Source organism: Alosa sapidissima, chromosome 1 (genome assembly GCF_018492685.1).
Source record: "Alosa sapidissima isolate fAloSap1 chromosome 1, fAloSap1.pri, whole genome shotgun sequence".
In the NCBI taxonomy this organism is placed as follows: Eukaryota; Metazoa; Chordata; class Actinopteri; order Clupeiformes; family Clupeidae; genus Alosa; species Alosa sapidissima.
In genome coordinates this window covers 42,777,422-42,921,600 of record NC_055957.1, presented here as the reverse complement: position 1 = coordinate 42,921,600, position 144,179 = coordinate 42,777,422, and the positions used below count along the sequence as shown (strand labels likewise).

Sequence of the window (144,179 nt, the reverse complement as noted above, 5' to 3'; positions counted from 1 at the left end):
CAATCCGCTCAACTATCCTACCTGCCAAAAGACTTACAAATCCATCATCAACTACATCAATCCCCTCAACTGTCCTACCTACCACCGATAGGCCAACAAATCCATCATCAACTACATCAATCCGCTCAACTGTCCTACCTACCACCGATAGGCCAACAAATCCATCATCAACTGCAGGAATCCCCTCAACTGTCCTACCTACCACCGATAGGCCAACAAATCCATCATCAACTGCAGCAATGCCCTCAACTATCCTACCTACCACCGATAGGCCAACAAATCCATCATCAACTGCAGCAATGCCCTCAACTATCCTACCTACCACCGATAGGCCAACAAATCCATCATCAACTGCAGCAATCCCCTCAACTGTCCTACCTACCACCGATAGGCCAACAAATCCATCATCAACTGCAGCAATGCCCTCAACTGTCCTACCTACCACCGATAGGCCTACAAATCCATCATCAACTACAGCAATCCGCTCAACTATCCTACCTGCCAAAAGGCCTACAAATCCATCATCAACTACAGCAATTCGCTCAACAATCCTACCTGCTACAAATAGGCCAACAAATCCATCATCAACTACAGCAATCCGTTCCACTCTCCTACCTGCCACAGATATGCCTATAAATCCATCATCAACTACATCGATCCGCTCAACTATCTTACCTGCCACCGATAGGCCAACAAATCCATCCTCAACTGCAGCAATCCGCTCCACTATCCTAGCTGCCACAGATAGGCCTCCAAATCCATCATCAACTCCAGCAATTCCGTCAACTATCCTACCTGCCACAGATAGGCCAATAAATCCATCACCAACTACATCGATCCGCTCAACTATCTTACCTGCCACCGATAGGCCAACAAATCCATCCTCAACTGCAGCAATCCGCTCAACTATCCTACCTGCCAAAAGACTTACAAATCCATCATCAACTACATCAATCCCCTCAACTGTCCTACCTACCACCGATAGGCCAACAAATCCATCATCAACTGCAGGAATCCCCTCAACTGTCCTACCTACCACCGATAGGCCAACAAATCCATCATCAACTGCAGGAATCCCCTCAACTGTCCTACCTACCACCGATAGGCCAACAAATCCATCATCAACTGCAGCAATGCCCTCAACTATCCTACCTACCACCGATAGGCCAACAAATCCATCATCAACTGCAGCAATGCCCTCAACTATCCTACCTACCACCGATAGGCCAACAAATCCATCATCAACTGCAGCAATCCCCTCAACTGTCCTACCTACCACCGATAGGCCAACAAATCCATCATCAACTGCAGCAATGCCCTCAACTGTCCTACCTACCACCGATAGGCCTACAAATCCATCATCAACTACAGCAATCCGCTCAACTATCCTACCTGCCAAAAGGCCTACAAATCCATCATCAACTACAGCAATTCGCTCAACAATCCTACCTGCTACAAATAGGCCAACAAATCCATCATCAACTACAGCAATCCGTTCCACTCTCCTACCTGCCACAGATATGCCTATAAATCCATCATCAACTACATCGATCCGCTCAACTATCTTACCTGCCACCGATAGGCCAACAAATCCATCCTCAACTGCAGCAATCCGCTCCACTATCCTAGCTGCCACAGATAGGCCTCCAAATCCATCATCAACTCCAGCAATTCCGTCAACTATCCTACCTGCCACAGATAGGCCAATAAATCCATCACCAACTACATCGATCCGCTCAACTATCTTACCTGCCACCGATAGGCCAACAAATCCATCCTCAACTGCAGCAATCCGCTCAACTATCCTACCTGCCAAAAGACTTACAAATCCATCATCAACTACATCAATCCCCTCAACTGTCCTACCTACCACCGATAGGCCAACAAATCCATCATCAACTGCAGGAATCCCCTCAACTGTCCTACCTACCACCGATAGGCCAACAAATCCATCATCAACTGCAGGAATCCCCTCAACTGTCCTACCTACCACCGATAGGCCAACAAATCCATCATCAACTGCAGCAATCCCCTCAACTGTCCTACCTACCACCGATAGGCCAACAAATCCATCATCAACTGCAGCAATGCCCTCAACTATCCTACCTACCACCGATAGGCCAACAAATCCATCATCAACTGCAGCAATGCCCTCAACTATCCTACCTACCACCGATAGGCCAACAAATCCATCATCAACTGCAGCAATCCCCTCAACTGTCCTACCTACCACCGATAGGCCAACAAATCCATCATCAACTGCAGCAATGCCCTCAACTATCCTACCTACCACCGATAGGCCTACAAATCCATCATCAACTACAGCAATCCGCTCAACTATCCTACCTGCCAAAAGGCCTACAAATCCATCATCAACTACAGCAATTCGCTCAACAATCCTACCTGCTACAAATAGGCCAACAAATCCATCATCAACTACAGCAATCCGTTCCACTCTCCTACCTGCCACAGATATGCCTATAAATCCATCATCAACTACAGTAATCCGCTCAACTATCCTACCTGCCACCGATAGGCCTACAAATCCATCATCAACTACAGCAATCAACCCAACTATTCTACCTGTCACAGATAGGGCAACAAATCCATCATCAACTGCAGCAATTCCGTCAACTATCCTACCTGCCACAGATAGGCCAATAAATCCATCATCAACTACATCGATCCACTCAACTATCTTACCTGCCACCGATAGGCCAACAAATCCATCCTCAACTGCAGCAATCCGCTCAACTATCCTACCTGCCATAAGGCCTACAAATCCATCATCAACTGCAGCAATCTGCTCCACTATCGTACCTGCCACCGATAGGCCAAAAAATCCATCCTCAACTGCAGCAATCCGCTCCACTATCCTAGCTGCCACAGATAGGCCTCCAAATCCATCATCAACTGCAGCAATTCCGTCAACTATCCTACCTGCCACAGATAGGCCAATAAATCCATCATCAACTACATCGATCCGCTCAACTATCTTACCTGCCACCGATAGGCCAACAAATCCATCCTCAACTGCAGCAATCCGCTCCACTATCCTAGCTGCCACAGATAGGCCTCCAAATCCATCATCAACTCCAGCAATTCCGTCAACTATCCTACCTGCCACAGATAGGCCAATAAATCCATCACCAACTACATCGATCCGCTCAACTATCTTAACTGCCACCGATAGGCCAACAAATCCATCCTCAACTGCAGCAATCCGCTCAACTATCCTACCTGCCATAAGGCCTACAAATCCATCATCAACTGCAGCAATCTGCTCCACTATCGTACCTGCCACCGATAGGCCTATAAATCCATCAACTACACCAATCCACTCAACTATCCTACCTGCCACCGATAGGCCAACAAATCCATCATCAACTGCAGCAATCCCCTCAACTATCCTACCTACCACAGACAGGCCTACAAATCCATCATCAACTTCAGCAATTCCCTCAACTATCCTACCTGCCACAGATAGGCAAATAAATCCATTATCAACTGCAGCAATCCGCTCAACTATCCTACCTGCCACAAATAGGCCAACAAATTCATCATCAACTACAGCAATCCGCTCAACTATCCTACCTGCCAAAAGACTTACCAATCCATCATCAACTACATCAATCCGCTCAACTATCCTACCTGGCACCGATAGGCCAACAAATCCATCCTCAAATGCAGCAATCCGCTCAACTATCCTACCTACCACCGGTATGCCTACAAATCCATCATCAACTACAGCAATCCGCTCAACTATCCTAACTGCCATAAGGCCTACAAATCCATCATCAACTACAGATATCCACTCAACTATCCTACCTACCACCGATAGGCCTACAAATCCATTATCAACTGCAGCAATTCGCTCAACAATCCTACCTGCTACAAATAGGCCAACAAATCCATCATCAACTACAGCAATCAGTTCCACTCTCCTACTTGCCACAGATATGCCTATAAATCCATCATCAACTACAGCAATCCACTCAACTATCCTACCTGCCAAAAGACTTACAAATCCATCATCAACTACAGCAATCCGCTCAACTATCCTACCTGCCACCGATAGGCCTACAAATCCATCATCAACTACAGCAATCAGTTCCACTCTCCTACTTGCCACAGATATGCCTATAAATCCATCATCAACTACAGCAATCCGCTCAACTATCCTACCTGCCAAAAGACTTACAAATCCATCATCAACTACATCAATCCCCTCAACTGTCCTACCTACCACCGATAGGCCAACAAATCCATCATCAACTGCAGGAATCCCCTCAACTATCCTACCTACCACCGATAGGCCTACAAATCCATCATCAACTGCAGAAATTCGCTCAACAATCCTACCTGCTACAAATAGGCCTACAAATCCATCATCAACTACAGCAATCCACTCAACTGTCCTACCTACCACCGATAGGCCAACAAATCCATCATCAACTGCAGGAATCCCCTCAACTATCCTACCTACGACCGATAGGCCTACAAATCCATCATCAACTGCAGCAATTCGCTCAACAATCCTACCTGCTACAAATAGGCCAACAAATCCATCATCAACTACAGCAATCAGTTCCACTCTCCTACTTGCCACAGATATGCCTATAAATCCATCATCAACTACAGCAATCCACTCAACTATCCTACCTGCCAAAAGACTTACAAATCCATCATCAACTACATCAATCCCCTCAACTGTCCTACCTACCACCGATAGGCCAACAAATCCATCATCAACTGCAGGAATCCCCTCAACTGTCCTACCTACCACCGATAGGCCAACAAATCCATCATCAACTGCAGTAATGCCCTCAACTATCCTACCTACCACCGATAGGCCAACAAATCCATCATCAACTGCAGCAATCCCCTCAACTGTCCTACCTACCACCGATAGGCCAACAAATCCATCATCAACTGCAGCAATGCCCTCAACTATCCTACCTACCACCGATAGGCCTACAAATCCATCATCAACTACAGCAATCCGCTCAACTATCCTACCTGCCAAAAGGCCTACAAATCCATCATCAACTACAGCAATTCGCTCAACAATCCTACCTTCTACAAATAGGCCTATAAATCCATCATCAACTACAGCAATCCGCTCAACTATCCTACCTGCCACCGATAGGCCTACAAATCCATCCTCAACTGCAGCAATTCCCTCAACTATCCTACCTGCCACAAATAGGCAAACAAATCCATCATCAACTACATCAATCCGCTCAACTATCCTACCTGCCAAAAAGCCTACAAATCCATCATCAACTACAGCAATCCGCTCCACTATCCTACCTGCCAAAAGGTCTACTAATCCATCATCAACTGCAGCAATCCGCTCAACTATCCTACCTGCCACAAATAGGCCAACAAATCCATCATCAACTGCAGCAATCCGCTCAACTATCCTACCTGCCACCGATAGGCCTACAAATCCATCATCAACTACAGCAATCCGTTCCACTCTCATACCTGCCACAGATATGCCTATGAATCCATCATCAACTACAGCAATCCGCTCAACTATCCTACCTGCCAAAAGACTTACCAATCCATCATCAACTACATCAATCCACTCAACTATCCTACCTGGCACCGATAGGCCAACAAATCCATCCTCAACTGCAGCAATCCGCTCAACTATCCTACCTACCACCGGTAGGCCTACAAATCCATCATCAACTACAGCAATCTGCTCAACTATCCTACCTGCCATAAGGCCTACAAATCCATCATCAACTGCAGCAATCCCCTCAACTATCCTACCTACCACAGACAGGCCTACAAATCCATCATCAACTTCAGCAATTCCCTCAACTATCCTACCTGCCACAGATAGGCAAATAAATCCATTATCAACTGCAGCAATCCGCTCAACTATCCTACCTGCCACAAATAGGCCAACAAATTCATCATCAACTACAGCAATCCGCTCAACTATCCTACCTGCCAAAAGACTTACCAATCCATCATCAACTACATCAATCCGCTCAACTATCCTACCTGGCACCGATAGGCCAACAAATCCATCCTCAAATGCAGCAATCCGCTCAACTATCCTACCTACCACCGGTATGCCTACAAATCCATCATCAACTACAGCAATCCGCTCAACTATCCTAACTGCCATAAGGCCTACAAATCCATCATCAACTACAGATATCCACTCAACTATCCTACCTACCACCGATAGGCCTACAAATCCATTATCAACTGCAGCAATTCGCTCAACAATCCTACCTGCTACAAATAGGCCAACAAATCCATCATCAACTACAGCAATCAGTTCCACTCTCCTACTTGCCACAGATATGCCTATAAATCCATCATCAACTACAGCAATCCACTCAACTATCCTACCTGCCAAAAGACTTACAAATCCATCATCAACTAAAGCAATCCGCTCAACTATCCTACCTGCCACCGATAGGCCTACAAATCCATCATCAACTACAGCAATCAGTTCCACTCTCCTACTTGCCACAGATATGCCTATAAATCCATCATCAACTACAGCAATCCGCTCAACTATCCTACCTGCCAAAAGACTTACAAATCCATCATCAACTACATCAATCCCCTCAACTGTCCTACCTACCACCGATAGGCCAACAAATCCATCATCAACTGCAGGAATCCCCTCAACTATCCTACCTACCACCGATAGGCCTACAAATCCATCATCAACTGCAGCAATTCGCTCAACAATCCTACCTGCTACAAATAGGCCTACAAATCCATCATCAACTACAGCAATCCACTCAACTGTCCTACCTACCACCGATAGGCCAACAAATCCATCATCAACTGCAGGAATCCCCTCAACTATCCTACCTACGACCGATAGGCCTACAAATCCATCATCAACTGCAGCAATTCGCTCAACAATCCTACCTGCTACAAATAGGCCAACAAATCCATCATCAACTACAGCAATCAGTTCCACTCTCCTACTTGCCACAGATATGCCTATAAATCCATCATCAACTACAGCAATCCACTCAACTATCCTACCTGCCAAAAGACTTACAAATCCATCATCAACTACATCAATCCCCTCAACTGTCCTACCTACCACCGATAGGCCAACAAATCCATCATCAACTGCAGGAATCCCCTCAACTGTCCTACCTACCACCGATAGGCCAACAAATCCATCATCAACTGCAGTAATGCCCTCAACTATCCTACCTACCACCGATAGGCCAACAAATCCATCCTCAACTGCAGCAATCCCCTCAACTGTCCTACCTACCACCGATAGGCCAACAAATCCATCATCAACTGCAGCAATGCCCTCAACTATCCTACCTACCACCGATAGGCCTACAAATCCATCATCAACTACAGCAATCCGCTCAACTATCCTACCTGCCAAAAGGCCTACAAATCCATCATCAACTACAGTAATTCGCTCAACAATCCTACCTTCTACAAATAGGCCTATAAATCCATCATCAACTACAGCAATCCGCTCAACTATCCTACCTGCCACCGATAGGCCTACAAATCCATCCTCAACTGCAGCAATTCCCTCAACTATCCTACCTGCCACAAATAGGCAAACAAATCCATCATCAACTACATCAATCCGCTCAACTATCCTACCTGCCAAAAAGCCTACAAATCCATCATCAACTACAGCAATCCGCTCCACTATCCTACCTGCCAAAAGGTCTACTAATCCATCATCAACTGCAGCAATCCGCTCAACTATCCTACCTGCCACAAATAGGCCAACAAATCCATCATCAACTGCAGCAATCCGCTCAACTATCCTACCTGCCACCGATAGGCCTACAAATCCATCATCAACTACAGCAATCCGTTCCACTCTCATACCTGCCACAGATATGCCTATGAATCCATCATCAACTACAGCAATCCGCTCAACTATCCTACCTGCCAAAAGACTTACCAATCCATCATCAACTACATCAATCCACTCAACTATCCTACCTGGCACCGATAGGCCAACAAATCCATCCTCAACTGCAGCAATCCGCTCAACTATCCTACCTACCACCGGTAGGCCTACAAATCCATCATCAACTACAGCAATCTGCTCAACTATCCTACCTGCCATAAGGCCTACAAATCCATCATCAACTACATCAATCCCCTCAACTGTCCGACCTACCACCGATAGGCCAACAAATCCATCATCAACTGCAGCAATCCGTTCCACTCTCCTACCTGCCACAGATATGCCTATAAATCCATCCTCAACTGCAGCAATCCGCTCAACTATCCTACCTACCACCGGTAGGCCTACAAATCCATCATCAACTACAGAAATCCGCTCAACTATCCTACCTGCCATAAGGCCTACAAATCCATCATCAACTACAGCAATCCCCTCAACTATCCTACCTACCACCGATAGGCCTACAAATCCATCATTAACTGCAGCAATTCGCTCAACAATCCTACCTGCTACAAATAGGCCAACAAATCCATCATCAACTACAGCAATCAGTTCCACTCTCCTACCTGCCACAGATATGCCTACAAATCCATCATCAACTACAGCAATCCGTTCCACTCTCCTACCTGCCACAGATATGCCTATTAATCCATCATCAACTACAGCAATCCACTCAACTATCATACCTGCCAAAAGACTTACAAATCCATCATCAACTACATCAATCCCCTCAACTGTCCTACCTACCACCGATAGGCCAACAAATCCATCATCAACTGCAGGAATCCCCTCAACTGTCCTACCTACCACCGATAGGCCAACAAATCCATCATCAACTGCAGCAATCCCCTCAACTGTCCTACATACCACCGATAGGCCAACAAATCCATCATCAACTGCAGCAATGCCCTCAACTATCCTACCTACCACCGATAGGCCTACAAATCCATCATCAACTACAGCAATTCGCTCAACAATCCTACCTGCTACAAATAGGCCAACAAATCCATCATCAACTACAGCAATCCGTTCCACTCTCCTACCTGCCACAGATATGCCTATAAATCCATCATCAACTACAGCAATCCGCTCAACTATCCTACCTGCCACTGATAGGCCTACAAATCCATCCTCAACTGCAGCAATTCCCTCAACTATCCTACCTGCCACAAATAGACAAACAAATCCATCATCAACTACATCAATCCGCTCAACTATCATACCTGCCAAAAAGCCTACAAATCCATTATCAACTACAGCAATCCGCTCCACTATCCTACCTGCCAAAAGGTCTACTAATTCATCATCAACTGCAGCAATTCGCTCAACAATCCTACCAGCTACAAATAGGCCAACAAATCCATCATCAACTACAGCAATCCGTTCCACTCTCCAACCTGCCACAGATATGCCTATAAATCCATCCTCAACTGCAGCAATCCGCTCAACTATCCTACCTACCACCGGTAGGCCTACAAATCCATCATCAACTACAGCAATCCGCTCAACTATCCTACCTGCCATAAGGCCTACAAATCCATCATCAACTACAGCAATCCCCTCAACTATCCTACCTACCACCGATAGGCCTACAAATCCATCATCAACTGCAGCAATTCGCTCAACAATCCTACCTGCTACAAATAGGCCAACAAATCCATCATCAACTACAGCAATCAGTTCCACTCTCCTACTTGCCACAGATATGCCTATAAATCCATCATCAACTACAGCAATCCACTCAACTATCCTACCTGCCAAAAGACTTACAAATCCATCATCAACTACATCAATCCCCTCAACTGTCCTACCTACCACCGATAGGCCTACAAATCCATCATCAACTGCAGCAATTCCCTCAACTATCCTACCTGCCACAAATAGGCAAACAAATCCATCATCAACTACATCAATCCGCTCAACTATCCTACCTGCCAAAAAGCCTACAAATCCATCATCAACTACAGCAATCCGCTCCACTATCCTACCTGCCAAAAGGTCTACTAATCCATCATCAACTGCAGCAATCCGCTCAACTATCCTACCTGCCACAAATAGGCCAACAAATCCATCATCAACTACAGCAATCCGCTCCACTATCCTACCTGCCAAAAGGTCTACTAATCCATCATCAACTGCAGCAATCCGCTCAACTATCCTACCTGCCACCGATAGGCCTACAAATCCATCATCAACTACAGCAATCCGTTCCACTCTCCTACCTGCCACAGATATGCCTACAAATCCATCATCAACTGCAGCAATCCGTTCCACTCTCCTACCTGCCACAGGTATGCCTATAAATCCATCATCAACTACAGCAATCCACTCAACTATTCTACCTGCCAAAAGACTTACAAATCCATCATCAACTACATCAATCCACTCAACTATCCTACCTGGCACCGATAGGCCAACAACTCCATCCTCAACTGCAGCAATCCTCTCAACTATCCTACCTACCACCGATAGGCCTACAAATCCATCATCAACTGCAGCAATTCCCTCAACAATCCTACCTGCTACAAATAGGCCAACAAATCCATCATCAACTACAGCAATCCGTTCCACTCTCCTACCTGCCACAGATATGGCTATAAATCCATCCTCAACTGCAGCAATCCGCTCAACTATCCTACCTACCACCGGTAGGCCTATAAATCCATCATCAACTACAGCAATCCGCTCAACTATCCTACCTACCATAAGGCCTACAAATCCATCATCAACTACAGCAATCCCCTCAACTATCCTACCTACCACCGGTAGGCCTACAAATCCATCATCAACTGCAGCAATTCGCTCAACAATCCTACCTGCTACAAATAGGCCAACAAATCCATCATCAACTACAGCAATCAGTTCCACTCTCCTACTTGCCACAGATATGCCTATAAATCCATCATCAACTACAGCAATCCGCTCAACTATCCTACCTGCCAAAAGACTTACAAATCCATCATCAACTACATCAATCCCCTCAACTGTCCTATCTACCACCGATAGGCCAACAAATCCATCATCAACTGCAGGAATCCCCTCAACTGTCCTACCTACCACCGATAGGCCAACAAATCCATCATCAACTGCAGCAATCCCCTCAACTGTCCTACCTACCACCGATAGGCCAACAAATCCATCATCAACTGCAGCAATGCCCTCAACTATCCTACCTACCACCGATAGGCCAACAAATCCATCATCAACTACAGCAATCCGCTCAACTATCCTACCTGCCAAAAGGCCTACAAATCCATCATCAACTACAGCAATCTGTTCCAGTCTCCTACCTGGCACCGATAGGCCAACAAATCCATCCTCAACTGCAGCAATCCGCTCAACTATCCTACCTGCCATAAGGCCTACAAATCCATCATCAACTGCAGCAATCCCCTCAACTATCCTACCTGCCACAGATAGGCAAATAAATCCATCATCAACTACATCAATCCACTCAACTATCCTACCTGCCACCGATAGGCCAACAAATCCATCATCAACTGCAGCAATCCCCTCAACTATCCTACCTGCCACACATAGGCAAACAAATCCATCATCAACTACATCAATCCACTCAACTATCCTACCTGCCACCGATAGGCCATCAAATCCATCATCAACTGCAGCAATCCCCTCAACTATCCTACCTACCACCGACAGGCCTACAAATCCATCATCAACTTCAGCAATTCCCTCAACTATCCTACCTGCCACAAACAAGCAAACAAATCCATCATCAACTACATCAATTCGCTCAACTATCCTACCTGCCAAAAAGCCTACAAATCCATCATCAACTACAGCAATCCGCTCCACTATCCTACCTGCCAAAAGGTCTACTAATCCATCATCAACTGCAGCAATCCGCTCAACTATCCTACCTGCCACAAATAGGCCAACAAATCCATCATCAACTACAGCAATCCGCTCAACTATCCTACCTGCCACCGATAGGCCTACAAATCCATCATCAACTACAGCAATCCGTTCCACTCTCCTACCTGCCACAGATATGCCTATAAATCCATCATCAACTACAGCAATCCGCTCAACTATCCTACCTGCCAAAAGACTTACAAATCCATCATCAACTACATCAATCCGCTCAACTATCCTACCTGGCACCGATAGGCCAACAAATCCATCCTCAACTGCAGCAATCCCCTCAACTATCCTACCTACCACCGATAGGCCTACAAATCCATCATCAACTGCAGCAATCCCCTCAACTGTCCTACCTACCACCGATAGGCCAACAAATCCATCATCAACTGCAGCAATGCCCTCAACTATCCTACCTACCACCGATAGGCCAACAAATCCATCCTCAACTGCAGCAATCCGCTCAACTATCCTACCTGCCATAAGGCCTACAAATCCATCATCAACTACAGCAATTCGCTCAACAATCCTACCTGCTACAAATAGGCCAACAAATCCATCATCAACTACAGCAATCCGTTCCACTCTCCTACCTGCCACAGATATGCCTATAAATCCATCATCAACTACAGCAATCCGCTCAACTATCCTACCTGCCACCGATAGGCCTACAAATCCATCCTCAACTGCAGCAATTCCCTCAACTATCCTACCTGCCACAAATAGACAAACAAATCCATCATCAACAACATCAATCCGCTCAACTATCATACCTGCCAAAAAGCCTACAAATCCATTATCAACTACAGCATTCCGCTCCACTATCCTACCTGCCAAAAGGTCTACTAATCCATCATCAACTGCAGCAATTCGCTCAACAATCCTACCAGCTACAAATAGGCCAACAAATCCATCATCAACTACAACAATCAATTCCACTCTCCTACTTGCCACAGATATGCCTATAAATCCATCATCAACTGCAGCAATTCGCTCAACAATCCTACCTGCTACAAATAGGCCAACAAATCCATCATCAACTACAGCAATCCGTTCCACTCTCCAACCTGCCACAGATATGCCTATAAATCCATCCTCAACTGCAGCAATCCGCTCAACTATCCTACCTACCACCGGTAGGCCTACAAATCCATCATCAACTACAGCAATCCGCTCAACTATCCTACCTGCCATAAGGCCTACAAATCCATCATCAACGACAGCAATCCCCTCAACTATCCTACCTACCACCGATAGGCCTACAAATCCATCATCAACTGCAGCAATTCGCTCAACAATCCTACCTGCTACAAATAGGCCAACAAATCCATCATCAACTACAGCAATCAGTTCCACTCTCCTACTTGCCACAGATATGCCTATAAATCCATCATCAACTACAGCAATCCGCTCAACTATCCTACCTGCCAAAAGACTTACAAATCCATCATCAACTACATCAATCCCCTCAACTGTCCTACCTACCACCGATAGGCCTACAAATCCATCATCAACTGCAGCAATTCCCTCAACTATCCTACCTGCCACAAATAGGCAAACAAATCCATCATCAACTACATCAATCCGCTCAACTATCCTACCTGCCAAAAAGCCTACAAATCCATCATCAACTACAGCAATCCGCTCCACTATCCTACCTGCCAAAAGGTCTACTAATCCATCATCAACTGCAGCAATCCGCTCAACTATCCTACCTGCCACAAATAGGCCAACAAATCCATCATCAACTACAGCAATCCTCTCAACTATCCTACCTGCCACCGATAGGCCTACAAATCCATCATCAACTACAGCAATCCGTTCCACTCTCCTACCTGCCACAGATATGCCTACAAATCCATCATCAACTACAGCAATCCGTTCCACTCTCCTACCTGCCACAGATATGCCTATAAATCCATCATCAACTACAGCAATCCGCTCAACTATTCTACCTGCCAAAAGACTTACAAATCCATCATCAACTACATCAATCCGCTCAACTATCCTACCTGGCACCGATAGGCCAACAAATCCATCCTCAACTGCAGCAATCCTCTCAACTATCCTACCTACCACCGATAGGCCTACAAATCCATCATCAACTGCAGAAATTCCCTCAACAATCCTACCTGCTACAAATAGGCCAACAAATCCATCATCAACTACAGCAATCCGTTCCACTCTCCTACCTGCCACAGATATGGCTATAAATCCATCCTCAACTGCAGCAATCCGCTCAACTATCCTACCTACCACCGGTAGGCCTATAAATCCATCATCAACTACAGCAATCCGCTCAACTATCCTACCTACCATAAGGCCTACAAATCCATCATCAACTACAGCAATCCCCTCAACTATCCTACCTACCACCGGTAGGCCTACAAATCCATCATCAACTGCAGCAATTCGCTCAACAATCCTACCTGCTACAAATAGGCCAACAAATCCATCATCAACTACAGCAATCAGTTCCACTCTCCTACTTGCCACAGATATGCCTATAAATCCATCATCAACTACAGCAATCCGCTCAACTATCCTACCTGCCAAAAGACTTACAAATCCATCATCAACTACATCAATCCCCTCAACTGTCCTACCTACCACCGATAGGCCAACAAATCCATCATCAACTGCAGGAATCCCCTCAACTGTCCTACCTACCACCGATAGGCCAACAAATCCATCATCAACTGCAGCAATCCCCTCAACTGTCCTACCTACCACCGATAGGCCAACAAATCCATCATCAACTGCAGCAATGCCCTCAACTATCCTACCTACCACCGATAGGCCAACAAATCCATCATCAACTACAGCAATCCGCTCAACTATCCTACCTGCCAAAAGGCCTACAAATCCATCATCAACTACAGCAATCTGTTCCAGTCTCCTACCTGGCACCGATAGGCCAACAAATCCATCCTCAACTGCAGCAATCCGCTCAACTATCCTACCTGCCATAAGGCCTACAAATCCATCATCAACTGCAGCAATCCCCTCAACTATCCTACCTGCCACAGATAGGCAAATAAATCCATCATCAACTACATCAATCCACTCAACTATCCTACCTGCCACCGATAGGCCAACAAATCCATCATCAACTGCAGCAATCCCCTCAACTATCCTACCTGCCACACATAGGCAAACAAATCCATCATCAACTACATCAATCCACTCAACTATCCTACCTACCACCGACAGGCCTACAAATCCATCATCAACTTCAGCAATTCCCTCAACTATCCTACCTGCCACAAACAAGCAAACAAATCCATCATCAACTACATCAATTCGCTCAACTATCCTACCTGCCAAAAAGCCTACAAATCCATCATCAACTACAGCAATCCGCTCCACTATCCTACCTGCCAAAAGGTCTACTAATCCATCATCAACTGCAGCAATCCGCTCAACTATCCTACCTGCCACAAATAGGCCAACAAATCCATCATCAACTACAGCAATCCGCTCAACTATCCTACCTGCCACCGATAGGCCTACAAATCCATCATCAACTACAGCAATCCGTTCCACTCTCCTACCTGCCACAGATATGCCTATAAATCCATCATCAACTACAGCAATCCGCTCAACTATCCTACCTGCCAAAAGACTTACAAATCCATCATCAACTACATCAATCCGCTCAACTATCCTACCTGGCACCGATAGGCCAACAAATCCATCCTCAACTGCAGCAATCCCCTCAACTATCCTACCTACCACCGATAGGCCTACAAATCCATCATCAACTGCAGCAATCCCCTCAACTGTCCTACCTACCACCGATAGGCCAACAAATCCATCATCAACTGCAGCAATGCCCTCAACTATCCTACCTACCACCGATAGGCCAACAAATCCATCCTCAACTGCAGCAATCCGCTCAACTATCCTACCTGCCATAAGGCCTACAAATCCATCATCAACTACAGCAATTCGCTCAACAATCCTACCTGCTACAAATAGGCCAACAAATCCATCATCAACTACAGCAATCCGTTCCACTCTCCTACCTGCCACAGATATGCCTATAAATCCATCATCAACTACAGCAATCCGCTCAACTATCCTACCTGCCACCGATAGGCCTACAAATCCATCCTCAACTGCAGCAATTCCCTCAACTATCCTACCTGCCACAAATAGACAAACAAATCCATCATCAACTACATCAATCCGCTCAACTATCATACCTGCCAAAAAGCCTACAAATCCATTATCAACTACAGCAATCCGCTCCACTATCCTACCTGCCAAAAGGTCTACTAATCCATCATCAACTGCAGCAATTCGCTCAACAATCCTACCAGCTACAAATAGGCCAACAAATCCATCATCAACTACAACAATCAATTCCACTCTCCTACTTGCCACAGATATGCCTATAAATCCATCATCAACTACAGCAATCCGCTCAACTATCCTACCTGGCACCGATAGGCCAACAAATCCATCCTCAACTGCAGCAATCCTCTCAACTATCCTACCTACCACCGATAGGCCTACAAATCCATCATCAACTGCAGCAATTCGCTCAACAATCCTACCTGCTACAAATAGGCCAATAAATCCATCATCAACTACAGCAATCAGTTCCACTCTCCTACTTGCCACAGATATGCCTATAAATCCATCATCAACTACATCAATCCCCTCAACTGTCCTACCTACCACCGATAGGCCAACAAATCCATCATCAACTGCAGCAATCCCCTCAACTGTCCTACCTACCACCGATAGGCCAACAAATCCATCATCAACTGCAGCAATCCCCTCAACTGTCCTACCTACCACCGATAGGCCAACAAATCCATCATCAACTGCAGCAATGCCCTCAACTATCCTACCTACCACCGATAGGCCTACAAATCCATCATCAACTACAGCAATCCGCTCAACTATCCTACCTGCCAAAAGGTCTACAAATCCATTATCAACTGCAGCAATCCGCTCAACTATCCTACCTGCCACAGATAGGCCAACAAATCCATTATCAACTACAGCAATCCGCTCAACTATCCTACCTGCCACCTATAGGCCTACAAATCCATCATCAACTACAGCAATCTGTTCCAGTCTCCTACCTGCCACAGATATGCCTATAAATCCATCATCAACTACAACGATCTGCTCAACTATCCTACCTGCCAAAAGGCCTACAAATCCATCATCAACTACAGAAATTCGTTCCACTATCCTATCTGCCACAGATAAGCCAACAAATCCATCATCAACTACAGCAATCCACTCCAATATCCTATCTGCCTCAGATAGGCCTATTCATAATTCTACTGCTGCAGCTTCAATGACAACAATAAATCCTACGAGTACAACAGTAGCCACAACAGCTTTACAACCTGCCTCCACAACCGTTCTACCAACTATTGCAGTTATATTTACAACTACATCCTCTTCAAGAACAAGAAGTACAGCTCACAACACCAAAAGTCTTGAAATAATCAAAACCTCAACCTCAACAGAAGATGCAACTAAAACAGATAAGTCTACAACTTCAAAGGAAAGCTCACCAACTCTCAACCTATCTCCAATACCTAAAAATAGCACTACAATGACACCTTTATCCAAATATCCAACATCCACATCTCTCCATGTAAGTTTGTCTACAATAACTAAAAACAGAACCTTATCTCCAACTATTGTGGTCACCACCATGACAGGACCTGCAGCTCCATCCAGTGCTATGACTTCAGCTACAGACCCAACAACAAATCCCAATACAACTATCAAATCAAAAAGTGCAATAAAAGTTACAACCATAAAAACATTTTCAACAACCACCACAACCTTATCTCCAACAACAACTATATCTTCGATCGAACCTCAAAGAGGAACAGTAAATCCTACAACGTCAAATATATCAGCTTTGTCTACAGTACCAGTTCAATCCTCAACCATAAATTCAACTATGACTCTTAGAAAAACAACTTCACAAGTACTCAAGTTTCCAAAGAACACAACAGATATGATTGAAACTTCCACTTCAACGATCAAACTCACTATCACAACTTTCAGTTCAAAAACAACATCATCTTCAACAACTACAATGGCTACAACTACAATAAAACATTCAGGTACATCTCAAGGTTCTATTGCAATGATAAATACTTGTTGTTGTACTGTACCAGTCAGTTAAAAGGTGATATGTGTGTTTTTTTGTTTTGTAGAACCAGCCTTGCTGTCCACTAGCCACACAGCTACATCCATACTAACCAATGTTGCGTCAATGTGAGTTTATTGTGTAAGACAATACTACATTCAATCCCATTCCAATGTGTCTAAAATAATGCCAAATATTCTTTTGTGACCTTTAGACTTGGAAATGTCATGATCTACATCAGACTGGTGTTCAACACTTTTCAGTCTGTCCCTAGTGAGAGTCTGGTCCTTAATATTGTGAAAACAATACTAGGACTTCACCTTCAGAGGAGAGATTTGAGCAATCCTAAAGTCACTTATGAGAGTAAGTCACTTTCTTATGGTTTGAAAAGAATGACATATAGGACATACATAGCAAACACAAGGAAACCTATGCACCATGGGGACTCACAAAAAACATGAATAAATTTGACATATTGAAGTTTACAATGCCTATGTAAATGTTATCAAATGCATCCATGACCAAATAATAACAGTTCATTGTTTTCTGAAAGAAATAAGCAACAACTCGTATTCCATCAACATAGCATACAATCTCAGCAACGTTGCTATGCCTGAGAAGGTTGAGCTCAGAAACACTACATATGATTCAATTCAAGCCTTAATCAACAGTCTGGTAAGTCAACAACCTTGTGTACTTTAAGGACAATATAATTTGGTTGGATATGGCCTTAACCTACTTATTCGATTGACCGTCAGCTGAACACGCTACTGAATGGGAACCCAGACACACCATACACATTTGCAAAAGGAAACTATACGTGAGTTTTGTCTATGAATGTTTGTTGTTTATACTAACAGCAACAGCTGTGTTATTGATAAGAATGAGAATGTGCTTGTGTCTATGTAGAAATTCCGACCGGCAGATTCAGGCTGATGTGGAATATGTCTTTAAGAAGGGAGACATCCCCTCACCTAGCAGTTTCCTGACTGAGATAATGAAAGTTAGTGGTAGGTATAGCCTATATTTTCTCTGCCACAAAATAGCCTACTAGTGTTTTCTATTGATTTATGTTGACTCCCTGGATTCTCACTTATCTGTTTTGTGACTGCAGGCTTAGAGAGCACAGTGAACACCACAATCACTACTGCCACCACACTGAGCCTCACAGCCCAGAACATGACAAACACTGGAAACAGCACAGATGCAGGGGGGGGCTTCCAGGACTGGGCATTCCTCACCATTATGCCTTGTGTACTCCTCGCTTTTTGGATTCCAGTTTGTGTGAGGCCCACCAAACAGTCTCTTCTTATATTAATTACATGGTTCTTACATGTTTTTTGACTGCTTTGTTAAATTTGTTCACATTCAAATTCTGCACAAAACTCTAGGTTTGGAATGAATCATTCTTCAGTCATGATTGGGGTTGAGTGCTATAGTTTACATATCAAGCTCTAATTCCATTCGCACTACTATAAATTAGTCATGATTTTTCTTACTCAGAATAAAAAAAATAGAAAAACAGTGACACATTGACCACCAATATATGTGATTGTGTGTTTTCTCTATCCATTTTTAGTGTGTGCTTTGTGGCTGCTGCGCTGCTTTTAAGAGACGATGGAAGAGAAGACGCTTGTACAACATTCAGTACACCATTAGCGGCTAAGAACACCGCTGATTATTCAACAATTTATTAGGCTTTTAGTATTCAGGGCACTACCTAAATGCTTTGAATGACAGTTTATATTTGAGACTGAGAAAGTCATTTGTCCCCAGGGCCATTGAACTGTTCAATGCCTCACTTAAGGGAAGAGGAGAGATAGACTTCTCTGCATAGTCTGTCTGCCTCTTCACCCCCTCCATGTTTGGATACTGTCTGTCCACTAGCCACTTTTACCACTGTCTTTATGCCTCACTGTTTGCGTGCTATATTAGCACATTAGCACATATGCATACCCCCCCCACCCCCCGCCCCCCTCCATGCCACAGCCGAACTGTGGCCACACTTATACATTTTCTTTAAATAGTTAAATATATAGATATATATAGACTTTACTTTACTTTATTTCTGCATTGTTGCACTGTTGGACTTACTCATTTGCACTATCACCATGACCACTATCACCATTGCACTACCACCATGACACTCATTCACACAAAGCACCTTAGAGCACCTTACCATACCTTACTATGCACAGAGAATCACAGGCTCAGTCCCTGCCTCAGTCATTGCGCCTCTGATTGATTAATCACCACTATGTGGATAATGTTTTTAGAACTGATTTAGATTAAGTGTTAGTATAATTTGTATTTTAGTATATTTAGCATATTCTTTATCTTCTACTGTCCTTATTGCTTTGTTGTGTTTTTATATTATATACTTTAATTACTCTTTCTGCTGTTAAAGAATGTGTTTGTGTTGTCTGTATGCTGCTGAGGAAGGATGAATTGATTTAGATTAAGTGTTAGTTAGTATAATTTGTATTTTTGTAATTTGTATTTTAGTATATTTTTATATATTGTATTTAAGTTTAGTTAGTATAATTTGTATTTTAGTATATTTAGCATATTCTTTATCTTCTACTGTCCTTATTGCTTAGTTGTGTTTTTCTATTATATACTTTAATTACTCTTTCTGCTGTTAAAGAATGTGTTTGTGTTGTCTGTATGCTGCTGAGACCTTGAATTTCCCCTGGGGATCAATAAAGTATCTATCTATCTATCTATCTAGACCTTGAATTTCCCCTGGGGATCAATAAAGTATCTATCTATCTATATTTAAACAATAATGATGGTATGCTTGCACGATTGTATGCTTGTGATTATTTATTGTATTTATTTATCAACAGATATAGGTTATTTTAAAGGCTTGTATGTATTGTATATTTATATATACAGGTTATTTTAAAGGCTTATTTGTTTTTTCTGCATTTAGTGGAATTTATATCACTCTAGTTTTACTCTACACCATAACAGAATCATAAGTAAATGTCTAACTTCACCTGTTTAAAGTGACTGTAGCGACCATTAAAGAGCACATTAGTCTAACAGTCATTTAGTGACATCAGATGCCCGATGATTCTTTGTATTGACCACACCTAAACAAATTTTTCCAGACAATGACCAGGCCAGACACAGGATACTTTTCTCATATTTCATATATTTATAGAGACAATATACAGGAGGGCACATGTGCAATTAGTCAAAAGCACAAAGAAACAAGAATCAAGCCACAAAGAAGACAGAACATCTTATGTAACACTGTGTACTATAGGCAGTGCGCATTGAAACCAGCCTTTTGTTGCCGCATGGCAATGGGAAAGTGCATGGGAATGATACTGTATACGCCTATGTGCTGTTTAGAACTTTGGAATCACTGAAACTTTTTTTTTTCACATAATTTAAGACTTAAAGTTTTAAAACACTGTTATTTCTAGGCAATATTCATAATTAGAAAACACTTCTTTCAGTATCAGATTTGGGTTTGTTAATCGTCTAAAATGGTCACAAATGAAGAGCTTTCTTCAGAAGCCTGCATGTATTTGCAATATTTAGGCTATTCCATGCAAGACACTGCCAAGAAACTTAAGATGGCACAATGTAAAGAGATGGGAGGGCCTGGAGTCCAAATGTGCAGGATGATTAAACCATCAGGGTTTCTAGTTTCAAAAACAGATGCCTATAGCAACTCCATTTCCCCCAAAATGTATTACAACAGAGTCCCCCTGATATTGTCAATTTCTTTTCTTCTGAATTGGCAACTTAGAACAGAAAATAACAGGGGCACTAGACTTTCTACTCATACTATTAATTATGCAGAGGGGAAAATATTGCAGAACTGTCTTTTTCTAACTCAATTTTGTCTACCCCTGTGCATCAGATGGTCGGACTCAAATATGAGTAGCACAACTGCTCTTCTGCAAAGTGGACAATGAGGCCTTGGTTTTATGCGACAGACAGACATGCCTGTTCAGCACGTGTTTCTGAGTGAAGCTCCTTCCACAGTGTGTGCAGACGTAAGGCCTCTCGCCAGTGTGGATCCTCTCGTGTGTTCTGAGATTGCAGACGAGACCAAATCCTTTTCCACAGGTGCTGCATCTATGGGGCTTCTCTCCAGTATGTGTGATGTGATGTGCAGTCAGACTGCTCTTAGCAGTGAATGCCTTCCCACATAACGTGCACCTGAATGGTCGCCCAGGCAGGGATGTAGAATTCTTTTGATGTGTATGTGGGTGCTGCTTAAACTTGTCTGTGACGCTGACGACCTTGTTGCGTTGTGTGTAGCTGAATGAATCAACATGGGGTTCATCAGAGGATGAACACGGATATTCTGTGGGTTGAACAGGTGCATCAGACATCATGACCAATGGTGATTTATCAGATGTTGGAGTTCTGTGGGCCACGGGTTTGTGGTTCCTCTGCATGCTTATCTGACTCATCACAATAGCATTTCTGATGCTGTTTTTCAAGGGCAACCCCTGTTTTTGATGCACTATGCCGTGCCCAAACTCTTCCACAGGCTCAATCTCCGTATAGTAAGCGTCGGGATAGGATGAGAGCCTATCTGTATAACCGTCCCCCATCTTCTCTGAGATATCATCTGTAGAAGGGAAGGATTCTGGACAGTCACCCTGTAACAACAAGAACATATTGATTCTCCATATTGTGAAATCATGGAGATGTGTTAAGATGCAATACAATAGTGTGAATTTAATAAGGCCAAAGTATATTTTCCAAAGAAACTACAGAGATTACAAATAGATTTAGTTGGTAATTGTATTAACTCTAGAATTAGCCTATACTCCCTACCCTGCAAAGTCTACTCGAGGCTAGACTAATGACTATCTCAAAAGTAGAAAGAATAAGTCAGAAACAAGTGACCAACCTGGCTTGTCAAAGTTAGTGGGATACTTTGCCCATCCATTGTTGGCAGGTCACTAGCTGAGGCGTTGCTGAAGGGGGGAGTTGGTGAGGGTGAAGGATCTCTTTCTCTCTTCAGACAACTCACTGGTGAAGACAGCATGGAAATAAGGCTATGGCTCTGTTAATTGACTGATCATTAACATAATGAAATTTGATGCTGATCAGAACTTACATGTCCCCGCTGTAGCTGGCTCTCCATGTACCTGAAGTTCGACTGACACATCTAAAGTGCTGCCTTTATTGCATGCGTTGCGTATTGCGCGCATTTCGCGCTCCATCAACACCAGTGATGTCCTGAGCGCCTCATTCTCTTCGCGTAAAGCTGAGGAACGTCTATTAAATACCTCCAGAATATCTATCATAGCTGCTTTTGTAAATCTCTCAACGATCTCGATAACCTCCCCTTCAAATTCGTCTACAAACAGCATTATTGCATTTAGACGTGTATGACCGTGTAGTCTATTATGTATAGCTCAGTTATAGCTTTGTTATCAGATCTTGTGTAAACTTTAAGGAAGGGGATTCCTTTTGGCGAGAGTTCCCAGGACCTCAAGGCTAGGCTACTCCTTTCTTCTAATTTTACAAAAGCAAAATTCTTCTTTTTCTCTTTTCTAGACCTACTGTAAATTGGAAAACGAAATGCATTACTGCCATCTACTGGGCTGAGGTTGGACCCATCGAAACCTGGACCATCATTTGAGATCATATTTCATATACTTAGTAATAAAAAAACGTAACTTGGATAAATAACTTCTAGAAATTGAGAACGAACGTTACATTTTTGTCTCTAAGAACAAAAATATGTAATTTAACGTGTATGTCTGTATGTTCTAGAGGCTTTTATTTTGATTACTCTGACACGGAAGCAGGATCTTGATCCAGCAGTTGGCTAGGATATTTTGCTGCCATTGATGTGGGCCAAACGAATGTGACCAAAAATATATTGTTTGTCTGTAAGAAATCATCTTTAGACAAAAATGACACACGTGGGATTCCAAACGCAAATAGCCGGTATAATAGAGGACCTTGCCAATGCCGCTGTTGCAGAAATTTGTAAAGTTGTGGAGAATGGCTACGCTATTTTACAAATAGAAATATCCCAAAGCCGCAAACAAAACGACGCTTTAAAAAGAAAGATACAGTTGCTAGAGGCTGATATGGATTTTGCATCGAAATACAACCGGGAGAGACTTTCATCAGTTAATCAAACTTGTAAAATTCCTGTTAAAAAGTCACCGAAAAAGAGATCCAGAACAGTGGGTAAGTTTCAGGTTACTCGCCTTGAGTTTCACTCTCTTTTGATGATGGAGAACATGTTATGTTATATCATGGCATGTCCCTGTCATGCCTTGTCAAGGGAACTTAGCAATTTCTTTAAGTTCTTCAAAATGTATCTGTAATTTCTTGGTGGTTTTCTCTTTCTTTTCTAAAAAAAAAAACAACAACATTCTAGACTGTTGAATTAACGCTTGTTAATTAATGCTGCAGTATACGGAATGACCAGAGTGAGACAAAAACATAAAGCTGTGAAAGAATGGGCTACAAAAATGAATGTGGAAATATGAAGAAGAACGAATGAATAAATAAGTAAAAACAAAATGAGGACATATGAAGGAAGATTGTTTTTCAATTCAGCATTCTGTTTTTTCAATTACTTTTGGCTTTTGGTGTAGCCTACACTAGGTTTTGCCTTTCCTGTATTACTATTGATATGCTTTTTGCTCTATTGCCATTGTTTTTCCTTGAAGGGGCATGCTGTCAATCAACATGGCTTTAGGCTGGCCCAAATCAATTCCTGCTCTAGAATTCACAGATTTGTAGGCCCACACCTTCTCACAGATGTATTTTATTTGCTTCATTTCAATCGATCAGTCAGTCATCATTCCAAAGGGTCACTACCGTTACATGCCACTTTGCCAGGTTTCTGCTGCACAGTGTAGGCTAGAGGAGTTGATTAGTAGGCTAGAAGACAGCCTTCTACGAGCCATCTTAGACTAAAAAATGTTTTTTTTCCACCAGACAATCCTGAAAATGAAGCAGTCGAAGTTCATCAAATGGATGGAACGTCTGGATTCAACAGTGAAGATGCCAGAAAAATAAATGTATGAATGTGGAAAAATCATCTTGTTAATTTAAAAAAGAGCTTTCCGAATTAAGGAGATAGGAACGTCATTAATTAAGATATACAGGGCATTTTTACTGTTAATGTTTATGCATTATGCTTCTATACACGATGCTGAATAACTCTTGCTGTTTTTAAATGAAGATGAAATGTGTTGAGAATCCATTAAAAAGAAAATGTTGATGTATAGGTCTGTTAACTAAAAGTATGTATAGCATGTGTCTAGTAGAAAATAGTTTGGCTCTAAGTTGTGTAAATCTCATGTGATGTTTGTCAGTCTGGTTGCACAGTGGGGGTGATTCCTGATGTCATTACAATCAAAGAAGAACGAATGGTAGACACAAGCGACTGTATACATGTGGATGACATGGAAGGTAAGCAAATGCAGATGAATGCATTTCACAGAGAACTTCTTTTTCCATAATCACAAAATTATTCTGATCTTCTTGCTATACTACAGTGCAAAAACACGGAGACAAATCAGTGGATGCTCAGCACAGAACAGTAGACACGATGCCAGAAATGTTGGACTGCAGAAACATAGAGGTTTGTCGGGCAGGTTCTCTTCTTATTATACAGTTACATTGTTTTTTTCAATTCCTGTGGTCAAATAGGTTTACACACACACACATACACGTACACACACTCACAATCATTAATCTGGTTCATTTGACCCTGGAAACTAGAAAACCGCTGTCATTATCAATGAATGAGATGTAAAGAATTACATATTGTATTGTGTTTTTACTGTAAAGGCATGCTTGAAAGTAAGATAAAGGATGATGTTTGAGCCGACAGAAGTTATTTTGTTTACATTATAATCTCTGTGTTACCTGTCATGTGTTGCAGTGTGCTGCCATTGACACAGGTGAACATATCAAGGGTGAGAGCCTGGATGCGTATATCAAAGATGATGAGCCCCATATATTTGAAGGTATCGAAAGAAATAAAAATGCCATTTTTATAGTTTGACCCCATACAGTCATATGTTTTTCATGTGTTTGATGTCTTCATGTTTTTGAAGTCATGTCTTTGGATTGTTGTTCCCTGAACAAACCAGAATCAGGAATGCAAGATGACACAAGGGACACTCTCTCAGAAACACATGAAGGATTATCAACATCTTATAGAGGCAGCAATGACACCATCAACCAGCATTCTTTGTTAAACCCTGACCATGACACAGGCTCCTTCAGCAATTTCCATCTTGTCAACTCTCTATGCCATGAAGGAAATAGCTCCAACTGTTCCTACACCACAGCAACAGACCTACACCAAGAGAAAATGTATCATGTTGACAGTTTCAGGCACAGAAGTGAATTGTCCAGAGACCCTGGAAGTGTAACTCCTGAATCAACCATGGTTGGTGAAATGCCCTCACTCAGTGCTCTTTCTACTACTCTAGAGTACACAGGCGTTCAGTATAGACCGCATAAGCAGTGGTTTGCGGGTAAGAAGGGGGGCAAGGCTTGCCAGAGTGGCAGCAGTCTGATCGAGCACCAGCGAGTGCATTCTGGAGAGCGCCGCTTTGTTTGCCCTCTTTGTGGCAAAAGCTTCACGCAGGCTTCCAGTCTCAAAAAGCACCAGAGCATTCACACGGGGGAGAAGCGTTTCCGGTGTTCACACTGCGGGAAGCACTTCTCGGACCCCAGCAACCTCCGCAAACATGTCAGCATTCATACTGGAGAAAGACCCTTCCGTTGTGGTCAGTGCGGAAAAACATTTAACCAGTCGTCCAACCTTAAAACACACATGAAGATTCACACAGGTGAAAAGCCATTCAGCTGTGAGGGCTGTGGCCAGGTGTTTGCCTATAAGATAAGTTTAGTGAATCACCAGCTAAAGAGCTGCTTAGGTGAGCAGAACTTGATGGGACAAATGCACATGGCGTCCATGGAGAAAAGACTGGATTCTAGTATTTAATTTCCCTCAAAAGGTCATAGAGATGTGTAAAAACTGGTCAATTTGTAACATGCAAGTATGTGAAAAGATATTTATACTTTGGTAGATGATTGACAGGTAATTTGGTTTATTTGCAATGTGGTGATCAAGGGCCTGTTTCTGGAGTTCATCAGCAGTGACTCCCCACCCTTGATTGTTTAAGAATTTGCTTAATGTACTCATGTCATGTCATGTCTAAAATGTCACACTCGGTTATATTATGTACCGTTATGCAGTACATTTAGTATTTTTACCTCACCAGAACATGAACACTCATTTTAAACCACCATGACATTTGGATGAATATACAAAATGCTGAATCTTTTTCATGTATGCAAATATACCCGAGCAAAATAATGTTGTGATGAAGTTAAGGTTATTTGGAATTTACATCAAGTATTTCACTTCACTGTACCGACACACACATGCACACACATTTGGACTATTTATCAAACATTAATAAAGTGCCTGCTCTGCTACACTTATCAATGCATGTGTTGTGGAATACATGTAAAACAGGTTGTGTAAATGTAGGGTGTCTCAGATATATGTTATTTATTAATCCCTAATAAATGGCTTCACATTTCTACCCCCACAGAAAGAGAAGAAAAACAGCTGTGTAATACTGTTAGACATTATTGTGAAAAAGAAAAAGAAACATTTCACACCATGGGCCCTAATTTTAGTGAAGGACAAAGTGCAAAGTCTTACGTATAACAGCTAATTTAATTACTTGGCAAAATCAACCAAAACTAACACTGTGGTTAAACGTGCCTTGCCTTGCCTAAATTCCATTTTCCAGCTCAACGTCTCATCCACTGCGGTCCTCAGAGTGTTTGCTGTGTTGCCTGTCCATTAATGCTAAGACGGTCAAGACTGTTTTCTTCAGTAAAAACTGAAGAATGGGAATGGGTTACCTGAAGTTGTACCTTGTGGTGGTTTTAGTACTTTCAAGACATGGACTCATTTGTTCATCACCATGCACTTAATTAATGACTCATTTGTTCACCATGCACTTAATTAATGAACTCTCTTACAGGGTTATGGTGTCGTGTATGGTGGGTTTTGTTCATTGTTGATATGTGATATTGTCATTAACGTTGATACTGTTGTTATGATTAGTTATTATGTTCAATGTAGGTTTTTCAACTTTATTTTAAACTTATTAACTATTGTTAACTAGTAGTGTTTACTGTATACAGATAGATAGATAGATATAGATTGATAGATACTTTATTGATCCCCAAGGGGAAATTCAAGGTCCCAGTAGCTCAAGACATAACACACAACATACACTACAGCATAAACAGGATGATGAAAAGAAAACAAATCCACATTACTAATAAGGGCAGTCAAATATACTAAGTAAAAGATAAATCAAGGATCCACATGAATGTACTAAGGATGTATAATGGTCCGGTAGTATAACTATATGGGCAATATACACAAAGAATTATAGAATTATAGAAGATATTAAAGGGAAACTTGGCAACTATTTCAACGTAATAAATCCGTTTAGAAATCATTTAGATGGTTAAATGACCTGTTCTGGTGAAAATGGTGACTTTTCCCGCTGCCCCTAGCGTCCCCAGGCGGAAAACCAACCTTGCAACATTGAGACTACCGTCCCGGAAAGAGAAGTGAGAAACAAGAAACTTGTTTTAAATCGTGTTTCTTACCTTGTAACATCCACATTGTCTACCGAACTTATGCTAACCGTTTTGCTAGCTTGTAAACAAATCCATGTGCTTTATCATTACCTTTTTCCACAGTTTGAAATAGCATAATGCACAATTTCTCCAGCAGAGGGGGAAATCCTGCCAAGTTTCCCTTTAAAGAATTATAGCAGCAGTGCAAGGATAGGTTTGGTTTAATGTAATAGGGTATCAGCCATTGGTCAAGTATGAAGTTAGACCACAGTCCGGACTAGGGGATGGAGGGAGGTGTTGTTCAAGTGGGCTAATATAGCTAGTATACAGTGTAAGCAGTAACAGTGGACAGCCAGAGGTCATGGAAGTGTAGAGGAATGAATGAAACCTTTATTGCCCCAATTAAGGTCTGGTGGCTGGAGACTGGTGGCTTGTGACCAGCGTCAGTGTAGTTGCATTGTTCATGGTCATCTTGTGGGGGAGGGGTGAGTTGGGCAGGCCAACAAGCAAGAGCAGTGTCTGAGTCAGCAGGGGGTGGTTGACGGACGACTGCCTTTGGAGCTGGAGCAGGGCAGTCGAACTGGATCTCCCTCAACAGAGCTGCTACTCTTCCTCAGACCAGTGATGGTCTTCATTCCATCCCAGACCTCCTTCACATTGTTCTCCTGCAATTTCTGTTTCACCTTCGTTCTGTATTCCTCCTTAGCCTCTTTCAGCCTGATATAGGTCTATACTGTAAGTCACATTGGACAAAAGCATCTGGCAAATACCATAACCTGATTTTTCCTCATTTTGACCCTCTGCCCCCTTTCACATCTGTTCCCCCCAATGTTTACTCCATGGATATGGCCTAGCTTTGTAACAGTCAGCCACAACGCTTCTGTTGGATTTTGGTTTTGGAGGATGATCACTGAAAGGATCTGTAAAAGAGTTATCCAAAGATGCTGAAAAGGCAAGCCAATGGCTAAGGCTGAGGCGATCCCAGACTACTTGGGGTCATTTGTAACCTTTCACTGACTTGTGAAATCTTGTTTCTCGAGTGGTGGTTGTTGGTGCCCGCACCAATGGCTTATGTTGATTACTGGGTTACTGATTGTATCATAAATGACCACAGCAACAAAGAGGATTGATTGAAGAATTTGTTGGAATTTGATGGTGCCCAGATCAAGGGCATGTGGTTTGTCTAGTTATGTTGCTGATTAGATCATAAACAGACACAGCAATGAAGAGGATTGATTAGTGTCACACTAGTGTGCCGCAGAAAATTACCCAAATGTCACTCACTGGTCCAGAAAAGCAACTGTTTGAACTCATTGATTGTATGATTGCACTATTTGTGGTATGCGGGCATTGTACAACGGGGGCCATATCCAGTATTCACAGAATCATCACATATCCAGTTCATAACAACAATTAAATTAGATATAGTCACCTACAAATGAAACCGAGGTCGCTTGTTTTATTGAGCAGGTCTTCCATAGAAGCCATAATAAGGCCATATCTGTGTATTATTTGAAAATTTTGGCTATGGTATGTTTATTTTTTCTTAACACAGGATGTTAGTGTGCCGTGGGACATTTTAAGTGTCAAAAGTGTGCCGTGGCACAAAAAAGGTTGAAAAACACTGGATTAAAGAATGTGTTGGAATTTGATGGTATTTATGACCCTACCCATACTTATACTTAAGTATGAGTAATTCTTCTACTTAGCCTACGCCAAACCCATGTGGATTGCTTATTGTCAAAATATCTCAATCGTATTTTCATCTGACCAGAACACTATTCTAGGCAAAGCCCCAGTAGCCTAGCCTGACATAGTCATACTCAATTCTAGTCAGAATATGAGTCTGATACTGCTCCATTGGGACGTAATTATGGGGCGTGTTTCAACCGATACAGGGGGGGGAATGCCTCTGCACTCAATTGGATAGACCTAACCAATCAGAGCAACAAAATAGCTTACCGTGAGGTGTAGGAAGAAAACACACAAACCATCCTTCTTCTCCTATATAATCCGGTGGACAGCCCATAGAGCCCCATTGTGGACCCGGAAATGTTGAGTACACCAAAGTTTTATGATGGAAATATTGGTTTGGTCACATTTTACTCTCATTAAGCTTTTTTTTGGTACAATTTAGACAGATTTTTGGAGGATAGGGCTGTAACGATACACCAACCTAACAATTCGATTCGTATCACGATTTTTGACCCACGGTTTGATATGAACCTCGATTTTTCTTTTTTTGGAGGGGGGGCTAGACATTTCAATAGCCTACCTTAGAATACCAGAGGATTACAATGTAATATATCTGTATTATTTTACATCCAGATATAAAAAGAGAGAATACTGAATGTCTGATATTTATGACAGCACACTTTATGCAGATTAGCCTATAGTTTAAGCCTACTATTTCTATTACAACTCTACCACATTCAGCTGTCTTGTTGTCTTGTCGGATCCTTTTGCTTGGGCCTCCTCCTAGCGGTGAGCATGGACGGATTATGAACTTTCGGGCCCCTGGGCCCAGATGTATTAAGGGCCCCCCATTAATTGTCGCATATGTGGAAGGGGGGTTTGGGGGTCCTTCCTCAGAAATGTTTTAATTTGTTTGATGTGATTTCCTGTATTCTGGTGCATTTTGGGGATGGCCAATACTAAATTCAATCAGATTCATAGCCTACATCCTGATGTGTTGATATTGAGGCAATGATTTCATGCAAAGGCTTGGGCTTCAGGGTCCCCTGACCCCTTGGGCCCCTGGGCCTGGCCCGGTAGGCCCGTGCAGTAATTCATCCCTGGCGGTGAGGTCTTGCTCCTCCATGGAAAACGTGCCCATCTACAGGTGCTGCTTTGGAAAGCAGCAGACCATCCTGATCCACCGGCTGTGGATATAACCGCGTTTGGAGGGAGTTAGAAGACAGGTATGAAGAAAGAAGAGGAACTTGCCCACCCTCGATTCAAGTCCTGTTGCTCCTCCTGATTTGTTAGATGTTATCAGCTGTAACTGTGTAAGAGACCTATGTAGTATTCAGTATTTCAATCTGTTACAGCTATAATGTTTGTCCAGGGGGTGGCAGTAGAGCGTTTATATCAGTATCCAAAATGCTATGGCTAGTAGAAAAGAAGAAGAGTGTGTTCAGTTTTAACGTGGGTTCTGAAGTGTGCTGAATAGCAGAATAAACGACGAACTTTTCTAACACCGGTGTCCTTATTTCAAGTCGATGCCAGCGGTGTAATAACTGCAAAGCTGGGTTAAAACTGTGTATACATGTATCTGGAAAGTAGGCCTGGCCTGCACTAATTATTGTTTCTGCAAAGGCAGTGATGTTACATGTGGCAATATATTTACACATCAAAAACAGCAGAAGGACAGGGATGAAGAGTCTGGAGAAGATGGCGACAGGACAACGGATGAGGACAGTGAGGAGTAGTAGAGGCTAGTTCTTCCCTTTGTTACTCAATTGTGAGTCACAGCAGAGGGCCAGTGAATAGCTATTTCCAAAATGATTGTGGAATTCAGAAATAACTTGAGAATCCAAATTATTCCTAAACACTGAACATTTTTATCCTCCAAAAATCCGTCTAAATCGCCCCCAAAAACTCAAAAATCAGCATAATGAGAGTAAAAACATGACCAAACCAAGTTTAAATAGTGATTTTGAATTTTGAAAATGTCAGATATGGACTCAGCATCTCCAGTAACCCCTAAAACATACTAACATGGTCCATTTTGGCCAAGCAGCTCTTATAATATGATCAATATAGGTGATTATGCTAATTAGCTAAATTACACAAATTGCCCAACATATGCAAATTAGCATCCAACAGTTTCTGCATGCTGGGAACCCATACTATATATTTCCATCATAAAACTTTGGTGTACTCAACATTTCCGGGTTCAGCTTTCTGTCCACTGGACTAATATCCCCTCCGTTTTTAAAAATAATTCTGTTGAACAGTGATATGCTACAAACATGTTAAACAGCTGGGAAAGGCTGTTGCAAATCCTTCGAACAGGTGGTCAATCAGAGATTTCAAACGAATGAGGGAACATGTCACAATGCAACAGCGCTGTTTTCCCTTGATGAAAGTGAAACCACAAGTTTTCCCACATCTCAACTTTGGCCAAAGTTTTCAGAAATAATCGTTTTCAGTGATACAACCTCATTAAATAATATGAATTTTCCATATGGGGTCTTAAAAGCCGTATGCTTCTAGCCACAGCGTTTTTGTTTCAAACATAAGCCTAATCAAAGCTCAGATGACGTGATAGACCAGACGCTGTTGCTCACCTGTCTATCATCGTAAAGCCTGATTTGATTGGTCCGCCCGATATAAGGCGAGCATACTTCCACCACAATGGAACAATGCCAGACCGAACTTCCCGACCTCAAATGTTGTGGGCGGGACTAAGTTTGGAATGGCACCCAGGCTACCAGTAGCCTATAGCAACTCCAGCCATATACCTTTAGCCTCGTGAGACCATCCTGATCTCGCGAGCTTCAGTTTTCCAGATGCAGAGCAGGTTAATATACCTTAGTAGTTCAATGACTACAAAAGCTCTTTCCTGGCATGCATTTGAAAGTCTGGAGGTAACTTCTGATGTTTTTTTTTAGACTTGGTGACGCATTGGTGGAGGGCATTGATGCCTCAAATGCATCTAAGAACCATAAACATAACATATAGCGGTTTATTATAGGCCTATTTCAAAACTGCTGTTGTGGACCTCACAATAGCCTATATAGGCTATTGTGTGTAAATAAGAGAATGAGACAAAGTGTCAGAGATATTAGTTTGGTTGACAAATACAGATATTATATTCATATTGAAAACTCCATAGGAAAAGATACAAAAACATGAAAAGTTAATTTTGTTATAATAGGATCATGTTTTAACATTGGCTATTTTCACATTACTGAGAATGTCTTATGAAATAACCTGAAATCATCTTATCATGAAATTATGAACCTATGTGAAGAAAAACCTACACTAAAGACCTGCCTGATCTGAAAATGTTCTACAGATTTGTGCTTTGCTGTGGTCTACTTTTGTTGTAGGCCTAAAGAAATTTCACCGTGGACCAGCCGTGGACATCAATGGGCATGGCTAGCACTACGTGACCGGTTCATAGACAGTAAAAGAAAGGGGAACCAAAGATTGTTTGGGGGAAATGGTTCCTGTGCTGTAGCCATTTTTGTTTACGTGACCTTGATTCCTAACGATTCCTGACGTCACACTAGCCATCCCCATGGATTGGGCTACTTCATACTTTTATTTTGATATTTTACGATACTCACCCGGAAATGTTTCTGTGGTTCCTTAAAATGTGTGTTTACATTCTACAGCCGCTGACATCGGTGTACAATCTCAGTTGATAACAATGTCCTCTCCAATGTCTAACTTAGTTGATGTCCACGGTCAGATAGCCTCTATACTGGAGGTCTTGGCCAACGCAGCAGTGTCAGAAATTTGTAAAGTAGTGGATGATGGCTACGCAGTTTTGCGCCTTGAAATTTCGAAGAGTCAAAACGAGATCGACTCTCTGAAGAAAAAACTGCACATGACGAAACTTCGTTGTCGGCGCGTATGCTCGGAGAGGCATGGAGCACAGGGATATGGTTTAGGAAGGTTGTCTTCACCTGCTGGTGTCCATATGCGGGGCAAAACATTCCACTCCATTCAAAGCTTCCGTGAGTCGCCCAGATGTTGTGTTTAAGTCTTGTGGCGATGAGATTTTATCGGGCGACCCCCATAGTATGTGGTCTTATGGACAGCTGCACTGCCGTTCTAGAGATTTCAGATATTATAGCAGAGGTCTGTAAATAGTATCCTGAGTAGCCTATCCCACATTTCATGGGTTTAGTCCGTAGGCCTACTAGGCCTAGTAGTTTGGAGGGTATCTTGATACAAGAATGCTACTATTTGAAGCAAGGTTACTGGCTTATCCAGATAACTTCAGGAGTCACTGATCCCTAAATTATCTTGATCATGTTCTTTCGACATCAGTGCCTAGCCAACTCCTAAGCCAGGAGCCTAACCTTCAATTCATTGTAGGCCTGTGCCTCTCATGGGTTAGTTTGTTTCATGCATCTTAAAAGGCTGTATGCTTTCCCTTATAGGGCAGGGCAAATGTAGTTCTAAATGCAATGTTGATATTAAAACTTCATGGGAGTGGTGTTTTTTTCTATTTACAGAGAATAGCAATTCAATACCAGAAGTGGAACATGGTTCTGTGTCACAAAATCAGGATACCAGTCAGAAGCGGCCCTTGCACAGAAATCAAAATACTCATGGCCAGCAGCAAGTGAGATATATATATATATATATATACAGATAACCTTTTAAAAGTGACAAAATGTAATAGTTGTTATTGTATGACTCATGACAACTTCCTATGTTTTAGTTAACAGGTGCAAGCAAAGAACTGGCAACAGTCAAGACTGAAGATAACACTGCAGATTATACCACATCGTGTCTATCAAGAGGTAGGCAATGCCAAGTTGGGAAATTACATCTTGTTGCTCAATACTTCATTACACATGTCCACATATCATTGGGTTGTGTTCTTTCATTCATGCCGTTCATGGTGTTTAATTTTTGAAGAACAGAAATTATAAAAGAAAAGAAAGTGAGCTATATAAACAACCTCAAATTAAATTATATGTTTCAATCACATAAATAAAGATTTTGCTTGGAAATTTAATTAACCCAGATATACATTTGCTAGGAGGTCTATTTTTAAGAACATTTTTACCTTGGCTTTGTTGAATAAGGAGAGTTTGGTCTATGGCCGCAGAGCTACTGTGTACCCAAAACATGGTTGTTTCCTCCTTCATATGGAAATCTCTGACTTTGAAATGGCTGCTAAAAACAGGCCAATTTAAAGAGGACAGAGAGTGTGACGTAAACCATCTCTCTGATCACTGGCCCCTTCCACACATTACGTTACCACTTTGAGTTAGAGATTCAGGTAGAAGCAAAGAACTGTCTCTGGTAGAAGTTGTTGGAGCCTGTAATGCACGGTGATTGGCTGCCAGCCAATCAATGTAAAGGTCATTTAATTATTCATTTGAGAACCAGATAAGCATGAAGGGGTGCTAGATATCTGCTAAAATGGGCCATTTTATTCCCCAACCTAGTTATAGAGTTATAAATGGTCTTGTGAAAAGAAATAGCAGCTGACCATGTTTCTTGACAGACCAAAGCTGCTTATCTTTTCTGTTAACATCAGAGAACAGAATACTTTGTTCCTCCATTCTGTCACCTTTAATATTGTACATTGTGTAATCTATTATTAAACACTCATAGTAATCAAATAATCAAACACTTTGCTATCAATAACTGAAAATGATATAGCATATGCATCATTCCCATTGTAGTCTAGGCTACAGCATGAGTGGCAGACGTAAGGCGAACTAGAACCCATTGATGACAAATGCCAACAGCTTCTCATAATATATATCAAATAATTACTGCACTTCTCTATCCTAATAAAGCTTAACACTGACATCTTGTTGTGTGTAACTTCTTGCTGGTGTTTTAGAAAATGTTGTGACCGATGACTACAATGAAGGCTGTGTCAATTCCTCCGAAGAAGTCAGGACGGAAGAGACAAGGCCCCTTCAGAAATCAGACTCCGACAAGACCAGTCACCCTCATCAAGCCCACACTTTGAAGCACAACAGAGAGGCAGAGAGGCAAACAGAAGATGATTCCCAGTTCAGGACTTGGCAAGAAGCTGGTCAGTTACTAGAAGATCCTTTAGCATGGGCCCAGGAACAGAGAAAGTCAGGTGCTAACACTAACATATCAAATGCAGATGTGGATCATGGGACTTTCTCCAGAAATAAGGGCACTTCTGAGAGTGCCACTAACTGTCTGCTCTCAGCTGGTTCCATAGACTGGGAGCCAGATCTGGTGCTTGTTGATTCAGTGCCCATTAAAGTGGAGACAGACATGACCTCAGACTGGAACATATCTGAGCATGGGAATATGATAAGTAACAGTACAAGTGGCTCCAATATAACATGCCCTCCCTTAAATCACAGAGGTGAAATGCCCACCACATCACCTTGCCACCTGACTCAAGCTCACCAGGCAAACCAGGCTGAGAGGTCCCAGCAGCTTGGCCGGGCTTCATTAGGGAACACTGGCAATGCCCCTTTTCGTTGCATATCGTGTGGGAAAGTCTTTTTCCAGATGGCGCACCTCAAGCGACACGAGCGCGTGCACACAGGTGAAAAGCCGTTTGGCTGCGTCCGCTGTGGAAAACGCTTCTCACACCGCCACCAGCTTACAAACCATGTGCGTGTGCACACGGGTGAGAAGCCCTTTCGCTGCATCCACTGCGGCCGCCACTTCACACAGTCCAGCCACATGAAGAGACATCTGAGCATCCATACGGGCCAGACACGATCCCACAGCTGCGCTGGCTGTGGGAGATGGTACACTACACAGGGCAGCCTCATCAGGCACCAAAGGTCAGGCTGTAGTTTTGGGAGCTAGCAGTGTTCTCAACCACCAGTTTGTTCATTTCCGCTGTGCCTCTAGCCCAGCTCTAGTCTCTAGCTATAGGCTTGCATTCAAGAGACTGTCCATGATTCTGTTGAAAGATTGTTGATATTTGAGCTTTTAGAACTGTGTATGAATACCGGAGTCATTTTTTTGTTTTTTTTAATGCACAAACAGCGCCATCGCCAAGCAGGCTGTGTGGAGCAATTTGCTGAATTGTACAATACGTTTATCCAGTTGGGCTTATAGACTTACAACCCCCCTTCCAAAATTGTGATGATGTGTAAAATGTAAACATTAACAGAATGCTATGATTTTCAAGATATGCAGCCTAAATCATATGTTTAATAGAAAATAGTGCAAAGATAACATCAATTGTATTGTTTTTAAAAAATATAGATATATGGTCATTCTTAAATGGAGAATGCCAGCTATATGTTGGGACAGGGGAATGTTTACCACTGTGTTGCATCACCTAGTCTTTTAACAACATTTTCTAAACATTGGTAACTGAGGAGACTAGTTATTGGAGTTTTGAGCAAGAGATGTTATATATTTCAGCTGCTCAACAGTCTGAGGTCTTCATAATAGTGTTTTCCATCCCAATATACATCAAGTGTGACAGGTCTGGGCCGCAAACAGGCCATTTTAGTACCTGGACTTTACTATGGAGCGATAACTCTTGTAATATGTGTAGAATACAGTTTGGCATTATTTTCCTGAAATATTCAAGGCCTTTCCTGAAAAAGACATTGCCTGCATGATTGCATATGTTGGCCAAAACCTGTATAACATTCAGCATTCATTCTGGCTCTCCAAATGTGCAAGCTGCTCATATGGGCAGGCACTAAAGCACCTCCATACCATCTTAGATGGCTTTTGGACTGTACACTAATAACAAGTTAGATGGTCCCTCTTCAGCCCAGAGCCCAGTATTTCTAAAATGAATTACACGTTTTGATTGGGCTTACCACAGGACACTTGTCCTACTAGAGTTTTTCAGAGTTTGTGGATGGAGCATCAAACTGTGTTTTGTAGACTGATAATCAGAAGTTTTCCTGAGCCCATGCAATGATTTGAATTACAGACACAGCTGTGTTTTTAATGTAGTGTCATCTGATATATCGGTGATGAATACCACCACATATTTACTTCTGAGATACTCAACCAATCTGAGATGCTCTTTTTCTACCCAATGATGATGCCAGTTAACCTAGTTGTGAAATGTTCCTCCTTGTTTTCTCTAGCATTGCACAACTTTTCCAGCCTTTTATTGCCCCATCCCATTTTTTTAATAATATGTATTGCAGGCATCAAATTCAAAATGAGCATATATTTTTTATAGAATTGTGAAATTGGTCTATTACAACATTTAATATGTCGTCTAAAGTCTAAATATGGGTGCAAATGATTTGCAAGTTATCATATTCTGTTTTTATTTACATTTTACACAGCGTCCCAACGTTTTTGGAAATGGGGTTGTAAAATGTATGAGGTTACCAAGTTGGAGAGTTTTTCTATAAAGTGGCTGCAAGAATATACAACTTGTGTAGATTTACTTGAAGTGTTTTTGCTGATGAGATTTTTAAAATGTTGAGATCTATGAGAGACCTTTTCCCTCATGGTATTAAGCCTTTTTTCAGTGTATACATTTGTAAGGGGGTGGGGTGTTGTAGCCTAGTTAAGAAAGACATTTGATGTAAATAATAGTAGTGTCCTCTCTTTCCATTTCTCTATAAATGTCACAAGTTGAGAAAGATCAATAAAATGTTGCTATTGTTGAATGTTTTGGATATGGTCTCTGGAACTCGAGACTCTTGCCTATGAATATCTAAAATGTGCACATATGTAATTTGCTGAGGAAAGATTAAAGAAAAAACAAACTTTAAAATAAAATGTATGTGGCTAAACTTCCAAGGCTGACTGAAATCTTGACTTCCAGAGTCATGTAGTGAAAATGATTAAAGACAAGGCAATACAGGCAGCAGTGAAGATTAATTACGATCAGGGATGGAAACCACGGCTGGGTACATGTTACCTCCAGTAAAGTTCCAGCAGCAACTCCAAAGTTCTCTGGGCGAAGCCCTGTTTTATAGCAGTTCATCACACATAATTACGTTGTTTCTACAAATCCATCATACATTGTGGATTACAAACCCATGACCATCATTTCCAGCAGAGACAATACACAACTCAAAGGTTAAACAAAATGCCCCTGCTATTGGAGGCTGTTTATTATATGTAAGCACTATTCTCTGCAGAGGCATAGGTAATGCATATTAAATAGTCACTTGTCTGCCTTAGGGAATGTTCTCACTGCCCTATCAATGGATGTCACGGTCACCTGAACTTCATTAGAGAGCCATTCATGGAGAGATTTAAGTTGTGTGTACATAATGTAGACCTGTGTTGCATTAGTGAGAAACTCAAATACAGAACACCAGGGGCCCTAATTTAAAATGACGGGCAGGTGCAAAGTCAGTCTATGAGCAATGTTCTCTTGCATGAACTAAGGGCATTGTGGCGTGAGACAGCTTTTAGCTGACCCTGTTTGTGTTTAGCATCTTTCTCGTATTAAATTTGCAAATAGATTTTGCATAGTTATTACAAGCTTCAATTAGACTTTAGATTTTGCCCAGCATTTAAATTAGGGCTCTAGTTCTAACAATTGTATGTAATGTGAACCTGAACTAAAACGTAATACAAAAATGTAATATTAAACACATGCAGTGTAAGTAGTCTATTTTTTCTCCCACTGTCACATCACTGATATGAGAAGGAGATTGCACTGATAGTATTCTAAAGGAGAATCTGTTGTTGTAAAGCCTAGCAGTAACACAAACCCTTGTTACTTTTATAATAGGCTACTATAAAGACAAATGGAAGTACAGGTTTTGTACAGTGCTCATACATTCGCCAGCCACTACTCTTGAGATGATGCTGAGCGAATTGGCACAAAAAGTAATGGGATCGTCTTTTAGGAGCTGTACGGTAAAAAAGATAACAAAAAAACAAGCCCTTTGCGTCACTACTATTGACGCCGCCTTCCATCACTGGCTGTAATGAAAAAGAGGGCCTAACCTTTACCATTTTAAACATTGTTTTCATCCTTTATTGTTTATTTAATTTCACATAAGGAATTTGATCTGACCGTGGGCAGAGACAACAATGTCTCACTCCATGGATTTTCAGGGGCAAATAGCCTCTATTATGGAGGTCCTGGCCAATGCAGCCGTGGCAGAAATATGTAAAGTTGTTGACGATGGCTATGCCGTCGTTCAGCTGGAGATGTCTCAGAACCACAAAGAGAACGAATTTCTGAAGAGAAAGATAAAATTAATGGAGCTTCAGATTGCTAAACTTCGTGCCGAACGAAGATGTCAAGACGGGACTTTTCTAAATCGTTTCCATGGTGTGCAATTGCTGAACAGACAAAACAGAGAGAGGGCTAATTCAGGTAGGCTACCGCGACACATTATCTGATCTTGCATGCTTGATAGTTGTTGTAACATTAGGCATACACATGTTCTGAATTTAGGGCCTGCGTTTGTGGTTTTAGGTTTATGTGGTTGTCACTGGCAGTGGAATGATGTTGTTATCACTCCAACATTAGGTACTAGGCCTAAAGTCACATTTATTTTGGTCGGGAGCCTATCGCGGAATCAACGAAATTGTTGAGAGATGTGTAGGCTAGGCCATGCAATTTATAGATATATACTTGGTTAGATCACTGAGATAGAGATGATATAACAATTGTTATTACTAAGTGACGTGCGTGTAGGTCTAAAAAATGTGAGGATCGAGAAGAGTGATAGAATCTAGATAAATCTGTTAGCCTACGATCTTTTGTGAAACTGTTCTATTCCTATGGCCATTGAGGCTGGGATAACAAGATGCAGGCCCTAGTGGTAGAGGTGCTAACTGTAGGTGAGGTAGGCTATGGTTTAAAGACCTTATGTGTTGCTAAATTCTCCAATTCATGCATTAAAATAAACAGAAAGTGAGGTAGATTGAGGGTAACATTTTGTTTTACTTTTAATTATTCCCAGACTGCACTGATTTCCTTGACCACGTGTATACGTAGACTATAATTGCTTATTAGCCTATGTTGTACCTCTGTTGTTGCTGCTTCTTTTGGGATCTGACTCTTTACAGAAGAGATTTTCTAACAGTTATAACAATTTTTAATCACTAATTACTTTGATCAGCAGCAGGATTGACTGTGAAGAGTCGCTTCAGGAATTGGGATGTCCGCACTAATACGCCACCTACAGAAGCGCCGGTAGAAAAGTCTCCACATGTAATTGCCAGCAGTAAAGTTGGGGTAAGTCAGAGGTTCCCCCATGAGCTGCTTCTGATACAGTTTCAATATGTGAATTTGGTTGTGTTCAACAGTATGTTCACTGAAATGAGGTGCACAAAAACATGTCAATGTGTTGATAAAGATCTTTTTTGCCTTGTAGTCAGACGACATGGAGGAGGGAGAGCCAGATTTGCTGATTATCAAGGAGGAGAAGCCAGAGGAACCAAAGCCCCTTGATCAAGAGGCTGAGGGTAAGGAGTTTCAGGCATACCATCTCAACACCTGAATCAATATCTAAAGCTATTATGTTGCCTTTTGCCCACTGTAATTACATTTGTATATTCAAAGCAGAGTTGTATGGAAAAATGTACACAGTTCTCCAAAGCCCACACTGGGAGCCTGTTTTCTCTCTTTGCAGAATCTGGTCGTTGTCTTGAAAGTGCCTATGATGTTGATGATGATGCACCTTTCCTGCCTTCTGCAGTCCCCGTGGAGCCCAGGACCAGGCATGCAGACGTGGAGGTCAGTGGATCAGACTCCGTCCACAAGTCAGAGGCAGAGTCTGAAGGGCTAAAGCACAGTCTGCCGCACACTGGATCTGAGCTCAGTACTAAAAGACTGTATCATACAAACAAGGCTCAACTAGTCCATAAAGGCCAAAGTCCTTCGACACTACCCGTAAATAAAGAGTGGACAGATTTGGGAGTCATTCCATCATCTCTTTGTCAAGCCACTGAAACAGGCTCCATGAATCTGGAGGAAAGACCAGGCGGAGTAGTTGATGGTAATAGCATAAGCAGACCTTGTTCTTCAGCATCAGAATTGCAGCCTGATGTGATTGTGGTTGAGCCTGAAACACCAGGGCATTCTGTGCAAAGCAGCATCAGTTGGAGGCAGAAGTTGTTGTCCAGTCATGGGGAAATAAGAGAAATCAGGCAGGGGAGTAACAGTAAAGCTCAAGGTGTTACTAATACTAGCTTACAGCAGTGTCATGAATCACATCGAGAGAATGTTATGCAGCCACAGTATATTCCTATAAGCTCTTCCTCGGATCACAGTTCTAGGCCTTGTCCCATGATTGCCACAACAGTAGGTAATCATGTACATGTGGAAGGGACCCAGACCCACGAAATTTATCACACTCAAGTTGTCGAAGCTCTGGCCAGAAATGTGCCGCTCAGCGATATTAGAAGCAAAAAGCCCATTTCCTTTACTCTGCCACGTCCATTTGGGTGCTCAGTTTGCCAGAAGAAGTTTGTCACAGAACAGGACTTGAAGAAACACCAAGCTATTCATAGGAGGGCAAAAGCCTTCCCTTGCTCACTGTGCGGAAAGAGTTTTGTAAGCGCAAGTCAGCTACACATGCACAGGAATGTCCATACAGGGGATAAACCATACAGTTGTCATCTGTGCTGGCGAAGGTTCTCTCATCCCAGCAACCTTAAGAGACACCAAAAGCAAGTGCATTAGCACTATAGAACATTTATAACAATGTGGGTTTTTATTATCCTTTAATACATTATTTATGTGTTCATTTCTATTGGAATTTTTTAATTAAAGAAAAATTTAAGTCATTGCTGTAAAAATGTTTTTAGATTTTATAACAATAAAGCATATCACTTGCTTCCAATAACGTTTTATCTGTTGCATTTCTATGTTACAAGCGACACTTTTAATCCTTTAGATTTTCCCAGTCATATTCATTATTATTATTATATCTTATATCATAGTTACAATGAAACACCACTGTCTTCACTGGGACTGAATTTCTAATGATAAAATACATAACCCTTGGTTGATCAGTCTGGTGTGCTATGTTTTGGGGTTGCGAAAGTAAAGGCATTTTAATAGCTTGTGGACAATTTGTGATATATGAACCATAATCAGACCCAGACCCACAATAAATAGATTTGAATAGGGCACTACAACAAATGAGCATTCCATTCAAAATTGTAGAAAGAGGTTGGGTATATATGATAAAGGCTCAAGTTGTAATACATGTCATCACCTTGATGGTGGTTTTGGTGAATAATGATATCTTCGTTTTCATTTATTCACATCACTTTTCTTTTTCCAGGATAAAGTCCTGGATGATAGGAAGACCATAACCAAACCAGTTAAACAGGAGAATACAGAAGAGACAATAGGCATCAGTGAAGGTTCTGATAAACCAGGAATCAGTGCAGAAGGTGAGTTTGTGGAAAACTAGCTGAGACATGTAAGAATACGCTTGACGGATAACAGTGAAATAATATATTGATATATGTAGTATGTATGGTTTGAAATTATGAAATCTATTTCCACAGAAGTCTTCCATGTTGTTGAGGTCAACATACCAGACAAAGCCGTCAAACCAGAGAGCAGGAAAGATGGCATGAGGCAAAAACCGCAACTCGCAGGCTCTAGAAATTTCTCTAAGTCACAGCGCAATCACTCTGAGTGGCCATCTTGTTCCACTAGGCCTAGTCTAGACCATTCATCATTTCACGTCAGCAGCAGGCTTGGGCATGTCCATGGAACCATGGGTGAGCTGAGCCCAGGACGTCCGGATGAAAAGCCAGATGTCATAATAATTGACCCGTCTACAGTTCATGAAGAGCAGAATACACAGTCCCAGTGGCACAGTGACATACAGATGCAAAGAGCCAATAAACAACCTGAGTTCTGTAGACAAGAATACGCGGACAAAGATATGCAAGGGCTAAGAGACCAAAGACCACATTCTCAAAAGAAGGGGGGAAATGTCTTTGAGTCAGAGTCCTATTCAATGGACATGAACACACTTGGGTCTTATAATATGTGTGTTGGCCTTGATAATTCATCTGGTGAATCACAGGGGCAGCAACTTCCATGGGTGCTATCAGACTCAGAAGACAATGCCACCTCTGCTACAGTCCCCTCTCAAAGGAGGAGCAGATCTTTCTGCTGCACGCTGTGTGGCAAACGCTATATGACTGTCAAACAACTCAAAGTACACCAGAAGATCCATGCTGGAGAGAAGCCCTACTGTTGTATACAGTGTGGCAAGCGATTCATCCAGCTATACAGCCTTAAACGGCACCACAGGGTGCACACAGGGGAGAAGCCTTTCCGCTGTGGCCAGTGTGGAAAGCAGTTTGCTCACTCCAGCAACCTCAAAGTTCACCAGACCGTCCACACAGGTGAAAAGAACTTCCATTGTGCTCAGTGTGGGAAAAACTTCTCCTTCTTGAGTAATCTCATCCGACATCAGGCAATTCATGTAGCAAAATAACCCTTTTTATTATATAGATATAACTGTAAATTATGTAACCATCACATATACCAATAAATAATTTTAAAAAATAATAATGTTGTAACAACATGCATTTTTTTGTGTGTGACTGCAAATAATAAAGGTTGTCTAAAGTTGTAGCCTACTCTTGTTTCTAAAACGTCTTATGTGGCACGGTGCTGCTTTCAGAATATTTACGGTATTCCGGAAGAGAAAATAATAGTTTATGAAATGGGGATTTGGTGAACGCATAGCCTTACGCACTCTTTCAGATTGCACGCAATTTTAAAATATGTCTAATTCTATAGATTTCCGCTCACAGATCTCCGCAGTAATGGAGGTTTTAGCAAATGCAGCAGTGGTGGAAATTTGTAAAGTTGTTAATGAAGGCTATGCTGTTTTTCGACTGGAGATGACCAGAAGCAGGAGAGAAAACGAATCATTGAAGAGAAAATTAAAATCAATAGAGCTTCTCTTATCTCAAGATACAGACAACGGGACAGAAGGAACAACCGCCACTATTAATCAAGAGCAGACCAAAGAACAAACTCATTTAGCAGGTAAGGTTGCTCTTCTAATATAGGCTAGTTCAGTGCACGAGTCCCGACGTTTTCCTCAAACAGACCAGCCAACCTTACGAAAAAGAAATATTGTAGGCCTACATTTCTAGTATAACTATAATTATCATAGCAGCTAGCTATACTACACATCGTGGTTACTGTAATACTATAGTAATACCTACTGTAATAACTCTGTGATGTCCTTGCCCTCTAGTGTCCCTACTTCTATTAGCTAGCCTACCACAATTGTGTTTTTCAGATTCCTTTTTCGTAAGGGTTGAGCTGCGTGTATCCACATCACAGTTGGAATTTTGCATATTTTAGATATTAGATACAGCTTAATTTGCCTTAGTGAAGCCTACGTAACCTATGACAAGATAACCAATAACGGATAAATAAATCCACTGGTATCTTTCATGAGGTCGTGTTCCACTATCTTTGTCCATGTCTTTACAGTTGGAACTAGTGAGACACCTTCTGGAGGAAATGGAATCACTGCCTTCCATGATGATTTGGGCTCTGCACAGTCTTGCATGGTTGGTGAAAAATTGTTTCACACTTAGTTCTACACAAGCTATTTATGACCATTTCAAGGGTCCCATGAAACTTTTGATACAAGCATAGGTCCAAATGCTTGAGACTGAAACGCTTCATTAAAGAACTCCCAGTTTTCTGCAATTGCATTGCTTGGCTATTTTTCTAGGCCATTATGCTGGTTCAATTTTTTGTCTTTTAAGATTAAACTGGCTCAAACGAAGCTAGCTGGCATATTTGTAAGATTTATTAGCATTTAAATGTTGTGAACTGTGCTGTTGGTGTTTGTAAGGTTTTTGCATCTTTTATTAGCCTATTTAGAGCAAAACTTAGGCTTCTGTAACAGGATCACTTAGCATAAACTAATGTGCCATTGGACTGATGGTTGTATGCCTGTGCAGATATTCCATTTACATTAACATGTCTGGTGTATTTTCGTTTTTTCTTAAGCCTGCAGTCAGTTCACCAACACACTCACATGTTCCAGTAATAAAAGAAGAGATGGTTGAGCAAAATATAAGAAGTCAAACGCAAGAAGATGAACATTATAGAAATGACTGTAAGTTACAAATACTAATAATGATAAAAAGAAATTGCCTAACATTTCCCTACAATGGATGGACCTGGTGTCTCACCCTGCACCACTTTTACTACAAACTTTCCTGATATTGCTTTGTTTTTAATAAAATGTAGGTAATGATTGATCCAGTCCATAAAAATGTTTCTCACAACTTTTCCCAGAGCGTAGTCCTAATTCTGATCCAAGATCACACAAGTGCTCATGAAAACTCACCCACTAAAAGGAGGATTTCCTGTGTCTTTGCTTTTCTTCACACAGATACGTCAAAGGCCAGCAAAGGTGAAAGACCCTCAGCTTCCCAAATAATATCCGATTACCCTCATGATCTCATGGCCACAGGTAGACATCAAAGTGCTGACCTGGAGGCCCCTGTTTTGGCTGCTAATGAGAGGACCCTGTGTCAAAATGACAGTCAATATAGTCCAGAGATTGAAGTGCCTCCTATTTCCAGCCAAAGTAGAATCATGTCATCTGCAGAGGAGAATAGTTCCCAGTCTCCTCACCCAGACCTTGAGCTGATATCCAGTACAGGCCAGACAAGTTCTTATAACAGCACATCATCTCTGAATTTCGTTGGATGGAGGCCTGAAGTACCCACTGACTCAAGTTCGTTGAAAATGGAGGCAGATGACTGTGCATGGAAGGAGGGAAGCTCTTTTGAGTCACACACTAAAGGGTATAAAGCTGGCATGATGGGAGTAGGAGACAACAGCGACCTGAATCCCCTCAATTTCAAGACTGGAGTAGATACTCAAATGAGGCATGACTGTGTAGGGCTAGATTTCAGTGCATTACCTGATGTCAATGAAATGTTCAATGCAAGGGCAACCAAGATCCACCCAACAATGATGAGAAGAGAACTGCAGTCATTGCCAGGCTACGAGGAGAGTTTTGTTGACTTTGGTACGGCCTCTCAGCTCAGGCTGGGAGATGGTTCCAGTTCTCCTGACCATGCTGGGCCCCCACAACCTGGTCAGGCAGGGAGATTGTTTGGCTGCAATTTCTGTGGTAAACAGTTTCCACATCTCCATCAGCTGAAGACACACAGAAGAGTTCACACGGGAGAAAAGCCTTACAGCTGCCCTCAGTGTGGCAAACGCTTCTCCCAGTCGAGCCACATTAAAAGACACATGACAGTTCATACCGGGGAGAGGCCATTTGGCTGTGCGTTGTGTGGAAAGAGGTTCTCACAGTCTTGCAGCCTAAAGGTTCATCAGAGGGTGCACACCAACGTCAGACCATTTAGTTGCACTCAGTGCGGGAAAAGTTTCTCAGTTCTTAGTAATCTTGTAAGACACCAGACTGTACACATAAGCATGAAGACTAATCCTGGGACATTAAATATCTGACATTGTTTAAGTAGTTGAATGGATGAACTTTAGGATGGTATTCAGTGTGTTGGAATGATGGGTGATTTTATTTTAAATGCATGTTAATGTTCGAGTGCTATACTGTAATTGTTGTGTTTTCAGCTCCTTGAGGAGATTAGTCATAACAAAGCGAAAGAAAAAGTAAATAACACTGCTAGATATTTGCTATCAAATAACATGTATTGGCAAGAACCTGGCAAGATGATACACATCATTGTAATTCAATATATTATGATTATGATTTCGGGATTAGGATTCAATATAAATTATAGCTATGCTGTAAACAAGGCAATATGTTGTAATTTTCTAAATCTTTTTTGTCAGCTTTGTTTGTTTGTATGTTACTTCCACTCTCAATTTACAGTGTTGTGTTGAAGTGGAAGGGTTAAATGGCTGCTGAAGACAACCACTATTTGAGGTCAGAAGTTTAAACAAGTAAACGTGTGACCGCGCACATCCCTTTTCACCGTTTTGGATGGGTGCTGGATCAGAGAAATGACTCCAAAAGTAGAAGAGAGTGATCAACACACCATATCGCTCTCTTGAAAGGTTTTTATTTTGCGTTTCAAGCCCCTGGCTCCTCCTCAGGCTACCTTCCTGTGCGGATCACTCTTACTTCAGGAGTTTAAACACAACACAGCATGAACCACGATCTGCCTTAAAAATATTTGCATGTAAACTATTTCAAAGCAATATTTTTACGTTACAGTATGGTGAACTCATGAACAAATATGTTAACCAGCTCCCAATGAATCTTTGCATTCAACTGTTACATGGTTTTTCTTTACTTTATTGACAATTGTGCATGTGGTGTATTCTTGTGTAAAAACACTTTTGTTTTTACATTTTTGTATACTTTGTCCTGCACCTGGCCTAAATATAGATGGGATGTGCACACAACCACTCTGACTTCTTGTCTGGGTGCCACCTAAGGGCGACTAGCCAGAATACTGAATCATCTCCTTGTATGACAATTGATCTGTGGCCTGATGAATATTTAAACTCTTTACAATTACATTGTAGCCCTCTCCAGCTTTATTAAGCTCAGCATTTTTGTTGTTGTTGCAGGTCTTCTGATAAATTTTACTTGCCAGGCATGGATCACATCAGAATATGCTTCTCAATTGTTTTTTAATCAGTTAAAGTAGCTCTAAACCACATGTTCAAACTTGTGTCATTATTTGAACTCCATATTTGTTAACTTCAAACTCAAATTAGCTTTTGTTGAAGGCATTAGACTTGAAGTTCATTTACTTTTTATGAAGGTTTGAATGTTTCCATATGGACAGGAACAATGTATTCATTTGTGTGTTATCAGTGAAAATAAAATATGTTTGTTCATTATTGTAATTCAAATTTAAAAAAAAGTCAGTATTTTAATACACATACATTTATAACTTAATGTCAGTTATTCCAAAGGACTCACTTTGTCTTACTATAGTAAGTTATAGTGTATTATATTTTATTCTTCTACATAGTGCTGTTAAACATTCAAACATTTCTACATAGTAAACACCACACTGTCTTTTCTGTCATATAGTTGTTCTCTCTCTTTTAATTCTATTTTTTTGTGCTGAATCCTCTTTTCAGAAATACCTATGAATTGGCGCAGAAGTGCCCTTCATGATTCTATTGTGTTGTGTCTTTTCACCCGTTTTGACTGCATCTGATGCATCTAATGTGTGTGTGAGTGTGTGTGCTCCTGGCTTCCAGTTTTCCACCTCCCGCTTACTCCATATCCACGTTCTGCCTCCTCCCCCATCTGACGAGCAGCTTGTTTTTTGCTCCTTTCATCCAGGCCCAGAGTTTATAGTAGCCGCCAGGTTGATTTATAGTACTTTTTCACGTAGAGTCTGCTTTCTGCTTGGACATATTTGTATCGCCCATAGTTCATGAGATAATTTGCATATTTTAATAAATTAGCAGATATATCTCAAAGACATGTATTGATCATTTGACTGTAGTGTAACACCGGGATCAGGAATTGAACCTGTGTCTCTGGATTGCTAGGGCAGTTGGCTAACCACTACGCTAAAGATAGGACTCAGAGGTAACGTAAGGAGCTGCAGAGGTAACGTAAAAAGTTCAGATTTAATAAAGCATTCCAAAAAGCTCAGTAGATCCAGACAAAGGCTCAAAACAAAGTACAATCCAACTAAGGCAGAGCAGTAAGACAAGGGGCAGTAATCCAAAATAGCAGTCAAAAGGTCCAAGTAATCCAAAGGCACAAAAACAAAGTTCTTCAATACAAAGTCCAAAGCATAAATCAACAAAAGGGTAAAATCAGGGGCGATTCTAGACCTAGAGCTTTGCTGGGACACAGGCCCCCAACTCCCAATACATTAAAAAAAAAAACATTTAAATGTGCGCGCAATATGAAATAAATGGCTTTTACGTCTAGCCCCCATCATGTCCTCATCTGTTTCTTGCCTGTCTCTCTCCTCCTCCTCCTGCCTGGTACTGGACTGCCCAGCATGTGCTCTTTCTCCCCTCTTCTCATTCTTTTCAACCTTCTTCTCCTCCTCCTTCTCCTCCAGCACTGTCTCCCTCAATTGTTGTAGCAGCCACTGCAGCAACATCCAAACACATAGGCATAAGCAGGCCTACTGTATACTCACTGCATGACTTTAATAGGCTTTCCTACACAAGGGAAGCTTATTTTTAGAGAGAGAGCACAAGCTGGTAAACTGTTGCTAAATTTAGGCTACGACGCTAAGCATTGAAAAACATGCTAATTATGTGGGCAACATTCTCTAACAGCGATCAACTTGTCATTTATTCTGTCAAACAAGTTGTGAATTTGTTGTAACATTAAAACAGGGGACAACTTACTCTGTGCTCAAAGTGATATGACGAGCTCCAGCGGTTTCCACTATACAGTATGTGTGTGTGTACAACGAAATACTCGGAAGAATCATGTGAACGATTTTCATTGGTTGTTGCGTTCAATCTTACCCAGCTACAGAGGTGCTATTTCCTGATTGGCTATTATGGCCCCTTTCTTTTTTTCCTTTTTTTTTATTGGCTGGTAAGTGACTAAAGCAGGCACGGAGATGTGCTCATGAATGCCGTTTCCAGCGAGAGCAGTGCTAGAATTTTACTGGGGCACTGGAGACTTTTACTAATGCATGTGCCCCAGTGAAGTGACGCCCTAGTGACGCCCCTGGGTAAAACGTAAAGCAAAAACTGACAGCGCAAAGTTCTCAGCAAAAACTCACCAAAGCGGTTTGACAAAGACTCAGTACCACAGTAACAGAAAATCAGGTTTAAATACACACACTAATTAATCACATGACGGACAAAGATGAACTTCAGGCAAACCCAAAATGGTACATAACGAAAGGCAGGGAAAACTGGAGCACATGGCACATCAAAAATCAGGACACATGAACACACAACCAAAAACACAAAAACAAGGTCATAGTGGCCACTAGAAGCCAGAAAAGTCCCAAAATCCTAACAGTACCCCCTACTCTAGGAACGTCTCCTGACGTTCCCTGGACGATCAGGATGTTGACGGTGGTACTGTCGAATTAAGTCCTTGTCAAAAATGTCCCGTGCCTTGACCCAAGATCGTTCCTCCGGGTCATAGCCCTCCTAATCCACCAGGAACTGAACTCCACCTCGCACCCGGTGGGAGTCCAGCAACCGGTGAATGGTGAAAACTTGTTCACCATTGAAGATTCGAGGAGGAGGGGGGTCTTTTGGAGCAGGGGTATGAGGTGATGAGAGCACCCTTCCCTTCAGGGAACAGAGGCGGCTGGAAGCCAAACTGGCACTGGAACGGAGACACCTTGGTGGCAGAGGACTGAAGGGTGTTATGGGTGTACTCCGCCCACGGCAGCTGGGAGCACCATGTGGATGGGTTGTCCATTGCCAGGCTTTTCAGGGTGGCCTCGAGTTCCCGATTGGCTCTCTCCGTTTGCCCGTTGGATTGGGAATGATAGCCGGATGAGAGGCTGGCTGTCACCCCGAGGAGTTTGAAGAAAGCCGCCACACCCAAGAGGAAAACTTGGGTCCACGGTCTGTGACAATGTCCTGAGGAAGCCCAAACATTCGGAACACATGATCGAACATTAGTTTGGCAGTCTCAAAGGCAGAAGGTAATTTACTTAATGGAATGAATCGACAGGCCTTGGAAAACCTGTCGACCACAACAAGAACAACAGTGTTACCTTCAGACTCCGGCAGACCGGCGATGAAGTCAGAAGACAGGTGTGACCGGGGGCGTTTAGGGATGGGAAGAGGGTGCAGCAATCCTTGGGGACGCTGACGAGGATTCTTGCTGTGGGTGCACACTGAGCAGGCCATCACAAAAGCCCTGGTCTCTTTCTCTATCTCAGGCCACCAGAACTTTCTTCACAGAAACTCCAGCGTTCTCCGGACCCCAGGGTGTGCTGTGAGATGGGAAGAATGTCCCCACTGGAGGACCTGGGACCGCACTCGTTGGGGAACAAACAGACATCCTGCTGGACCAGTTCCAGGGCCTGGCTCCTGTCGTTGTGCCTGTTTAACTGTGGACTCGATGCCCCACCGAACAGGAGCCACAATTCTGGACATTGCAGTCCCTCCAGGATTTCGCGAGGATTTTTTGAGATTGTTGCGATCTAAAATGCCTGATTTCGTGACAACTTTTCTAAAAAATTGCGATGGAAGTTGCTGTGTTTTTAGCCGTTTGTTGCGAAGAAATTGCGAGAGGAAGTGAAAATTTCAAAAATAGTTGCGATTTTTTTATTATTATTATTTTTTAATTGAGGGTAATTAAGGTTAGTAAGACCAAAATTACACTGATCATCTTGATGCTTATTAAAATGATAAGTAAAGGTAAATAGTAATGGTTACAGAAAATCAAAGTAGGCCTACTTTATTTGTGTAAATACTTTGACTGGGGTAATTCACAAAGCAGTATAACCTTTCGTAGAACTGTCCAAAAAAGAAAGCCCCCTAAAGAGATGGCATAATGCCATATGTTTCAATACATTCATATATGTTGTAATTCATATTAAGTTCATATATTTGTAATAATTCATATTCTGTGACTTGCATAATTACTAATAGCCAACTAAGTATCTAGTAATTTCATATTGATTTAAACTATTAGACTACACTTTTCTTTAATGTTATTACATTGGTGGTGTGTAAGTCTAATTGACTGCCTGCCACTTTAAGGACGGGAGAGTAGCGTCATACGACTTCGGCTACGACTGGAAATAACTTTTTGCATAGTGCATTACGATATGTAGATAGAATTCGAGATGTTTTCTTTGTCATTAGTTAAAATAAATGTTAAAAAATAACTCGTATGAAATCATTCTTGGATAATAGAAGAGGTAAATGTCTTACAATATTATTCATTTCTATGATTTTGGTAGCACTGCACTACAGAAACTGAGCCCACAAGCTAGCAAACATGACACGAGCTAAAAGGACATCTCCAGGTGTAAACGTTTGCCAATGGGTTGCATATTGTAGTCTACTCAAATGGCAGTAAACCAAGTAGGCCTTAATTAACTTACTTTCATAGCTTAGGCAGGTTAGCAACACTAGGTTGAGATGACAGATGCAAGTAAAGCAGATCATTAACGTTAGCCTTCTATTCATTGTCATCAAAACTGCAGAGGAGTGAACAAGTTATAGGGCAGTCTCTGGTGTCTGCAGAAGTGAGTGTGGCATCTGAGTCAATATTCTGCGCATGTGGGCTGTTGTGGTAGGTGAAATTTCCCGGGGAAACCATGATTGGTCAAATTTGCGAAAAAGTTGCAGTGTTTGGACAAAATTGCGAGGTTGCCCAGAATTCACGAGGATTTGTTGAATTTGCGTTAATTGTTGCGATCGCAACATTGCGAATTCCTGGAGGGACTGACATTGGGATGACTGGCCTCAGTTCATCCTCTTGATTGTTGGCAGTGAACTGTCTTGACAGGGCATCAGGCTTGCCGTTCTTAATGCCAGGTCGGTACAAGAGGGTGAAGTCAAAACGGCTGAAGAACATGGCCTAGCGAGCCTGACGGGGATTCAGACGTTTCGCTTGCTGCAGGTACTCCAAATTTCTGTCATCAGTCCACACCAAAAATGGATGTTGAGCCCCCCTCCAGCCAGTGCCTCCACTCTTCAAGAGCCATCTTCACAGCCAGAAGCTCACGATCCCCCACATCATAACTGAATTCTGTAGGACTTAGACGATGTGAGAAAAAGGCACAGGGATGCAATTTTCCAGAGGAGCGCTGAGAAAGAATAGCCCCAACCCCAACATCTGAAGCGTCAACTTCAATGATAAAAGGCTGTGATGGGTCAGGGAAAACCAGTATAGGTGCTGAAGAGAACCGCTGCTTAAGGTCCTTGAAAGCGTTCTCTGCCTGGGGATTCCAGCGAAATGAGCCTCCATTTTTCTTGGTAAGAGCAGAGAGGGGGGCTGCCACGGAGCTGAAACCTCTTATGAACTTCGCAAACCCTAAGAAGTGTTGGACCTCCATTACAGACTTGGGAGAGGCCCATTCCCACACCACCTGGGCCTTCTTAGGATCCATTTGCACCCAAGGGCGTAGGTTTGGTCTGAGCTTTGGTGGGGACACTACCCAGCCCCCCCCCCCCAAAAGAAAAATGAAATAATGTATGATGCATGCCTGACTTTAACTTTGTATGATACCTACTGATGCATATGCAGTAAAACATTTAGTCAAAACACCATGTCAAATTTACCTGTATTTACCGGGGTTCCTCTGTCACTTTATAAATAAAATATTGATGTCATGAGCAGTGACATAGCATGACTCAAATATCGAAGACCAGTAGTATTCACTAGGTCTATAACTAGCCTATAGATAGATAGATAGATAGATAGATACAAACTTTATTGTCCACTGAATGTACATACACTGGAAATGTATCTTTGGCACTCTGGCGACATAAAAACACACAGCAACAGACAATATAAGTTAAATTGTAGTTACATAAATAGTTAAAAAATATAAATGAATAAATACTAGTGCAGTTCTCGTTACTGATCCTTCTCATCATCACCCTGACTGGGTGGTGCATGAGTAAGTGGAGGGGGGAGTTATTTTAGTATGCCTTGGTTCAGGATAGACACAGCAGAAGGAACAAATGACTTTTTGTACCCATTTTTCCTGGCCATTGGGACCATTAGTCTTCTGCCAGATGGCAGTAGCTGAAAGGATGGATGAAGGGGATGGGTGGGGTCATTGAAGACCTGGATGGCCTTTTGTGTTATGGAACGGCTGTATAGAGTGTGGAGTTGTAACTGCTTTTCTCCTGTAATTTTGCTGGCTTGGTTTACCACCTGAGCCAGCTTGTTCCTATGTTTCACTGAGAGGTTCCCATACCAGGAGGTGATGTTGAACGTGAGAACACTCTCAGTGAGTGATCTGTACGCCATGGTCAGAGTGTGCTTGCTGGTGTTAAAGCTTCGCAGCCTGTTCCACATCCTTCCCCTTCATGTTGATGGGCATGAAGTTAGGTCCTCTGTTGCCTGCTCCTCTCTTTCCTCCAAAGCACAGTTCCTTGGTCTTGCTGACATTTAGATCAAGGTAGCTGCTGTCAAACCAGGTGATAAGATGGTTGATGTGTTGAAAGTAGGAAGGGCTGTTGGCATCCTGTAGGCAGGCCACAAGGGCCATGTCATCTGCATATTTGATTAGATGTATAGAGTCATTGTTGTTGTAATTGACCTCATTGGTATATATGGAGAACAGAAGGGGGGACAAGACGCACCCTTGTGGGACACCGGTGTTTAGGACGAGACAGTCAGAGATGGTATTGTTCATACGGACACGCTGGGGCCTTTCCCTCAGAAACTCCCTAATCCATAGAATGAGACTATGGCTGACCTTCAGGGCACTTAGGCGTCCCAGCAGAAGATGTGGCTGAACAGTATTGAATGCAGAGGAGAAGTCCATAAAAAGTACACGGGTGAATGTTTTGGCCTTGTCTAGGTGACTGTGAATTTTTTCTAGGAGAGTGAGAGTGGCATCCTCCACACTTCGATCAGCTTTATAAGCAAACTGCATGGGGTCCATATGCTCAGACGTTTGCAGTTTTAGTTCTCTGCACACTAGACGCTCCAAGCACTTGCATAATAAAGAGGTCAGGGCAATGGGTCTGAAGTCATTGAGTGACTTGGGGCGTGTTGTTTTAGGCACTGGGATAATGGTCGCCATTTTCCAGGCCTGAGGAACAAAACTGGTGCTGAGGAACAGCTGGAATAGCTGGGTGAAGATGGGACCCAGTTGAGTGGCACACTCTTTCAGTACCCTTCCCTTAAGGCCATTTGGTCCAGGGGCCTTGCGAGGGTTAACACGCTGGAGGACTGAAGTCACATCCCTTTCCCTTAGTGTCACAGGCATAGCTCTCATCCCCTCACAGGCAAAATCACATTTGTCACTGAAGTCATATTTATCAAACCTAGAGTAAAAAACATTCAGATCATTTGAGAGACTGACAGGGTCTTCACACCGAGGTGTTACTTTATGATTCCTTCCCATCATAGTGTTAAGTCCTCTCCAGGCCTCTCTTGCATTCCCATTCCTTAAATTCCCCTCAACCTTGTCTTTATAATCCAGTTTGGCCTTTTTGGTTAAACTCCTCAATTCTTTCTGTAGTTCTTTCACTTTTTGCTGATCTCCCCTTAAAAGGGCATTTTTTTTCTGGTTTAAGTTGTGTTTTAGTTCTTTACTGACCCATGGTTTATTATTGGGATAGATTCTGACCCTTTTTGTTTTTATGACAGCGTCCACACAGAATTGAATATAACTAGTGATAGTGTCTGTTAGTAGTTCATAATCATTGCAGGCTAGCTAACTAGCTAACACTAAAAAAAAACACCATGTCCTTAATAAAGTTCACCTGCTGCTGTGAGTGACCCTGCCACACCACCGCTGTCTGATAAAGGGAGCGGCTGGGTTGCTTTTTCTGTCATCTGACAAAGTAACAAATCTACGGAACCCTAGAGGGGTCATTGCAAGATATTTTTTGGTATATATCCAGAAAACGTGCGCTCATTTTACTAAATTGTGTGCACATTTTACTAAATCGTGCGCACATTTTACTTAATTGTGCACTCATTTTACTAAATTGTGCTCTCAATTTAGTATATCGTGCCAAAAACTTAGTCAGCATCGACAGCATAGGCTACAGGGAGCTAAGCCAATCAAAAAACAGACCTGTCTCAAAGACGTATTTTGGGTGGCGGTACTGAAGTGGGAAATTATTTAACCTTTTGTGTACCGCATGAGGCGCTAATTTCCCCCGTTTCAACCTGAATATTGGTGGGGACATTTCAGTTATTATTTGATATTGGTGTGGACACGTCCTTCGCCCATGTTTGCACCTCACCCCCTCTCAGGATGTGTCTTAAGAAGGACACCTCTGGAACTCACATTTAGAAGGCTTGACATACAGGCGGTTCCTCAGGAGTCTTTGAAGAACTTGGCACACATGCTGATGGGGTTCCTGCAGGGTCTTAGAAAAGATAAGAATATCATCGAGATAGACAAAAACAAAAATATTAATCATGTCTCAAAGAACATTAAGGCTTGGAAAACTGCTGGAGCATTGGTTAGACCAAAAGGCATCACCTGATATTCATAATGCCCCGAAGGCGTGTTGAAGGCAGTCTTCCATTCGTCACCCTGCCGTATGCGGACAAGGTGGTAGGCATTGCGTAAGTCCAACTTAGTAAAAACTGTAGCACCCTGCAGGAGGTCAAAAGTCGTGGACATTAAAGGGAGTGATGATATAGTGATGATATATACTGATGGATAGTCATGGATAACATATAATGTCATGGATAACATTGGCATCCTGGAATATTTCTCAGTCCGGAAGTCCAGATGACAATGCCAGGAATCATCTGCCTCAACCTGTGAAAGAGTGGATCATCAGAATGAAGAATCATCTCTACAGATAAATTGGCCACCACAGAGTACTGACTATGCTGAAGAAGATTTTACGTAGAGCTTTGTCTTATGATAAAGAATCATAGCGAAAAATAATGGAACTGAACAAAAAAGAGTTGTCGGAATAATGCCAAGGTAAATGCATGAATGTGCATTAAAACCCACCCAAAAGACCATTATGAACTGAGTTTCTGGGATGTCTTAAACAAAGAGAGATGGAATTCTCATATAATTCACAATTCATAAATCTATCCTTGTATGCAAATTAGTTGATACATTTGCATTTATATGCATATTAACTTAATATTAACTTAATATTAATGCACAGAATGCATATCTAGACTAATCTGGTGAAAGAATATCAATATTCTCTTTGTATGATGTATACTTATAAAGAAGAACTCATTCATTGACAATAAACATTTACATTTTCCTAATTTGCATATCTGTAATATTAAATGAAAACGCATCATTTTGTGTAACCATTTGATAAAATTTGAATATGTCGAGGCCAGAAGACAGGGCTCAGTCTACCTTGAGTCAAATACTTTGTCAATACATGTCCTTGAGTTGTAATTATAAAGAGGAACTCATTCATTGACAATAAACATTTAGATTTTTCTACTGTATCTATAATATTACATGAAATAAAACATCATTTTTCATAATTATTTGATTAAATTTAAACATGTTGAGGCCAGAAGACATGACTGTCTATCTACATTCAAATGATCAATATATGTCTTTGAGTTTAAGATTATATTTATATCTACTAATTTATTCACATATGCAAATTATCTTACTATCTATGCGTGATACAAAAATGTCCCCAGCAGAAATGGATTCTACACAAAAAAGTACTAGGCTATAGGATCAACTGAGAAAAGTTTGGTAGTGACCTTAATCAGAGCGTTGTAGGCTCCAATAGGCTGACAACTACGGAGCCCAGGAGGTGTCATTGCAAGATATTTTTGTGTATCGAGAGAACGTGCGCTCATTTTGCTAAATCGTGCACACGTTTTACTAAATTGTGCTCTCAATTTAGTAAATCGTGCGCACGATTTAGTAAAACGTGCACACGATTTAGTAAATTGTGCGCACGTTTTATTATATTGTGCGCACGTTTTACTAAATTGTGCGCTCAATTTACAACAATTAAAATGAGCGCACTATTTAGTAAAACGTGCGATTTACTAAATATACACAATTTACTAAATCGTGTGCACATTTTACTAAATCGTGAGCACGATTTTACGGAAGCCTATTGCTACCACACACAAAAAAAAAGGGCTCAATATTATGTAATTACGTGAAAGTTTCTTATGTTTTATGTTGTTTTTCACGTTTTAACTAGATATGTATCACGTTATTACATGAACTTATCACATTATTTCATGATCATTTTCACGTTATAACATGACAATATCAATATTCAAGATATGATATTTTCAAGTTTTTACAAGAAATGATCACGTTATTTCATGAAAGTATCACGTTATTTCAAGATAATGATATTTTCATGTTATAACATGAAAATATCATGTTATCTCAAGATAGGCCTAGGCTATGATATTTTCACGTTCACGTAGGCTATTTAGAGGTAAGAATAGGCTTACACAAGTTCAATCATGGCTCCTTTACACGAGTTAATCACATTCTATTTTAAACTCGGTTTAAGACATGGTGACATTCTCCAGTTATTGAACACAGTGGATGACGTTGTTATAAGTATGCGCACACTCAGGAGGATTTTAAAACGCCTGGGATTGACGGAAGAATGAATCCGACCCTCTTGAGGTAGCCTCGTTCCTCATTGATCAATTGGAGGGGCATGGAAGGCTCCATGGGTACAGGATCCACCATCTGAACTGCATCCAAGCTAGATATGCTGTCACCCAAAGTACGGTGAGGCATTTGTTAAAGTTCCTCGACCCCCGTGGTGTTGAACAAAGACGGAGAAATCGCCTGAATCGACGCATGTACTTTAACCCTGGGCCTAATTTTATGTGGCATGTTGACTCTTACGACAAACTAAAGCCATATGGTGTATGTATAAATGGAGCCACAGATGGCTTTTCAAGACTCATGATATGGCTTCATGCCTATTCTACAAACAGCGATCCCAACATAATCGCTGGTTATTTCATACTAGAAGTTGAGAGGAGGATGGGGACACCTTCCAGAATTCGCGCAGATTTGGGAACATAAAATGTCACAATGGCAGAAATGCAGAGGTTCTTACGATGGAGTACAGATCATCGTCACGTCAGTAATTGTTCCAGTCCAGTAATCACAACCAGCGGATCGAAAGCTGGTGGGCCTTTTTGAGAAGACATCATGCACAGTACTGGATTAATCGTTACCAGGAACTTAAAGACAATGACTGTTTCTCTGGAGACTTCTTGGACAAGCAGCTTTTATTGTTTAGTTGCCTAGCCATCATACAGGTAGGCTACCAATGCACGCATGCGTAACAGGCCACAAATTCTAAAAAAATATGTAGCCTATATTACAGATGAAAGTAATTGCATACTATCAATTAACTGGGTAAAGCAATAGACACAGGGAAAAGCTATCCAGCATTATTAGCTGTGTGTTGACCTGAGCTGACAAAAATCCTATGCCTGTGAGTAACAATGTGTCCATATTTTTGTCTTACTATATAGGAAAAACTGCAGCATGTAGCACATTTGTGGAATATCCATGTCATCCGCAGGAGCAGAAATGCAGTAGCTCCAAATGGACATCCAATTCTCATGTACACCACCCCTCACCTATTTGGAGGACAAGATCACCTGAAAGAGGTCTCGCGGGAAGCAGTGGAGGCTTGTAAACAGGAATGCCAACAGAGAGGACCTTACCCTTGTGATGAAATAGTTTTCAAGATGTGTTGCCTTATAATGTCAGAGAACTTTTTACACTCACCCACCACAGCAGATGAAGCTATAGAGCTGTATCTTTTTCTGAGAGCATGCATCCTAAAAGACTTAGAAATTACCCCATGATTTCTAGAGTATTGTGATTTGGTTAGTTTTGAACATTTAATATATGAGGAATAGCAAGATCCCAACCATCATATTTTTGTTTTAATTTCTTGATCTATTCTTGATTCTTGATCTATTATTGATCTATTACCTACACTGTAGTTTACCAAGTTATATGTACAATAATTCAGTGTGGTTATGTTTACTTTTTTTTTTTAGAATAAAACAAACCTAAATATGACACAAAACTGTTGTTTCCCAACATTATGGTGCAATATGATCAATGAAAAAATGAGTGATAAGTGCAAATCTAAATTTATTTGAAAGTAACATGTAGAGCAACCATTGTAGTATCACATTGCTGCCTAACTCATAAACATGTATTACCTGATAAAACAACAGGTCACAAGAGTATAGAAATAAATTTGTGCTCAACTAACATTAAAATCAACCGGTCTTGAGGTCATAGCACTCTGGAGCTCATCAACATCTATTACCTCATAAAAAAAAGTCTAGATATAAAAAAAGACAACAGCAGCACAACCCCATACATATGCAGGTCTTGAACGTATTGCTCTCTGTGGGAACTCATCAACAGGTAACAAGAGTATGGAAATTTGAGCTTATCTAACATTGAAATCAGTCACACAAAAAAGTGGTCAGGTCTTGAACGCTGACCTCTGAAACTCATGTTTATACAGGCTTGTTTTGCACAAACTTGACAGATGATAAAATGCTCTGCTCCTATGTCTAAACATTATGTGCCCCTCCATCTCTCAAACACAATATGCATTAGTGCTGATATTGCAAGTAAAACATCCCACAGTATGCCCCAAAACAAAAGCCAGATAAATGCTGATTTAACTGATTATTTTTTACCTCATTTTTGTTCGGATGTCCAAACATATCAGCCTTATACTTAACCATCTGCATTGAAGCTAGCCGCCTTCTCCATTCAGATGAGATACATACCATAATAAACCTATGCTATGGTGAATGTATAGGCGCTTTTATCGATCAGTATACTGTCAAATTCAGTGCGTAGTTCAGGATAGGAAGCATATGTCCATGGCAGTTCCAAAACGGCACCACATGTATGCGCTACAGGTCGTCGTGCCAGTCCATCTACTGCGGTGAACATGATCTCAATCTTGTTAACACAGATAATATCTGACCCTGTGACAAATCTTAACATCCTTCTGAGACCTGCATCATCCAATCCTCTAATGTACTGTTGCAGGAAACGAAAGCTCTGGTTCTCTGCTTGAGTTGAAGGAGAGGCATCGAGTAACTTCAAAAGCTTTTTAGTTGTTGGCTTTTTGTCCTCATACATGTGCAAGACATCTTGTGGGCTTGCGAAAGCTTCTTTTAGAGAGGAACCAGCAATTAAGGACATCCTTTCAGATGCATATTAACTGGATTAACTGTTTGTGCGCAACTTTTAGCAGGATGCTTTTTAAATTCTCTTGTGTTGGATATGCTGTTACGTCCAAACGATCCAAAAAGTCAATCAGCTCCTCCCTGTCCTCCTCTAAGATACCTTCTTTTAAGGCAGTGGTGATCAGATTCCTGTCTGAGTTACTTACATACAGAAGAAGACTGTCAAATAGCACATCATCTGACACTTCATTTTCACTAAAAATAAGTACCACTGTGAAAGCAGGGGAAAGGCGACAGGGAAAATAGCCATGGTCTTGAAATCCTTTCAGTAGAATTCGGCCAATGGATTTCCACTCGTCTTCTAGCCACTTAGGACACAGAGATGGAACCCTCAGGTCCTCCCCTTCAGCTGTGTGGTCCAAAAGCAATGTCCAGAAAGCAGCATACACATCCCTTGAGACACCATCTATGTCAGCTCCTATTTCATCTATGTACTGTAAGTGTATCTCAGGTGGTGTTTGAGAAGTGCCGGATCCTTGAATTGGCCTATCATCTCCTCCAGAAGATTGACCCTATGAAGTTTTATGGTGATATTCACAACATCATATGAAGCTGCAGAACTACTTGCAACATCAGCTACAGTTGCTGACTCTGGAGTAATGTTTGCTGTGTACAGTATGTTGTGGGTGAGGAGAGGGTGAGTGCAGGTTGATATGGCAACGTGTCATCCATTTGGCCAGCCATTTTTTCTCCAATATAGGCGCCAAGTATCACATCTGAGGTGTCTAGGTCTATGTATGCCTCTATATAAGGAAAATGTTGCTCATCTTCATTCAGTTGCACTACATCCATATTCACATTTTCCCCACCACATTCTTCTGTATTCTCCTTATCTTTTGGGGTGTTAGTGCATTCATCATCCTCCTTATCCTTTGGGGTGTTAGTGCACAAGTAAAATCTCAAAACTCCCATTCTTAGTATGCTGTACAGTTCTCCAACTGTAATGGCTTCATCAAAAATAGCTTCCTCCTGATAGTCTAATATGTCATGACTAAATGCTTCATATTTTCCTACTTTATTTTCTCCTTGTGGGAAGAAAATGTCTTTGGCATACTGTAATATGTCTGCTTTTTTTGATTCTTTGGGGACATCAAGGGTCCTAGCCCCCCTAGCCCCCCCCCCCCCCCCCCCCTTTGCATTTTCGGACTTGTTTACCTTCGTGGATTCACCCCAATTCCACTTTCCTTGTTGTTTTTTCCGCCCATTTGTTCTGTTTCGCATGACCTCTTTTCCGTTTTGCAGTAGAAGTCTCCTGGTTATTAGGGTCATCATCCCATTCAACCCCCATTGAATGTTTTGTTGATTCTTTTGCACTTGCACCATGATGTTGCAGACAGAAGCGTCTTGCTGCAATCCTATCTCCATAAATTGGGATGTAGCCAGCCAGAGCGTAATCATCCATACAATCAATAACTGTGGCATCAATCTGTCAAGACAAACATAATAATTATTTTACTGTAGGTGAACGGATTCACGCCACCAGACTGAAAGAACGACTGCTTTCTGAGCTTCCACATCTGAGGGCACATTCACGCGGAAGAGACACACTCCTGAGTTTTGAGAAGGACATTGGACCAGCTCTCATGATAGCCTGTCAAACTGATGGTGATGCCATGCACTTAATGCGAGCAGCACAAGTAGTGCGCAAAGAGATCCTTAATTCATCTTTCTCTTTTGACGGGTCATTCAAAGAAAACTGCCAGCAGAGGGCTGTGCCACCATCTCTCTTGGCCTTCATCAACATGGTACTTGATGGAACAAACATTGAGCATCAGTCCACCACAAAACCTGCCCTAACAATCTCCCAATTGATAGTCTTTAACAGTAAGAAGTAATTAATTAGTAGTAATTAAAGACAGCCTTATATCAACATGCTAGCTACAAATGTGTTCAAGCCCGGTTGACCGGCTTTTTAACTAGGCTACTCTGTTAACATTACCTATTTCAGCCATAACAAATTTCACATTACCAAGCTGGCATATCTACAATATACTCTGTTCAATCATTAAACTAGCTTCAGCTCACATAAATGTTCCAGACTGTCTTCTAGTTTAGCTAGGATAATTATTTTGATGAATGTCCATGATGTTTACCTCAAAAGCTAACTACCAAGGAAAACTCCTTCCTGGCTATGGTTAAATTAATTTGCAACATGAATAATATTATGTAATTATGTAATAATATTGTTTGTTCATAGTCAATATGTTTACCTGTTAGAATATGTCGATTGAAGTGCTCTCTACATTGTGCGTACTGTGGCCTGTAGCAACAACTCTCTAAAGCAGGGTTTTTTTTAACCAGCGGTGGTATGGCAGGTGGTCTGTGAAAATGGTCTAGGGGGGTCACCTGTGGATAAATGTGTGCTGTGAAGAAATGAAATTAGCCACACATCTTGTGACGGCCGGACCAGCCGCCGCACAGCGCAACGAAGAGGTGGCAAATGGTCAGTTCTCTTCTGTCATTTAGCCTACTCTCCACACACTCACGTAGTTAATTTATTTGTCTTTGTTTATGCACATTTGAAATATTACCTGGTCACATTGTCATTCATTCATTAAATATTAAGTTATCCCGTATTATTCAGTTACAGTAACACACACCATCTAGGCTACAATACAAAACACACAACACGTTTACTTTCGTTTCACACTTTAAACTTTATTTAACGGTTAACACATTAAGTTACAGCTGGGTGCACACAGTTTGTATCTTATGTTTGAATCCACGTACACTTACATGTTTTCTTTGAGTTATCTTAAGTTACCGTGACTGGTGAAAAAAGAAAAAAAAAAAAATGTTTCATTTTTGAAACTGAAAAACCTGCGTCTCCTTAAGCCAGCCTGCTCGATCCCTCACACATCTCATGAAATAACAACTAATAACTGAATAATACAGGGACAACAAAGAAATTAATTGGGTAGGATACATACAAAATGAATATTTTGATGTTTTGTTTACCTTTACCTTTACATAAATGCATTTTCTAGAACTCTGGTGGTTTCGAAGTTATCAGACACAGAATGGGCACCCAAAGGTTAGTGGGAAATGACACCTTATGTGTTTTTCTACTGTATTTGGTTCCAACGTGAGGCACTTTTGAATATTGTTGGCGGCCATCTTGGATTTGACCTCTCCCGGGCCTCAGAGGTCAAATTTGACTTCCCTCCCAATCTGAAAATAAACCTTATGGTATAACCTAACTATGGTAGAAGTTTCATGTTTCTTTCAAAAAGTGCACAATTCCCCTTGATTAACCGCTGTACTATTAGGCTACTTGTTGGAGAGCTAATAACAGTGTTGCGTATTCTAGCTTACAATAGGCAGTTCTAGCCCCTTGTAGTCAGTGTGTAGCCTAACGTCAGATCCTACTGGGCTTGCAAGCTAAATTAGCCAATAGCCACCGTAAGCTAACCACACACAATGCTTTAAATTAGACGGTGGGTGTAAAAAACACACTTACATGTTCTTGCTCCATTCGAACAAGACATTCTTCGGGTACTCCACGAACTCGCAGAAATCTGGAAAGTGGAGAATCCACATCTGAGCCATGGCAACACTCACTCACTGGAACACTCACTGCAAGTTGGAGAAGCATGACTTGAAAGACAATGATAATTTCATGTAATAATGTAATAAATATCTTGTAAAAACGTGAAAATATAATATCTTGAAATAACATGATATATATCATTATCATGAAATAACGTATATATAAAATATATTGTTATAACAAGAAACTTTTCACGTAATTACGTGATACTGAGCCTTTTTATTTATTCTAGTCTGGCAGCAATAAGCTTCCGTATGATTTACTAAATTGAGAGCACAAAGACAGACGGGCTCTGGCACAAATGTAAAATGAGCACACGCTTTCTGGATATACCAAAAAATACCTTGCAATGACCCGTCTAGGGCTCCAGGACAACAGCTCACATACTACTATGTTTGTCTTCCCAACCAGGGGGAGGCAGTAGAGGACGTGAAGACAGTGGGACAACAAGGAAGGGAAAAAAGCAGCCTTTGCTGTTTTGACACCACATTTTACTGTCAAATTTATCTTCAAATTTCGTTTCAAATCGCGAATAAGCGTTAGCTAAGTGAAGTTATTGTTCTTTTAGGAAAGTGTAGCCTTCATTCCTCCGATTCCGTTGGCATCGCTTTGTAACCCAGAAACGTTACAATGGCGAACAACAACATCGCTTTTAAAACACAGATCGCTTCCATCATGGAGGTGTTGGCCAACGCGGCAGTAGCAGAAATTTGCAAGCTTATCGACGACGATTATGCGGTTCTTCGTCTCGAAATTTCGCACAGTCAGAATGAAAATAGGACATTGAAGAGAAAATTGCAAATGATGGAGCTTAAAATGGCCAGAGAACGCGCGGAAAGAACAATACGAGAGCGCGCACCAAGCGCTCGCAGTGGAGGAAGAACCTCCGTCATGGAGAGAAACCGAGGATGGAGAGGTAACGTTAACGTTAGGTCGTAAAAAAAAAAACTCTCGAATTGCAGATAATACTGTATTGTATATTGGACTTTTCGTTTGTAGTGCAGCATTGCATTGAGTTGGTAACTCCAGAATATTGTTGGTCAATGGACAACTGTTACAGTTAGCCTAATGGTCTTTACAGTAGAGCAAACATTTAATTTACCCCTTTTGCAGGAGGTGGTCTTTTCCCAACCAGAGACAGATTTCTTGCCACTCAAGGGGAAAGTTCTTGGAGAAACAGAAGATGTTTCACAGATGATCAACCATCAAAGCGGACTAGTGAAACGGTAGAGGTAAACAATACCCAATGTAGTATGACATGTTCTAAGTCTATTGTAGTGCCTGTCTACACAAAGTTGCATTGATGAGGAACATACCATTTTGGAATGAACTCCACACTAAACAAATTCTTGCTGAGACTACAGCCTTCAAATGTATAGAGTAAACATACCCATTAAGCCCAGGCACCATTTAAGCCCACTTGCAACTTTGAAGTCAATAAAAAAAGAAGAGGTGGCTGTCTTGTGCTATTCATTATTTTATACAATACAATTTCTTAGTTACATGTCAGTTTTTGTTGAGCACTAATCACATTTGTCAATGTTGAGTTAGGCCAGCCTAATTCAGAGCAGTCTCAAGGAGGCTCACATAAAGTCACATCAAAACTTTGCTGTTTTGGAACCTCTCAGAAATTATCTCTTTTCAACAATTTTCAGCCACTTACTTGATCAGTACATTCTTATTATGTAAATTGGGAGATTAATGTTTTGTCAGTTTTTACTATTTGATTTAATTTGGAAAGATGAGCTAGTTAGTTAGCATAGCGAGCTAATCACAAGGTTAATACATATTATCTATTTGTTAATACATATTACGTATTAAAAAGTATGTACACTAAATTTTTTCTAATTAATTTTACAATCTACAAATTAAGACACAGTAAGTGGTTTGGGTGGGCTACATATTAAAAAAAAAATGCCTTTTTTTCTAGGTGGGATTAAATGGTACAGTGACCCAAAAAGCAGCTAGCACAAGCTAACTTTGAATGAGAACACTTTGGTAATCCTGGATAACTATGATAGCAAGTTTACAGCATATTTAGACTCCAGTCGTAGCTTTATTCATTTTGGTGTGAACATATCATCTTTATTTCCTCGGTAGGCAATAAGCCATTTAAGCCCAGGCCAGCATGTTCCATTTAAGCCCAGCATGTTCCATTTAAAAGCATATCATGTGTTTCAATAGGAAATTCCTGAAATTATGAGGTTTGATACATTTTCACTGTAATCCTGTGACTTTGATGTTCTTTTACCTCACTGATTTCATTAGTTGGCAAAAGCAAGCCAAGCATAAAATCAAATATTTTTTTAATACTTGTTAAATGTAAGATTTGTTATTGAATAAATATTTGGTGTTTTTACTGCTTTGAAAATAATATATTTTTTTATATTTTGTCGGTCATTTCTGTTGTGGGCTTATTTGGAACACGTGGGTTTAAATGGTGCCACGCAGAGCCTTCTACTGGACCGTTGCCTTTATGGTTTGTACAGTGTGTTGGACCTGAACAGCTAAGACACATACACTGACATTGTACACTAGGGCTGTGGTGCCACGGTACCAATTTTATATGATATGTACACAAATAAATTAATGTATTTTAAAATGAGATTAATCTTACACGTTAACAAAATATTACGTTAATAAACTATGTCAGTATGTATGAAAAATAACTGAACTCAGATTTTGGTGGGCTTAATGGGTACGTTTATCCTAAGTAGCCTAGAATTCATATTCACTACCCAACAGAATGTATGCATATCTGCTTAATACAGCAATCAAGTAACAAGGATGGCCATCTGCAGAGTGATTTCTTCAGTTGAGTGGAAAGCACCATTCTTTGCTTTCTTGCAATCTGTAGATCTAAGGGTGCTTTCACATCTGCAGCTATCTATTTTATCAAAACAAAGTGCAGTTTGGATTGGTTAGTTTTTTCTGTATGTCCTGAAACAGTAATCACACCCAGGTCAGTAGCAAAAAAATTACCCGGAACCTCAAGATAGAGGTGGTCTTGAGATGCATCACCTGCATTAGTATTAGACCTTGGTGTGTTCCCACTGGTGAGAAAGCAATTTAAACAAAATGGGATCAAAACTATGCAGTAGCAGTGAATCAAGGGAATTGAGGCATTGTACAATGAGTGGGATGTAGACCTGTCCTTGTTTACACCTTAAGTTTACATTTTATAAATCGTAACCCCTGAGGACCCCTGAGGAGGTCTCGTGCCTCATACAGGTCTAGTTAAATGACCGTTTCTACACACAAGCGAGTTTAAATCTGCTCTCTCCGGGCAATAAATGAAGGAATGCTGTATAGTAAACTTTCTCTGTTATCAGCCCACAGTTATTGAGCTAGAAGACCCAGAGGTGCAAATTAAGCAGGAGATCCCAGAGGCTGTCCTACATGGACCTGAAGGCACGTCCTGGAAAAGTAAGAACAGAGAGTACCACCATCTCTGTTTTTATTCATCAATGCTATCATAGCACTATGCCATGTGGAAAGCTAACAAGATATCCCTTTTTGTCTTTATGTTTGTGTTCTCACCCTTAAGGAATAGTGGGCCCCGTCTGTGATGGAATGGTCTCGCACACTGTAACTGCTGACCCCCTGGCTTCGTCGGCTGAGCAACCTGGGAGCAGGCAGACTGTTGTGGAGGTCAGTGGATCAGATGCTGTCCTGAAGGCTGAGATTAAGACTGAGGCAAAGACTCAAAGCATTAACCAGAGAACTGAACACACAAGAACTAAAAATGCTGGCAATGCGCACAGCCCCGAATGTTTAGTAATTGAGAACTCGCAGGCATCGGTGACTACAAAGGAGAGTGACCACGGAAGCTCTGTTACTGAATCACAGTCATCCACGCTGATCAATCAGTCTATCCCGTGTACAGATGGCTTTCCTGACGTTTTTGGGAGGCCCTCAGATGGCCAAGGCGAAAAACTAGATTCTCCTGTTAAGATTGAGGAGTATCCGCATATGCAGAATGTAGATAATCACATAAACAGTTTAATGGTTGAGTATGAGAGTTATGATATGAGTTCCTCTTCGTTTGGCCTTGGAAGTAATGTCTCTGTTGCTAATATGGGTTTGTCAGATGCTCACACACAAGTACGGCAAAATCAAATATACAGTGGTTCTGAACTGGGAAATCTTGCAGTGATGGCATCTAAAGACAAAAGGTTCTTCTGCAGCTTTTGTAGTAAAAGGTTCAGCTGTCCCAAAAAAGTGGAGATCCACATGAGAGTCCACACGGGCGAGAAACCCTTCAGTTGTACCCAGTGCCGAATGCGCTTTGCCCAGGCTGGCAACCTGAAAAGACACCAGAGGGTCCACACCGGGGAGAAGCCATTTGGCTGCAGTCTGTGCGAGAAGCGCTTCTCCCATCTGCACCAACTGAAGATGCACCTTAAGGTGCACTCTGGCGAGAGGCCCTTTGGGTGCCCTCACTGCACTCGGAGGTTCTCTGAAAAAAGCTACCTGAGGATTCACATGCATAAAAGCCATTCATCAGAGGAGGCAGAATGAAAAAATAAATACATTATTGTTTGAAATATGGTTACCAAAATGTGTTTCTTTCCTTTGAGATTTAATGGTAAAGTTCTTGATTCTGCCAAAGGGTTGTAGATATTGTTGTCCAGTTATACCCTTTCGTGTATCTGAACGCAACGTTTTGATTAGCCAGTATTAGTGAATGGCTTGGCCTGAGACACTTTGCCTCTTATCTCCAGAGCTTTTTTTGGGTGGGATGGAAAGCTAGCATAACTTGCTGAAGTCAGTGGGCCCTAATTCGAATGATGGGCAAAGTGCAAATTCTTATATTCAACCAAATTTAATTGAAAAAGTAGGCAAACTCAGTTAGCTAATTTAACATGGGGATGCCCTTAACCACGATTGTTGAGGAGTCAGCTCAAAGCTCCCATATGCCACACCATAGTTCATGCACAAGAACTTTGCTTGCTGACTTAACCCTTTGCCCTTTGCCCACTATTTAAACTAGGGCCCAATGAAATGAACTATCGATTATAATTAGGGACTTCTCCTTTAGGACATACTTAAACATGTTACATGTGGGATATGCAGGAGGTGTAAATGATCAAATGGTTGTTCATTGGCATCTTGAATTATTGTTATTTATTATTACACTGAACAGAAAGTTTCATGTATGTCTACTCATGTGAAGGCACTCGTTCACTATGTTGTCATATATTTTTAACACCTGTACGTTGCATATGAAAAGTTTTAAGTATTTATCAAATAAAGATTGTGTTTTATCTTTATCATTTTGTTTTTGTCTTCACCTTAATGGCCCTGTGTGTTTTTATATAATTGCCTTAACTATGAGACATGCCTTGCACCACTTTATCTGTGTTCTGGAGCAGTGATGTCTTGATACCACCTATCTAGCTTACATTTAGATTGTAATGTGTTTGAACAAGAGTCAAATATAATAATTTTGATATTACATATTATTTGCTAAGTCATACATATTTATCTATTGTAGAGTGATTTTTGTTTTGTGATATTAACACAACTTTTACTCTATTTCAGGCAATGAAAACAGATCTTGACCAACCATTGACTGAGATGGGGGAACACGAGGAGAGGCGAATAGAGGCATCCACATCTTTTAGCCTCGCCGGTTTCAAAGAGTCCGAACTCACAATTAACAGTGCAATGTTTCCTTCAAGCTGCATAGAAGAGCACAATGTGCTTCCACCAATGGAACACAGTTCTTTCAGTGTGAGTACATAGAATATTGTTGAATGTCCAGTGTGGAGCGTTACTGTACTCAAATAATTTTGTCTTTTATTATAAATATGTTGATCACACTGCTTAGTTTTATTAGATATGTCATAATGAAATAGACCATATAGTCTTGTTTGTACATCAATATTTGTTGTATTCTATTTTAGCGTGTGGTTAAAATGGAATCTGAAGAGGCCAACTCTCGACCAAGTACCTCTGGTAAGATACCAGTTTATGCCCTTTTGCCCTTGTTTTCTAAAACTACAGCCTTCAAATGTAGAAGTAGCCTAGAGTTTATATTCACTACCCAACATAGTGTATGCCTTTTAAATTATGACAATGGAAATAACAACAGGAGTATTTATTGTATTATGCATATATGTACCATTAAATGTAATGTTTTCATTCATTATATGATTTGTATATTTAGATTTTTACGTTTTGATTCAAACTGTTACCCTAACTGCCATGTAGGTTAGTGTTGTTAAAATTGAGAATGCTTATAGACTAAAAATAGCTTACTTATTTTTCTTTTCAGTTATTTGTATACACTTATATTTAAATGTAGAAAAGTTGTACAGGGCTCAATCAGGATGGCATAGAATATACACGGATGTTAGATAAAGCTGTGTACATCGTGTCTGCTGTTTGCTCTCTAAATTAAATTGTTCCAGTCCTGGTGCCATGTTTCCCCACCATCATTTCTCTCGTATCTCTTGTAGTGGACCAGTGGTCAGGGACAGTTGGTGTGGAGTGGAACGCTTGTTTGGCATCTGAACGGACTGACGATCGTGGAAGCACAAGTGACACTTTGGAGGTCAGTGGATCAGACAGCACTCACAGATTGCAGACTGAGAGGCTGTCTTGTGCAATTAATGAACTTAGAGCAGACAAAATGACTTGGGAGATGAGGACATCCGGTGTACAATGGGAGATAAACTCTGAAGGTCAGCCAGAGAGTCTTGCACCACAATTGGTTTCTATTTTAAGACCATCAGATGGGTACAGCTTGCCGTCTTTGGGAAGTGAGAAGTGTGAGACTGATGTGCTGGTTAAACGAACCAGTGACCATGGGCAAGTTGCACCTGTATTGCCCCAGGTAAACAAAGATGAGTTTTTAGCGGAAATGGCAAGCGTTGGTAGCTTTGTGAGCCCTAGAAAAGACACACGCAAGGCCAAAAGGAAGAATGCGGCAAAGAAACTTTTCCCCTGTTTGCTTTGTGGTCGAACATTCAAGTGTCCTAAGCAGGTGGAGATCCACCATCGAGTGCACACGGGCGAGAAGCCCTTTCGTTGTTCTCTTTGCCCTGCCAGTTTCTCGGTCGCAGGCAACTTAAAACGGCACCAAAGGGTTCACACAGGGGAGAAGCCATTCAGTTGTCCTCAGTGTAACAGACGCTTCTCTCTGCGACACCAGCTTCAGAAACATCTGAGGTGTCATTCAGGGGAGAAGCCATTCAGTTGTTTCCGCTGTGGCAAGAGATTTGCAGAGAAGAGCTATGTGCGACTTCACCTTCAGAGGTCCCATTCTGTTTCCATCAATTAGTCACTTGATAAATGGTCTGCGTAAAAGTGCTTTTACACCAGTGTCGGCAGAGTCGACACTGGTACTTGACATTTTCTTCATAGCAGCAGTAATGGGCAATTTTGAAGAGCTTAATTCAATGTCAGCCCTTTTTAGATTGTTACTTTTGTTTGGCCTTGAGTGGGTGGAGTTTGTACCTCCCTGTCTAAATATTGAAGTCCTTGAGCATATCAGTGGTGTATTACTTTTCTTCATGACTTGTGGGTGTGCTGTGGGTGACCCACTTGAATTTTTTCTCAAAGTTGTCTGTATTTTTTTCTTTTATTCTGCATAATGTGTATATTTGTCGGACAATTCTGAATAAATGAAAACAAAATAACGCTAGGAGCATACAAAAACAAATGTGCAGGGTGCAAGCCTTGTGAACCATGAATGGGATCATGATTTGTTTTTTTGTTTTTTTAATAGTATAAATGATAACCAATACAAATTGGTGGTGGTGACCCTGACACAGTGTGATTTTGACAATTTGGTTGTCTCATTCCAGTTGGTGACTTGTGAAACTGACAATAAATTCACTCATTCGTGATCCTGGTGTCATCTCTAAAGTGAATTATAATGCCTCTGGTTATTTAAGTTGTATTGGGATGGCAAGCCATTAGTCTGTACTTTGTTATGGTAGCTCTGATCTGCTCTGGAGAGCTTTAATACTGCACCATTTAATAATTTATTAGGTTTCAGATATACTTTAGCAGAAATGTCTTTGCAAAAAGTAGACTTGTAGCCTGGTTAAAACCAGACTCATTCACTTTGTAAAATAGTCTTGGGACTCATGATTGGGAAACGTTTTCAACACTAGCATGGTGATGGGCGTAGATTTTGCGTCAACTCTGAAATCATTGGTCCAGCCTAACCAATCAAATTTGGGGATTTTGGCTTCTTACTATACTTCGCCTAACTTTACAAACTGACAATAAAAAGCATTAACAGTCAGGGAACAATGTATGCAGGCCTACCTTTGCCATATATTAATTTACACTGTAATTTATGATGTTCGCAGGAATTGCTACTACTGTTTACCACAGCCACTTTCGATTTTGAAACTATAGCATCATCCCCTCTCGTCACTGATTGGTCCTACTTTTCTGGGGTCTGATGGAAACGTTAGTGAATTATGGTGTTCCAGACTAGTACTGTATCTCCCTGAAAGGAGATCTAGGTGGGTGTGGCCAGGCTAATAGACTTGTTTATTGTGTCTCCAAAGTAAAGTTGTGTGAATATACAACAAAGATTGTTATTTTCTGTAGGTCTATATTTTTTCCACTTCTTCAGAAATGCTTAGTCTATCTAATTAGCAATCGATCTTTGCTGTAACATACTATCTCTGGTAATCTAATAAGATATGATTCACTGAAGCATGAAATAAACAAAACTATTATCAGTGGTTCTCCCATAGTTTTATTTCCAGGGAACAAACGTACTAATGAAAATGTCCATCTTTTCTGCAAGGTTTGATTGACACAGACTGTGCGGATGACCCAGTTTATGTCACCTCTGCTTTCAGACTATATAACCATTTATACTTTATTGTTATCTTGCATTTTTATTAATTACATTTAATTAAATTTCACTCATGCTTTCTGAGTAACCTTTCCGGCAACCTTTACTTTCAAAAGGGACATTTTTTGACCAAAAAAACTTTTATAGAACAATATTTAAGCCCTTTAAATACAAGCAGTCTTTAGCCTATTGGTTTGAATTAGCTTATCAACATTACCTGAATCAAGGGTTAGCAAATACGTTTTATTTTTTTAATTGAATAACCGGCCATAACAGTTGAATGTTATGTCTTTTAAGTTGATTCCAAGCGGTTCTTATTCCCGTTTCCCTTTTACATGGTCAAACTGTTGCTCCACATTATAATAGTAGCAATCGTAATAATGATCATAACATTACAATTATTATACGGATATTGCTGCTGGCTATGTAGGCTAAGCATTCCTTGACATTTCACTCAGTGTCCAAATGCAATGTTCCATAGCGATTTCGTTATTTCCCTGAGGATCACACAAAACTACAAGCCCGATTTTCATGAAAGCTGGCGGAATGTAGCGAGGGAAAATTTCTGAATCGCCGGGCTGCCTGGCCCGGGCAACTTTAACTACTACAATGTTGCATGGCATGGTAGGCTATTTGGTCTGTATAGATATCTGCGCTCTCAGAATGATCTACTTTTGAGATGTCTTCAACATTACATTTTGCGTGTCCTCTTGCTGCAGATCAGACATCCCGCTGACGATTCAGTCGCAGTGGCAAACATTCGTTAATTGATTAGGCTATTAAATTGATCTGTTTTAGCCTTCACGACTTTTAGGGAGTTTGACACCATTGCTTGTTTTTCCACTTCAGCCACGAGTTAAAGGGACGCGAGGATGTGTCAGCCTATGACGCATTAAAATAAACACATTTACACATTTTACATGCGTAGGCTAGGCCTACAGCTACATATTTCCACAAGTTTATAACGTAAGGATGTATTAGCTTAACACTGGTGACAAATATTTTTTTAAAGAAATTGTAAAAAATATTTAATTAATTTATATTTTTAAACAAAGCCAGGGAGCCAACAGAGAGTGGCTAAAGGCAGCTTGCAGGTTGCCGACCCCTGTACTGTATGGCATTGGTTGCTAGGGAAAGAAAACTTATGCTAACCTTTAGCTTACAATGCATGAAAGTTTGCTCAAATTGTTGGAAATTAAAAAATATTAAGTCAGGTGTTGCTGGAACCTGCTTAAATTAAGACCTATTTTTTTCCTCCCGAACATTAATCATTTGAAATGGATATGATCTCACATTGTGTCAACCTCACATTGGGCCAATCACATTTGCACACCACGTCCGAAACTTTTGTCCGTCAAAAAAGAGGTATGCATCTGTATAGCGTAAGTGGATGAGGTTTCCTACAGCAGTATTATGTATGTGATGGAGCGAGAAAACTCATTATAAAATTAGGATTTTAGTGGAACATGATGTTTTAGGAATATGACAACTTTTTGGAAAATAAGTTTATTTGCTAGTTGTAGGCTAACTGGTCTAACCCACATCCAGTGAATTATGTGAAGCTGTGGCTAACAGTGTCAGACTGCGTTATTGCTAACCACCTAAAATGATTGCCCTCCAACTAGATAAACATCAAAATATCAACTGACCAGTTGGCATGGTTAGAAGCTTGCTAACTGGTGTCTTCTGGAAATATAAAGTAGTCAAGCGGCGATGTTGGGAATTTTTTTTTTTTTTACATTTTGTGGGTTTCGAACCCAGACTGCACAATTTAGTTCATAGCATGGGTGACTAGTGGGAATTACCTGTTGATCTGTTCTTTATATGACTATTAATTTAATATGAATTTGAAGGTGTATAGTATGGCTTTAACTTTAAACCAATTTCTTGGCCGGTTGAAAGCCAGCCTGGGGGAGATACCAAGCAGTTATTGTCAGGAAGCAGACAAGGGCCTTTGTCAAGTTTAGACTTTCATGCAAATTTGTTCACATATTTGAGCAGCACTTCCACATAAGGCAGGGTAGTTACTGGTCACTCTTAATAGCACTTTAACAACAGACTTGTATCAATACTACACAGTTACACAATACAGTTTGTTTTCCTTATAAGCCAAACAAGATTCGTCCTGTGTGATGCAGAATATCTCTTCTTTAACGGGCAATTTTTCAGACACGGCTTGGAATATTTCCTTCTGACCAAAACCAAGAAGGTCAACAGACGCTGGAAAGCACATGGAGCTGGCAGGTGGGTTTTAGGACAGTTATAGAATTGTTAATGTTTGCTGTGATGTTTTTCACACACATGAATATATGTAGTTCACATGCAGTAAAGTTTTGGCAAAGGCCTAATAGGTAAAAACGTTCTTCCCCCAGGAGTGCTAGTGTCTCACCTTAATTTCACATAACATTGACAATCAATTCTTCTTATTCTTCTTCTTAGTTATTTTTATGACTACTGAAACTTACATCTCCAGGAGTCTTGTCAGACAAATAAAGACTTAATATTTACTGTCTGAACTATTCTACTGTGACCAGACAGTCTTGTCATGAAGTGTTGCCAGGTTTACACTCATTATGTAAACACACTGTGTGCTGTTGACGGCAATGTTTAATGTGATTTTTATTTTCTTATTAGTCTTTTCCAGGAACATCTGGGAAAGAGAGGACGAGAAGGTACAGAGAGAAGCTCAATGCAGACCAAAACAGGAGGGAGGAATTACGAAGAGAGAGAAGAATAAAGTAAGTCATTTGTGGTGCTGAATGTAGGTGTTATTGACTCAGTGACTTTTTATTGTTATTATTTGCAATGAATATGGTGTATTGACTGTGCTATTTTTATGGGTTTCCTGTAAAGATATCTTGAAAAGAAGGCAAAGGGAGAAATTAAACCACGAAGCATACAGTACATGTCTGAAGAAAAACGTCAACAACTGCGTGAACAATGGAGGGCATCAAAAGCCAGATGTCGAAGGAAAAAACAGGATCCTCGAGTGCCTCTTTACATAAATACTGTATCCCTGCCTTATGGAACTCCTGAATGACAAGTGGACTGCATCCCCAGTCTCAAAGCAAGCCTCAACAGGATGTGAACATGTTACACAATATATTTAGAGACATTACAAAAATGATTTTTTTTGTTTTAAAAAAGTTTCAGATCCACCTGACATATGGAGAGTGACACTGATCAAACATTGAGTTGAGAGGAGAGAAAATGGGAAAACATTTTTTTTACCACTGTTACCTATTACCATGTATGGTCTTAATGAGTAAATGTCTGTGTTAATGTATTTTCTAATTAAAAGGTAATAAAAAAATTAGCAATTCAAATGATATATTCTTTTATATGGTTTAACTACATACATGCATGGTTGTCCAAAGCGACTTACAAAATAAAACAATACAATAGTTAAAAAAACAGTAAACAGTTTTAAAACGTTAGACTACATTAAGGAAAATAGCAATAATAACAATAATGTCGATGCTATATCAACAATTAACTAGAAAATGAATTACCAGTGCATGAAAATGCAAAACATATGATGTAAAATATACATTGTTAAAACAGATAATAGTTACAATGGTTTTGCTTAGGTAGACATGGTTGTTGCAATGCTAAATAAAGCTGTTTCTATGATGGTTGCTAGGGTAATCATGTTGGTTGCTATGGAAACTGACATACCGGTAGATGCTTTATTTCAATGGTTGCTATGTTGGTTGCTAGGTAGGTTGTGGTTTTATATATACTGCTCAAAAAATTAAGGGAACACTTACAGTTTTCCACAATTGTTAAAACACATTTTTTGAAACCTTCCACCCTTTTCTCCATTCTCAAGCTACATTCACAGAATGTCTGACAGTTCTTGCAAAATAAAACACTCGCCTCAAAAGTTTTACTTGTGCTCAGAACCAAACAGTGTCAGAGTACCGATTCAGTGTATGATTGAAGTGTTCCCTTAATCTTTTTGAGCAGTATAGTTGGCTGGAGTCATTGGTGATGACAACAGACAGTTGGAATGGCTAAGTTTAAATAATTAAATAATTTAATAGTAAATTATTGTAGTGAGGACTTTTATTTTGAAACAGTTGGCAGGAGCAGAGCCCGTTTATGGAGAGCCGGATCACTCCCTTTTTGTGTTTGTGCTAACTTGGCTGTCTGCTTCTTGTGTGTGCTGTAATACACTTTAACATGGGGGTTAAGAAGTGCCACATTAATTGTGAATTAAATGTGAACAAAGACCCAACTTTAGAATAGGAAACATTTTCTGTACTACAAAGACTTAATTATGAGTTATTTGTCCACTATTAGCACTTGTGGTTTTGTGTCTAGTTCCATATGAATAGACCATCTTTGATAAGTATTATTAGGGGTAAATAACTGTTCTTGTGGTACTACCACTTTATAAGCCCCATACTGAGTCATGCATATTTAGGTCATAATTACTATGCAACAACTTACTTAATAACTATGAATAAAGGGTAATTAGGAGCTTACATAGAGGAAATTCTTAATTAAGGGTCTAGTAAAGGTAGAATAAGGTATTGCAGAATAAGGTATTAATTAGTGACTTATAATGACTAACAAATGGCTAGTATGCTACTAATATACATTTTAGTAAGCAGCTAATTAATGATGAATATGTGTGTCTTAATATAAAGTGTTACCAAATTATTTAATAGTAGTTGTAGTTGTGGGCAGAGGAAACAGGTACAGGAAACATAACCTGCAGTCTTAAGGGAGCCAGATTGTATGCTTAAAGCCTGAGACAAAGTAGATAGTTTAAAAGTTGAATGTAGATAGTGTAATGGATGTTAATAGATAGTTTAATGGGTGAATGAGTGTATGTTTTGAAGAAGGATGGATAGAAAATTGGATGGAATGTGCCTTAAATCCTTGTAGAATGGAGAGGCACCGATAGGTCTTTTCCACTGACAGAAAACCGGCTCCGTTCTCGTTCGCGAACCAACATTTGAACCAGTCGGAGCATTTCGAAACAAAACACGGTTCGGAACATGGCACTTTGGTTTGGAGCTTGAACCAGAAAATAGATATTTTTTTACTGCGAACCGGAGTGAGTGTGTAACTTTACCATTCAGAGGCAGTCCGTCCAGGATTTCGCAAGGATTTTTTGAGATTGTTGCGACCTAAGATGCCTGATTTCGCAACAACTTTTCTAAAAAATTGCGATGGAAGTTGCGGTGTTTTAGCCGTTTGTTGCGAAGAAATTGCAGGAGGAAGAGAAAATTGCAAAAATAGTTGTGATTTTTTTTTTTTTAAATCAAGGGCAACTAAGTTTACTAAGACCAAAATCACACTGATCATCTTGATATGCTAATTAAAAAGGATAAGTAAAGGTAAATAGTAAAGATTACAGAAAATCCAAATAGGCCTACTTTATTTATGTAAATGCTTTGACTGGGGTAATTCACAAAGCATCATGTCATATGTTTCAATACATTCATATATTTTGTAATTCATATTAAGTTCATCTTTTTTTAACAATGAATATTCTGTGACCTGCATAATTACTACTACTAATACCAACTAATTATCTAGTAATTTCATATTGACTTTTAAACTATTAGGCTACACTTGTCTTTAATGCCATTACATTGGTGGTGTGTCTAATTGACTGTCTGGCACTTTAAGGACGTGAGAGTAGCCTAATTACATTTCTGGGTGGATTGTAAGGCTTGCATCTCACTGTGTTCGGCTACGAGTGGAAACAACTTTTTGCATAGTGCAGCAACACAGGAGTTAGCCAACACAGGAGTTATATGCTCACTTTTCTTAGAGCCACTTAATAATCTAGCTGCTGCATTTTGAACTAGCCGAAGTCTGTTGAGAGTGGAGTGGGTCAGGGCTGCATATAATGAATTACAATAATCTAGTCTAGATGTTATGAAAGCATGTATTTCAAGATCGGAGCAAGAGTTTCAAGATCGGAGAAGGACAAAAAGGGCTTCAGTTTTGCAATGGTTCTTAACTGGAAAAAGCTGCCTTTGACCACACTATTTACTTGCTTATTAAAATTGAAAGAGGAGTCAAAGAAAACCCCAATATTCTTTACTTCACTGTGGCAGTTTGCAGAGGTCCTAGTGCATTTTTCAAGATAGAAACATCACTTGGAGGGCCACAATTATATCAGTTTTACTTTCGTTCAGTTGAAGAAAATTTCTTGCCATCCAGCATTTGACGTCACTGAGACAGTTAAAAATATTCTCCAAAGAACAAATGCCATTAGTGTTAACAGGCAGGTAAAACTGAGTGTCATCTGCATAGCAGTGATACTGAATGGTATACTTTTTAAAAATTGAGCCAAGGGGTAGCATATAAAGAGAGAATAAAAGAGGGCCCAAAATGGAACCCTGAGGAACACCACACTTTATAAGGGCAGAGGAAGAGGAGAAATTGCCTAAACTAACTGAAAATTATCCATCACTAAGATAAGAAGAGAACCATTGCAAAACAGAACCCTGGAGACCAACTTCATCCTCCAAGCGTTTTAATAGGATGTTATGGTCAATGGTGTCAAATGCTGCACTCAGATCAAGAAGCACCAAGAGGGTGCAAGATCCAGAATCAACTGCTAAAAGAATGTCGTTTTGGACTTTAAGCAAGGCCGATTCAGTGCTGTGCAGAGATCTAAAACCTGATTGGAATTTATCACATATATTGAACTCACTCAGATAAGAAGAAACCTGAGAGAGGACAACCTTTTCTAGTATCTTTGACAGAAAAGGTGATTTAGAAATACGCCTATAATTCTTCAGGTCACTGGGCTCAAGGTTAGGTTTCTTAAGTAAAGGTTGCACAATTGCACGTTTAAAACCTGAGGGGACCACTCCATTGGTTAGTGAGTGATTAATTATGGCCAATACAAGAGGGCAGATGATGGTAAAAACTTTTTTAAAAAGGTGTGCAGGTAAAACATCTAAGTGGCAGGATGTAGATTTCATATGGGAGACCACCTCAGAAAGCTGGGAGGAAGATATATCCTGAAACTGTTGGAGGCAGCTAGGTGAAAGTTCTATCACTGAGGGATCCGAATTCGGAGGTGAGATTTGAGATTTTATTTTGTCAATTTTATCGATGAAGAAGGTGAGGAACTTCTCACAGATTTCTGTTGAAGGGGCAAGAGTAGATGACGCAGAGGCAGGATTTATAATAGAATTAATGGTATTAAATAAAACTTTTGGCCTATGAGCATTATTGTTGATAAGCTGAGCATAATACTCAACCTTTGCTGCCTTAACAGAGTTTTGGTAGGTCTTTAGAGAATCTCTGAAAAGGTCATAGAAGACCTAAAGCTTCTCTATTTTCCATTTGCGCTCTGCTTTCCTGCAAGATTTTCTGACAACGGGTCGTGGCATTCAACCATGGAGTGGTGATAGTTTTGACACGCTTTTGTTTTAGTGGGGCAACACAGTCTAAGGTCTCAAGACAGGATGCATTAAAGAGAGTGACTAATTCTTTAATGTCAGAGCAGGTGGAAATAGCAACAGAGATAGTAGGTCAGTGAGAGAGGATGAAAGTATTAGAGAATGTTGTGGCTGTGGTGGAATTAATAGAACGGGCAAAGGAATAGGACTTAGGGGGAGATACAGGGGGACAAAACAAAATAGATTCAAATAAAATAAAAAAATGATCAGAGACCCCAACATCCATAATTTCTAAGTTGGAAACATTGAAACCATAAGACAATACTAGGTCTAATGTGTGGCCTTTCTGATGTGTCGGGGCCATAACAGATTGCACAAGATTGAAAGAGTCCACAAGGCATAAAAAGTCCTTAACCAAAGGTTTTGATGGGCAACAGATGTGAATTAGGGCTTGGATAAAAGTTTTTTTTTTTAAACGATTAATCTAGCATTATTTTTTCGATGCATCGATTAATCTAACGATTCATTTTTTCAGTCCGATTCGATTTCGATTCGATTCAATTATCTCCCCATTAATTGACTAATAGCAACTTGTACATGTTGATTTACATATCTGAATGAACAAAAACATTAATTCCTTAACATTGGAATATATGTTTATTGCTCATAAGATTCCAAAATAAAAGACTATACAATTGCGAAGTAATGCATTCTTAGTCAGAGGTAGCATTCAGTTCAGTTCAGTAGTGTATAGGTCTAATTGAGTGCCTGTCACTTTAAGACGACGTTCGTGAGGGAATCCTTGTAATTAACATTAACACAGTTAAAACGCTGCTGATGTGTGGATGCAATTCATAACGTAGTTAGTTCAAATAACGGTTCATACTTCTCCTTGGGACAAGCACTTTTGAGTCTTGGAAAACACTTGGTTGGACATGGTCACGATGCTAAGCGGATTTAATAGCAATTTAGCCCGCCGTGTTCTATGCAATGCTTCTATGTGGCAAGCAACAACAATCCTTCAACAATCGTGAATATTTTGTTAAATGCACATGCAGAGGAGGGGCAGCGGCGTAGTTGAGCAGCTGGCAGTTGATACAGGTGCAAATCGGTTTAATTAGCCCTTTATGATGTCATAGTGGCAATGCAAAGTCTATGGGGAAAAATAAACTTGTTTTTTGTTAATATAAGTATAACGTTTACAAAAATAGAAAAAAAAGATAACAGAACAGTGCATTTTCATGCACTGTAATATAAGAAGATGACTTCGGATAACAGAACAGTACATTTTCATGCACTGTTATAATGAAAATAAGAAAAATACCATAAATATACAAACCATAGCTCATAACAACCACTTAATGATGAAGTGTAACCTACATGCACTACATACATGGTTAAACTACATACATACATAAGCCATTTTCCACATCTAATGAGTGATGTATATATGTTTCTAGAAATTGCCTGGGCTTCTGGAGCCATACATCAGTGAATACACCTGCTTTTATTGTAATATTATGACAACCATTCTTGATCAGTTTCCAGTTGAAGATCCAGTTGTGGAAAGATGAACAACTTCATCCAAGTAAACATCTAATTAATATTCTGCTCTAGTCCTCAGAATTGTCCAGCACAGTATCACACATCACAATGAAGCATCGAGGAGCGAGAGATGTTAATAGCTTGGGAGTCTACTCAGTGGAACAGGCAACAAACTTCACGACTGATGTTGTCTTCCCTTCACCAGATCTGCACCAGAATGAGAGGCAGTTCCTTTCTCGAAATGTGAGTAGAGTACATACTGTATATTGTACTTTACTACAGTAGAATACATGATATGGACCCTTGAATGTTGACATTGACATTCTTACAAGTGAATATTCTAAACCAACAACATCATTTTAACAATCATTTGTGATTGTGTATAACATGGGATTAAGGACAGTAACAGTGAAGAAAGGAATATTCAATTCTCCTTTTGTGGTCACGTAATTTACAGATTCTCAAACAGGCCAGAAGGCATTCCATTACAACAGGGCTTAAAGCAAGGAACATATCTGTTGCTGAATTTCAGTCTTCAAAGCCCTTGTATAGAATCTCTTTTTATATCTTAAACGACCTGGCCACCTGAAATCAGGCACATTGCTTGAGAACTTTAAGCCAGGGATGCAAACTACTCACCTTTTAGGTCTGAGAATCCATATGAGCCACTGCTGCATTTCATACAAATTGGAAGTCAGAGGCCTGTTCAGTTCAGGGTACATTCTGATTGGCTCTGGAACTTACGAGTTGTGTGGAATGCAGCATCAGTAGCCTAGGCCTACTCATTCTGATGGAGTTAAAGCTGAAGAAGTGGATGAGGAGACAGGAGATCTAAACTTTGAGAAGGGATTATTTTTTAGGCGAAAAGGATGAGAACTTTGCCAAACGTAAGGTGACAGTATTTGCGTTTTATTTGCTTACCTTTCACAATTCTCTCATAGGTTATAAATAAATAATCTGGGTCAAACAAAGCCCCAGGTCAGTCATTTGTGCTCACAGGGCTCGTATTGAAATAGGAAACGTTGGTCAAATTTTGTAACATCAGTTGCGCAATTCAATTTTTCGTTATTAGGAGGAATCCGAATTTAATTAAAACTCCTTGGCTTTGCAGTCCCTCCAGGATTTTGCAAACTTCTGATATCACAAATTTACCAAACTTGCCGTTTTACACAAATTTACGTAAATTCAAGAACCAGAATTTTTCAGTTCCCTCATCAATTTCAGTCATTTTGGCTTCGACAATTACAACAAACCTGCACAAGATTCTGGAGGAACTGTCTGTAACATCAGTTACATCTTAACTCTTCAGGTAAGAATTTTCTTTCCCTCTCCATTATAGCCCTAATCTCACAGTTTTGCATTTTTGCTTCTCAAAATCCTATTTTTCCCCCTGGTTGGTACCTGTTTGGTTGTTTTTGTTATTAAAATCTTCCTTTTGTGAATATCGGCCACCTTGTCGTGCACTTTGGTCCAGTCCTCAATTTCAGCAGACATGAAACACAGAACCATGATAAAGGATCAAAGCAAGTAGATCTAAAGTTGAATTCTTCTGATAACCATATTAAGGGATTTAAGACCTAAAAGATGAGACTACAAAATTCTGCAGTTCCCATGAGTGCCTCATTATCATAATACCTGGCTAATTTAATTTGGACATTTATGGATTTTCCTTTTTTGCTAACTTTAATGTGAAATCATTGAAATTGTATGCATGTACGATTTCACTAGGTGAAAATGGCCATGACTGCTGCGGAGCGTCAGGCTAAACGCCGTGCCAGACTAAGGGAGAACGAGCAGAAGTATGCTGAATATAAAAAGAAGAATGCCCTGTACCAGAAGAGGAGAAGGACAAAGAAGAAAGAGAATGAATTACGCCTCCCGAGTTATGATACAGAGCTCATTCCGAGACTGTGTCGTGAAGAGACAAGGAAGTTTCAAAGTGGCGTGCCTTGAAGAAAGATGAGACAACAAGGTAAGGGAGCCAGTGCCAACACATGTGCAGGCCTTATGCAAAGGCCTTTAGAGCTGATCCATAGTCTACGCAAGTTATATGGACACAGTTGGGAACGCAAGGCTCATGCACACATTGAAGACCCCTCTCGTGGTCTGTGCAAGCGACGTGGACAGTAGCCCCTATTGGAAACGCATGGCACTTGCACTTACATTTTACACATTTTGTTACGTTAAACACTCCTTGCATTCACGTCACTGACTTGTGTAGACTATGAATCAGCCCTTATTGTACTAGGCAAGTGCTGCAGCCAGGATTGCTATCGTGAAAGCCATTTTGTAAAAAAAAAAACTGTCTGTTGGAACTACTGCGAACATGTGATAACATCTGCCTATAATCTAGGCCCTAGATGCAGATGCAGAACTGGCAGTCAACGTCAGCTAATGGGATACACCTCTGTATAAGGAGATCATTACTAAGGCTGTTCCATTTTATAAAAGGGATATCTGCCAAGCTTTAGGGTGATGTAAAACAGCAGCAGGCTTAATTAATCACAAATGCATCAGCATTGTATCCACAGAACATTGTGTAGAGAGCACATTCTTTCATGCACAATAAACAAAAGTTAATGTTGTGCCCTGAATTGACTGTTGCACTTTTTTATTTTGTTGATATTCTGTCATTTTGTACAATGAAAAGTAGTTCTGTCCACATAATGTCCTTGGCAATTGAATGTTCATTTTGTCCACAACAGTTCTGCTATTTTACAAAAAGTAGGCTAGGCTATGCTATACAATAAAGGTGTTGGTCCAATACTTTTTGTGATTTAACAAGTTGGAATTGGAAATTGGGAATTGGAAAATAAGTAAGTTGGGGATATATGACATATAGTTGATGTAGGCCTTTACAACATATCATATTTTGCTATAGGCTACATATTTTTATGTGATGAACAAATAGATGTCATTCAGAATATGGCAATATTTGATCATATCCTACACTCTGATATTGATACATACCAAGCTTAAATTGCGTGGAAATATCTGCATGCCCAGTTTACTGTTGTATGTTGTACTGTATGTTTGTTTCATAAATTGGGGCAGATGTGTGCTTGTATCATAAAAACGTTATCAGTAAAATAAAGGCACACATTAAAATGAAATTTCAGGGATTTAATCAAGAGCCAATTCGTTTGGGAACAAGACGGGACCCTGTAGGTCTATGGCGTTCTCTATTCCTGTGTTGACTAGATATAGAAGGAATCGTGTGCATCTAGCTTGCAGGGCAAACCAGGCAAATCACCCTGTCTGTACCAAAACAACCTTAGAATTTCCCAGCAGAATATCAGATCATAAGACATTTTTAATTAATGATTTTATTTGAACACAAAACCTTGTCACAAACACTGCTGTCATAATTCGTCAAGAGGAATACAGATGCAGGCAAAACATTAATTCTAGTGTTATTGGACCTTAGTTCAGCCTTTGACAATGTTGATCACAACATATCACTACACAGACTAGAACACTTGATTGGATTTACAGGTATAGTTATCAATTAACTCAAATCATGCCTACAAGAAAGATGTTTCTTTGTTGCCATTGGCAACTGTACCTCAACACTAACGTTCTTGACCTGTGGTGTTCCCCAGGAGTCGATCTTGGGGGCCACTATTATTCAACCTTTATATGCTCTTACTTGAAAATTCATCAAAAACAATTTTATTTCCTATCATAGCTATGTTGATGACATTAAATTCTACTTAGCTCTGTCATTTAATGACGATGTCTCTTTGCCAATACATTGAACAAATTAACAACTGGATGTCTCAAAATTCTTCATCTGAACAAAGACAAAACTGAAGTAATTATACTTGGTATACTTGGCATGACATACTACTCATCTTGACAAAGGGCTTCAAGCAAAGTATGCTGCTAAAAATCTTGGTGTCTTAATGTACAGTGATTTAAATTTCAACAGCCACATGAAAACAAACTTAGAGGTCTTATCTTAAAACATGATTTAGAAAAACTCATTCATTGATTTATCTCCAGTAGGGTTGATTACTGTTGATTACTAGGCTGTTCAAGAAAACTAGTAGTGACCACACTACACATGGTAAAAGTACTGACCACATTACTCCAATACTTCAGTCACAGAATTGATTTTAAATCACTCCTGCTTATTTATAAATCACTAAATGGAGCAGAACCTAATTACCTATCAAGACATATTTCAGCAGTACACACCCTCCAGACCTCTCAGGTCACAGGAGAAATATTTGTTGGTAAAAACCGCTGTCAGAACTAAACAGGGTGAAGCAATCTCTAGCTGCTATGCGATTCAGCTTTGGAACCACTTCCGGATGACATCAAAAATTCCCCAACACTTGCTATTTTCAAATCTAGACCGAAGATTATACTGTTCTCAGATGCTTTCTGCTAACTGATCAAATTCAATTCATGTTAATCAGATGCACACTGTGTTTTTATTTTAACAATTTAAGCAATATTTGTGGCTCAATATGTATATGTGTATATAAATACTTAATTCAAACCAACAAAAGAGATAAGCAAGGGTTTGGTTTTAAACAGATTATTGTAAGTGGAAAAGTTGCAATGTTGGTCACACTGTATTAATGTAATTACTGAAAAATAGACACTGTTAAATGTGCTACATTAGTACACATTCTACTTACAGTAATTTGGAAAAACAAATTTGACTGAACTTTTTGTATAAGAATATTTTGTAATGTCAGTCATGCTCCAAACTCACACCACAAAGAACATTGCTGAAGACATGTCAAGAAAGGGTCAAGTAAAGTCTGCCACAGAAGCTCAGCCATGGAAAAATTACGTCGTTTGACATTGCCACATTTAAAGTCACTGAATTCTGGTAAGATAATCAAGGTACTAAATATATCAATCTTCTTTTACAGTTGAAGAAGGACCCTGAGGACCCCCATTCTTCCGACAATTCTGAAATGCCTGTCTCAACACTTGTGCAAATATGCACACGACAGAAGCCTGGAAAAAGGAGAGAAAGAAAGAAAAATTTGACTTGCCCAATTTGTGGTATAGGAATTCGTTATCCAGTAGAGATGAAGATCCACCAACGGGTACACACAGGCGAGAAGCCATACCGCTGCACAGTATGTCCAGCTCGCTTTGCACAGTCAGGATGTCTGAAGGTCCATCTGAGGTGTCACACCGGAGAAAAGCCATACGCTTGCCCTCACTGTGGGAAATGTTTCTCCTTGTCCAGTACCCTGAAAACTCACATAAGACTTCACACAGGAGAAAAGCCATTTGGTTGCTCATACTGTGTCAAAAGCTTTGCGTCAAAGAGATACCTCCAAAGACATCAGAGGAGAGTTCATACAGGAACCGCGTCTACTGAAGCTAACTACTGAATTGTAGTATATGTTACATTTTGTAGACGTTAGGATATTTTCCAATATATGCTCCTGTTGGCAGCTTGACAGCAGTGAGAGAGCCATTAAATAGCAACAGATGTGCTGATTGTAATTGGGAGTGAATCTTTATTTGTTTGTTGCCAATGTCCCTTAATTCTATTTCATATTCTTTGCTGAATTAGTTGTTTTATGCTCATGTGATGTGCTTGTATATATTATGACAGCTACAGTGTATGTTCAACTGAAAATAAAATTCTCTTGCAGAAGGAGTGTATTGTAAGGAGTGAAAATCCAGTTTTGAATCCTCTTTTAAAATATTTTACATGTGCAAAACAGATAACAATTGTGTTTTAAAGATATATATGTAAATCCTAAGGTCCACGTCCATTACATCCATTTTGCACTCCATAATAAATAGCTATATAGGGCTTACTTGGATTAATGTAGAGTATGTCAAGTGTGCCATTATGCCATATTTACCACACATTTCCCCCATTTTGTTATGAAACTTACTTTCTCTTTATGAAGAGAGTCTGGCCTCTGATGATTAGGAAATGTTTCCTCTCGTAACTGGCGTAGACTTTGCATTATCTGCCAATCACATTGATCAGGGATTCCTAACGTTACTTCCTACTTTGCCTAACCTTTACATGAATTTACATATTACATATATATTTTATTTTTTTTATGTTTGGAGTAGTAGTAGTAGTTACTACTTCCATTTATCACAGCCACTTTCGATTTCGAAACTATAGCGTCATCCCCTCTCGTCCCCCTTTGTGTCGAAGGGAAACGTTAGTGTATTGTTTGGCAGACTAGTATTTCACTGAAAGGAGATTCTAGGGGAGCATGGCCAGGCTAATGAAGCTGAAGACCATAAAGGTCTTGGTTACTTCATTCCTAGAGGAGATTTCAAATCTAATCAGACCAGAACCAGAAAAGAACTCAAAAGACCCAGATTGAAATGGTCAGGAGGATAAGTGCATTAGACTCGTAGTTTGACAAACAACTGTTTTACAGGTTGATCAGTTGGATGATGAGATGAGGATTTATGGTGAGGAGTATATTCCAACCAAGAAGAGAAGGCCTGTTGAACGACAGCCCATAGAAGATGTGAAAAAAATTGGGGCACTACACTTGCCAAAGATGGTGGATGGATTGAATGCATCACGATGCAGAAGAAAAGGATGCAAAGGGAAAACGTTTATCAAATGTATTAAATGCAACATGTATTTGTGTGTTTCAAAGACAAAAAACTGCTTCCTGTTGTACCATGCATGATCTGTTGGCGGTGCTGAGGTGACCTAACAACTCAGCTTTAGGTGACGATCAGATGTGCAGAATGCTATTTAATCAAAAAGCTCCACAATGTGATGTTCTTAAAATTATGTTTTACTATTCAAATGTGTTTCTCTCATCTGTTTCTTAATGACCATGATATGAGTTATAACAAAAAGTCAACACAGAAAAACAATACAACTATTTTTAATATTGATGACATTATATTCTGGGATCAAACAAGACTCTTGCCCAATACAAGGGACAGGTGATGGGAATAAATTAATACCGGAACATGTTTCTTTAAACCTTAATACAATCATAATACTTGTGCTATCTATGTTGATCAGATTGAAGAGGAAACCTTGTGAGAAGTTAAGCAAATTAGAGGATGCAGGAGCACTTGATATGTTATTTCAAGCAGAGGAAATGTAATGATTTTGGAGTGTTTCAGTGCAAGTAAGATAAGCTATTGTATTCATACAATCCAGTCTTATCACTGTTTTACATGCCATCATATGTGAACTGGGGGCAACAGGTCAATTATCTGAAGCAAGCTTCAAAGCAATGCCAAATTTCAAATGCTGTTAAGCAGAAACATGCTCGACAGGTCTGTCACAGTTCTGGGATGGGCTACAGAAGGTGTTTGTGTTGAATAATTCCCATTTCTTCCAAAACCAATACCTAGAGTGCTAAAGGTCAGCAAAGCTGTAATTGCAGAACATGTAGCATTATTTGATGAATGTAAAGTCTGCTGAATAAATAAGTTAAAAAATGTTAATTAATTGTCAATTGCTTATTTCCATTTTTTCATAGCAAAAGTATAATTATCTGTCAAACCCATAAAGCGATTGATGCTTGAAGCATGACCTTGATGGTTGATGCATCATGGATGGATGGAATGCACAATTGTACTGATTTGGAATGCATGACTGTACTTATATGGAACTGTACTGAGAACATGTTCTATTCCTCTATTTTCTTGCAGTTCATGACGGCTGAGGATCGTAACACTGCAGATTCCACATGGTCGCCCATCACAACGTCCATCCAAAGACCTGGACAAAAGAGGTCTGACAAGAAGCGTGAAAGGAAAAAACGTCTAACCTGTTCAGTTTGTGGTCTTTTAACTCGTTGTCCAGCAGACCTGGTGATCCATCAACGTGTCCACACGGGAGAAAGGCCATACTGCTGCTCTGTATGCCCAGCCCGTTTCACACAGAAAGGATATCTAAATGTCCATCTGAGGGGTCACACAGGAGAGAAGCCATACAGTTGCCCTTGCTGTGAAAAGTGCTTCTCAAAGGCCTCCTCTCTGAAGACTCACATGAGGCTGCACACAGGAGAAAAACCATTCAGTTGTGCATACTGTGACAAGAGCTTTGCATCATCGAAATACCTTAACAAGCATCAGAGGAGAGTTCATACAGGGGTCATGTTTAGTGGAGAAACTAGCCACTGAATTGTAGCCTAACATAGTATTTAGTAATTCTGGAGTGGAAAACATGACGTGTTGCATGGTGTTAAAATGACCTTAGCCAAGCCAATTAAGCAACTTGATTTATGTTTCATATTAATTGTTGAAATATTATCCATACATAGAACATATCACTGCGATGTCACATTCATGTACTGCATATACCACATGTAAGATTAAATGAATTCTAATCCCAACAATTATCAGTTTCTGAAATCGTAATTATGGCTGCTGAGGACAAGACAAGTGAGGACAAGGACCAGGACATCAAATAGGCCTAGATTTGTCAGCTACAAGGGCCAGAATTTTACAATTCTCACCAAATTAAAGTTATTTTCTGAGAGTGAGCAATAAGGTGTAACCAGAGAATGTCTAACACGGGGCTCTGGTGTAACCATTTGTAATGTATCCATGGTGTCCGTCATCCTCTGGAAGCATCAGTCATGGCAGTCGGCATTCTGATTCGTCAAATGGGAGTACTGTTTACCTCGTCATAGCTACGAGACAAGCGGAAGTAGACACATTTTCACCAGCTGCTGTTAGCATAGGCTGTTAGGCTGATCCTACTACAAATATTATTTTTACGAGTTTGTTACTAGTTTTGTGTAATCTACATACTACGTGTACTGTTTCGAGCACTGCGTGTTGTTGTTTTTTGGGAACAGCAAACAGTTGATTTTGAAAACGCTTTGAAAGAATAGCACAATGTCGAATCGTCTGGCGTTCCAGACGCAGCTAGCCTCCATCATGGAGGTTTTAGCTAATGCAGCCGTGGCAGAAATTTGTAAGCTTGTGGACGACGATTACGCCGTTATTCATTTGCAAATGTCTCAGTGTCAAAGAGAAAACAAATCACTCAAAAGGAAGTTGCATTTATTGGAACTTAAAATGGCTCGGGGTTATGCCGAAAGGAGAATACGTGAAAGTGCTATGAGCAACCGCTTGAACAGAGTCCATGTTAATGCAAACATAAACATCGTTGATAAGTACAGAGAACCTATGTCTGGTAAGTCCTTCTTTGCTTTCAAACTGACACCAGTGACACATCATATCACATATTATAACCTAGAAGATCAAACTATTGGAAATAATTTTTAACGTTATGTTTTCTTCGATTTACAGAACACTTCAGATCCGATGGCGGTGTTCTTGGTAGACAAATGAATATCGGTTTATGGGAGGATGCGTCTGGTGGAACCGAACCTGTTCATCGCTTATCAACAACTGAAGTATGTGTTAACGTGGGGTTGGATCGGTGTCTGTCGAGTTCATTTATATATGCATATAGTACCCTGAAAATGATTATCCACTAAACATTAAACCTACTGGAGACTACAGCAAAGCTGAATAAACTGTATTTTTTCACACAAACATACGTCACAGACCACTTGGAGGTGCAAACAATATTGGAGTTTTGGTTGATTTGACCATCAGTTAACTTCGAACCAGGCATTTTACTTTAGATAGACAATAGCAATACATCATAGGAGTGATCAACGTCAAAAAAATCTAGAACCGAGTAGCTCAACATTTGACACCTAGATATGTTTAGTATTCTAAAGACATCAAATAGCCTGCTATATTAGTTCCAAGTTCATAGCCAAGGAGCCAGAAGTGTACACGCATGGATGGCTATAAAACTGTGCTTTCATTATACAACTAAACACAACAAAATACTTTTATAACCCTTGAGCCAGCTCCTTACTATGTGATCTCAATGGCGATGCAGCGTTTGTTTGCACCTCCAACAGCATGGCATATCCGGTTACCGCCCACAAATGCCCTATGTTTGTGTGAAAGAATTCCTTCCTAATATAACATGTAGAACCAACCATCTCAGCTGTAAGCCAACCACCATCTTAAATATAACTGTGTATTTTATTTACCAGTAAAATGCACACAGTGGCACATAGGTATTTCTAAATGGCAAGATGTGCATTTAAAGTTAAGCAGTTGTAAGGAGTCACCTTCTTCTAGTCTGCAGGTGAAGAGTTGCCAGGGCCTGACCTAGTGCATGTCAAAGAAGAGAGAATGGACAATGACTCTGGGGAAAGAGACACACAGGAGGGTCTACAAATCAGGGAAGATGGTAAGTGGGATTTGTTTTTAAAGTGGGGATCCCATTCTAGTTACCTCTCTGCATTACTGAACCAGCTGAACCACCAAATGTGGCCAAATGAGTTGGTGAAATGTTTTTGAAGATTTAATCTTACTCATGTCCTCAAAATTAAGATTTTTTAAAAATATTTTCATAATCACAAATTCCCCACACGTAGGCTGCCTGTTACTGTGGCATTGCTTTAAAATGAGTGGAATGGCTTATATTCAAATACTATATAATTTGTTTCTAAATAAGTTATAAGTGAGCACCATATTGACTACATTAACTGGCAGCACAAGCACTCTGTATCAGTTGTAAGTTGGGACCAGGGTTACATAGGTGATCATTGATATTCAGTTACATTTTTGTCGGTCTTGATTGGTTTATATCCCCAGTTTGATCTATCTGTGTGTAAGACTGCCATGGAAATAATTGATCCTTTTTTCCTAAAATGGTTACTTTCACTCTTGATTTGCAGGACGTGTAGAGGTCGGCTCTAGAGTGGAGAGGTCAGGCTTTGAGGACAGCCGGAATTCACCAGCCGCGAGTTCAGAGGAGCAGCCGCAGTTGCAGCGCAGCAGCAGGACCGGCCGGGGCACCGTGGAGGTCAGTGGAACCACTGCTACCCTTAAGTCTGAGCCAGAATTTGAGGTCGTGGAGGGGGTGTCCCTGGACCCCCCTAAAGGAAAAGATGAGCCAGAGTTTGGCACGGATGCAAGTGCTGGTTCGCTGGAGGCGTTCTTTCTCCCCGATGGGAAGGATGCAGTCGAAGCACAGCAGCCCTCTTGCTCTTATGCGCTGGCAGGCCAAGAAGCAGACAGTTTCCAGTCAAGCGGAGCACAGAGGCAGTCGGAAGTTATTGAGGTTGACTCGGATGAGGAGGGGGGTGAGCTTAGCACGTGGAATAGTGATGATCCATTGTCAGAACAGTGTCAAGCACAGAGACAGTATAGAGGTGACGTCATGGAGAAACAGGGCGCAATGTGTCTTGACAACTTCACCATGCCCCCTCATGCAATGATGGCGGGCAGTGATATCTCGGTGCCATCCAGTTTTAGGGACATGAACGGATGGGAGAGGGTTGGCAACACAAGCTTCCTGCCACCGCCAAAACCATCCAGGGCAGCAAAAGGAACTGGGGGTCCTCGGGAGAAGCTCTTCATCTGCTCGTACTGTGGCAAGGCGTTCAACCGGCCCAAGAAAGTGGAGATTCACCAGCGGATACACACTGGGGAGAAGCCTTTCCGCTGCGCTACGTGTGGGAAACTGTTTTCAGAGGCGGGCAACCTGAAGAAGCACCAGCGCGTCCACACTGGAGAACAGCCCTACAGCTGCTCGCTGTGTGGGAAACGCTTCGCCTGGATCCGCAATCTGAAGACACACCAACAGAGGAACCACCCTGATATATACACAGGAGATGATCTTATGATGCAAGGGGTTGGGCCCACCTAAAAAAAAAAAACTTTTGTAAGCTTTGTTGGAGTGCCCGTCTTCCATGGACATGGACTTCCTTTGTATGTGTGTGTGTTTTTCCTCCTCTTTGTTGATTATGTTTGAGTCAAGTTGGCACAGCTGTTTTGTAGCCAGTTGTAAAAAAAAGTTATTATTATTATTATTATTATTATACTATATAATAATATTACTATTATACTATTATTACCATCAAAGAGTTTGGAATTTTGTTAGTCCAGATGCAAGTTTTTTTGTTTTGTATGTATACTAGCCATGGCATTTCAGGAATTAATGACACTTGTTAAAATTGTCTGACTGCTTGCATCTATGAAACTATTCCTCTTGAATAAAGGATATTTTATCTAGTTCTGTCTCAACTTTGTATTAAATTAAGGCTAAGGAATTTTCCACTCACCAATGGTCTTAGTACACCAAATATCATATTCAATTATGCCATACTTAAAATCAAGCACCTTGACACACAATTCAGCTATTGTGTTCTTTTAAAACTGGTGAGTGATTGGATTTATATGTTATTAATTGTGACCAAGTTAAACATGTCTATTACCTAGTTTAGACAATATTATTTCTCATAAATGTATCCCATTGTGCACAGAGTTGCATTGTGTCTTAAATCATCTGGTTTGTTTTCAATAAATTACATTTTGTAATGGAAATGTGTTGTTTACCTAAGCCTTAGATTAAAACGTTTGGATGCATGTTTATGTGAAAAGCTGCATATTTGTTTATCTTGTTTTACATAATTCTGCTCTTAGTTAGAGGCCTACTTCTGGTGGACACTTCCAGAGATTAATGCATCTAGAGTACTAAATCAGCTGACTCAATATAGGAGAAGTGTAAATAAATCACAGATTTGGGTTCATTCTCTCCATTTTGTGGTGAGAGAAATCTGTCAAAAATGTATTAATATTGTGCTTCCATGCAGTAAGAGCTCTTAGACATCTGACATATACATATATATATATAAATGTGTGTGTGTGTGTGTATTTATATATACACGACAGTGCTGGCCAAATATCATGCTTATAATGGGACCATGTGTCCTATCTCTCCCCCAGCCAGAAGATATGGAAGAAGGAGAACCTGACGTACTGTTCATTAAGGAGGAGAGCTCAGAGGAAGACCAGGAGGGCAAGAGAAGGGGGTTGAGTGTACAAGAGGGTGAGTAGCAGGGGTGTGTCTATGGGGAGGCTGGGGGAGATAATGTCAGTTAAAATAAAAATCAATATGATTATTGGTAATTATGCAGATCATAAATAATATAAACTTAATATGAATTTCAAAATGTATGAAATACAAACATATGATATGAAGCCACCCTCATTGGGGGAAGTCTATGTTGTGTAATGTCTATGAACTCCACTGGTGTGGTGGGGGGCTCCCAAGAAAGTATCAAAATACTTGACTTGACTTGACAAAACAATAATTTTGGCATTGTGACACTAAAACTCTTATCATGTATTTTTCATTGGCTATGGCTCCTGACTGATGCATGAGATAGATGGCCTACAGAACATCTATGATTCTGTAAATAATTATTATTTTATTGGATTTGAGTTATGGTACTCAAAGATCTGATACATGACTTTGCACACATTTACTCCTCAGCACTCTCAAACATTTCCCAACTCTGAACTCACACTATACTATACTGACTTTGCACTCATTCACTCATCAGCACTCATGACCCCCCCACCCACACACACCTACATGACTTTTAGCACTTTTACATCCCTCTCCCTATGCTACAGACCTTTTATTTTTTTTCTTATTTCATCACACGTCAAAACACACGCACACACACACACACATATCTGACTTTCTCCAACTTTTGCACATCTCCATAGAACTTTTTATTTATTATTTTTGATTTCTCCTCCATCTATCTACCCATGTCCTTGATTGCCTAGCCTTTCTGCCCCCCCACCCCCACCCCCACCCCCATTCCCAACACACACAAAAAAAACACACACACTTACATCATCACTGTCATCACCTCACATACATACAGCACACTGCTTGCTACAGTAAGCCTCCTCTACATACTTGCTGCACACTGCCCCCCCTCCCTACATACACAGCACATTGTCTGCAGGATCTTCTCCAACACATATCCTCTACATACTTACAGCACACTGCCCCCACCTACCCACACACACACACTACACACACACACACACACACACAGTCACTGCTCCACTCCCCTCCCGTCCACACACACATCTGCACTGTCTGTCATCACTCACATACATCATACATACAGTACTCTGCTTGCAATAGTAAGTCCCTTCACCATACTTGCAGTACTCTCCCCTACATACACAGCACATTATTTCATCAGGAAGCTTCTCCAACACACATCCCCAACATACTTACAGCACACTGCCCCCCCCCCCCCAATACACAGCACATTGTCTCATGAGGAAGCTTCTCCAACACACATATTGCACACTCCTCCCCCCCCCCCATAAATGCACAAATAGGCTGACACCAGACATAATTTCACTGCATTTCTTACATCCAGTAACTATATTAAGCTGGTAAGGAAAGCTGGCTCTGTAGTTGGAGCTGAACTGGAGTGCATCACTTCACTATCTGACAAAAGGACCCTGAACAAACTGATCAACATCTTGGACAATGAGTGTCACCCACTCCACAGCACTATTGTTAAGCAGAAGAGCCTGATCAGCTGGAGACTTCGCTCACTGCCTTGCACAACTGACAGACTGAGAAAGTCATTTGTCCCCAGGGCGATTGAACTGTTCAATGCCTCACTTAAGGGAAGAGGAGAGATAGACTTCTCTGCATAGTCTGTCTGCCTCTTCACCCCCTCCATGTTTGGTACTGTCTGTCCACTAGCCACTTGTACCACTGTCTTTATGCCTCACTGTTTGCGTGCTATATTAGCACATCAGCACATATGCATAACCCCCCCCCTATATTAGCACATTAGCACATATGCATAACCCCCCCCCCCCCCCCATGCCACAGCCGAACTGTGGCCACACTTATACATTTTCTTAAATAGTTAAATATATAGATATATAGACTTTACTTTACTTTATTTCTGCATTGTTGCACTGTTGACTTACTCATTTGCACTATCACCATAGCCACTATCACCATTGCACTACCACCATGACACTCATTCACACAGAGCACCTTAGAGCACCTTACCATACCTTACTATGCACAGAGAATCACAGGCTCAGTCCCTGCCTCAGTCATTGCAAGCGCCTCTGATTGATTAATCACCACTATGTGGATACTGTTTTTAGAATTGATTTAGATTAAGTGTTAGTATAATTTGTATTTTTGTAATTTGTATTTTAGTATATTTTTATATATTGTATTAAGTGTTAGTATAATTTGTATTTTAGTATATTTAGCATATTCTTTATCTTCTACTGTCCTTACTGCTTAGTTGTGTTTTTATATTATATACTTTAATTACTCTTTCTGCTGTTAAAGAATGTGTTTGTGTTGTATGTATGCTGCTGCTGAGACCTTGAATTTCCCCTGGGGATCAATAAAGTATCTATCTATCTATATGCATGTGACAATAAACTTCCTTGTATCCTTGATATGATACTGTTATATTTTATTCACCGGGTTTAACAACTACATCTAACAATTAGCAAAAAAGAAACGATTTTGGAGTCCGACCATTTTTTTTATTTTTTATATTGCTTCTTTGCACCAATGGTCCTCCTTTATCTCTCAACAGGAGTGGTTGAGTCCAGCACCGGTGACTCTGGAGTGGACCAGCCCTCAGAAGCACAAGTGTTAGCTTCCGAAGCAAATGTAGAAATCAATGCTCTTGAGGTGAGTGCATCACAGACATTATCAGGTCTTTGAAATGTTCACAGCAAGGGCGTCGGAGGTATTTCAAACCTGGGTGGGACAAAGTAGCGGGGGTCAAGGCATGGGTGTAGGTTTACGGGGGGACACTAGGTACTAGTCCCCATCAATATTTTGAGATTACAAAATTGTCCCTACCAATCCCTAACTCCTTTGTGCTATTTGGACTAATTCCGACGGCCAGGACGACTGTAAAAGAAAAACTGTCATTTGATTGGCCAAGTGTATGCTAAGTTATCAGGGCTGTCTACCAATACATGACCCAAAAAAGGCCAGTATAAAACATCTTAATATGTACCGTTTGCCCTTCAGCATGTATATTTTTGCCCCCTTTTGTGCTTTGTAGATCAGCTATGCCACCAAAGCTATGCCACCAAAGCTATGCCACCAAAGAAGAAACTTTTTCATTATGCAGAGTCTAAGTGTGAGAGAGAGGCTTTGCAACCCCCAACTCACATTTAAGGGATGGGCGTGTCCAGAAAACTCCAGTGGTTGAAGGGTTGGCAGACAACAAATAGCTCTCGAGTTTTAAGTGATAAAGGTGCAGGTTTATTTACAGTGCGCAGGTGCAATATATGAAATAACAAACAAACAAAAATACTTTGGAAAAGAAAAGAAAACTGGCCATCATAGGCATTACAAACTCACACATTCAGCCTCGCAGCAAGCTGACGCAGTACTCTGCCATTCCAAACTACCTCCCCTTCCACTCTCTCTTTCTCCCTTAAATAGGCCTACCAATCAAAAGTGAATTGGTAGAGCTCACTATCCAACCGGGTGTAATAGATGAGGAATAACTATAGACCTTTTCCATACACATACATAACATATGACACAACACATAATTTTACCATACAAAGTACATAAATGGCCACACATATACTTTACATACAGACAGGGACTTTACATGCAACAATCAGAACAAATAATAAACTAATTAAACACACGCCAACTCACCACCCCCGCGCCAAACAACCCACTTTCCACTGTCCCGGGACAGTGAATAAGGAACTGGCTCCAATGCGGTTCGTGTTTCCCCAGGGGACCAGTATTCGGACGTACCCAGCAGAACGTTGGCAAACAAGATGCGTGAGTGTTGTGTATGTTTCAAAAGTGAGTTTATTGCTACTACGGAATGAACAATGGAGCTGAATCAGTGGGTACCTCACTGTTCGCTATGTATGTTGATAAATAAATGTAGTAGACTGAACTGACATGCATTGTGGTTGTTTTAAATGTAATGTTTGTAGCGGTCGCTAGCACGGTAGGCTTTGAAACGCCGCGGGTCGGTGTATGTGATGCACGTCGGGAACTGTATGCGTTTATCAGTGTATATGCTATGTGGGAGCTGCGTGTAGGGAATTAAGGCTCACTAACGGTGAGACCCGTGAAAGCGAGACCTTCGCTTTTCACATTTCCTCCGCCCTCGGAAGGCTCGTCACTAGGGTGACGAGACAGGAAGTCTGCAACAGGGTTCTGTTTCCCTGCCCTGTACTGAACCTGAAATCTGAATGGCTGCATGGACAAAAACCATCGGGTTATGCGTGCATTTGAGTCTTTCATTTTTCCCAACCACTGCAATGCCCTATGGTCAGTTTCAAGTATAAAGTCTCTACCCAACAGGTAATACTTAAAAGTGTCCAAGGCCCATTTCACTGCCAGGCACTCCAGCTCCACCACAGAGTACCTGGTCTCACGGGGAAAGAGCTTACGGCTTATGTAAGCCACAGGCTTTTGCTGCTCCGCCTCCCCCTGTAGAAGAACCGCCCCCAGTCCGACTCCAGAGGCATCCGTCTGCACAGTAAACCGTCTCTCAAAGTCCGGACTCTGCAGCACGGGCTCACTGAGCAATGTCCTTTTTAAGTCCTGGAAAGCCCGTTCATGCACCTCCTCCCAACGGACCTGTACAGCACCCGCCTTCCGGGTCAGATCGGTGAGAGGTGCTGCTCGGGTAGCAAAGTTCGGGATGAACCTCCTGTACCACCCGGCAAGCCCCAAGAACGACCTTATGTCCTTTTTGGTCTGGGGTCGCGGACAGTCCCGGACAGCTTCGACCTTATCCTTTTGAGGCCTTATCACCCCACCTCCAAGAATGTGTCCAAGATACCTGACCTCCAGTTGAGCCAGGGCACATTTTTTTGGCTGGATTGTCAGCCCTGCATTGTGAATGCGCCGCAGCACCTCTGCCAAATGTTCCAGGTGCTCCTGCCAGGTGGCGCTATACACCACTATGTCGTCCAGATATGCCGCTGCAAAGGTACCAGTGCCCTCCAAGACCTGGTCCATTAGTCTTTGGAAGGTGGCTGGCGCCCCCTGCAGGCCAAAAGGCATAACCTTAAACTGGTACAGGCCTTGTGGGGTACGGAAGGCAGTGTATGGCTTAGCTCCCTCAGCCAACGGGACCTGCCAATAACCCTTACAAAGGTCCAAGGTAGAGATGAAGTGAGCCCTTCCAAGGCGCTCTATGAGGTCCTCAAGCCTCGGCATTGGGTACGCATCAAAATTTGACTGAGCATTGACCTGCCTGAAGTCAATGCAAAACCGAATGCTCCCATCTTTCTTTGGCACTAGGACTACTGGGCTGCTCCACCCACTGTAGGAGCGCTCAATGACCCCAAGCTGCTTCATCACCTCCAACTCCTCCTGGAGTGCAGGCAACAAGCGCTCAGGGATTCTGTACATCCTCTGTCTCACCGGCCGGGAGTCTTTCAAGAGGATGTCATGCTCCACCACCGAGGTACACCCCGGCTGCTCTGAAAACAGGCCCTCAGGCATGATTGCCTGCAATTCCAACACCTGCTCAGCAGTCAGGTGTGAGAGGCCCAACTCAGCGGCGGCGACACCCGAAGGGAAAAACTGCTCCGGAGTTTCCTCCTCCTCCACCACTGCTTGCACCATCAGCTGGTGGCTGAGCGGCAACTCCCGTTCATGCCACTCCTTGAGGAGATTGACGTGGAAGACTTGCTTTGTCTTCCGCCTCTCTGGCATCTCCAACTCGTAGGTCACCGGCCCTAGCTGACGTGTAATCCGATAGGGCCCCTGCCATCGGGCCAGAAGCTTGTTCTCTGATGTTGGCAAAAGCAAAAGAACCTGCTGTCCTGTCTTGAAGGTCCTCTGCCTTGCTGACTTGTCGTACCAGCGAGCTTGGGTCTGCTGGGCCTGCTGCATGTTCTCCTCCACCAGACTTGCCATCTCCTCCATTTTGTCCCGCATTCTGAGGACATAGGTGAGCAAGCTGTGGGTCTCGGCAGGCCTTGGCCTCACCCAGGCCTCCCGCAGTAAATCCAGAGGGCCCCTCACCTGGCGCCCGTACAAGAGTTCAAAGGGCGAGAACCCAGTAGAGGCTTGGGGCACCTCCCTGTAGGCGAAGAGGAGGTATGGAAGCCATTGGTCCCAGTCTTTGCCGTTGGCTGCAACAAATTTCCTCAGCATACTCTTCAACGTCCGGTTATACCTCTCCACCAGCCCATCAGTCTGAGGGTGGTAGGGAGTGGTCCGTATTCCCCTTATCCCCAGTAGACTGTACACTTGTCTGAGTGTTTTGGATAGGAATGCCGTGCCCTGGTCTGTGATGATCTCCTCTGGAATGCCTACCCTAGAGATCAACTGAAGCAAGACACGGGCAATCGCCCCAGCTGTGATCTTGCGCAAGGGGAAAGCTTCGGGGTATCGGGTAGCATAATCACACACAACCAGGATGAATCTGTGACCTGACTGCGTTCTCTCCAAGGGCCCTACTATGTCCATCGCTATTCGGCTGAATGGAATTCCAATAATGGGAAGTGATTGCAGAGGGGAAGGCTTAACCTTATGGCTGCTGGTTAGCTGACAGGTGGGACAAGATTTACAGTACTTTTGTACCTCACTGTATAGCCCTGGCCAATAGAACCGCCCAGCTATTCTCTCCAGGGTTTTAACATTACCCAGGTGTCCTGCCCATGGGATATCATGGCCTAAGGCCAGCACCTTGTCTCTGAGACCTTTTGGGACTACCAGCTGCTCAACACCGCCCCCTTCAGGTTGGTGGTACAATAGGCCCGCCCGGATAAAATAGTGTTCCCCAGATAAAGCTGTGGCTAGACCTGTCTTCTTGCCCTCTACCTCTGTCACTTTACTGAAAGGCTCAGTTAAAGACTCATCGTCTTTCTGCAGATCACCAAAGTTACTGGGAAGCTCTGACCAGTCTTTTCCTGTAACCTCTGGAACTGGTCCCTGCTCTCCCATCTTCTGCACTGTTCCCTGCAGTTTTTCTTGTCGCCTCTGTCTGCGACTCTTATGCACCTTGACACACTCAGGGGGGCTAATGTTAGCATGGCTATATGGCATGTCTAGTAGTGTTGTCATATCAGGAGTCTTCTCTGCCTCAGCCTGTGCTTGGGACCGTGTTACCACCATGCTAACTGGCTTGGAGGAATGCACCAGCTCCGGTAGTATCAGCACATCCTGCCCCAACACTACAGGATGGCTTAACCCCTTCACCACACCAGCCGTTAGACAATAGGCCTGTCCTCTGACCTCAAGATAAATCTCTGCCACAGGATAAACATGCTCGTCTCCATTGACACAGCAAACCCTTAGTTGCCCATTCCCCAGCTCATCTGACCTCTCTATCAAATGGGGCTGAACTAAGGTCTGTGTGCTGCCTGTGTCTAGGAGTGCCACTGTAGCTCGGCCATTCACCCTAACGGGGGTAGTTTGGACTCTTCCAACATACTGTCCAGCTTCCTTACCAGGTCTAGGTACACTGCACATGCTTGCTCCCTTGGCTTTTCGGACGGGGCAGTCCCTAATCATGTGCCCTGCCTGATTACAAAAGTGACATATGACACTGGCTCTATTCAGGGGGGTTGTATGTGCTGGGGCCTGTCTAGGCTGTGAAGTGGAGGGAGCGGGGTAGGTTTGCCTAGGATGTGTGGTAGAGGGGGAAATGTAGGTCTGTGTGTCAGGTGTCCTACCCTGCCCAAAACCCTTAGGACCAACTCCACCACTGTATCCCCCAGACTTACCTCCGGCTGCAGGCCGGCTAAAGCTCTGGAACCAGAAGGTCTTTGGTCCTCGACGAGCACCCTGGAATGCCTCCACGAGCTCTGCAGCTTTCTGGCCTGTAGTCGGGTTGTGCTCCTTCACCCAAACACGCACCTCCGGAACCAGGGAACGCAGGTACTGCTCCAGGATGAAGATTTCTCCTATCTCCTCCACAGTCTTCCCTGCTGGTTTAATCCACTTTCGATAGAGGTCCTTCAGGCGATTGTATAACTCCCTAGGGGTCTCCCCTGGTCGGACTTCGGGATCTCGGAACCGTTGCCTGTAGATCTCCTCGTTGATCTCATACTTTGCTAGTATGGCCTCCTTAACATTACCATAGTCCATGGCCTCTACCATGTCCATAGCCACATAAGCAGCCCGAGCCCGCCCTGTGAGATAAGGCACCAGGTACACGGCCCAGTTGGCTCTCGGCCACCTATAGGCCATGGCCAGTCTCTCAAAGGTGGTGAGATATTGTTCAATGTCATCTCCTTCCTCTAGCCTAGGCACTGCTGCCCTGGTCCAAGCTGCTGGAGTCGGTGCGGCTGGGTCGGGTGCTGGATACTGTGGGGCTGCTGGAGGTGCCACTGGAATCTGTGGATCTGCTGGTGGGAACCAAGCATTGTCTGGCACCGGCTGCCTATGTCCATCATCGTCGCCCCTCCGTTCAGCCTCCAGCTCGTCTCTAAAGCTGTTCAGCTGGACTTGGACACTCCGCCACCTCTGCTCCTGCTTGAAGGCCTCGCGCTCCTGGGTCTGTAGGGACTTTGTGATGAGCTTATACAAAGAACCTAGGTCAAACGCCTCTGGTCCTCCTTCTGCTCCCTTCCCAGCTCCTGGCTCTCCTCCTTCGGTTCCGTCCTCACCATCATCACCGGATGGCTTCTCTTGCAGGCCCTCCTGGGCCAGCCGTCTGAACGACATTGCCTGCCTCGTCAGGTATCGTCTCTGGACTCCTCTTCTCTGGACTCTTCTTCAGCTTCCCGGAGGGCGCCACTATCCCACCGCTGCCACCAATTGTGAGAGAGAGGCTTTGCAACCCCCAACTCACATTTAAGGGATGGGCGTGTCCAGAAAACTCCAGTGGTTGAAGGGTTGGCAGACAACAAATAGCTCTCGAGTTTTAAGTGATAAAGGTGCAGGTTTATTTACAGTGCGCAGGTGCAATATATGAAATAACAAACAAACAAAAATACTTTGGAAAAGAAAAGAAAACTGGCCATCATAGGCATTACAAACTCACACATTCAGCCTCGCAGCAAGCTGACGCAGTACTCTGCCATTCCAAACTACCTCCCCTTCCACTCTCTCTTTCTCCCTTAAATAGGCCTACCAATCAAAAGTGAATTGGTAGAGCTCACTATCCAACCGGGTGTAATAGATGAGGAATAACTATAGACCTTTTCCATACACATACATAACATATGACACAACACATAATTTTACCATACAAAGTACATAAATGGCCACACATATACTTTACATACAGACAGGGACTTTACATGCAACAATCAGAACAAATAATAAACTAATTAAACACACGCCAACTCACCACCCCCGTGCCAAACAACCCACTTTCCACTGTCCCGGGACAGTGAATAAGGAACTGGCTCCAATGCGGTTCGTGTTTCCCCAGGGGACCAGTATTCGGACGTACCCAGCAGAACGTTGGCAAACAAGATGCGTGAGTGTTGTGTATGTTTCAAAAGTGAGTTTATTGCTACTACGGAATGAACAATGGAGCTGAATCAGTGGGTACCTCACTGTTCGCTATGTATGTTGATAAATAAATGTAGTAGACTGAACTGACATGCATTGTGGTTGTTTTAAATGTAATGTTTGTAGCGGTCGCTAGCACGGTAGGCTTTGAAACGCCGCGGGTCGGTGTATGTGATGCACGTCGGGAACTGTATGCGTTTATCAGTGTATATGCTATGTGGGAGCTGCGTGTAGGGAATTAAGGCTCACTAACGGTGAGACCCGTGAAAGCGAGACCTTCGCTTTTCACACTAAGTATGCAAAATAACTAGCCACACAAACTGGTAACAGGTAGCCTAACATGACCAGGCTTTTAAATGCGGATTCTACTGTGAAAAACAACATTAACTGTGTGTAGTAATATATAATATACCCAGGATATTGTCACAGCCAAACTTAGCTTCTGTAATCTTTCAACCAAGGTTAGGAGTCATGTTGATTAGGGGTGTGCAGCACGGACAGTCGCATAGCCTATAGCACAACAAAATAGAAGTCACATAGAGTTACCCAGAGCCATATAAAGGTATCTTTATCTGTACTGTGATGTATTCAAATTACAAAATATGTTCAGCTATTAGTAATTATGCAGATCATAAAATACTATAAAAGCCATAAAAGCCGTCACATTCTATGTGTATGTGTGTGGAGGGTCAATCAAAGTCTAGGATCACCACTGATGTGAGTGATCACACAATATTCAATATTAGGCTACTGATGGCGTCAAGGTGGTGGGGGCCCTCAAATTTTAAAAATCGCAAAAAGTATCGAAATTGAGTTTCTTCACTTGGTATCAGTATCGAAACAATAATTTTGGTATCGTGACAACAGGAGTTGGGGATGTGTCCCCACCAAAGCTGAAACCAAACTCATGGGTCTGGGGGTTCTCCCCCAGGAATTTTTTTAACTGAGTAGATGTGATTTCCTTTATTCTGGTGCATTCTAACAGGTGGCCTACTGGAGAAGAGCGATACCTTTTTTCGTTCACATTATGTTTTGACTGCACAAGCGAACCTGGCTGAGCTGAGCATGCTCTCCAGAATAACAGAAATTGCGCTGCATTTGGGTTAAACCACGATTCGAATACTAGTAATATTAAACAACGACTAGGCTCAGCGCTGGTTTTAGCCTACTACATTTGGGTGGGCTCACTGGGCTGGTAGAAATGTTGGGTGGGCAACATAGCAAAGCGGTCAGATTGGATCAAAATTGACATAAACACAAAACACAAACACAACCTTACTAGTACTACCGTACTACCTAGTTTGAGTTGCTGCAGCCAACAGCCAGCGATAGGCAGTATTTCTGATACATCTATTTAAAATAAGTATTTCAAATACAAAATAGTATGTTGTCATTTGTAATTTTATTTTGTTGAACAAATGGCTTCTTATTTTGTATGAAAATACTTTAAAGGTGTGTTTTTGTAGTGACTTAAAAGTGCAAAACATTGAATGCAGCCTTGGACTGGTGCTGACAGTTGTTGTGATCAGAACATTGAGATTCAGGAAGATGATCTAGTGCAAGATGAGTAACGTGTACGTGTACAAGTTTCTTGATAACTTTAATCATCCAATTGGAACACATGGAACAGGTTATGTGATTGTCCTTCAACATTGCTCAATCTAGGCATGCATTGATGATGTAAGAGACATTTTGTACCGCTTGACAAGTTCAGTTGTGACTTTTTGAGTGATCTAGGTGAGCTGGGTGCTATCCAGACATGAAACAGTTAAGCAAAACAAGACATTCAGATTAATAACATACGCGTTTCTTTGTTGCCTAGCCTGTAAATAGGTAAACAAATAGGCATTGACTACTTCTGTTACTATAGCAAGGTGGGCTATTACAATTTTAGACAGTTGCTAAGATGGCTAAATTGGATCAAACTTTGCACATATAGCCTAGGCTGAATCGGCCAGGTTAATCGAGGAGAATAGGGCACGATTAGCTTTACATTTAGCCTAACGTTACCATGGCATTGTACTGCCCCATCCACCTTTTCCTTCAACATGTTTAATTATGCTTTTACGTGAAATACCCTACCATGAATTTGAGTTTGGTTCATGGTTTATCTGTTATTTGGACCCTAACGTTCTTCTTGTAGTACAAATCCAAAGAAGACAAGTAAGTGTTCAAAATAAAACTTCACCTTTATTTACAACCAAGATACAGAATAGGGTAGACTAGCCATATTTCTAAACACTACTTGTGCTCATTATGTGCTTCGCATTTCTGCTCTGCGCTTGGGTGCAATAATTCTGCCAGGAGGTTGCAGTGAAAACATGGCATGTCACTGATTTGGGTATTTTTGGGGGGTGGATTCAATATGGAAGCTCACATAAAAAGAGGCAATGAATAGATTGAAACAGTGATGTCGACATGGTAAAAGTGTGTGTGGGTGGGTGGGGGGGCGGGGTTGGGGGGGGGGTCCAAACTAATAATATTAAAAAGTGAGTGGGTCCTTGTCCCACCCTCAAATAATGGCTCCGACACCCATGATCTACAGTATACTTGTATTAGAGGGGGTGGTGACAATACAGAAAGTAAATGATGGCTTAATGAATTCAATGAAATCAAACGAAATAAAAGAAATGGGTTTAATGGGTGTTTCCTGCATCATCTACAGTCTGGACCAATGGAGCTGTCCAAAGAGGAAGACAAGGATGAGCTGGTGGCCATTGATATTGTGCCATCAGGAGGAGTACAGTCCAGAATGGAAGGTAGTATCATTCATTATGTCTGAGATGTTTATTTAAAACCGCCTGTTGGACAGGTTTTGTAATTGCTCGGTTTCTTTAATGTCTCAATTTATTTCAGTTGTAAAATGGCCATGTGTTGGAGATGAACACACCTGATCTTGCTACAAGGTGTCAGACTATTCACGATTTATTGTGCTCTGGCCTTTAAAAAAAAAATAAAAAAAAAAAAACGCTAAAAATTGGCAAAGTACAGGATAAGGTTACTGAACATATTGCTAAAAGACTATTAGTTGAGCAGGCTAATTAGCTTTAGTCAGTGTAAGCTGTAATTGCTAATAATGTTTGCAAGTCAAGCCTGCTGATTGTTAGATCGTTATCTCAACCAATTACATAAACACAAAAATTCCTCTTTAGCTTAAAAGTTGTCTTTCTGAGTATCAATTTTGTGTACAGTTTGTGTAAGATTCATGTGGACAGTAACATATTTCTTTAATGTTACCTAGTAAACCTTTCTAAATTATCCAAACCTCTATTTTTGTGGTCTCAGGCTTTGTGGGCTCTGAACCGTCTAGAGAAAGAGTCACACAGGTACTGCAGAAACAGATAGCTCCAAAACGCACCAAAGGTGTCACCTCCGGTACTATATGGGACCTGACGGGCTCTGATGACACGCCAGAGGGGAAGCTGGAGACTCACCCGGCTCAGGGCCTGCAGAGAAGGAACAGCAGTGCAGCCCTGGGCTCAGACTACCCCCTGTACGAGAGGCCTGCAGAACTGGACAACCTCTTCTCATGCTGGCCCACAGAAAGCCCACCTCAACCGGGCGAGCCCTCTTGCTCCTACTCCTCCAGCGACCCAGACCCGGATCAGGACTGTCTCCTGGTCCACCCTGGGCCTCAGACGAGATCCGTGGCGGTCTGTGGTGCTCCAGTGGTGACTGGGAATACAGTGTCCTCCTCGGGGCCACAGAGGGCGCTGAGGCCAGACGGAGTAGTGGCTGTAATGGGCACCAACCCCAGACTCGCTGAGTGGCACTCGTCCACCGTGGCAAGGAGTGGTGAACTGCACGCGCTGCGTAGGAGTCAGACGGATGCCATCTCTCTGGAGAGTGCCACCAGCACATGCCCCCCTCCGTCACAACTCCCCCAAAGGGTCTCTGTAAACCCTGTCCCATCAACCTTCGCTAGGCTCAGGCCATCTGACATGTCGGCAACGCAGATTCACAAGTCTTTGATGGGGCTGTCGCAACAGCAGCAGCCTCCACAGATTCTCTTCCCACCAGTGGAGCGTGTGATAAGCAAGAAGTATGTGTGTCGATTCTGTGGGAAGGCGTTCGCTGGCCAGTCAAATCTGGAGGCACACCAACGCGTTCACACCGGGGAAAAGCCTTTCCGCTGCACTACCTGTGGGAAGCTGTTTTCCGAGGCAGGCAATTTGAAGAAGCACCAGCGCGTGCACACGGGAGAGAAACCCTACACCTGTGGCCGTTGCGGGAAACACTTTGCCTGGATCTGCAACCTGCGCACACACCAACAGTCAGCTGCCTGTGGAGGGGTTTCAACAATGAGCAAATAAACATTTCAATACAGATAAAAGAAGGGAGAAAGGGCCACACTTTGCATACATTACGTTGTTTTTTATTGCAATTTTAGTACAGTTACCATAAATAAAGTGACAAGACTACCCATGACTGGAGCATATAAGTGGTGGGAACATGGTAAAAATAGCAGTTTCCTCTGAAATCATGGCCTTCTAAAAATTAAAGTAGCACAAGTAAATGGTAGGCAGTAAAATGATGGCTTGTTAAGAACTCATTTTGGCGCTGGGCAGTGTCTTTAGGTCTTATGTGTCTTCTGATATGCAAAGTTAAGTTGAGCCTGTGCCACAGCCTAACTATATCAATGTAAAGAATTGGACCAGTGAAATGACTCCCAGTTGTTTGTCACATTACTACAAATACATGTACTACCTCAGCAATAGATGTAGATTATGTAGCAGTTAACTATACAATTATTTCTCCTTCCTCTCTATGGACAACTCACCACTTTACGGGTATAACAGTGTTAGCTGTTGTCAAGACCAATGAGTACTCTTGTTCAGTTCAAATGCAATGTTTTTTTTATTATTATATATTATATCATGACAGTAAAAAGCATAACTGATAATTTGTGTTAACTTGCATCATTCCTTGACACAAGTATGGCACACTATCATAGATGGACCATCTTTAGTTATTTAGTGTTGACAAGTAACAACACATTACTTGTTTGCTTTGAGGAGCAGACTAAGCAGTATTGTTAAAGGGATATTCCACCATTTGGGGAATTACACTCATTTTCCACCTCCCCTTGAGTTAAACAATTGATTTTTACCTTTATCCAGTTCATCCAGCCGTTCTCTGAGTCTGGCGATACCACTTTTAGCTCCAGCCTAGCATAGATCATTGAATCAGATTAGACCATTAGTATCTCTCGCCTGCTAGCATCACGTTTAAAAGTGACTAAGATTTTCGGTAATTTTCCTATTTAAAACTTGTCTCCTGTAAAGTTAGAAAGTGTAATAAGACCAATGGAAAATGAAACGTGGTGATTTTCTAGGCTGATTTGACATGGAACTATACTCATTCAGGCTTAATAATCCAGTCACTAACCAATTCGTCTGCTGCACCTCAACCTTGTTCCTGGAAGACTATTTTCAGGTGCTGCATGATATGTGCTGCTGCCTTGATTATTCGCTGGAAGGAGAGGACTTTTAAACGTGATGCTGGCAGGCGAGATGCTAATGGTCTAATCCGATTCAATAATCTATGCTACGCTGGAGCTAAAAGTGGTATCGCCAGACTCAGAGAACAGCTAGATGAACTGGAGAAAGGTAAAAATGAAATGTTTAAGTCAAGGGGAAGTGTAAAAAGAGTGTAATTCCCCAAATTGTGGAATATTCTTTTAAGTAGTGCATGAAATGTCTCCATTACAAGATTGGACATTTTACTTCGAGTTCTCCTTTCTAAACTCAAAACAAGTCGCCCAACGTGGGGCTCGAACCCACGACCCTGAGATTAAGAGTCTCATGCTCTACCGACTGAGCTAGCCGGGCCGGTACTGACATCTAGTGGCATAAATTATAAAAAATGAGACAATTCAAGTCATTGACTTAATTCTCTTCCAATGTTCCAATTACAATGCTTCATATGTGCTCAAGAGCGTTCAAACTGCGTAACATGTTTAAATGTTACTGCTACTGCCGTCATTTCTGTTAAGTGCACGGAGTTCGTGTTTGAGTTGAAACGAGCAGACGACCCTACACTGTCGAAATTCACACACCATGCGAACACACACATAGCGCACCTCATTAAAATTTACTGACGTACGCGGATTGGAAATTGTATATAATATTCATTAGTCATTATTAATCACTGGTATAGTGGCTGTTTCTTTTTCTTCAGAAACGGACGAATCAGGTTTATGACTGTTTTAACTCTAGTTGGGACACTAGGACTTGTTGTCACTAGGTGTCAGTAGTAGTACATTTTCCTCCAAAAAAAACCAACTAATCGAAACGAGCCAACAATGCACACATGCTACCAGATCTAGTAGAAACCAGAATATGCCTACAGTGGATTCGTCGAAGTTCCTGTGGAAGTCTGCAACATCAAAGTGAGAGTCAGAATGACAGGTGAAGACGAAGCCTAAAATATGTTCGCTGTCGTTACCTCGAATGTCTTTTCTCAAAGGTCTCTACGACAACCACGAGGTTTGCTTGAACATGGATAGCTGGAGGAGGCAAAACTTATTCCCTGACCGGGAATCGAACCCGGGCCGCGGCGGTGAGAGCGCCGAATCCTAACCACTAGACCACCAGGGACCTGGTTATGATAAAAAATATGCTCTAATAAAAAATAAAAAAATGTACAGTGCTTATTATTTACTTACCAACGACTCGCATCAAGCACAAGTTCATTTGTAGGCATGTTTTATATAGGCTAGGCTATATTGATAGCTAGGGACAAATAGGCATAAACATTGTGATTCGCATTAGAACACCCTGATCTTTAACCAATTTTGCCAAAACATCATCATTGATCATCTGTTTGCAAGGTTTTCGCATGGTTTGCTAGGTCAAGCTTGCTAGACTAATAATTTGGCTTGGGTGTAGGCTACCGATGTCAATTTACAGGTAGGCCAGTTTTCAGATGCTGAACCAAATAGCCTTAGCCTTAGTCCTACTAGACATTATCTTATAATTGGGTATAGGCCTACCGATGTCGTCTAGTCTTCGGGTGAGTTTCGGTTGACATAACAGCACTTTTTGCTCTGGGATTTCTGAACAGAAAACAGCACTTCCCATAAGGCACCGCTGGGATTCGAACCCAGGATCTCCTGTTTACTAGACAGGCGCTTTAACCATCTAAGCCACGGCGCCCATAAAATATGTTTAATGTAAATGTCATGACCTCATGACACTATGACTAGGCTACATTATGGTCCGTTATGATTTCATCCGTTATGATTTCTAAATCCGTTTAGTATAATTTCGTCCGTTATGATTTCGAAAAGCCACTAATTTCGTCCATGATATTAAGTTATTAAGTTACTATTTCGTGGACGGAATGCCTTCTGTAATGGTCAGACAGTAAAACTATCCCCCTACCAGCTCCACCAACCCAGTATTGCAAGGATTCGTTGTACTGTCACGTTTTATTCGTTGTAGGCTACGTCGTTTTAGTAACATTAGCCTACTGGTTAAAACAAATTGGAAAGCGTTTACCGGTAGTTTACCGCCCTTAGCTAATCTGGGCTGATAAGCATAACAATTGTGCATTTTATGACTAAAGCATGAAAGTTTCCACATATAATCTACACACTCTAAGGATTAATTTCAGACGTGGAGCCACTTTGTATCTGACCTCTGGTGACCTTTGGGGGTCAATGACATCATCATTACATTTCCGCCCATTATTCTCCATTACAATACTGTACATGTTCCCAAATATGCAGTTTTATTCCAATATAAATGCTTATTTTGGCCTCAGCTGTTGCCCTCATGCCACATTCATCCTGGAACACCAATCTGGCCATTCCATATTTAAATGTAACCATAGCAACCAGCCTTTTTGCGTGGCAGTTATTTTTTGGACCACTTTTTAAAAAAAAACTCAAGTAAGTCCTTCTGTTATTACTAATAACTACCTGAACTATTAAGAAGAATTATGTACTGTAATATTGTCAATTAATTATTTAAAAATGTAGCAAATATGTTACAAATATGAAACAAGACCACACTCATCACAAGCTAGCATGATAGCAAAAATGCTAATCGAAATGAGTTAACATGTTAGTTTCTTTATATTCATTAGTAATTAAAGTATTAATACTTTATTATTATTATTATTATTATTTTACCAAGCATTATTATTACTTCATTAAGTAGTGTATTAACCACTATATCTCAATATAAATCAATGTTACACATTAGTAAGTAGGCCTGGCCTATAAGACGTTGGATGTATATCCTCATGTATAAAATAGACATACTGTAGATTACACATAGGCTAGTTAATAAATGACTTCTGACAAGGTTTGTTCTTGTTCCTTACAGGTTTCAGTAAGCACTATTATCTGCCATGGCAAAACGTCATGTGTTGATTGACCTTGCCCAGGTGTCTCCATCTAATAAGAGGCACTGTCCTACTAATTGGGAACTCTGTGCTCTCTGCCAAGTAGAGACAGGAGAAGATTTGCAATGCCCTGCCAGGACAAGCAAAAGACCCATAGGTAGTGGCTATGTTTCATTGGCCAAGGATCTTTCTGAGTTGAAGGAGATGGGTCAATTACCCGCAGAGCTGGACAGGCTAGATTATGGGACTGGCATAGAAGCCACACTAAGGAGCAATGGGGCAAAGTGGCACAAGACCTGCCGATTAAAATACAACAAAACAAAGCTGCAGCGACGGCGCAAGCCATTAGAAATGGTGAAGGAAGCTGATGTGCCAGAGGTCCATACTCGTTCAAACTGTAATGTTTCCATCCAAGAGCATTTGTGCTTCTTTTGTAATAAACCTGCTGGCTCCGAAATATTACATGAGGCATCCACAAAACAGCTAAATGTTAATGTTAGAAATGCTGCTATTGAAATTCAAGACACAGAATTACTTGCAAAACTTGCCCCTGGAGATATGATAGCCCTTGAAGCAAAATATCATAGAAACTGTCTCCGAATGCTCTACAATAAAACCAGACAGTCTGTTAAAACGGATGAACTGAAGGCAGAGGCTCAGCTGCATGGCATTGCATTTGCAGAGTTGGTTGCTTTTATGGAGGAAGCCAGATGTGATGGTTGTGCTCCAGTTTTCAAACTGGTGGAACTGGGTACCATGTACAAAGACCGTCTAGAGCAGCTAGGTGCCACTGTGGGTCACAGGATCCACACATCCAGATTAAAAGAGAGGCTTCTCTCTGTGTTTCCAGACTTAACAGCACATGCACAGGGGAGAGACACACTTCTGACCTTTAAGGATGATATCAGAGATGCTCTAAGGAAGGCCTGTGACCATGACAGTGATGCCATACATTTGGTGAGAGCAGCACAAGTGGTGCGCAGAGAGATTTTTGATGCAAAGTTCCATTTTCATTGTTCATTCCATCATAGTTGTCAGAAAGATTCTGTGCCGCCATCGCTTTTAGCATTGGTGAGTATGATCTTGGATGGAGCAAGCATCAAGTGCAGCTTTAACAGTCTCACAGCTCTTGGTTTTCAACAGTGTAAAACATATGCGGGTAGCAAAGACATCAAGCACAATGCGTCACAACCGTGACCGTGAAACACCACTTCCACTGTACGTGGCTCTTAAAATCCATGCTGTTACCCGTAAGCGAGGCCTAATTGACACGCTCTTCTGCCTTGGGATGTGTGTGTCATATGATCGCCTCCTGCAAGTATCAGCCGACATTGCCAATCGTGTCTGTCAGCGGTTCAGGATGGAAGGTGTTGTGTGTCCACCAAAAATGCGGCATGGTCTTTTCACCACAGCAGTTGTGGACAACATTGACCACAACCCAAGCTCTACAACATCTATGGACTCATTTCATGGTACTGCCATATCTTTAATACAGCACCCCACACATGAATTTGCAGGCACTGACCGTGGCATGCTTGCCTTGAATCAGTCCATTCCATCCGCTAGGTCAGTCATTCCTTTGCCACAGGCATACACCAGCGTACCACCAGTGGCTCGAATGACAAAACATTACACTGTCCCTCCAGTGACCAGCCCTGTGAGACCTCTTGACCTCCTGATCTCAGCAAAAACAAAAGAGGAAGAATATGAATGGCTGAGAGCAGTTATGGCAGCACTTGAGGACACAGAAATAAATGAGGCAAGATGGGTATCGTGGTCTGCCTATCATGCTTCCATCCAGCAAACAGTCATCCCTCCTCCAGCCATTAATACACTGCTACCGTTATTTCTGGACAATGCACACTCTGCTGCCGTGATTAAACACTCAATGGATATTGTCAGAGCTGCAATCCATCACCTTAACCCTGGGCAGGTCCCTGTTCTTACTGCAGACCAACCTCTCTATGCCTTAGCCAAGGAAATCCAATGGACGTGGCCAGACAGCCATGGAGAAAGCCACTTTGTGATCTGGCTGTCTTGAAGGTAAATATATTGGAACTTTAAATGTATATCAATATAAGGGTAACAATATTTGTCAATGTAGGTCAGTAACATTGTAATTTGAAAATGAACTCCATCTCTGTGTGCTTACAGCTCCTAGGGGACTGGCTTGAAGACAGTGGATGGACCAATGCTCTGGTGGAGGCTGAAATAGCTACCTCTGGCACTGCAGATTCTTTCATCAATGCCAGTCATGTGACAAAGACCCGTCATGCTCACCAAATTACAGCTGCTTGCCTGTACAAACTACTCAACCAGGCCTATAATGATAACTGCAAATTTGAACAAGATCCTCCAACATTAGACAAATGGTGCCAGCAGCGAGTCAGTGAAAGTGTTCATTTTGACTACTAGCTTAAATCCCCATCACTTGAGATCACTACGGGAAGGCAACTTTCAGCTGTATATAGAAACTCTCACACAGCTGCTGCCTTGGTTCTTTGCACTTGACCACACTCACTATTCCAGGTGGCTATCAGTGCATGTTCATGACATGATGGTCCTGTCAGAAAAACATCCAGCAATTCTGGAGGAATTCCGCGCTGGAAGGTTTGTTGTTCATAAAACAAGCAACAAGTTCTTAGCTATTGGCTATTGACCAGTGCCATGAACAAAACAATGCATTAATCAAAGGATCTGGTGGAGCAGTGGGACTGACTGAGAATCCTGGGGCACTGCGACGCTGGATGGTGGCTGGTCCTGAAATTGCCCAAATAATTAAAGAGTTTGAGAATGAACACTCCCCACAATGTGAAAACAGTCACCACGAACAGTATCCAGCAGCACAGGAACGTTTTTTGAAGCATGTTAAGTCTCTGACAGCTGTGATTGAAGAGATGGGAAACCCTTTTCTTGAAGAAAGCAAAGATCTTCTCGTGCTTAACTCTAAGGAGATGTCTCAGTAGCAGATGCAGTGAGGAGGGTGGAGTCCTTGGGTGCACTACAGTACAAGACCTTTGTGGAAGAACGGCTGGAGCTGCGAACAAAGACAGTCACATATACCCTGCCAAAGAACAAATTGCCTCTCTTCAGCCAACCACCAGTAAAATCACAATCAAAGCAGAAGATGCAACTTCAAGCACTGAAACATGATTGCAACCTCTTCGCACGGCTGTATGTGTCTTGTCAAGGTTAAATTATTTGCTAGGTTTATGAGGTTTAATATAGTTGGAATGACTGAACAGTTAAATAGGTGGATAGTTTAAAAGGTTAAATTATTTGCTAAGTACACTGTAGATGAGGTTTAATATAGTTGGAATGACTGAACAGTTAAATAGGTGGATAGTTTAAATGGTTAAATTATTTGCTAGGTAGATGAGGTTTAATATAGTTGGAATGACTGAACTAGATTAGTAGATTAGGTTTAATATAGTTGGAATGACTGAACAGTTAAATAGGTGGATAGTTTTAAAGGTTAAATTATTTGCTAGGTTTAATATAGTTGGAATGACTGAACAGTTAAATAGGTGGATAGTTTAAATGGTTAAATTATTTAATAGGGAATTATTGTAGCGAGGCAGATCCACAGCTCAAGGGGCTAACCCAACTGCCAGGGGTCTTGGTGTGTGTGTTGGGGGGATGACAGGGGAGATGGGATAGTGTGCTGTGTATGTGGAGAGAGGGCAGTGTGCAATATGTGTGTTGGAGAAGCTTCCTCATGAGACAATGTGCTGTGGGGGGGGATGGGGCAGTGTGCTGTAAGTATGTTGGGGATGTGTGTTGGAGAAGCTTCCTGATGAAATAATGTGCTGTGTATGTAGGGGGGGGGGACTTACTATTGCAAGCAGAGTACTGTATGTAATGTATGTGAGTGATGACAGTGAAGATGTGTGTGTGGGCGGGAGGGGAGTGGAGCAGTGACTGTGTGTGTGTGTGTAGTGTGTGTGTGGGTAGGTGGGGGCAGTGTGCTGTATGTATGTAGAGGATGTGTGTTGGAGAAGATCCTGAAGACAATGTGATGTGTATGTGGGGGGGGGGGGCAGTGTGCAGAAAGTATGTAGAGGAGGCTTACTGTAGCAAGCAGTGTGCTGTATGTATGTGAAGTGATGACAGTGATGATTTAAAAAGTTTAAAAAGTAAAGTTACAAATCTGAAAAATACATAGCACCCATGTCCTAAGTAAGACCTACGTAACATAGTTTGAATGAAGTTTCGTTAAACGGTTGAAGCTGCATTAAATGTGTTAGAAGAAGAATAATAAGAAGAAGAAAAGTTGGAAGAACAGTACAGTGCATTTCCATGCACTGTAAAAAGCTTACGAGCGATTTACGCGCAAATGGGAGAATCCAATGAAAACGGCAAAAGTGGGGGGGTCCAAACTAACAATTTTAAAAAGTGGGGTGTTTTGTAAGAATTTAAGAAATGTTTGTATATTTTAACTTTTAAATGCATCAATCTGGTGCACTTTCAAAAATAAATTCAGAGGTCAGACTTGCTTATTTTTATGGAAATATTTGTGCTGTAGCCAAGCTATTTTGCACTTCAGAATTATAACCATGCATACACAGGTGGAATAGTTATGGTGATACTGCAATAAGTTCACAACCACAAAAACATATGGTACATTTCACAGTTCAGAAATGTTAAAAAATGTGTGTACATTTCAGCACTCCATGAAATTATAAGTGGTCACCTGTGTTATTCAGCTAGTTCATTTAAGATAATATATTGGTCATTGTAATGGCCATAGCCTATAGCCTACAGGCTATTCCTTTTTCAGGATGTACCCATATCTGCATGATGTGAATGTTTGCATATGGCCAGAGACTTTCTAATGAGGAGACACAGCACTCAAAAAATACTCCATAGAAATGCATGGGGCTAGTTTGTCACGCCAATATGGCCGTTGTCTACACATATCCCACCCCTTCCTCGGCAAAACGTCGACATGTGAATACATTGAGCCAATCATATGGTGTGTTGTGAAGACATCGTGCCAATCATGTGTTGTGATCTCGCCGCTGGAGCAAGATTGGTGTCGTGAAGCCTTGCGCACGCGCAGTTCGACCCAAAGACTGTGCCCGATGAATGCCCATAAAACGTTGGTATATGGCCGCCGAGTGGAGGGACTTGCCTAAAAGGACTTTGATATGGCTTATGTCAGGCTTTATATCAATATTTGTGTCTCCTTATTTGATTTTCTTCATATTTTTGCATTAATGTCACTAGAAAGCATGCCAATATTCATTATCTGTGTAAATGGGATTGGCTGGAACCTGGCAATATAAGAACCATGATAGTGGGATAATCTATGGCTGAGCAATTTACAAAAACGTATGTAGGCCTACTGACAAATAGTTTACATTAGAATACATTATAATTTCGCCCCAATGAGGTTGAGAAATGTGTTGCAATTTCAAAAACAGAGGCATGCGTTATATCCTCATATTCGGTACGGTTTGCTGTTTGTGATATTAGGTTTGCCACGTGATGTGTGAAGGGTTAGTGAGATATTAAACCGAGAGTAATGGGTGTGCACTGTGTGCAAAATGCAAATATGATTAGCCTAAATTGCACGTCGGTTCAATGATAATTTTCTCGCGAACCATTTATCACAGCAACTTGGCGCTAATATCATTGGAAAGCTTAGATTCCTAGAAATACTCAAAGCATAGGCCTACCTGAAGCCGGGGGAATGCGCCTGGGATGGCTTCTGAAGTAGCATCGCAAATGAGAGAACATTTAGAAAATTCCACAGACAGGGGGTGCTCTTGAACCCTCTCACCGTCTCTGAAAGCATAACCGTGGCTCAACAGGTAGATCTATAGGCTAAACTCATTTTTCAGGCATCTGACCGACCGGGTTGACACTTCAGCGTGAGAAATCGTGGGTGTGGCGTGTGAAACTAATCAAATGCGTGAGAGTGGGCAGCTATGTCTCTAGCTTATAGCCAGGCTTTAACATATTTTAATTCATGTAGCCTATAGCCTAAGTCAGACATTAGGCTACACAATATTATAGCGTATTATTTTGAAAGGATTTAACAAAATAAATAAATGGGAAGACTAGCTAGCTACCCTATTGACCAAGGTGAAGGCTGGCATAAACCACATTTACACTAGCCTCCAAGAATTGTCATCAGGTATTCTACACTTGATTGTAATTGACTGAACAGTGAGTTTGATTTAGACCATCTCAATCAACAGTCGGCTCCATCGCTCAGATGTTGATGTCCGCCATTGTGGTCAGAAAGTTGCCAGGGACATTGAAACTATAAAGCAATATGTTTTTGTCTAGAGCCATTTGTGCTGCTGTATCGCAATCGGTATGTGTTCTCTAATACGTATTTATGAATATTTTTTAGATGTCGAGAGAGTTTAACCGCAAATTGTCTGCAAATACATAGACATGTGTATGACACCGCACAAGGACAACCAGAACTTGAAATACCTTAGAGTGGCTAACTAGCTATCGTGTGGGTCGCAGAATAACAGCATACAGTTATGCATAGTTGTGGTAAATACATATTGTTCATATGTATGGATGTTGCAAGTTATTGGCATGTTATTTGCGTCTCGGATTATTGTTAGTAACGTTACTCTGGCGTCTACTAACGCTAGGTATAGGCCTATATTAAAGGTTTCAACACTAGCTAATGCATGCTAGCTCACTAGACATTTCGAAAATAAATATCTCCGTATGCTTACTGAGTATAACTATGCCATGAATACATTCATCCATATAGTTAATAGCAAACCCTTGACATTATGATGTATGATGTGTTGACTACTTTGTTGTCAGATGTGACCTGTACTAGTTAAGCTAGCTTGCTAACCTCTGTATAGCTAGCTAATACATTGCAGGGGGAGTCATTAACGTTAAGAGTCAGGGAAATTATGCCTTTAGCTTGTTATGACATCTGCTTACACATTTATGCTTTTGCCTTTTTATTCAACAGGCCCGGCAGGTCCGTAGCCTGCACCGGTCTGCCTTGCGAGCAGGAGCAGGAGGTATCTTTGTGGTGAGTTTAAAATCTATTCCTTGCATGCATGGTGTTAGTTGTAGCATTGGTGCAGCACGGACTCCAGGTTGCCATGCATCCATCCGTGATTACCAGGTGCCTTGAATCCCTGTTTATAGTCATGCAGACCGTCTTTCACATATCATTAGTTTGGGCCATTGACGTGCATTTCTTGATATGTGGTCATTTTGGCCTCCTCTATGGGAATCATAGCTCACTGATTTGAGCTTCTACCGAACCTGAACCCAATTTTACACAACGCGATTATGTCAATAGTCCTCACACCAACCTTACAGACCACCATATGCTGCTTAGCAGAAGCCAGAGAAGAATTAACCTAGGTTTACTGTATAAAGTTACCTGCACAGAGATTGGCCTTGTTTGAGACTTTGATCTTTGCCTGGAAAATCTGGTAGTCAGTGTGCTTTCCAAACTGTGTGCAGCAGGTAAAGAAAACCATATTTTATTTTATTATTAAAATTGCCTTTAATAATTATTAACATTTTGCCTGAAATTGTAGCCTACTGAAATCTAATTTCACAAAATTGCTTCTAAACCTGACTTACAAATTGCACTGCCACATTGTACTTTATGTTCATTGTTTGTCTCTTATACAGTGTACTGTAATTGTGTCCTTTCTGTAAACGATATACACCGTCTCTGTATATCTTACACTGTTTATTTATTGTCTTTTTTGGAATTTATGTGGTGTATATATTTTCTTCCCTACAATGGACTCCAATAGCCGGAGCCAATAAAACATTCTGTGTTTTTCTCCACCTCTGTAGCACAGAGACACACCCGACAATAACCCAGACACCCCCTTCGAGTTCACCCCTGAGAACATGAAGGTGAGGAAGCTCTAGGGAATACACACATCTACGGACCTACTTAATAAATATTAAATAGGAGCATGTACAATATACATGAAGGCATTCAGGTGCTGTGTTTCGTATTTCACTGGACTCGTCCAAAGCACATTTTAATTAAGATTTTCAGTAACACTGAAATCGTCTTTAGCAAATTTGCCATTCAAAAAAGGTTTATAGGACAACCTACAGTTTGTGATGGTATTCTTTGAGTTAGTATTTTGTTTACATCTCTATAAAAAGTAAACAATTTGATCCTAATTTGTGAATATTTATCTAATGAACAAAGAGCTGTGGTCTATTGGGACACTGGTAGTAGACTGGTATTGCGCGTTGTGCTGAAAGACAGGCGTCTGACTCCTCTCTGTACCCTTTCAGAGGATTGAGGCCATCATTCTCAACTACCCTGAGGGGCACAAGGCGGCTGCCACCATCCCCGTGCTGGACGTGGCGCAGAGACAGCATGGCTGGCTGCCCATCTCTGCCATGAACAAGGTACCCGTCACCACTAGGGCTGGGCGATATATCGGTATTACGACTACGACCGATATATTTTTGAAAACGATATGTAGTTGAGACAATATCGTAATACCGGTATTATGTCAAATAATGGGCCATTTTATCAAAGCCACTTGCTCTTCTGTGTTCAGACCATTCAGATAGCCGCAGCTCTGCTCAACTGCGCCCCTTGCGTGTGCACGTTCTCCCTCGCAGCACTACAAACTTTCAAACATGACGGACACCGGACATCAGATTTTGTTTACCTTGATCAGAGGTTGGTGCTGATGCCTATTCCGTCGGCACATCAACGGCTAGACCGAGAATTCTCGTTGTAAAAAATCAAAATTCCAATGGAGCTCCAAGCGGTTTTGTACACGCAGATTTAAGTTACAACACTGTTTACAGCTCTACGACTCACGGTAAAATGTAATTTTTGGTACATAGCCTAGCTAATTTAAATACACTGATGAATGCTTGCGTTTAGCGATATACAGTAGCAGATCTAAAGTCCTCAGGGAGACAACCTACACGCTGATTTTATTAAGAGGATATGCACACGACTCGCGAGCAGTTAGGGCATCATTTTTTATGATTCCTGAAACCCCATTCAATCGTGCATAGGGATTTTTCTTACGAAACGGAACATGCAAAAATTAACGCATACAAAACGACGGTAGCGTCCATCATACTCTTGATGAGTGACTCAGTTACGTTGTTTAAGTAGCCTAATTGTTTAAAACTATTTTTGTTGTTGATAGCAACATGTCTAGACCATCATAGTCTACATTTGCTTGTCATCTAGGCCCTATCAAACCCTTACAGGTAAAAAAAACTGCATTGTGTGACAAAACTGCAGGTTTTTTCAATATTGTTGTGCCCAAAATAGCCTATTGCATTGTGCAGTACAATGTAGGCCTGCGTTGTCAGTCAGGGTCAACTTTTGGTCTTTTGTTATTTGCACAGCTTTATCAGAGCAACTGTAGCCTATGCCTATTGTAGGCCTATGTTATTGTTTACACTTTTTTGCACAGCTCTGTTAGAGCAGTCTGAAATGAATATAATTAAAACTGCCTGTGTTGTCATAATTGTTGTGTTGAGTGAATATATGAAGCACTTCGCTCTTTCTGTTTGAAATACCAATATCGTATCGATATCGTATATCGCCAATCAGCCCCAAAATATCGGGATATCAGTTTTGGTCCATATCGCCCAGCCCTAGTCACCACGCCACACCACAGAGAGTTTTTTCCCCTCTTTGTACCAAATCCTTCAGGTCTACATCCACATCTAGAGGCTTTATATGAACCTATATCCAAACCTTAGCGAACTGCATGCAGCAGTCCTGTGGCACTATGTCATATTATAAATGGCACAACAAATTATTGTCAGACTTTTGCATACTTTTCTTAAATTTTGCATACTACAAGAGTATCACTTTTTGCATACTCTTGTTTACATTAGGGCTGTAACGATATGCGATTCGAAACCAAAATCGCGACACTCATATCCACAAACCTGTGTCGCGGTGTGAAAAGGCAGAACCGCGACACACCCTTTCGAGGTTTCACGCAGTGCTTTGCAGCTTTTGTAGTGTGCAGGTCAATTCTGGGTTCTAAACTTCTAAACTTCCTACATAATTATTATTTTTTATAGTCAGTAAAATAGTAGGCCTACTTTGTGTGATTAAGTCCTTTATTGTTTGTTATAGTTACATTGTGTTGTGTTTTGGCAATAAAGTAGCTTTAAATAGCCAAACTAGGCTAGATCAAGGTCAGTGTTGAAACTACTGCATGCAAATCACTGAATGCTATGCAGAGGGGGCTAATCTTTAGGCCATCTGATGTACAGTATAGGCTACCCTAGGCCTTCCCGTGTTCATGGGATTTTTTTGACAGTTGCAAAGGGGAAAATGTGAGGATAGTCCAACAACTCAGGTCTGTGAGGATAGTTCCAACCACTCAGGTCTTCGTCAGATAGGCCTACACCATTATGTTGCAATATATCTGTGTGCATTCCTACATTACGCCCATTTCTTTGATAACATGATTTGCTAGCACGTAACAATAAGCCGGTAATATTATTAGGACTCACCAGGCTTTGGTGGTAATATGCTGTGGACTTTAATTAGCGCATTTCGGTTAGCCTATCCAACATCTGGGCAATAATTATTGAACAAATTGCAGTCTACATGCCATAACAAATATTACCAGTAGTACTGACCGAACATGAAATAGATTGTTTACAAGTTATGGTAATGATATTCTGGCGTGAACATTGCGCTTTCATCACGTTAGCACCCTATGATTAGGCTACAGCTCGTTATGTCTCGTCAAAATTCATTGATGAAGGTAGGTTCGCTTTATCCCAGAGAACCATAGGCCTACTCGTTTCACTTAGGCTAGACTAAACAGAAGAGAAGAACTTGGCACTAACCATGTAGTCGTGTTTTCTATAGCATATTCGTTAACCTGTCGTTCTTTGAACTCTTTAAAAATGTTGGGATATGTCTGCCAGGTGTTTAGCCATGAGTAGCCTAGGCTACTGCTTATAAATGACTTTGAAACATATTTTACAAACGGGCCTCTGTGTACCTGATGGCTTGCCTTCACTAATCCCGATGTATCCCATATAGTTCCAGATTTCACTTCACCTTTTGTTTTATCCACAAGGCAGAGACTGTCGGCAAAAAACTTTGTTGACGTTAGCTGCGCACTCACTCACTCAGAGATGCCTGCTTGACACGCCCACTTGCCTAGATGCGTACAAGGAGCAGTGAGAGCAGCAGTTCACACAGACGCAGAACTTTATTATTTTAATAAAGTATCGATTCTAAAAACGTCGGAAATCGTATCGTTTTTTGCGTGAAGGCATCGTGATACCTTTTTAGTATCGATACACCGTGCAACACTAATAGAAACAGTAGGCCTAGGCTATAGGCTAATCTGCATAAAGTGTGCCGTCATAAAACCGTGGGTCAAAAATCGTGATCCACAAACCTCACAATTTGGTTTGTATCGTTACAGCCCTAGTTTACATAGTACTTATGCATTCAGGATAATCTAGTGGCCTGAGTGAATGGGATCATGTTTTTGATTGATTAAATCACCTAACAAACTTTAACAGTACACTCCAGGTGGTTGTTTTGAGATGAGTAATAAGTTATGTGCAAAATATAATAAGTGCGCTTCAAACAAAGCTCCATACAGTCCAAAGGACCCTTATTCCTTTTCTCATCTGTATAAATAAATGTTTGTTTGTGTGCGTGTGTGAGATACCACAGTCATCTCCCAGTAATCGCATGGAATGGCATGGCACGGAAGCACACAGAGGATTTTTTTTTTTAACTGCATCATCAACTGTGGCTTGCAGAATACGCACAGAGTCCTTCCTCTCCTCACCTTCGTTCATACCCAGTGGTGTGTGTGTTTGTGCTCCAGGTGGCGGAGGTGCTGGAGATTGCTCCCATGCGCGTGTATGAGGTTGCCACCTTCTACACGATGTTTATGAGGCAGCCGGTGGGCAAGTACCACATCCAGATCTGCACCACCACGCCATGCATGCTCTGTGACTCTGACAGCATCCTCGCTGCCATCCAGAACAAGCTGGGTAAGAGAGAAAATACGCACTCACACACACACACACAACCACACACACACATATACACAGGCACACTACATACACATATTTATACATACACACACTGCATACTCTTACACATCCATACAACCGACACTTTTGCATCCTTGCTGCTATCCAGAACAAGCTGGGTAAGAGAGAACATGCACGCACTCACACACACACACACACACACACACACACACAGGCACACTATACACATATTTATACATACACACATTACATACTCTTACACATCCATACAATAGGGGTGGCACGGTTCATGAAAAAAACTCTGAACCGTTCGGTTCGCTTGTCTTGGTTCGGAGCATGTGTGCATTGTACGGTTTTGACGGTTCATGGCTTGCGTAATATAGCCTCATGCTATGTGACCCCACACAGATTTTTCCCCTTTCATGTGAAAGCGGAGGCGTTGAGAGCTTAGTATCACACGTAGATATGCCAAGTGGGAGCGATAACGAAAGCAGCCCGGAGTTGGAGGATGCACCAGCGTCGCATAAGTCTGGTGTGTGCGAACATTTTGGATTTAGAAAACGGTAGATAGAACTGCGACTGTGTGAAAGCATTGTGCAACATGTATTAATTATGCTAGGACAGGCCCGGAGTGGCTAATCGGGAGTTTCGGGAGGATGGGCCTGTCAGAATATCGTGAGCTTAAATGTATTGTTTCTGAAGTTAATTTGCTGCGCCCTCACAGCACTTCAGCAGCTTAGGCTGTGCAGTCGCAGGCTCTTTAGCCCTTTAATTGCAGTTTCCCAAATATTAACAAAGTAGCCCTCACAAAAACTGTTTGAAAATCGCAACCAAGTCTATATTTGCAATCATTAATTACAAATCATCAACACACTATATGAGTGGGCCCTCCAGTGGCACGCACGGCACTGATGAACTCTCATGTGCAGGGAAGACGTGTAGTAGGCTAATAATAATTCATTTTACTGTAAGGTAATTACCCGAGATCTCAAAAGCCCTCGAAAATAAAATATCATTACAATGTATGTTGGGTCTTCCTCACATGGAAGATCTAACGTTCCGTTTCAGTGAGCAAATAGCCCTGTTGAGAGAAACTAGAGGAGCGTTCAAATTCGGTAGAGACGGGAGAGAATGTGCGCGTTTATAGGGCTAGTCAATGTTATGTGGTAGCCTAGAAGCTATCTTGCATAGCTCGGGTACGCTACGCTATGTGTAAAAATAAAATATTCCATAATATTTCAGTCAATCTTAGTGTGCTACAGAGGCACAGAAGTTACTGCAGATGGCAATAACACACTCTACATTTTTGCCAAGTAAATGAAAAGCAATTTGAAATCATCAATGCTGTATCAAAATCTCACCTTTCCTCAGAGATGGTCTTAATGATGTGCTTGATGTGTCATTCTTTCAGTTTGTGCATGATATAGTTACATGATATAACTAATACTGTAGCCTAAGTGGTGGATAATTAAGCTATACATCTTATGCTGAAGTATGGTAGGCCTATTTCTGAAGTGATTTAAAATGAAAAATAACAACAAGAACCGTATAGAACTGAAAACCGTGACCTTAAAACCGTGATATAAATCGAACCGTGGGTTTTATGAACCGTGCCACCCCTAACATACAACCAACACTTTTGCATCCTTGCCGCTATCCAGAACAAGCTGGGTAAGAGAGAATATACACTCACTATACACACACATTCATACATTCACACGCTTTACACAGACACATACACACACTACACACTCTTACACAGGCATTTATACATACATACACACACTATACACATACATTGCACACATTCTAACACATGCATTCAATCAACACTTTTGTATATAAACAGAAATGTACATAAGCATACACAAACACGTTGATACATATAGGGTTAGTTTCCTGTGCATTGATTAAACCTAGTCCTAGACTAAAAGAAAAGAAAAAGATAGAAAAGGCTTAATCTAGGCTTTATCTTTATCTGGGAAACTTCCCTTCATTATGCATTATAAAGGCATTTTAACTAATCACTTTAGCAATTTGTGTTGAAAGACTACATCACAATCAAAATAGTAAACTTTAAAAAAGTAAATTGGTACCTCACACTCTAAACATATAAACTAATAAAGTAACTGATGAAAGGTCATGGAACCTTTATAAAAAGCATTATCACTTTGCTGATATTGGAGACTGCACATAGATTAAATTATACTTGTATAAAACCAGGGCATGCTACAGGAATGCCCTTATTTTACTCTACAACCAGTTCCAATAGAATACAAGTATCAGATATTTCCTGGAATTGTGTGGGTAGGGTTTTGATCCTTTTTGCTTTCCGTAGGTATCAAAGTGGGCCAGACCACGCCAGACAAGCTGTTCACTCTGTCAGAGGTGGAGTGCCTTGGAGCCTGCGTCAACGCACCCATGGTCCAAATTAATGACAACTACTATGTGAGTGCAGATGACAAACACAAACACACACACACACATACAGTCAGTTTGTGTCAGTATACAACATCTTGTGTGTTTTTAAAAGACATTGGTTTCTGAAAACCCCAGTGAGTGGGGTTGGGAATGGAATGACAGAACCAAAGTCTGGGTGCCATATTGGACAGATCTCGAAGTGGCTGTGGCTGTGTGGTTGCCTGTAAGGGCAACTGTAAGTGCCACCGAGCTGGACTTCGCTGTATAACATTGTGCAAGTATGAAATACTTGAAATACCAAATTCCAAAATAATTCAGTGGAAATGCATGGATTCCACTACCGGAATCCATGCATTTTCACTGAATTATTTTTGGAATCTAATCCCTTATCATACCTGTTCATTCATGCTTGACTTATCGTAACTAAATTCAAGATGGTGGCGAACGGTAAACTTCATGAAGGTACTGTCTGTATAAATCGTCTTGTAAATAAACTACCAGTGCTTTTTCAAAGTTCTCAATGTCTCTTTTTAAATGTCATGGCCCTCGGAAGTCTACCAATGAAGTATGAAGCTACTTTGAAAAAATAATTTCGTTTTCAAGCCCTGATTACTACGCTAGGTCGAAGTAGGCTACTCCCAAGTGCTATTGCGCTACACATTGTAGTTCTCCTGTTTATTCGCTTGGAAAATCGCCACGTTTCATGTTGTTTGACCGTAGACATTTTAATCAACTACTCGTCTAACTGTATTTAAGTCGGGAAAACGTGGATGTTTTTGATTACTTCTACGTCTGGCTACGTCTGAGCCCGCTAGCATAGCAACACGCTAACACATTCGCGCCGCGCACCAGAGCGTTTGAGTGCACATACTGACATGGGAGAGGTATGACTTAACTCGTGAAAGTTGAGGTAAGAACATATATTACTACTGACATTGGGTGGCGTGTTACTTTTGTGTTCTTTATTTGAAATGCAGCATATGCGTGTTGTTTAATAACTTTCAAACGGTAGAGCCTGTTCTTTTAAAACGTAGCCAAAGGACGTATTCTTGCTTTAGGCCTACATTTTAGGCTTATTCTCAAATTCAGATTGTGTTAGGGGGACGGGATTATTAGTCAATTTCACCAGAGAGATTTAATTTTGTCGGACATTTTTTTTTTTTTTTTCCGCCAATGTCCGGCAATTACCGGACAACGGAAACCCTAGTGGGTACCTGGTGTATTTTGTACCTGTGTCTTTACACACACTCCACTCACATCCACACCTACTCGCCTCAGTGGAGAAGTGGCTTTCTCTAGGGTTGCCCCCCCCCCCAGCTGTAACATGAAAACATGTAGGCTATGTGATTAAAAGGTTTCTGGACGAACATTGGTGCCTGTATCAAGACATATTCTGGTTCATATGTCACACAAACTTAGTCAGGGCTAATAAACTTTCCAGGTAGCCGACAGGCCAACCACTAGCATTTCCGGACATTGCATTTCGTTGTAAGCCTAGCCAGGCAGTTAGGCTACATGCTACAACGGCGACATCAACTTAGTAGCAGCATAAAGACCCCTGTAACTTTTGAACAAGCTGATACCTCGCCTGGCACCAATTGCAGCCACTACTGTTTTGCTGTTTTGCCCCTGAGATGAAATTTCATTGGGTGAAAATCGCGAGGTGTTTCGCTGTGTGGAAACGTACCGTAAGAGAGAGTCAACCCACCACTCTGGTGGACCGGTTTTCTGTCAGGATATTCCGCCTAAGACGACTGCAATTCCTTGCAATTCCTGAGCTCTATCTATGGGTTTCTGAAAGTCATCATGGTTAACCAGCAGGGACTGTCTACCCCCACCCAACCACTCTACCACCCGCACAAGCAGTTTTTAGCATTAATAATTATTTATATAGCACTTTTTAAGCTTTGAGCACAGTAGCAGCAGTAACGTTAATATCAAGGTCAATGAGCAATGACTGCAACTTAGGACTGCAGATGTCTTATACAGCTAGCCTGGCTCACACCAGTGTTGTAATAGTTGGTATTAAATTAGAACTACAACATGGGCTATTAAACAGTATATATTTTACTCTACGTTTCAACATGAAGTGAAGTTCTCTATTAGAGAATTAACACACACAGATAACACATTTGATTTGGTTTTAATCCCCTATTAAACCCATGATTGTGGTTTTCAGGAGGATCTGAACACTGCCGACATTGAGCAGATCCTGGATGAGCTGAAAGCTGGAAAAGTTCCCCCACCAGGACCCAGGTAAGGCTGATGCATCTCTGCAAATGTATGTTACAGAGAGGAGTCAAGGATTCAAAAAACCTTATTGATAGAAAATGGTCTTGCTTAGAGACTCATAGAGGCCTTGGATAGAGGAACATAAAAACAAGCATTAAAGAAAGTAGGGATGGCACAATACTACTTTTTCATGTCAGATAACGATAACACAACCGTTATAACCGCAATATCTGCCGATACCGTGTTTTTTCTCAAGAATTTATGACTTATCCACAATTAAACATTCCTGTAACGGTGGTTTATTATTTATATGCATTGCTATGATGCAAAAAGTCAACAAAGCAGGTGAATAATATCAAAAGAATATTCAGCATGCAATACAATAGATGGAATTGAGCTAAAAAAAAAACTGCCTTTAAAACCTTTGTTTACAAGAAAGATGTGTTTTTTGTTTTAGATTAGATTCAACTTTATTGTAATTTAGCAGAGTACAGGTACAGAGCCAATGAAATGTATAGTATATAAGTGTATATATACTCTTTTGATCCCGTGAGGGAAATTTGGTTTCTGCATTTATCCCAATCTGTGAATTAGTGAAACACACTCAGCACACAGTGAGGTGAAGCACACACTAATCCCGGCGCAGTGAGCTGCCTGCAACAACAGCGGCGTTAGGTGCCTTGCTCAAGGGCACTTCAGCCGTGCCTACTGGTCGGGGTTCGAACCGGCAACCCTCCGTTTACAAGTCCGAAGTGCTAACCAGTAGGCCACTGCTGCTGGTTAGCACAGGTTACATCCAACCAGAAGTGCAAAAGAAGCATTAAATACCAAAGTGCAGGTTGAGTACAGTATTCTGTGCAGTTATTTAGACGATAGAGATTAATTATGTACAACAGTGTATAGTTGGATAAATACAGGTTTTCCAAATGACTGTCTGCAGTGACTAGAGGGTACAGAGAGTAGAGAGAGAGTATTTGTACACTTCTGAAACGATTTTGTAAAGGTTAAATGAGCCAATTTGAGTTTCATTTCTCTACTGGTTACACACCTGAAAGTTGTAAAACGGGAAGTTTGGAAATGGGATCCTTTCCAGATGAGCCTGCAGAGCAAATTCAGATGTGGCTAGGGCCTTTGTGCGTGTCTTAAAGACAATTTTCAAGAAGGAACTTAAAATAGGTGAATAAGCTAAATGGAAATACAGATTAATGAGCTTATGACTATACTCAGTCCATGTATGGGAATGACCCTCAACATCTTTAGCATATTATGCTTTCTTTTTTGCTACAATATTTGAAGCTAAAACTGGTATGTCATATTTGTTCCCCTGTAAAGCAATCATGGGTTTGAGAAAAGTGTAATGCAAATGAAGATGATGATGATGATGATGATGATTTCTTGTTGTAATTATTTATCTATTTCCCATCTGTGTTTAAACCACAATTTCAACAGAAATCCTCTGTAAAGTTTTGTGTTGCAATTGGTTGTTCATGTGCTGGCTGAAATAAAAGTGTAATTTGGATTGACTCTAATTATAATTGTGTGTGTTTATGTTGAAGGAACGGACGTTTCTCATGTGAGCCTGCAGGGGGCCTCACGTCCCTAACAGGACCACCCCCAGGACCCGGGTTTGGGGTGAGGTCTGACCTGTAGACACCCCCCCCATATCACAAACACACACCTGTCAAGGGGTCAGCACCTGTCCCATGCGCCAGCCCTCCAGATATTTTCCTGATGTAACAAATAAGTTATAAAGTCTGTTATATCATTTGTGTAAATAAAACTGTTTATGTGAATATACAGTCTTTGCCTATCTTGGTGATCTAAAACGCATGGTAACTGGTGAATAGCTTAAGCAGATTTCGGGGTTTGTCCAGTCCACATTGGGGGTGGTTTTGTTATCAAACGTCGGCGCCTGGCGCAGAAAGGTTGGCATTATGTTTCTTAATCACCCATTAAGTGTTTTGGGCATAACATCCTTTAAACCAATGACAATGACATCCGTCATTCCCTTTAACAGCAAGCAGTGTATAAGGAATGTCCAAACATCACAGTTAGTTATGCTGACATATGGCAACATTGAGTCACCATGCCTCATGTCACTACTACAGAACTACAGAAGTGAACCAAGAAATTATCTGTTTATCAGCGAGAAGCAATTTAGTTGTGTGGTTCACTTTCCCTTAATCATTTCATTCCAACCAGAGGTAGTCAGACCATCAACAACATTTAAATGAACCAAAGATTAGATCTAAATTACACAGACATCTTTATGAAAGTGGAACCTTACTTTTATTAGAGAGAGAGAGAGAGAGATTTAAGACTTAAGACATTGGAGTTCAATAAATGAATAGATGAGTAGAAGTGGTGGTGGAGGTCTGATCATCTCTTAGCAATTAAGAGCAGGCCCTATGGGGGGGCCAGGCGGGGCCCGGCTGATCCTATCACATAGTTGGCTCCCCTATCTAAGAGGGAAAGTGAAATAAAAAAAAATGTCTGATTGGTGAAACCAAAGATTGTTAAGGCGGAGCAAGATACTTTGTCGTAGTTCGTGTCAATGGGCGCGAAATGGGGACCGAATCCTGTCTGCATAAAGAGGCGTGTCGATGACGTATTGATGAGTGTATGTTGCAACCGGCCAACAGCAGCGGCATAAATAACCGGCGCACACCTGATATAAGGTCGATTTTCTCCAGACTGGAATGCTCAAAAATGCTAAAAATGTACCTGAAATGTTCAGAAGGGTTTGAGGATCATGAAAACGTGCCAGAAATTCACATTCCTAACTCTATAGAACCAAGACCTTAGCATATGTGGTAAAATTCTGAGCTATGCCCATAAACTTCAATGGAGCAGCCGCTGCCTCTGCTCTGCATAAAGGGGGATTTTGACCCCCCCTCGTGCGATCCGGGTTCCCGGAAGTGGCTTCTGATGAAATATCTTGCTCCGCCTTAACAATCTTTGGTGAAACATGAACAATCCTGTCTAAAATGATGCTAAAGTTTTTATTTCTGATCAGTTCAACATATGTGCTGCAATATTAAAAAAGAATTCCGGTGTGATTTTGACCTAAAGTGTGTTGACACATGATACCAAGTGTGAACGTATGTCTCATAGCTCATCTCGGCTTGTCCCCTGCACTCAGAAATCTGGCGCTAGTTAGCCAATGCTATCAATAGTTTTTCGATGGGGGTGCCTCGGGCATCGGCCTAGCCATGCAAATAAATCACTGTTTTTCACCATTTACGAGGCTCAAAGTAGCTCCATACTTTATTGGTAGACTTCCGAGGGCCTTGACATTTAAAACGAGACATTGAGAACTTTGAAAAAACACTGATAGTTTACTTACCATACGATTTATACAGACAGTATCTTCACAGAGTTAGCGTTTGCAGCCATCTTGAATTTAGTCACGATAAGTCGAGCGACGAGTAAGAATGAACAGGTATGATAAGGGATCAGCTTCCAAAAATAATTCAGTGGAAATTCATGAATTCCAGTTTCTTCCAGTAGCAGCAACTGGAATCCATGCATTTCCACGGAATTATTTTTGGAATCTGATCCCTTATCATACCGACTTATCGTGACTAAATTCAAGATGGCTGCAAACGCCGTGAACTAGCGCCAGAACTAGTGGCTGACTAGCGCCAGATTTCTGAGTGCAGGGGACAAGCCGAGATGAGCTATGAGACATACGTTCACACTCGGTATCATGTTTCAACACACTTTAGGTCAATATCACACCGGAATTCATAATTTAAGGGGCTATTTTTCAAAATGTTCTAACAGGGGAGCATGCCCCCAGACCCCCCTTTAGCTGGGTTTCCAACTGTCTGCAACTAACAGCACCGTTGCTGTTAGTTAACAGATTTATTCCAAACATTCACTCTGATCAGCACAACTCTTCAGCCAGATACACCTAATTAGTGACATCACCTGTGTTAAGTGAACAGGTAAAGTCAAGACTATACTGGTTTCCCACCTCTGATAGTCCCTCAAAAAAGTAAGATCTGGATCAGGGCCTGTTAGAGAGAGAGAGGTTGATAAGGGGAGGAAGGTGAATGGAGAGTGAGAAAACACTTGTGTAAAAAAAAACATAAAGTTTGAGTTAATAACATTTCAGAGCATCCTTCAGCTCATGACTCTTCTTGTGATGCTGGTGGAGCATTTTTCATTAACAGCATTCAGGGCCATGTCCATCTTCTTCTCCCCACAGGCCACATAGACCTCAGGGCAACCACAACTTTTGGTCCACTTCAATAGTCCACTTCAATAGTCCATTTCAGTCAAACCTGATAATTATATGATTGGTCAACTGATAAAAAATACAAGGGAGATGTCCGTATTTGTTTGAGATGACAATATAAAAAAATCTGTGATTCCTTCATTACTGTGAACCAATTAGCAATTACCAATATTGGGAAGCACCTCTTTCCATGACCTCCATTTTGTCTCTCTTATTCAGCAGATAAAAAGAGAGACACGCAGGGATGGAAGGATTTACAAAGTGATGAGAATGCTAGAGGCAGGTTAGAAAGAGAGAAGCCACTATTCAGAACCCACTATGGAAGAGAGGAGAGACTCTGTAATTTGCAGGACACTGCAATATAATTTTCATATATGTGTAGGAAAGATATTGTCTTTTACTAACCAACAACACAAAACATAATGTAGAAAATAACTTACAATTGTACTTCAGGAGCAGTCTATTGTACACACCTATAATATAACCTAAAAGCAAACATCAACTTTCAACCCAGGATGAAAATAAAACAATTTGCAGGAACCTATAATACCCTAGACCAAAACATGACAAAGAGAAAGGAAGACAACCATCCGTCCAGGCCATTTACCCCTCACTGAACCGCAGAGTTGATCATGTTCAGAGACTGTTGACAATCGTGTCAAAGAGGTAAAATCTACCAAAAGTGATGGAGAAACTTGCTTTTTCTTTTCATGGCAATAACCATTCAAGTGGGTGAAAACTCTAGGATTCTTAGTGTATTTTGAAGCACGTAAAGACATTTTATTCAGGAACTCTTATAATGAAGGTGCATCCTGTAAACTAGAGAGGTAACCTACCCCATAGCAGGAATTCATGTATGGCCATCACAATAGTGTTTCAAAAGAAAATAAAGCATATTTCCCAACTCCTCTCCATCCCCTACTCCTGCAAGCCCTTGTGAACAGTCAGTCTTACATCCTCTCCAATTGGTTACTTATGACTTATTATTGCAATACAACAATGTACAGTCTTAACTGTAGTGCTTAAACTGCAACAACAAAATAATAAAATCACATGGAAGTAAAGTGCACCAAAAACACAATATGACAACAGCATTGACCACCTCATAGTAGAGATGAGTCAAACGGGTGAATAATTGTCTCTCACTGAAATTTTTGGAAATTCCTTCTTTTAATTGAGGCGAAATCATCCCTCATTGATCAAAATCATCCCTCATCGATCAAAATCACTATGCCACAATTATTGTCACACTTTGAAATCTTATAAACAAAATATTTCAATAATTTCTGTTTCACTGAGGTATAAATAAAACACAGGCCAAATGCCCAAAGCCCTTTAACACGGGAGAGACAAAATCCAATAATTAAAAGAGAAGTTCGGTGTGATATTGACCTAAAGTGTGTTCAAACATGATACCGAGTGTGAACTTTTGTCTCATAGCTCATCTTGGCTTGTCCCCTGCACTCCGAAATCTGGCGCTATTAGCCGATGCTACCAACAGGTTTTCAATGGGGGTGCCTCGGGCATCGGTCTAGCCATGCAACTAAATAACTGCTTTACACCATTTACGAGGCTCAAAGTAGCTCCACACTTCATTGGTAGACTTCCGAGGGCCCTGAAATTTAAAACGAGACATTGAGAACTTTGAAAAAGCACTGGTAGTTTATTTTTTAAGACGATTTATACAGTACCTTCAGGAAGTTTACCGTTCGCCACCATCTTGAATTTAGTCACGATAAGTCGAGCGACGAGTACGAATGAACAGGTATGATAAGGGATCAGATTCCAAAAATAATTCCGTGGAAATGCATGGATTCCAATTGCTTCCTGTAGCAGCAAGAGGGATCCATGCAAGGATACAAGGATACAAGGAAGTTTATTGTCACATGCATATAGTTACTGGAAGTAAGAAATGCAGTGAAATTATGTCTGGTGTCAGCCTATTTGTGCATTTATGGGGGGGGGGGCAAGGGCTGCATAAGAAAGGTGGGGGAGGATTGGGGGGTGGGGGCACCAACAAGGAGCACCCAAGAGCAACAGGGGCAAGGAAAAACTCCCTTACCAAGGACGAAACCTTGGGCAGATCCACAGCTCAAGGGGCTAACCCAACTGCCAGGGGTCTTGGTGTGTGTGTTGGGGGGATGACAGGGGAGATGGGATAGTGTGCTGTGTATGTGGGGAGAGGGCAGTGTGCAATATGTGTGTTGGAGAAGCTTCCTCATGAGACAATGTGCTGTGGGGGGGGGGGGGGGGCAGTGTGCTGTAAGTATGTTGGAGATGTGTGTTGGAGAAGCCTCCTGATGAAATAATGTGCTGTGTAGAGAGGGGGGGGGGGGGGGGGGTGGCAGTGTAATGTAAGTATAATGAAGGGACTTACTATTGCAAGCAGAGTACTGTATGTATGATGTATGTGAATGATGACAGTGAAGATGTGTGTGTGGGCGGGAGGGGAGTGGAGCAGTGACTGTGTGTGTGTGTGTGTGTAGTGTGTGTGTAGGTAGGTGCTGTAAGTATGTAGAGGATGTGTGTTGGAGAAGATCCTGAAGACAATGTGCTGTGTATGTAGGGGGGGGGGGCAGTGTGCAGCAAGTATGTAGAGGAGGCTTACTGTAGCAAGCAGTGTGCTGTATGTATGTGAGGTGATGACAGTGATGATGTAAGTGTGTGTGTTTTGTGTGTGTGTGTGTTGGGGATGGGGATGGGGGTGGGTGCAAATTCAGTATAGTGTGAATTCAGAGTTGGGAAATGTTTGAGAGTGCTGAGGGGTGAATGTGTGCAAAGTCAGTATAGTGTGAGTTCAGAGTTCGGATGGCCTGGGGATAAAACCTCTCCTGAGTCTCTCAATTCTGGCTTTGTGACTACATAGGCGTCTTCTTGATTTCAGCGGTAGGAATAATCCATTGTTAGGATGAGAAAAGTCCTTCAGAATCTTTTGGGCTCTTAGGAGTACTCTTCTGGAATAGATATCTTGTAGAGCAGGGAGTTGAGTTCTTATAGTATGTTCAGCTGAGCGCACTACTCTCTGCAGAGTACTACAATCTCTAACTGTGGAGTTCCCATACCAGGTGATGATGCTACCAGTTAGAACACTCTCAACCGCTGAAGTGTAGAAGGCCTTCATGATGGATGTAGAAACTTTGAATTTCCTTAGCTGACGAAGGAAGTAGAGTCGTTGTCTGGACTTCTTCAGAACATATTGAGTGTTAACAGTCCATGTTAAGTCTTCAGTAATGTGGACACCAAGGTATTTAAAACTTGTGACTCTCTACAGGTTGCCCGCTGATCATTACTGGGGTGTAACTGTAGTTCTGCTGCTTCCTTCTGTAATCCACTACCATTTCCTTTGTTTTATTGATATTCAGTGTCAAGCTGTTAGATTGACACCACTGTGCCACCTCATCAACCTGATCCAAGTAGAGCTGTTCATTGTTGTTACTAATCAGGCCCAAGATCACTGTGTCATCTGCAAACTTGATGATGGAGGTATGACTACTGTTGGCTTTGCAGTCATGTGTGAAGATGTTGTACAGCAGTGGACTCAAAACACAGCCTTGGGGAGCACCAGTGCTGACGGTTAATGAGTCAGATGTCAGACCCCCCACTCTAACCACTTGTGAACGGTTGGTGAGGAAGTGTTGGTGTTCAGTCCTAAGGCCTTTATCTTTGTGACCAAGGTGAGAGGTACTATCGTGTTGAATGCTGAACTAAAGTCAATGAAAAGCATCCTCACATAATTCCCATTCCCCTCCTCCAGGTGAGTTAAGGTGGTGTGCATGAGGTTTGAGATGGCATCCTCTGTAGACCTGTTGGCTCTGTAAGCAAATTGGAGGGGGTCGAAGGAGGCAGGGAGGGATGAGCAGATAATGTTTTTCACAAGCTTCTCAAAACACTTCATCACTGTAGACGTCAGGGCTACTGGGCGGTAGTCATTCAGACATGATGGACTTTTGTTTTTCAGTAATGCATTTCCACGGAATTATTTTTGGAATCTGACAAGCCGAGATGAGCTATAAGACAAAAGGTCACATTTATAGTTGTTCATTTATGTCCACTCTTCCAAAGAAATCATCTGGCATATGCTGGCATATTTTACTGCATTATCTACTTACAGGAAATAGCCTAGGCCTACCACAGGCCAGTGTTCAAACTCACCATGTGACTGCAGTAAATATTTAGCTTTTTAGTTCTGGGCTAGTGATACACCACTGATTTATGTTTTCAGTTAAAAAAAGCAATTTTTTGCTCCACTGTCAGCTTAGGCTGAACAATAAACTCTCAAGAAAATTGCGATGGACAGTAACATGGAGTCATATCAGATATTCTCATATAAGGCCTGAAGCAGCAGTGTTAAGTAGCCCTAATGATGAAATGCTGGAATAAAATCAGTTTGTGACATTTTAATTTAATAACGGTAATTTCCTTTGTATTGACGATATGCATTTCCAAGATTAAAGGTGCGATTTATAGGATTGTTACCAAACGTTCTGTAGGCCAAAATCAAAACACTGGTGAACGTTCTCAAGAATACCAGACGCGAGATTCGTCTAAAAAAAAAAATAGCCCAGTTTTATTTCCATTTTTACCATGCAATGCAATGTCATTACACACACACATCATTACACATGCACACACACACACACACACACACACTCTCTCTCTCTCTCTCTCACACACACACACTCACACACACATGCACATACAGCAGGAGTATACTTTCTTCAACACGGTGAGATGTCTGACTGCAAACATTCTCTGTGAATGTGATTTAACAATAACAATGCGAAGATAACAGAAGATGTAAATCAACATTCTAGCCTTTCGCTACAAGTGCACAAAATAAGATTTCATAACTAAGAGATTTGCTACCGACTTAAAAGTAGGAATTTTTTCTTGACTTCTTACCAGTACGCAGTAGTCTGTATGTCTTATTTTCTTTGACTTTGACTTTGACTTTGATTTTCAGACCCTTCTGTCACATTCTGAAAACAACCCGTACCCTTCCTCTTCAAAATAAAATCACATTGGACACGCCCATTGGGTGAACATTATGCAGAGATAATCAGAGCCGTATATATATAGATATAGATATAGATATATAGACTTTACTTTACTTTATTTCTGCATTGTTGCACTGTTGACTTACTCATTTGCACTATCACCATTGCACTATCACCATTGCACTACCACCATGACACTCATTCACACAGAGCACCTTAGAGCACCTTACCATACCTTACTATGCACAGAGAATCACAGGCTCAGTCCCTGCCTCAGTCATTGCAAGCGCCTCTGATTTATTAATCACCACTATGTGGATACTGTTTTTAGAATTGATTTAGATTAAGTGTTAGTATAATTTGTATTTTTGTAATTTGTATTTTAGTATATTTTTATATATTGTATTAAGTGTTAGTATAATTTGTATTTTAGTATATTTAGCATATTCTTTATCTTCTACTGTCCTTACTGCTTAGTTGTGTTTTTATAATTACTCTTTCTGCTGTTAAAGAATGTGTTTGTGTTGTATGCATGCTGCTGAGACCTTGAATTTCCCCTGGGGATCAATAAAGTATCTATCTATCTATCGGCTCTGGAGATAATAGACTAAGGACGCCCTCTGGTGGCACCAGGACCCATTACACCGCATAAACATAGCTCAGATCATAGACTGTATATATAGAACCAGTATATGGCTCAGATAGTGTCCTCATCTCACATCATCTATGTTACTAAATTAGTGTGCTAAAGGTAGGCATGTAAACTGATTTGAAAGTAGTAGTCATCAAGGCATTTTCCAAACTGTTTGCAAGAATGTCTCTCATCTTGTAGAAAGAAAGACCAATATTGCTGTGAAGTCTTTGGTGCTCTTTGTTCATGAAGACAGGAGGTAACATCCAAGGTAGTTGTGGTCACACTGATTTTCTGTATAGCAGCAAAGCATCTCCCTTAGGTCATAACAGGACAGCCTTTTCTGAGGCGTCAATAGTTGCGATTTCACACCAGCATCGACAATAGGTGCATTCAGAAACAACAGTTCTAAAAACACAGTTCTACTACTTAATTGAGAAGGCCACCCCTAGGACTACACAGTAACTAGAGCTTTTTATTTATTCTGTTTACATTTGCACACAGTAGGAACTTTGAGATGACTTAACACACATTAGTAACCCAGTTATTACATGAACATAAAGTAATGAAACAGACAGCATTATTTAGTTGCTAGCTACTGACATTTATTGACAAACTAGAAGCTCATAGTATCAGGAAGCATAAAAAAGAATCAGCATTGTTAATAACATTTCTTGTCATCTGTCCAGAAGGCATTTGTTGCGTGACAGTAGTCAGTCTCTGCGGCCTTCTCGTGCAGTTTTTATGTTAAGCAAATTTAAACAGCTGTTTAAATATTTTTACAGAGATTTTTAAAAATGGCCCTTTGCTGCCTTGGCATGCACATCAGTCATGGCTCCCTTGCACAGGGAAAAGACCCTACCCCTAAGTAGGAGCTCAAGAGGAACTCTTTAATCTCCTGTTCCATGCGGTCTGAATGCACAAAAAAGGGGGTTCTCTAGAACTGTATGGTCTAGGAACTGCAAAAAGTGTGAAAGGGCCTAATTACGCTCGCACGGCCATCAGTGCTAAATGTCCTTTCGGGTGGAGAGGGATTGTCTTGTAGGTGCAGGAGTGAAGGGAAAGTTATGTGACTTTTTAATATTGACGTGGACACCATGGGTACTGTTCATGTGAAATATGGCTTGATGGTCTTTTTGGCCCCCACTGTCGACTACAAGGCAGCACTGCTTTGCCTAACCCTAACCCTTGCCTAACCCTAGCGCCTTCCAGGCAGCGCTGCCTTGAAGTCGATGGTGGGGGCCAAAAATACCATATATTTAATAAATACACACAATAAATAAGATAATAAATAGTACTAAGAACACAATAAATAAGACACATAAGAAATGCAGCCACACTACTTGACACATGGGTAGAATGGAGCTATGTGGTAGTGTAAGTTGTCCTTGGCAAAGAAACTATTAAGGTGCCTGGTGGTCCTAGTGCCAATATAACGAAACCTGCAGCCTGAAGGAAGCCAGCCTAAGATGGCAGTCTGCACGATGCGATCCAGCAGCCTCTGTTTTTGTTGCAGCGGAGGATAACGGATAACACACAGTTATGGATGAGGTGATGATGCTTTCAATTGCGGCTCTGTAAAACTGAGTTTGAATTTAGGTTTCCGTAGCAACCTGAGAAAGAACCTTCTCTGGTGCGCCCATTTGATAATGATGGAAGTGTGAGCTTCCCATCTCAGGTCGCTGCTAATTGTTGTGCCCAAGAACTTGACAGAGTCCACAATTTTAACTGCTGTGTTGTTTGTAAGTTGCGGGGGGTGTGAGGGTTGAGATTAGCGGAAGTCCATGATCATTTCCACTGTTTTATTGATATGTTGAGTTCAAGGTTGCTCTCTGTGCACCATGCCGCCAGCTGTGACACCACATTCCTGTAGGCCGACTCGTTATTATTCTTTTAAAGTATATATTTTTTGGGCTTTTTATGCCTTTAATGTGACGGGACAGTTGAGAATGACAGGAAGTGGGAGAGAGAGGGTGGGATTCGGAAAGGACCACAGGGCGGGAATCGAACCCGGGTCGCCTGCGTACTGTGCAGGTGCCCCAGCCAGTTACGCCAGGGCTGGGGCCTCGTTATTATTCTTGATGAGGCCTAGGACAGTGATGTCGTCAGCAAACTTGACCAGCTTGACAGCTGCATGATGGGAAGAGCAGTCAATGGTTTACAGGGAAAACACAGCTCTGTGGAGCACCGGTATTGGTGATGAGGGGGACAGACAGGGGAATGCATCCTGATAAAGTTCCCTTGGCCTTTGGAATTAAAATAGCCCCACATCATCACATCCCTCACTATACCTAGAAATTGGGGTACTTACCATACGATCATCTCACAATCAAATCAAACCAGCTATTAGGCTAACTGAAATCATGCCAATCTCTCAGTATCCTGGATTCATGAAATAATTGGCCTTTAAAAAGGAAAATCTGCCTGCCTATATGGAATTTAACATAGGGGGGTGTATACTTATGCACTCTATATTTTATTGAAGAACATTTATTTACGATACATTATTCATTCACAAAGAAAATTGGTGTCCTTAAAGGTTGTATTTTTCCTCATTATTTTAAATTAAGGCATTAAGATCAATTTCCAAAAGATGATTTTTTTATTCCTCTTTTTAGGCAACTTTAGCATGGGAGTGTAAACTTATCCAACCCACTGTATCAAGTGCCTAATACAGTCAGGCCCATGACTAGTAGGAACCAACCCCAGCACAGCATTAGCCTCTAGGGTCACTAGTCCAAGATGTTCCAGTCAGTGGCTATCTTGCCCTATTTCTCTGCTTAAGGCATTGCACTGCAAGGGTAAACCTTTGAAGTTTAACATTTAGGCCAGCAATCCTTGAACATTTCCTGTACAAGGATTGCACCTAGTCCTATATTAAAAGTTATTTTCAATTAAGATTTTTCAATGAAGTTCTGTTTAAGACTAGATTTCTATTCAGCCTTTTAATGCACATTTTCATCGAAATCCTGATTGGAAAGATTAGAAATTTCCATACAATCGACTAATTGGCAAAAAAATGTTTGTAGAGAGGAAGATGTAGCCTGAGGGAATCCTACACGAACATGTTAGGAAATTTGAATTACTGTAGCTCTGCAGGTAGGTCTGGATTCCTTTGACATTCGTTTCCAAATCACCAAAAACCCAGGAACGTGTATTTTCTTTGGAATTAAATAAACAACTTAATTTCAAACCTTTGTTTACAAGAAAGATGTGTTTTCTGCACTTCTGAAATGATTTTGCAAGAGTTTAATAAACCAATTTGAGCTTAATTTCTCTACTGGTTACACCCCTGGAAGATGTAAAACGGGAAGTTTGGAAATGGGATCCTTTCCAGATGAGCCTGAAGAGCAAATTAAAGATGTGGAGCCCTAGGGCCTTTGCACTTTGTCTTAAAGACAATTTTTTTTAAAGAAGGCAATAGGTGAATGAGCTAAATGGAAATACAGCTTAACGAGCTTATGACTATACTCAGTCCATGTATGTTAATGACCATTTAAAGTCTGCTTTATGCTTTCTTTATTATTACAACATTCAAAGCTAAAACTGGTAGACCACACACACACACACACACTACCCAGATCACAAACACACACCTGTGTCAAGGGTCAGCCTGTCCAATGCACCAGCCCTCCAGATATTTTCCTGATATAACAAA

General features: G+C 41.3%; 8 protein-coding genes and 1 non-coding gene across 22 annotated transcripts; 7 read left to right on the top strand and 2 right to left on the bottom strand.

Annotated features, from left to right (window-relative positions):
• Positions 1 to 21,113: 21,113 nt before the first annotated feature.
• Positions 21,114 to 23,670, bottom strand: LOC121712276 (oocyte zinc finger protein XlCOF8.4-like). The gene is made up of 3 exons (XM_042096426.1): positions 23,056 to 23,670; positions 22,846 to 22,967; positions 21,114 to 22,591 (listed from the first exon to the last, which is right to left on the bottom strand). The coding sequence occupies exons 1-3, from the start codon at positions 23,309 to 23,311 to the stop codon at positions 21,851 to 21,853; spliced, it is 1,119 nt and encodes a 372-aa protein (XP_041952360.1). The 5' UTR covers positions 23,312 to 23,670; the 3' UTR covers positions 21,114 to 21,850.
• An 88-nt stretch (positions 23,671 to 23,758) lies between these two features.
• On the top strand, positions 23,759 to 27,431 carry LOC121712197 (zinc finger protein 16-like). The gene is made up of 6 exons (XM_042096300.1): positions 23,759 to 24,143; positions 24,903 to 24,985; positions 25,283 to 25,379; positions 25,466 to 25,551; positions 25,855 to 25,939; positions 26,066 to 27,431. Exons 1-6 carry the CDS (start codon positions 23,861 to 23,863, stop codon positions 26,926 to 26,928), a joined length of 1,497 nt encoding a protein of 498 aa, XP_041952234.1. The 5' UTR covers positions 23,759 to 23,860; the 3' UTR covers positions 26,929 to 27,431.
• Positions 27,432 to 33,906: 6,475 nt separating this feature from the next.
• Positions 33,907 to 38,887, top strand: LOC121712210 (zinc finger protein 880-like). The gene is made up of 4 exons (XM_042096301.1): positions 33,907 to 34,285; positions 34,790 to 34,899; positions 34,999 to 35,080; positions 36,139 to 38,887. Exons 1-4 carry the CDS (start codon positions 33,976 to 33,978, stop codon positions 37,098 to 37,100), a joined length of 1,464 nt encoding a protein of 487 aa, XP_041952235.1. The 5' UTR covers positions 33,907 to 33,975; the 3' UTR covers positions 37,101 to 38,887.
• A 1,263-nt stretch (positions 38,888 to 40,150) lies between these two features.
• LOC121712142 (zinc finger and SCAN domain-containing protein 2-like) lies at positions 40,151 to 44,780 on the top strand. 4 transcript variants are annotated; one of them, XM_042096220.1, is made up of 6 exons: positions 40,151 to 40,563; positions 41,315 to 41,430; positions 41,570 to 41,660; positions 41,828 to 41,931; positions 43,487 to 43,598; positions 43,719 to 44,780. In XM_042096220.1, exons 1-6 carry the CDS (start codon positions 40,275 to 40,277, stop codon positions 44,660 to 44,662), a joined length of 1,656 nt encoding a protein of 551 aa, XP_041952154.1. In that variant the 5' UTR covers positions 40,151 to 40,274; the 3' UTR covers positions 44,663 to 44,780. The 4 variants fall into 4 exon arrangements, with proteins under 4 accessions (XP_041952154.1, XP_041952164.1, XP_041952146.1 ...); XM_042096230.1 differs by having other exon boundaries at positions 41,894 to 41,931; positions 43,716 to 44,779; XM_042096212.1 differs by having other exon boundaries at positions 41,318 to 41,430; positions 43,716 to 44,777.
• Positions 44,781 to 44,805: 25 nt separating this feature from the next.
• Positions 44,806 to 49,056, top strand: LOC121712163 (zinc finger protein 45-like). The gene is made up of 4 exons (XM_042096255.1): positions 44,806 to 45,222; positions 45,679 to 45,758; positions 46,207 to 46,315; positions 46,595 to 49,056. Exons 1-4 carry the CDS (start codon positions 44,955 to 44,957, stop codon positions 47,683 to 47,685), a joined length of 1,548 nt encoding a protein of 515 aa, XP_041952189.1. The 5' UTR covers positions 44,806 to 44,954; the 3' UTR covers positions 47,686 to 49,056.
• Positions 49,057 to 65,989: 16,933 nt separating this feature from the next.
• On the top strand, positions 65,990 to 91,666 carry LOC121712107 (zinc finger protein 263-like). 11 transcript variants are annotated; one of them, XM_042096153.1, is made up of 10 exons: positions 66,001 to 66,510; positions 66,708 to 66,826; positions 68,927 to 69,020; positions 69,142 to 69,245; positions 71,139 to 71,330; positions 71,504 to 71,555; positions 72,059 to 72,153; positions 83,418 to 83,588; positions 85,074 to 85,317; positions 88,235 to 88,371. In XM_042096153.1, the coding sequence occupies exons 1-9, from the start codon at positions 66,225 to 66,227 to the stop codon at positions 85,296 to 85,298; spliced, it is 1,338 nt and encodes a 445-aa protein (XP_041952087.1). In that variant the 5' UTR covers positions 66,001 to 66,224; the 3' UTR covers positions 85,299 to 85,317; positions 88,235 to 88,371. The 11 variants fall into 11 exon arrangements, with proteins under 11 accessions (XP_041952047.1, XP_041952038.1, XP_041952029.1 ...); XM_042096163.1 differs by lacking the exons at positions 83,418 to 83,588; positions 85,074 to 85,317; positions 88,235 to 88,371 and adding exons at positions 76,591 to 76,665; positions 77,056 to 77,159; positions 77,275 to 77,750; XM_042096122.1 differs by lacking the exons at positions 85,074 to 85,317; positions 88,235 to 88,371 and adding an exon at positions 90,978 to 91,666 and having other exon boundaries at positions 65,997 to 66,510.
• A 292-nt stretch (positions 91,667 to 91,958) lies between these two features.
• On the top strand, positions 91,959 to 110,548 carry si:ch211-89o9.6. The gene is made up of 8 exons (XM_042096043.1): positions 91,959 to 92,472; positions 92,589 to 92,695; positions 93,444 to 93,555; positions 94,046 to 94,173; positions 96,099 to 96,201; positions 98,768 to 98,865; positions 108,311 to 108,404; positions 108,931 to 110,548. The coding sequence occupies exons 1-8, from the start codon at positions 92,172 to 92,174 to the stop codon at positions 109,956 to 109,958; spliced, it is 1,971 nt and encodes a 656-aa protein (XP_041951977.1). The 5' UTR covers positions 91,959 to 92,171; the 3' UTR covers positions 109,959 to 110,548.
• Positions 110,549 to 111,403: 855 nt separating this feature from the next.
• Positions 111,404 to 111,476, bottom strand: trnak-cuu. The gene has a single exon. It is a non-coding gene; the product is annotated as a tRNA-Lys (tRNA).
• Positions 111,477 to 120,166: 8,690 nt separating this feature from the next.
• ndufv2 (NADH:ubiquinone oxidoreductase core subunit V2) lies at positions 120,167 to 132,443 on the top strand. Its single transcript, XM_042096568.1, has 8 exons — positions 120,167 to 120,322; positions 120,956 to 121,018; positions 121,807 to 121,869; positions 122,266 to 122,382; positions 125,826 to 125,994; positions 128,336 to 128,445; positions 130,598 to 130,674; positions 132,207 to 132,443. Exons 1-8 carry the CDS (start codon positions 120,281 to 120,283, stop codon positions 132,298 to 132,300), a joined length of 735 nt encoding a protein of 244 aa, XP_041952502.1. The 5' UTR covers positions 120,167 to 120,280; the 3' UTR covers positions 132,301 to 132,443.
• The last annotated feature ends 11,736 nt before the right edge of the window (positions 132,444 to 144,179 follow it).

Excerpts from the sequence above, each read along its gene's own strand:
- LOC121712210 (XM_042096301.1), top strand. The coding sequence starts at position 33,976 with ATGTCCTCTCCAATGTCTAACTTAGTTGATGTCCACGGTCAGATAGCC. Across the intron at positions 34,900-34,998 it reads ATACTCATGGCCAGCAGCAA|TTAACAGGTGCAAGCAAAGA; the intron begins GTGAGATATATA and ends CCTATGTTTTAG. Across the intron at positions 35,081-36,138 it reads CACATCGTGTCTATCAAGAG|AAAATGTTGTGACCGATGAC; the intron begins GTAGGCAATGCC and ends CTGGTGTTTTAG.
- LOC121712276 (XM_042096426.1), bottom strand. The coding sequence starts at position 23,311 with ATGCTGTTTGTAGACGAATTTGAAGGGGAGGTTATCGAGATCGTTGAG. Across the intron at positions 22,968-23,055 it reads GCCAGCTACAGCGGGGACAT|TGAGTTGTCTGAAGAGAGAA; the intron begins GTAAGTTCTGAT and ends TGTCTTCACCAG. Across the intron at positions 22,592-22,845 it reads CACTAACTTTGACAAGCCAG|GGTGACTGTCCAGAATCCTT; the intron begins GTTGGTCACTTG and ends TTGTTGTTACAG.
- LOC121712107 (XM_042096104.1), top strand. The coding sequence starts at position 66,225 with ATGGCGAACAACAACATCGCTTTTAAAACACAGATCGCTTCCATCATG. Across the intron at positions 69,021-69,141 it reads TGAAGGCACGTCCTGGAAAA|GAATAGTGGGCCCCGTCTGT; the intron begins GTAAGAACAGAG and ends CTCACCCTTAAG. Across the intron at positions 71,331-71,503 it reads TGGAACACAGTTCTTTCAGT|CGTGTGGTTAAAATGGAATC; the intron begins GTGAGTACATAG and ends ATTCTATTTTAG.
- ndufv2 (XM_042096568.1), top strand. The coding sequence starts at position 120,281 with ATGTTTTTGTCTAGAGCCATTTGTGCTGCTGTATCGCAATCG. Across the intron at positions 120,323-120,955 it reads GTGCTGCTGTATCGCAATCG|GCCCGGCAGGTCCGTAGCCT; the intron begins GTATGTGTTCTC and ends TTTATTCAACAG. Across the intron at positions 121,019-121,806 it reads GAGCAGGAGGTATCTTTGTG|CACAGAGACACACCCGACAA; the intron begins GTGAGTTTAAAA and ends CCACCTCTGTAG.
- LOC121712197 (XM_042096300.1), top strand. The coding sequence starts at position 23,861 with ATGACACACGTGGGATTCCAAACGCAAATAGCCGGTATAATAGAGGAC. Across the intron at positions 24,986-25,282 it reads AAGATGCCAGAAAAATAAAT|TCTGGTTGCACAGTGGGGGT; the intron begins GTATGAATGTGG and ends GATGTTTGTCAG. Across the intron at positions 25,940-26,065 it reads TGAGCCCCATATATTTGAAG|AATCAGGAATGCAAGATGAC; the intron begins GTATCGAAAGAA and ends TGAACAAACCAG.
- LOC121712142 (XM_042096201.1), top strand. The coding sequence starts at position 40,275 with ATGTCTCACTCCATGGATTTTCAGGGGCAAATAGCCTCTATTATGGAG. Across the intron at positions 41,431-41,569 it reads TTGCCAGCAGTAAAGTTGGG|TCAGACGACATGGAGGAGGG; the intron begins GTAAGTCAGAGG and ends TTTGCCTTGTAG. Across the intron at positions 41,932-43,486 it reads CCAGGCATGCAGACGTGGAG|GATAAAGTCCTGGATGATAG; the intron begins GTCAGTGGATCA and ends TTCTTTTTCCAG.
- si:ch211-89o9.6 (XM_042096043.1), top strand. The coding sequence starts at position 92,172 with ATGTCGAATCGTCTGGCGTTCCAGACGCAGCTAGCCTCCATCATGGAG. Across the intron at positions 94,174-96,098 it reads CCGGCCGGGGCACCGTGGAG|CCAGAAGATATGGAAGAAGG; the intron begins GTCAGTGGAACC and ends TCTCTCCCCCAG. Across the intron at positions 108,405-108,930 it reads AGTACAGTCCAGAATGGAAG|GCTTTGTGGGCTCTGAACCG; the intron begins GTAGTATCATTC and ends TTGTGGTCTCAG.
- LOC121712163 (XM_042096255.1), top strand. The coding sequence starts at position 44,955 with ATGTCTAATTCTATAGATTTCCGCTCACAGATCTCCGCAGTAATGGAG. Across the intron at positions 45,223-45,678 it reads AGAACAAACTCATTTAGCAG|TTGGAACTAGTGAGACACCT; the intron begins GTAAGGTTGCTC and ends ATGTCTTTACAG. Across the intron at positions 46,316-46,594 it reads TGAACATTATAGAAATGACT|ATACGTCAAAGGCCAGCAAA; the intron begins GTAAGTTACAAA and ends TTCTTCACACAG.